General features: G+C 46.3%; 4 protein-coding genes and 1 pseudogene across 5 annotated transcripts; 2 read left to right on the top strand and 3 right to left on the bottom strand.

Annotated features, from left to right (window-relative positions):
- Positions 1-6,699: 6,699 nt before the first annotated feature.
- Positions 6,700-11,722, top strand: LOC121837772 (annotated as a pseudogene).
- Positions 11,723-14,216: 2,494 nt separating this feature from the next.
- On the bottom strand, positions 14,217-20,344 carry LOC121837773. Its single transcript, XM_042293579.1, has 4 exons — positions 20,276-20,344; positions 16,547-16,670; positions 15,913-16,075; positions 14,217-14,613 (listed from the first exon to the last, which is right to left on the bottom strand). Exons 1-4 carry the CDS (start codon positions 20,342-20,344, stop codon positions 14,217-14,219), a joined length of 753 nt encoding a protein of 250 aa, XP_042149513.1.
- A 30,081-nt stretch (positions 20,345-50,425) lies between these two features.
- Positions 50,426-92,761, bottom strand: LOC8052701 (transcriptional adapter 2-alpha). Of its 2 annotated transcripts, XM_029976472.4 has the most exons (10): positions 92,412-92,761; positions 92,249-92,340; positions 80,210-80,307; positions 79,560-79,619; positions 72,010-72,171; positions 64,920-65,141; positions 58,743-58,903; positions 57,324-57,405; positions 56,206-56,279; positions 50,426-50,788 (listed from the first exon to the last, which is right to left on the bottom strand). In XM_029976472.4, the coding sequence occupies exons 1-10, from the start codon at positions 92,562-92,564 to the stop codon at positions 50,597-50,599; spliced, it is 1,296 nt and encodes a 431-aa protein (XP_029832332.2). In that variant the 5' UTR covers positions 92,565-92,761; the 3' UTR covers positions 50,426-50,596. The 2 variants fall into 2 exon arrangements, with proteins under 2 accessions (XP_029832332.2, XP_042149436.1); XM_042293502.1 differs by lacking the exons at positions 92,249-92,340; positions 92,412-92,761 and adding an exon at positions 81,334-81,381.
- On the top strand, positions 92,528-102,651 carry LOC115316938 (DNA replication complex GINS protein PSF2). The gene is made up of 2 exons (XM_029976474.4): positions 92,528-93,639; positions 102,269-102,651. Exons 1-2 carry the CDS (start codon positions 93,124-93,126, stop codon positions 102,308-102,310), a joined length of 558 nt encoding a protein of 185 aa, XP_029832334.1. The 5' UTR covers positions 92,528-93,123; the 3' UTR covers positions 102,311-102,651.
- LOC115316940 (thioredoxin domain-containing protein 17) lies at positions 102,165-114,803 on the bottom strand. The gene is made up of 4 exons (XM_029976475.4): positions 114,550-114,803; positions 106,859-106,937; positions 105,902-105,983; positions 102,165-102,489 (listed from the first exon to the last, which is right to left on the bottom strand). Exons 1-4 carry the CDS (start codon positions 114,689-114,691, stop codon positions 102,424-102,426), a joined length of 369 nt encoding a protein of 122 aa, XP_029832335.2. The 5' UTR covers positions 114,692-114,803; the 3' UTR covers positions 102,165-102,423.
- Between the last annotated feature and the right edge of the window lie 29,376 nt (positions 114,804-144,179).

Consider the following 144,179-nt stretch of genomic DNA (forward strand, 5'->3'; position numbering starts at 1 on the left):
TCAGCAATTCGTGTCGATCTAGGGAAAGCTGGAGAACAACCCGCCATTAACACCAAAATTGCTGAGAAAGATGCTCGATCTGAAGGGGTCTCACGCACTCACCGCCCTCATGGCCCTCATTGCCCTCACCGCCCTCACGGCCCTCACGGCCCTCACCGCCCTCATTGCCCTCATTGCCCTCACCGCCCTCACGGCCCTCACGGCCCTCACCGCCCTCACCGCCCTCACCACCCTCACCGCCCTCACGGCCCTCACGCACTCATAGCCCTCACGCCACTCACCGCCCTCACCGCCCTCACGGCCCTCACCGCCCTCACGGCCCTCACGGCCCTCACGGCCCTCACGGCCCTCACCGCCCTCACGGCCCTCACCGCCCTCACAGCCCTCACGGCCCTCACTCACCCTCACACTCATGAATTTTCCTGGTTCAGAAACTCACTCACCCTCACCTCACCTGTGAGGATGAGGGTGAGTGAGGGTGAGTGAGGGCCCTCATGAGTGAGGTTTGCCGAGGTATGGTCGTATTTGCTGTTAGTACGTAATGTCTTCAAACAGGACTGTGCGAATAGTTAGAAAAATGTATCCACTCACCAGCTCTGGTAGTAACCACAGTGGATAAATTCTTATTTATTCACTGAGCACCAGCTATATTGATATGTGCGGGCACCAGGGCACAGAGATAAATTTTTAATTATACACTGGGCGCCAGCGCACAGACGAGATTAATGAGGTGTACCCAAAGATTCCGGAGGTACTTGCTTTTCCCAAGAGCTCGGGAGAGGGGGGCTCCCGAGCTCCCCCGTAGTCGGCGCCTATGGCGTTTTCTACCTCTACGTTCTCCAACGTGAGGTCATTATCTTGATGAGCTTCGACATCTTCAGGATAAATGACTCAGTATCTTCCGCTGGGCCATAAGACCCTTCAATTTTTTTGCGGTAAAAAAAGATGCCTTTTAGCACCTCCTCATTGAAGAGACGGAGTGCTGGGCCAACCCTCAAAGTTTTAAAGCCGTTAGGTAAAAAAAAAATTGCTGATGTGAGGCCATAACCTTTAATTAACGTCACATTTTCACAGCCACTTCTCCAAGCCTTTCTAATGCAGTCAGCTTGCACAGGACCCTTTGGTGTGTCCAAACCAGTGTCTATAAAACCGATCTAGCAGATACTTTAGAGTGCAAAAAGTCCGAAAAAAAGAATTGTAGAGGACGACTGTCATGACTGCCTGCGTTACATGAAGCAGAGTCTCCCTGTCACTCCTTTTTATGTTGCGGGACGACGACTGACGCCGATCGAACTCGAGAGGGGCACGAAAAAGGGAACGTGCTTCTCTGCAAAATCGGTAGCCACTGTTGCAACCCGGCACGGGCCCCAGGAATTGAAGTTAGGGGGGGGGGGGGGGGGGGGGCTTCGGGAGGCATTGAGATTATGAGTCGTTGCGAATTAAAGGGTGCTTTCGGAAAAACAAGGGGGGAGTACATCCCCGTAGACGGGTGTAGGGAAATTACTGCCCCGACACAAAACACGTCCCGTCTCTCTTGTCCCGCCGTTGTCTACATCCCACTGAACGGCTACGATCACAATCCACTTCACCCAACCATTAAAAAAGAAAAAAAAAAAAAACTGCAGTAAAACAAGGCGACAACGCGAACCACGCGATCACAAGCAGTACGACCACACGGCAATCCGAGCGGGAAGGAGCACGCCTGTTACCCGCAGCGCCCCCTGGCGTCCTTGCGCGCCGTCATCGCTGCGCCGACCTCCTCCCTCCGTTGCTTCTCGGCGCGGACGACACACTGCCCAGTTCTAGTGCACCATAGCAGAGGGGTAGTGAGATCGGCGTCCTACACCGGCGCGGCATGCTCTATTTTGGCGTCGAGGCGGTCAGACGGCGTGGAACGCCGCCGGTCGCGTCGGTTACGCCACGACGCCAGACCTTTCCAGCGGCAGCCTCGAACGAAGCGATTTACAGCGCGTGTCCCTGGTTTTGAGAGTGCACGTCAGTGTTGCCCGACTGCGCTGAGCTGTGGAGTTTCCCGTCAGTGGGCCGTGGCAGCCTGCGTTGGCGCGATTCCGGACGCTGGTGGCGGCTGAATTGCCGCGTTTTCTTTTTTATCTTGTGTTCTGTGGCGAGCATATTTTATAGAGGTCTTTTAAGAAAGCAGTGCTCTATTTTTGGGAACAAAAACAAAGAAATGAGAGCTGTTTTGGTGAGTCCGTGCGCGACAGAACAAATGCAACTGGAATGTTTGTTTCATTTTATGTTCATTGTTTTACGGCACCGTACACTCAGCCGTGTCAATCTATAAATGTCAAAATATTTGACCACATAGGATATCGGTACTGCATGGATATTCCCCGCCCACAACATAAAATTCAATGAGTCTCATCACTGGAACAAAATATATATTGTACGTACCCCACGGTGCCGCGTTATCCGAACAGGATTTGAGAAAGGTCTCACACAACACAGCATATCCAATATACAGTGTCGACGATAGTCACTTCACGACGATCGGACGTAATCCGGCGTGTTTTGGGGAACATGTAGAAGAGAGCTCCTTTTTTTCACAGCTCCATAGCAAATGAACGAACATGCTTATTCCGTCGCCACACCCCGGACCCGACCCTATCAGCTAGTTTTTGCGAAGACCCGGAACACACCCTGGAAGGCTTTTTGGAGATTATTTCGACGGAAATAATCCTCCAAGCACGTCGAACTGCCTGCGTCGCGGGCTGCTTGACATTCGCTCTCTTCGTTCGTTTCCTGCGAAGGCCGAGCGGGCTACGAGCTCTGGTATTCCCTGGTTCTCACAGTGGAAGACAACACACAAAGGGTAAGCATCCTAAACAGGCGAATAAAATAAAAACTTCCAAGAAAAGCCGCCGAACTCCGAATGCAAAATGCAGGTGGGGAGTCACGCTGACCGGGTTTCCACAGCTCAGGCGGGTGCAAGAAATTTCTGGCTGATAGGGGTCGCTCGATTCGCAAAATGGCGGCGGCCAGAGCGCTCTTTTTGCAAAGGTATACACCAACTCAACTCTCCTACGTCACGCCGCGGTGGTGGCGCGCCGGACGCACTTCCGGTCTGGGGCGGTGGGCAGAAGTCGCCGTGCCAGACATGCATTCCTGTGTTCCTTTGGAAGAAACGAGACAAAAAACCTGCCTTCTCGTCAAAATGCTGCGATAGGGGCTTTACCAAGAGAGTCTAGAAAGGTTTGAAGATCAGTTTTCATGTGTTTTTGTACCCTCCGTTCGTCCGAGAACGTGGATAGTAGCCGTGAAAAGGGCAAACCAGACGCTGTGGAACTACGATGGCGTGTGCGGGCCACAATTTGTGGTCGCCAGATGTATTTGCTTTGTTCCAACATGAACGAGAGAAAACCCCCAAGTTGTCCGGACCACCCACGGGTTCAGTGCGTCTTCAAATTCACACGGCCGCCTGATCGTTCGAACTTTCGTCTGCTCCTTCAAAGTTGTCTGCTTTTTGTCGTCTGCTCGTTCAAACAAAAGCGGCCCGTAGACCAAACTTTGACCCGGTGATTGCAATAACAAGTAATTGCAGGCCTCAAAAGGCTTAAGTAGGCTCGGTGTAAACAGTAGATACAAGATGTTAATTATTGGTACCGGTGGCCATCACCTACTTGTTACGCTTGGTCTGTTCCCGCTTCCGATTTTCAGTATCGACGTCGATCATCGCCGCTACCTTTTACACTTTTGCAGCACGAGCGACGTCGCGACCGAAAATAGCTACAAGAATCTCATCATGGTTTTGGCGTCCATTCTGCAGCGTTCATACGAATGAATCGCCGCACGTCAAATAATTTACGGAAAGTTTAGCGGCGTAACGAGCCTTGATAATTTCGCTAAGGCGATTCAAGTGGTAAGACATTGCGATGAGGACGTAGAATCGACAACTCCAACGCGAAAAAGAGTATGCAGACTCACACAGACGCCGACAACGTGACATTCGAATGGTTTGTTAACGCGGGACGCGGTGCTTCTTGCCTCCATTGCGCGTGCGTTCCAACTGTCGTCTGCTCTTTCAAACTTGGCTGCTTTTTGTCGTCAGCTCGTTCAAACGACAGCGGCCCGTAAACCAAACGTTGACCCGGTAATTGCGATAAGCACTAAGTGCAGGCCTCAAAACACTTTTGAAGCTTGGTTGGGGTAAGTCGGCTAAGTGCAAACAGATACAAGAAGTTGTTGATCATTGTTACCAGTGGCCATCACCGACTTGTAATGCCCGATTCTACTTGCGGTTTTCAGTATCGATGTCCACCATCTCAGCTACGGTCCACGCTTTTGCAGTCCGAGCGACGTCGCGACTGAAAATAGTGAGCAGAAGCTCATCGTGGGAATCAGGCTTTAGCGCGATTCTGCGGAGCCCACGTGAAATGAATCGCCGCACGTCACATTATTCACGCAAAGTTTTGCCTCGATAGTTTTGCTGAAGCCGCTCAAGTAGTCAGATATTGTTAGGAGGACGTAGAATCAACAATTCCCGCGAAAAAGAGCATGGGGACTCCCACCGACGCCGACAACAACGCAATTCAATGGTTTGTTTATGGGCGACGGCGGGCTTCTTGCCCACCATCCACCGCGCATGCGCGGCGCCGGTGGCGTCCGCTAGGGGCGCTCCGGTTTGTTTGTAAACATGAGTTGGTGTATAGACCTTTCCAGAAAAAGCTCTCTGGCCGCCGCCATTTTGCGATCCGAGCGACCCCTATCAGCCAGAAATTTCTGCCACCTGCCTGAGCTGTGGAAACCCGGTCAGCGCGACTCCCCACCTGCATTGTGCATTCGGAGTTCGCCGGCTTTTCTTAAAAATTTTTACTTTCTTTGCCTGCTTAGGATACTTACCCTTTGTGTGTTATCTTCCACTGTGAGAACCAGGGACTACCAGGGATCGTACCCTGCTCGGCCTTCGCAAGAAACGAACGAAGAGAGCGAACGTCAAGCAGCCTGCGACACGGGCAGTTCGACGTGCTTGGAGGATTATTTCCGTTGAGATAATCTCCGAAATGCCTTCCCGGCTTGTGTTCCGGGTCTTCGCGAAAAATAGCTGATAGGGTCGGGTCCGAGGTGTGGGGACGGAAGAGAAACATTCGTTCATTTGCTTTGAAGCTGTGCAAAAAGCAGCTCCTTTCTACATGTGCCCAAAACACGCCGGATTCCGTCCGATCGTCGTGAAGTTACTATCGTCGACACTTTATTGGATATGCTGTGTTATTTGAGACCTTTCTCAAGTCTTTTTTGGGATAACGCGGCACCGTGGGGTACGTACAATATATGTTGTTCGATTGATGAGACTCGTTGATTTTTATGTTGTGGGTGGGGAATATGCATACAGTTGGAATATCGTGTGTGGTCAAATACTTTAGACGGTTAAAACCTTTGTAGATTGACACGGCTGAGTGTATGGTGCCGTAAAGAGATCAACATAAAATAGAACGAACATTCCAGTTGCATTTGTTCTGTCGCTCACGGACTCACCAAAGCAGCTTTCATTGCTTTGTTTTTGTTCCCAAAAATAATACAATGCATTCTTAAAAAAACGCCGAGAAATTCTATTCGCCATAGAACACAAAAGAAAAATAGAACACCTCAATTTAGCCTCCACCAGCGTCCGGAAGTGCGCCTACGCAGGCTGCCACAACCCACTGACGAGAAACTCCACAGCTCAGCGCAGTCGGGCAACACTGACCTACCCTCTCAAAACCAGGGACGCGCGCTGTAAATCGCTTCGTTCGAGACTGCCGCTGGAAAGGTCTATAGAGCGTCGGGTTTTCGCCGACGTGACGTCGCTGTGACGCGCTCGCACGCGCGCGCGCGTTACGTCGGAGTATAAAGGCTCTGTTATACTCCGACGTAACGCGCGCGCAAGCGAACGCTGGCCGAAGTCGGCTACGTCACGTCAGTCACGCCGCGCGCGTCAAAAAATTAGACCATTCCATTTAGCGCTCTCTGGGCGGCACCATTTTGTTCGACAGCAGCGCCCTCTCCACACATCCGGGAAGTTCAGCGGGTTCGGCCAAAGCCACCTAGAGGAGGAAAGCCTGGGGGCTCCCGCGATCACGTGGGTCTACGTCACCGCTACTCGGCCTACGGTTCGGCCGCGGTGTAGTTCCGTTCCGGCTCGGCAGATGGAGCCGGCTTGCTTCGGCGTCTTTCCAGAACGTTCCGCGGCTTCTTTCGGCGTGTTCGGAGACGCTTGGTTTTGTCTCGGCTGTTTTCTTTGTTTGTCTTGTTTTAAACGTCGCACAACTTGTGAGTGCTCTGCGTTTTGTGCGCGATGATCAAGTGCTCTTTCCGTCATGCCTGACAAATGCTGTGTGCCTCGGTGTAACGGTAATTACAAAACGGGGCCCAAAGTGCACGTGTTCGGACTCCCCAAAGATGAAGCGCTGCGGAGTGCCTGATAAACGCCATCCCCCGAGAAAACCTGATCGTTTCCCAGAGAACGAAGGTGAGGAATTCCCATTTCCAATTGTTTATCTCGCATTCGTAGTGGCATAGCGCCATTTGGACGGGCTAGCAATAGAAGGGTTGTGGGAATAGGCGATAACGGCGACGTGTAGCGCGTTTAGTGGTAAGTCGCTATTATTTATACGAAGGGTATATATCTTTATAGGTGTGCGAGCTCACTTCTCCGACGACGACGTTCTTCGGGAGGTGTCTCACGTCGCCGAAGTTACCGGGAGGACGGTGACTGCGCCGCTGTCTAGGGTGCGCCTTCGCCCAGGCGCAGTTCCATCGAAGTTCCCTGGCTGTCCAGATTATTTGTCGAAGCACCATGCGAGAAGAGAAGACCCGGACAGCAAGCGATTGCGTCAAGAGGCTTCTGCAATGGAAAGAGCGCTTGCAGAGTCGATCGATTCATTTCGCAATGAGGAAGAAGCGGACCGAATACTCAGCATAAAGGACTTGTCCGACCACTTGAAAAACGTAAAATCGGCATTCTGGCATGTTATTGAGGGCAATGGACACCTCACTCTGGTGCACATTGTTGAGACTGAGGCCCCTTGGATAAAATACTCGATCGTCGTGAAGCCTGACCTTACACTAACTCTACATTTTGCGAAGACTCAGGTCACAAGGTTGGGCTCCAACTTGCTCATACCAAGAATCGCAAACAGCAAGAGGGGAGTTGTAGAACTACTCGAAAGTGTCGAAAATTGGGACAACGATCTTGAGTCAAGCTCTGAAAGCTCGCACAACGATATCTGTGCCACGATTCGTTTTCTGCTTGACAAGCTGCCCGCAACGCAAAGCGAAGATCAAGCAGGGGTCATCCAACTGCTCGCCGAGCAACTGAAGCTGATTTCTTCCAAGAAAGAGCGAAGGCGTTATTCAGTGGATTTTATGGTGTTTGCATGCATTCTTTTCACAATATCGCCTCATGCATACCAGTACATCCGTAGCTCTGGAAGCATTGTTCTGCCACACCCTAGGACAATCCGATCGATATGCTCCTCGTTCGGAATGAGCCCTCAAAACGAGCAGCAAAGTTCAAGTTTTCTCAGCTACATGGCAAAGAGGATCTCTGACTTGAACGATGACCAACGCTATGTGACCTTGATGGTGGACGAGGTCCACATCAAACCGTTTTTTTGATTATAAAGGAGGTAGCATTGTCGGTGTCGCACTTAATTCCACAGAAGTAGCGAATAGTGCGTTCGTGTTTATGGTGCAAAGCATCAAGTGCCAATTTAAGGAAGTCGCTCACGTCGTACCCGTGCACGGAGCCAACGCCGAGTTTCTGCACAAGTTGCTTAGAGACGTGATTTGCGGGCTCGAGAAAATCGGGTACCGAGTGATGTGCGTCGTAACGGATAACAACGCAGTGAATCGAAAGGCTATGGCTCTCTTTAAGAGCTCGATGGACAGCCACGACATGCCTGGTACAACAACGCGCAACCAGGACACGCCTGACACAACGATGCGTCGTTCAAACGAGTTCTGCTACCCACATCCGTCTGATCCCAACAGGCCGCTGTTTTTTGTGATCGACACTGTACACATAATCAAGTGCATACGCAATAATTGGCTGAAGCAAGACGATCAATGCTTCTGGTTCCCCGAGCTTCATGCTGACACGGAAGGCCAGCGGCGCATGCTGTGTGCGTCGTTCAAAACCATCAAAGCTGCCTACGACTTGGAATGTGACCAACTGCTGCGCTATGGATACAAAGTGTCAAGGAAATCCCTTTGCCCGTCGAGTATTGAGAAGCAGAACGTGAAACTTGCTCTCCAGATATTTGACAGCTCTCTTCCCAGTGCCCTCCGTGCCATTGGAGAGAAACACAACCTGAAGTTTTTCAAGGAGACGGCCACTTTCATTGAGATTATAGTAACGTGGTGGAAAATTGTCAATGTAAAGACACCCGGCAAAGGAAGCAGGCTGAAAGATCGGTTCCAAGAACCTGTGCGCCCGGCTCCAGACGACGAGAAGGTAGATTTTCTCTACGACATTTTAGACTGGTTGGACGAATGGCAGAAAAATGCAAACAACTGCAAATTGACCGACAAAACTCATACCGCACTGCACCAGTCAACTTACGCGCTTCTCGAAATATGCAGGTACTGCTTCGAAGAACTCAACCTGTCCTACGTCCTCCTCGGGAAATTTCAGACGGACTGTTTAGAGGACCGCTTCGGAAGGTACCGGCGGCTGGCAGGTTCCCAATACCATATCTCAATACGACAGCTTTATGAAGGAGAAAACAAGCTTCGGCTGCAGAACACACTTGCACCGATTGGCAAAGCTTCTGAAACAGAGAGAGATGAAAAATGGGAGGAAATGCAAAAACGACGAGACGCGCCGCGCCCTAGCTACAACATAGTAGTAACAGAAGACTCCCTTTCAAAAATAAAAGACATCGTCCCCGTTCTAGCCTATGTGGCAGGATATGCGGTGTACGCGACGGTGAAGAAGCTAAAGTGCGAGAACTGCAAAAATGCCCTGACAACAGACCACACGATCACAGCCGCCACCGGCCATGAGCACTATCATCTCATCAAAGAGATTGACAGAGGAGGCCTTCTGTACCCAGCAATGACCGCAGTCAAAGCCGTCGCCCACAACTACGTTGTCGTGGAGGAAATGTCGAAGCGGGTGGACTTCTTAACGATGAGCAACCAACGCCAGCTGGTCACGGAGCTCACACTGGACTTGCTAGTCGACGAGGATTGCGACTTCGATGTGTGTGAAGAAGGACACACGAGTGAGGTCGTGCTGAAACATCTGTTGTGGTGCTCTACAAACATTCTACTAAAAAACTTTTGCCGCAAGCTCAACGACAAAGTTGTCGAAACGAACAACAAATCTAAGAAACGAAAACTGGCCACGTTAACAAAACAATGATGTGGATATTCTAGCATGCACAGTGACAACCGTTTTGTTCGAGATTTCTAACGCGCGAGTCAATAAACACGCGTTTGTGCCGAAAAACTGGAGTAATTGCTACCCTTGAGCGCTGCTCCGCGGCGCGCTTCGGCTTCGCCTAGGCCGACTAGCGTGACGTCACGCGCGGAGAGCCCCGGCCTTCCTCCTCTAGGTGGCTTTGGTTCGGCGGGGTAAAACGAGAGAGAGGGCACGCGCCAGACTCCACTAGCAGACGACAAACCGGGAGGTTGCCGTTCTCCATCTTTGGGCTGTATCGGCGGGCTCTACCGAACATCGAACTCTCGCTCGTGGTTGCCGTTGTGAAGTGGTTCGCGTTCTTAGAATAGTTGTGGCTACTCCAAAATCAGCCTATAGCTCCCTGTTGTTCTATTTCGGTAAATGATCAACTAGCATATATTTTTTCCGTTACTTAAATAGCAGTTGAGACAGCCGGCAGTACTACCCTCAACTACTGCGTGTATTACGGCAGGAGAGCACGTTTTATTTATTATTTCAGACTTCCACTCACGGTCGCTAAAGGCCTATACCAGTACGAACTTTTGTATAGTAAAAAAGGTACAGCAACCGGATTTTCTTTTCGCCAAAGAGACCGGCCAATCTGACACAGTTTTCCCTATTTTTCTTTTTTATTTGCACGCAGGTAACAACGCAATTGGACCCTGTGAGTCTTTTTATCTAGCATCGTATTACACGATAACTGGCATACCAATATCTGCGCGTCTGCGCTTGAAAGTTCCAAAATGACGCGATTTTAAACAGAGTTTGCACGCCAGCCGCACGCTAGCTACACCCCACTCGGCGGAGCGGAGGAGATGCGGGTGAGAGGGGGAGTGCATTTTTTTTCTCTTTTACCCTCTCTGCTATGACCCTAATGGAACGGTCCGGCGCATGCGCAGAACCTGGCCACGAGGGCGCGCTTCCTGCGAGAGTGCGCCATTTCCGGTTCCTTCTCGCGCTTCTTGAGCGCCAAGTTCGAGCGATGGCGTGGACGTACCTTGCCCGACGAAAACTCGCGCTTGCACTGTTGGTGCACCGCCTCTGCCGCAAGCGTAGGCGGTCAATGTACATACGGCACATCTTTGACAAGCGCGTGCCACGGTCTAGGGGGAATACCACCGCCTCGTCCAGGAGCTGCGAGAGAGGGACCCCGAATACCACTTCAAGTATTTCAGGTAACTGAATGCACGCTCAAAAGGGATATTGAACTTACGGCGATTTCGGTGTCATTAAAGTATTAAAAAATGATCGAGCTTGCGGCGTACTGTTTGGGAGCGCAAGCTTCCCGACGCGAAAAATACTGCGCGTTGTTTGCAGTATTATTTCTGTAAAGCTGATGAAGGCAAGGTGGGACGGAACGTCTAGCTCTAGCTGATGAAGCTAGACGTTCCGTTCAAAGCTCATGAGGGCAAGCCGAGACGGAACATATAGCTGATGAAGCCAAGCTTCATAAGCTAGACGTTCCGTTGGCAAGTCCGGGCTGATATCGGTTGCTCCCCCTTATATGGCAGCAGCCAACAATTGTGTTCAAGGGACAGTGTCGAGATCGTTTCGTTGTAGTGAAGTGGCTTACAAGAGTGCCTTCACCAGTGTCACGAGCTTTCAACTTTGAAATTCAGCAGAATGGGCAGGTTTGTTTCTTGTAAAAATATATTAGGGTTGTTTATAGTAGCAGTGTAAGCTGCCACGCTCAATCAAACAGCCATCCTGGGAACTTCCCTTCGCTTCCATATAAAACATAACAATAGGAGGAAACTCCATTATGACGTGCTTAGGCTGGTATGATGCCTAACCTCTGCTGAGGTTAGGCATCATACCATGCTAAAACTTCTGCTGAGGAATACCTGTTCATGTTGGGTCACTGTATCATTGTGTTCATGCAGGATGACCAAGGCATCATTTGATCGACTGTTGAGCTTTGTGTATCACCGATTCCTCCACGCACCAACCCACAGGAGGCCAATCTCCCCTGGAGAAAGGCTCGCAGTTACGTTGAGGTAAATAGGATCTGTTCGTCTTTCTAACAAAATTATTATGTTTGCAATACTTTATATATATATTGTGTAATACTGTACACTGATCACTGTTCATTCCCTTGCGAATAAACCTGAGGGGATACCAAAAGTCCTTTCACAAGCCCTGCTCCGGCTTTTAATGTATCACCTTCACATTCAACAGCATGGTAGAAAAATATTTTACAGCTTCACTGGCTTCATAACAATAACAAATCTGTTTTCAACACAGTTTTATAGAACATACCACACTTCTATCACAAAATCCTGCATCGCAAAAGCACGTCAGGTTGAGGTTAATATGTGAATATAATTTTTTTCTAGATTCCTGGCTACCGGAGGATCAATGCAGGATTTGGCCATGAGCTACAGAATGCACGCCTCGACGGTCTCTGGGATTCTGAGAGAAACCTTGCCGGCCATCCGGGACTGTCTGTCTCCTGTGGTACTGGAAAAGCCTACCACGTTGAAGTGGGAAAGAATACGGCAGGAGTTTTGTGCGAAGTGGAATTTCCCGAATGCCATCGGTAGCATTGACGGGAAGCACTTTTCTATTAAGTGCCCAGACAACAGTGGGTCAGATTGTTATAATTATAAAGGGTTTTATTCCTTGCTCCTGCTCGCTGTCGCAGACGCCAACTACAGGTTTACTCTAGTAGATGTAGGGGCACAGGGACGCATGTCAGATGGCTCTTTCTTCAGGGAAAGTGCCATCAGACGTCACTTTGAAGCCAACACTCTCGGGCTGCCCTCCGGTGTGTCTAGGTGGCCCGTCTGTTTACTCGGCGACGCTGCTTTTCCATTGAGCACGTACTTAATGCGCCCGTACCCAGGAAGGAGTCTCGATGACAACAAAAAGGTTTTCAATTACCGTCTTTCCAGGGCGCGCCGATGTGTCGAGAACGCTTTTGGCATTTTAGTCTCCAGGTGGCGTGTGTTCCTTGGAACTGTCGAAGGTGACGTCGAGCTTGTCACTGACATGATAAAGGCAGCAGTATGTTTGCATAACTTTCTCATGTCTGATAACGCATACTGTCCCAATGATTATGGCGACAGGCCACAGGGGCGGGCGGTGCAGGAAGGTCAGTGGAGGCAGACAGTGTCGCAAATTGGCACTTGCACTGCAGCGGCCGGACGCGCCCTGCTCAAGCAGCCGTAGACATGAGAGATGAGATCTCAGATTATTTCATGTCTGAAGAAGGCTCTCTGCCATGGCAGCTGGAAGTTGTTAGGCGCAGCTAATACGTGAACCTGTGTTAGCACTTTTCTTCGCAAACAGAATATAACACAATTTTCCACTTGCCTGCTCTAGACTGCTCTATCTGGGCATATGCCCAGATAGAGCAGTCTAGAGCAGGCAAGTGGAAAATTGTGTTATATTCTGCATCTGCCAGTCTTGTTAACAATTTGAGAGCGGCTTGTGCGCGTCCACATTTTTTTGCTTGGCTACTTGTGTCAGCCTTATTTGTTTGTGCTGGAAGTGTTCATTTTTGAACCTGATTTGTTTATTGTTTTCGCATGCATTTTTCCTGCTGCAGTGGTTAAATGGTAAAAGACATTCTATGTCAGCCAGTTCTCTTCTAGCCTAAAATGAAGGCGCTGCATGACTTCTATATAACGTTCTTCCTTTCCTTAAAAAAACAATAAATTTATAAAACACAATTTTTACTGCCTGGATACTACAGACATGTCTCAAAATAAATAGTCGTTGAAAAAAACGTTCTTTGCCACATATGTATGCCGCAAGACGCATTTTTTTCTCTATCTCTACAGAAACTATTCCCTTACAATGATGATTATAATTTAGGAGTGTACTCTATATACGCCATTACTCCGAAGAGTTTATTTTTTCTAAAGTTGAGGCTTGGACGAGTTGGTACATACTTCGGAAATTAAAAACAGCGCGGAAAGACGAGGACCAGACAAAGAAGTGACACGGACGTAGCGCTGCGGGAAGACGTAGCTCCCCGCGCTCCGGGAAGACGTGAGACGAGGGAGCAGAGTCGGAAATAGAGCACCATCTTAATCATCATCATTGTAATACGGTATAGTTTTACCATCGCCATCAAAACAAGAATTACACATCGCCACGTAAATAGTGGGCGCGATTATTTTTTTACTATTTCTTGTTTCGACGAGAATTTATTTTAAGACATGCCGGGCCTATCCGGGCAATAAACATGTTTCCTTGTAAGTTAAGTAACTCAGAATCAATTATTTTAGCTAGCCATTGCTTCGATGCCAGCCATTTGAAACACAAGTCTGTGAGATGTTGCCGGCTTTTGGTGCTGTTCGTGGGTCAGTCTGCAGAAGCAATTGATCATTTGTATTACCTTTGATAGACATCACGAGATTGTGAGAACTTATTATATATAAAAAAATTGCCTTGCCTTTCACTCTGTGCTATCTGTATTGCTTTTTTAAAGAATTATTTCGCATCGGATTGTGTGTTGCTTTATTCACTGTTCTGAGGCATTTGTGGCAAAAAGTTGCCTTCCCACCTAAGTTTTTGTGCTTAGGCAGACATTTTATTAAGTCTAGTAGGACTAAAAGTCAATGACTCGTGTTTTTACTTTTTATAGTGGTGTTTCCACTTGTGTGGCACAAGGTGTCGGGCGCTGAAAGTATTACGCACGGATCTTTTTTTTTTAATACTTTGTTCATAAAATTATTTTATTGGAGTTTGAGTCACGTCACTCCAAGTAGAAGCAAAAAAAATTAAAAAAAAAACACAGCAGCAGCCTCTTGCTTTGTTATAAAAACATACAGTAACGGAAGTAATTGCAGCATTTGTCAACTAATTAGTTGTCATATTCTGCAATGATGTCCATTATTCGTGCCTTGCACTTTGCTGCGTCAGGCCTAAACAACCTGTCCAGGCTCATACCATTGGACATGCCAAAAGCCTCATTTTCCGTCATTTTCTTGTCCAGCTGGTAGAGCAGCTGCTGCTCAAATTCGCCACTTTTTTTACGCTTTTTCGGAGCGCCTGACGACACCCCCGTCGTTGCACGCAGAGCGGGCTCATCACCATCATTATTTAGCTGTGATTGGCCCACTTCCATCTGCTCCAAATCAATGCAGTTGTCCTCAGAAGGCGACGGTGCGCCACTCTGGATCAAATGAAAAAGGTCTTCTGCCGCGACATCCCCGTCGGCGTCCATTGCTAGTGGTCTTTTGTCCAGGTTGCACGCCGTTCTACAGGAACAGAAACATAATCCACTTAGCAAGCAAAACCATTATCACATGAGCAAAATGCTTCACATATATTTGATATTTCGAAAGGAATAAAAAATGTCTTAATATGTTTATCAGGTTAGTAATCCCCGTGTCAGACGACGTTCTAAAGGTCCTTTTAAACTAAGCTCCTTTATAAAATCGGCCAACCTGCTCACGATGTTGAGTGCGCCCGTACCCTACGGCGTGCGCTGGTTTGCCGATTTTATACGGGAGCTTAGTGAAAAGGATCTTTAGAACGCCGTCTGACACTGGTATAAGACGTTCTCTTCCCCTGTCTTTCCTCTTCGACACCGTTTCCCTGCTTTTACAACAGTCTCGGGTTTTTCTACATTATGATCAACATCCACCAGCTTGCCTGCGCACTCACTGCTTTTTCACTGGTATAAGTTTTATTTCTGAATCACTGTAAAATTAGAGCTACGCTGTACCGCCCTAAATAAAGCAAGCACAATAAACAAAAATATTGCGCCTATCGACGCCATTTTATTTGTTTGTTTTTGTGTGTGAGGGAAGGGAAGAAACAAACGCACATAAACATTTTCATGACGGTGGTCTGTCCGCATTTTAAAGTACAAGTGAAGTATTTCTGCAGAACATCCGACCATATCCCTCAATTGGGAGATACGCGGTTTCGCATGTGTAAACTACCAGGAAGGTTGACTTCTGACCAATCAATCGGGGATAAATACTAACCAGCATTAAACGTGTTCATCAATTAACGCACAATGCTATGCATTATTCTGCACAGCGTGCCAAGCTTGCTTGAAGCCATGGGAAGTATTTTCACCTTTGTTTTGTTCGCTATTTTGGTTATGTGTGGCGATACCGGCGAACATATGAAGAAGGCAATGAAGGCGGACCGTTTCTTTTATTTATCTTCTTTACACACTCGAAAAAAACTCTCAGCAGTGCGGGGGGCTCGCTCAATGCAAAGCCTGCCTGTCTCAGCCGCGTTGTACACAGACGCGGCTGCGTCCAACGTGATTAAAGAATTCCATCCACTATTCCATCCAAGAGGTCATTGGTGTCGGACGTTCGCTACTGGTGCTATGCCCCCAGTGTTCGATCGAAAGAAATAAAGCGGCATTCTAGTACGTTTTTGCGATTTCACTGACGGTTCCGTAACTCTCGTCAGGCCTTTATTTATAATTCCCGAGAACAGGATTGTGACCAAAATGTGTAACTCAATCTACGACACGAGTCTGTTTCAACGCTTAAATTCCTCATACCACGCTCGACAATGGTTCAAAATCTCACTTTTTAGGACGGCCACAGTTTTTATAAAATTCCATGGCCTGCATGAATTCCCAGGTGTGCCTGGCGACGAACCCGCTGCCGCTTCGCTTCGTGAGTTCCAGGGCCCTGGTTTCACGCGTGAAGCGGTCACGCAGCCTCTTCCACAGTTTTTGGCAGTCTCCAACTGAAAATAAAAACAAATTCTCTGGTTTTGGGCAATCTGTCAAAAGCTCCACTAAGGTGCGAAAGCACAGTTGGCGCACGTCCAAGCCGGGCCCGCTCGCCGTTCACCAGCCGCCTCTTACGCGCACGCTTCTCTTCATCTCCACACCTTTTCTTTAAAACACATTGCATTCTTCTTTTTTTTTACAATCTATAAGCACAAGTGGATCGTGCAAAGCCGCTGCTCGCTCTCCCCCACCCCTCAACTACCACGACGGATTATCCCTAGCCAATAAGAAACTCCGTTGCGTATCCGCTCTCTCTTTTTATCCGACCACGACCGCTACGTTCACCACGAAAGGTCAGTGAAAGGTTTTTATATAAAGTTTCACCTTTCAAGCAAATCACAAAACATGATCGCGTCTGCTGCAGCAGCGGAACACAGCACTGCGATAAGCACAGACGCGATGTGCGGGGCAACGAAATAGCTTACCTGCGGGGAGACCGCACAGCTCCCGGATGGCCTCCCAAGCATTGTCTTTCCTGGCCGTGTCGCGGTATTCGAGCTTCCTCGTGTCGTAAACACATGGGTGAAGACGAACTCCCTCGATGAGCTTCTTCACGACCGAGTCGGATTCTTCGAACATGGCGGCACATGCGCTTCCCGCGTGAGGGCTGCCGGGAGCCAGCGCGTGATGCATCCTGGTCCGGCGCGGCCGGCGCGGCCGGCACGAAATACCGCATGCTCCATTTTGGCGTCGAGGCAGTCAGACGGCGTCGAACGCCGCCGGTCGCGTCGGTTACGACACGACGCCGGAGTATAGAGCGTCGGGTTTTCGCCGACGTGACGTCGCTGTGACGCGCTCGCACGCGCGCACGCGTTACGTCGGAGTATAACAGGGCCTTAACAGAGCCTTTACTATTTCAAAACCCAGTGCGCGATCTCAACAGCCCAGCACGTACGCGTTTCTCACTCTACAAAGAAAGGAAGCATGCGACATACGCGGAAAAACGCTGAAAAGAACACCGGCCAGAGGCCCTTCTTTAGAACGGTTCTCTTCTTGATACCGCCGCTTCAAATCGCCATGTTTAACTGTCACGTTCAGTCTAACACGTTCAGAGCTCCCTGCAGTCGCTGAACGGTCCACTCTCTTTTAGCCAAAGCTTGGCAGATCGCCACTAGACGCGCGCGGCCGCCGAAAGTGAAAAGGTAGAGCGGCAGACAAGAGCCATGTAACAGGCGCCCCGCTGCGGCGAGACGCCGAAACACACTTGTCCCGAGCGATGGAATGTCCGCTCGTGCTTGTCGCGCTCCTCGGCCTGCCGCTTCGTTTCTCGGCGGGTTTGAAAACCATGTTTTGGGTCCTCGCCACTGGAAAAGTTGTGAGCTGAATACACTCCCCGAGAAATGCTCTGTGCTACCAGATCCTCGCGCTCCAAATCTGCGACCGGGTACTCTATGGCTCCCTCATCGAACTGCCAGGCTTTGTGCTTGTGAGTATAGAGGAGGCTATGACTCTCCGCGTAGCAGACGCACCTCGTAGGCCTCGACGAATACCTGGTGGCGCGCCTGAGAAACGGGCTGGATAGCAAAATCTCGGTACTCAAAAAGCGTATATATAAAGCTTCTCATTATCATTGAATTTAGAGTGGTTCATCGGGAACAAAAATTTCACGAGAAAAAAAAAAAAGACTCGATGTATACCTAAGCACTTCTTATGAGTTGTGAATGCGAAAGCATGCAAAGCGCTCGTCCGCTCCCTTTTTCGTCTGCTGAGTACTTTTCGTCGCCGGTCAGCCCGCGTGCTCCCCTGGGCCGGTTTGCTCATCTTGCGGCCGCGGACGCGGCTGCGGCCAGGAGGGATTTTTACATCACGTGACCAGCTCCAGGGGGACAAGGAAGTACCTAGCGTCCCTGCCTAATGGCGGAGAGATCTGCATTGCTTCCAACAGAAAAGCCTAATTTCGCTCGCAGAAACTGATTGCAGGGACTTTCAACTGGAGTCTAATTGACCGCCCCTTTATACTGTAGGAGCGGCAGGTTAAGTTACAGCCAGGGAAGGCAAATAGGAGCTAAAATAAAGAAAAAACCTCACGAGATAAAAGCGGTAGCAGTATTTTTATATACCTCCGCCGGCGCCGCGCCTCCCGCCTTCTGTTGTGGTCGAGTAGAATAGCAGACGATCACGACCGAATGCAAAAATGAATCAGGCGTCGACCATCGCAAACCCTCTCTCTCATGCAGACACCTAAAATGACTTTGGATCAACAAATGGAATTAATTATAATTAATTCCATTTCTTGATCCAAGTTAGGCAGACATATGTCTGCCTAACTTTGCTAAAATTGCTTTGCTTTTTCATGTATATCGAGCTTAGACTCTGTGTCACAACTATTGCATATTGTTATTATCAGAAATACCATTCTCATTGGTACCCTCTGTGAATATGCCACAGCTCTTATGCGCTTTGATATTGGTCTGGTGAGTTTTCTAGGTCACAATTATTTGTAATGTCTTAATTAGCGACATGCATCCATACAATTCATCAATTTCGATTTTGGCTAAGTAGTTTAAATGCTTGTATTTAAAACTTATCTCGCTTAATTTATGTAGTATTGTTAGTTCCCTTGGGAAATATTTATTATCCGGCCCTTGAGGCTGCGACAGATACGCAATCCGGCCCCTGAGCCGAAACGTTTGGAGACTCCTGGGCTAAATAAGGTTACATTAGGCAAAAACCCCTCTTCTTATGCTTTTTTTTTTTTTTCATTTCAAACGTGTAGTTCAAAGTTACGTTATCTGTGGCTCCATGTATTAAGCGCGTTAGAATAAATGGGCCTCCTTCCCCCTGCTCTCGGAAATGAGGCCTTTGGGCTGCGACCCTCCTTAGCTATCTTTTCCCCTAATTCAGCGCCGGCTCCAAAAGCGGACAATGTGCTTTAATCAAAAACGCACGCACCAAATAAAACATATTAACTGGACACAAGACACAAAGCGAATAAAACGGAGGGTTCGTAGAGTTATTTCAGCTGCGTGTCGTCTGCTATTGGCGCAACCGGGCGGTAAGCTGACGTAGAGAGCCTGGAATGTACACCTCAAACCATGGGAGCGTTTGCAATTTAATGGCGGACGTCTCCGGCGGACATTGGTCGCACATGCCCATAGGCTGCAGTTTCGCGTGGCAAATAGAAACGCAGACGGAAAGGCTGAGATGCTCGCAGACGATCGACGCTTTCGGCACCTCCTCGCAGCTCGTATTGCAAGCTCGGCCCATAGACCAAGTGAACCCGATCGAGCAGTTGAAACCCTCGCTAATACAGACTCTCTCGTAGTAATAAATGCGTTTATGAAAAAGAAAGGGTGATTATGTCGTTGCCTGTTGGTTGATACCATCTAGCAAAATAGGGAGGGGGGAGGAGGTGGGAATTGGGAAGGGAATCAGATGTAGGAGTTGAGGCCTGAGGAGCGAATAAAACTGACCAGTGACGACAATTTGTTTTTCTGTGTGCGTTATTGATGCTTGGGCGGTCTGTGTTGCTTGAAGGCCTTACTTTTGGCGGTGATTCTGCGATGGCTCCCAGCCTTCCCTTCTCTGTGTCCTTGCAGTTCCAGACCAAATGCATACATGTGGCTTGTTGACCACACGCTTCGCAAGATGGGTCCAGACCGACGTCTTCGGGCGACGTTGGTTTGTGAAACCTGGCTTGCCACACCGGTGTAAAAGCAGTTTTAGTTCGAAGCCTTCGTACGCACACCCTCTCCCATCTCTAAAAACGAGAAGGGACAGGGAAATCGTCCGGAGGCAAGAGTGAGGCCAGTCTTAGCTTCCTGGCCCTTCGGTCCTCCTCTTCGGCCTCTTTGGGGTCTGGTGCCAGGTGTGGACTTCTTTCGAAGGAACAGATGTCGAGTTGTGAGTGTGAAAATATATGTAGTTTAACCCTCGCGGCATCTTAAGCTCTCTAGTTCCCTGGTATTCCGCAGTGGCCTGGGATCCATGCGATTTTTAAGACCCCGCCTTGAAGTCGAGACTCCTCGGCTTGAGACCTGATTTCCCGTACCGTTCGATTTTTGCTGCTTGCCTTGACGCACTCGTTCACTGCTGGTTTTAGTCGTTGAAAATGTGCAGGCTCTAAGGAGTTCTTTGGGTATTTTCTTCTACAGCCCAAAGGATTGCTAGAAGTGCTGCCGTCTTCGCACGAGGGGTTTTCTGTACGTTCTTACTTCTGGGCTCTCCGGAGTTTTCGGTGCACCACGCGATGCCGGTTCTTTCTTCCTCGCTTCTAGCGGCATCGTTGTAGATTATCATTGTATTTTCTTGCTTCTTGAGAAGCTCGATGAGCTCCAAATGTTGCTCACAGCGTTCCTACAGCCGGCTGGTTCAGTCCCTTCATTCTTTGCGGGGACTGACTTGAAATCTACCACTGCTTCATTTTCCCACGGATTTGGCGGGGGTACGTTTCTGGTCACTAGCAATGTTCTTACTCCTAGCTCTCGTAGAATGTTCCTCCCATGCTAGGTTTTTTTCTAGCCTGTTTCTTTGGCTAATTTACATCTCCGCTGCTATTTCTTTGCTTTGAAGTTGATCTGAGCTGCTTGGCGAAGGTCTTCTATTTGTGTTACTTTGGTAGACCAGTGATTATTCTCATGGCCGCCCTGTTTAGCACTTTATTTATTTTTTCTGCGCCTTTGTCAGTCTCAGTCACTCTCAGGTAGTTGTACCCGTAGACGGTTTTGGACAAAAGTAGAGCACTGACTATAGCCTCCGTAGAAGTTCTCCTTGCACTCCCCATCATTTGTTCGAGATGCACTTCAGAAGTTTCATGCCGCCTTTCCATTGCGTCGTTGGCTGTTTCAGCCAACTCGCGGCTCCCCCGTCCTGGTCAAAAGTGAGTCCCGGGACTCTAATGCCCAGCTGATACTGAATTTGAATTTCCTCCATGGCGGGTTTCATATTCAGCTTCGCTCTCACACGCTTGTGAACGATGTTCATAAATGTCGCCTTGTCTGTAGATACTTGCGAGTCCAGCCCTCGTGAGAAAAGCCAATGTGATGTCTCGAGATCACTGGGAGTTGGCTTGCTGCTCGGATGCAAAGCCAGCGGATGACCAGCTGGTAATGACATTCGCATATAAAGTAAACCGCACGCTTCGAACAACTTGAAGCTCAAATGCCAAATCGGCCATAGCCATATTGAAAAGCGTTGGTGAGATGACCGCGCGCTGTACGTGGTACGCCTACACAGTTTGTTTTGGATTCGTATGCACGCAATTGACGTAGCGTCCTTATTAACCCTTCTTGAGCTCGATTCGCGCGATTCGGGGCTAACTTTAATAAGATGTAGTCGAGGGTGGAACTTAGCTCGCCTGTTTTAAGGGACGAAAGTTCTTCCTTTTCCGAAGGAACATCGGTTCCAAGATCGTTCCTTCGGGAATATACCGACCGTTTTTTCTAAGAGAGTGTAAGAATGGGCCTTAACTCTTACTACCGCGTTAGCGCGTCACATATCATTCTGCGTTACTGTTCTTTTCTTCTTGTGTGTGCAGGTCTGCAATGCTGCTAGCGTTGGATTGAACTACAAGTTCGCGTTCGAGCACGCCGTCACGCTTGATTACACAGGTATGATAATAAATACAGGCCCCATGCTTGGCCCCCAAATAAGAAAGAGAGCGACATTAGTTTTCCGCTCTGTGGCGTACACTTTTGTTTCTTTATTTCGTGCTTTCTCGCAGTCCACACCATCACGATCTTCCCAATATAGTAGGCGGCATTTCCACACTTGGTCTAGTCCTAAATCAGAACGCACTCGAGGGCTAAAAGAGACGCAAACGCATACACACAGACCAAAAGTACATTGTCACGGCGCACTTTCTGTCAGCGACAAAGGACAAAACCAAAGAAAGATGCTGGAATCCGGTATACGTTACGCTACTGGCGTTATTTGATTGAGGCCGTCGGCTTTTTTAGATCGCTTTCGAAATCCACGTGCCGATTATTAGAACGTCGGAACCATGGCACAATGGCGGAACAACTGCATCGAGGAACGTGCAAGTCATTCGAATATATAGTGACCGTCGGGGCACGGCCAACCTTAAGAGCCGACGAGCCAATCAAACAGCGTCAAAAGTGTAACGTACATACATCACCGCTGCGCTCATCACCGTTTTCTGTGGGTGTGTGTTTTTTCAGTGCGCCGTGACGTTGAGGTATCTGTCCGCCATTGTGCTAGGATTCCACAGCTGCCAACAGAGGGCAGTATTTCGAAAGGGATCTATAGACCTTTGCTTCGTGGGTCGGGTTCTTTCGTGTCCTTCGACGGAAAACCATCGCGCGCGTTTTATCCCCGTTCGCGCCCACCTTATCATCTATCATGTGGATTTGACATTTGTTTCAATAAGAAAACCATAAAAGAAGCGTCAAAACCAGGTGATAGATTATAAGGCGCGCGAGAACGATGATAAGCCCGTAGCACTCCCCGTATGCGTCTCTCGGTAAAGTCTGCGGTTGCATAAGCTACCGCGGCAACGGCAGCGTACGAAGTATTTCACATATAAAAAAAGTTTTGGTACAATGCATTTACTTTGATTTCGTCAATCAATTGATATAAACCATTTTATTGTTTACAAACATGAACTGTACCTTGCGTCCCAAGCGACTTCTGGTCGCACCGTCTTTGCAAGCCTGTTGAGCTTGCTTATGTCACCAGTGCTAAAAAGCATAAATGCTACACGGACAACAAAGTTGGAGGTTTAACAAGAGCCTTCGACTGCACAATATTACATCTTGGAGGAGGCGAGTTGGTTTACAAGAACACTCGAAACATTTTAACAGATCTCGCACTCCGTCCTTTTGGCGTTCACCTGGAGAATTGGTGCTTAAACGTTTTATCGACATTTCAAGCAGCGTTGTCAAGGTGGCTTTTGTTCATTCATTTTATAAACCGGAAGTTCTCTGGGACGTCAAAGGCGGGAGCCTCACCTGGTGGCGTTTGCCGTAAAAAGGGTCAATAGTGCAGGGAGCAATCGTTGCAGGAGATACCGCAGCTTCGCTGTCCAACCATCTTCACAACGTAAATTGGGGCCTTAATTTTTTTTTTTTTTTTTTTTTGCATGTGGTTTATATTTGTGCTGTTTCATTTAAGGTGCAACCCCAGCCTTGGTTAGTGTGATTCTGAACCAACAGATTGCGGTGGGATCGCCTTCCAGACCTGTACATTAATGCGAGAAATCGTGTGTGTTGACGCTTCGATACAGTGGGGTATTTTTTGTATATCCTGAAATTGACATCCCTGGTCCTTCGCTTGTTTTTCTCTGCGCGAGCTTTCTTTGGAACGCGCACGGCTACGCCAGTTCTCGTCCAAGGGGGCCAGTTGCCTAGGCTACGAGCTCACGTCTCCAGCAAATGTGGTCAGAACAAAACGCGAAATACGTCCTGATCCAAATGACGAGACACATGCACAACAAAACAACCGACGCGTCGAAAAAATATAAAATTGCCTGTGAGCCGTTAGCACCCCGCGGGGATTTCGGGGGCCAATTACACATATTTTAGCGGCATCAGATTTATGTGACGGGCCGGCCCTTTTGTCGTGCATGTGTTTGTCTCTTTGTGGGTGTATCACTGGGTGTTTGACCCAGTGATACACACGCCGTCCGACTCTCTTTCGGACGGCACTTGTAGACGCGATTAGAGTGCCGTCGGATGGCACAGTAGACACAGCCTCATCTTATTTCCGTCGATGGGAAATCCCTTGCTGACGCCATAGTCTGCATTCGGCCTATCGTGGAAGACCGATCACAGCGGCGCTTTCGATCGCTCACGTCGCCAATAGGCCAATTTGACCCTCTACTGATTGTTCGATTGAGCCTAGATCAAACGGCAGTCGAATGCAACCGGCGGCGGCCGTGGGCCGGGTGAAATCCTTCAGGGCCGGATTGTGGCCGTAGGCCACTGACCCAGCAGACCAGGGTGATGGGCGCTCACTCGCTACAATTCGTACAAATATAGCGAGGGTGTAGGCGAGCCGGTGAAAATTAACCTCGTTGAATTACAACCTGAAACTGAGAAAGAGGAGAAACATTAAAACGAACAAAACAAAATAGGCAGGACGACGTTTCGAAAATTCAGACGTCGACCTGCCTGTTTTTTTTTTTTTCTGCCACGCTTTGAAGTTTCTCCTCTTCCAGTCTCAGCTTAATTCAACGTCGATAATTCGTACGTTTAACGGCCGCATACGACGACTCGGGCGAATGACTTAACGTTTCACACAGCTCTGACCAGTCTTGCCGACTTTTGATTCCAGACCGACCTTACGTGTACGCAATGTGCACGCTTCTGGCCATCAACCGAAGCATGAACGCCGTCGTCTGCCTGGTCTGGCTGTTTCTTCTGATCGCCGTGAGCAGAGCCCAGCAACTTTGTCCGCTGCTTCTATTGGACGCATACGTAAATCGTTAGCACGACCGTGCGAGAAAGACGTAGCTATTTAGTGTTCAATCGAGCGAGGACCGTTTTACGGCGCGTTCGTTAAGGAGTATTCACACGAGGGAGAAATCCCAAGGATTTCTCCCCGGCACGCGCGCATCACGAGACAAAAACGCGAGGCTTTTGCACATCGCAAAGCCTGACGTTTTCGTCGCGGGATGTGCGTGCCGCGGAGAAGTCCCCGGGATTTCTCCCTCGTGTGAATACCTCTTTAGTCTCACCTGCAGAATGACTCTCAATAGACCCTTTCCCAAATTTAGTGCCATCTGGTGGCTCGTATAGCAGTTTATGTTTTGCCATGCCAATGACGGCAATGAACTTGTATTTCAGCGGGCACCGCCACTTTCGCAAGCCAACGGCAGGCGAGGAATTGTTTAATGTGTCGTTTTTTCTGGATTAGTTTCAGTTCGATGGTGACGAAGAACCCGCAGTGAGAACAAAGCTCCAACCCACACAGACGCCTCGACAAAATTCTATGCACCAAAGGGCTTTAAAGCCGATTATGTGCCGCCCACAGATTTGCTGAATCTGAGTTAGAAATGAACGCTTACGTCTACGTCGCATCGTACTAACACCCCTAATGTACAGACCTCACATCACCGCTAAGGAGCACTTTAAACGTCTTCTTTTATCAGTCACTAGAAGGCCGCCATTGGTACGGCACAGATGCCATTCTACAGATGATGATAGTGATCAATAAAGCTAGAGTGAATTTCGGAAAGGGTCTATCGCGAGTGAGTTTCTCCCTACCTCAGCCGAAGTGAAAAAAAAGGTGCCGAACGTAGCAAGCATACGAGGAACTTCACCGGTGGATAAAAAGAAAAAAAGAAAACCTCCAGCGACGCGAGACTAGATTCGTCCGTACAAGGAGAGGAAAAGAGGAACCGTTTCTTACTGAAAATGTGTGTTCGCGGGAAAAAGAAAACAGAAAGAGGAAGGGCTCCGTTTACTGTTTTCGTGGGCGACGATCGCCATATATTGAATTTTGACATAGCTGGTTATGGGGAAAAATACTAAATTACCTTATTTGCCGAGTGAATTAGGTGTAACTTTATATTTTTCCCCCGTCTATCCTTTATTGTTATTGCGTGGAAACATTTTCTTGTCTCCGAGTTCGCTCTGGCGCCACAAAGTGCTTTCCTGAGGGAGTTCTTGGAGTTTGAAGCTCGAACCCAGTTTCGAATCCCCCTCACACTGTCTCTTTCTGGCGCAGAACGCCTGTGAACGTGGCGGACCCTTCCCAGCTTTTTCTACTTGGAAGGTGGACGAAGCAGCCACGATTCTCTTTAAATTGAAACATTGCTTTAGCCGGAGAGCCAACAAACAAATGGTGTTAATTGATAGTACCAAAAAAAGCCAGGCTCATAAGAAATGAGCGGCATTCGTGTAGTGAACAGGCGCCGCGCCACCGAGGCGTCTTTTCCACCCTACAGCCTTGTAGCATCAACGTTTACCGTAACCGCATCGAGCATGGTAAATCAAATAAATGGAGTATTAAGAATACTGCAGAGGGCGCGACTTCATATATCTGTGTGGCGTCGATACGCCATACAGGTCTATGACGCCACAAGATTAGTGATGACATCGGTTCCGCAGAGCCTGCTGTGCGTCCGCGAGCTGATTCAGCGGCTACCAGCTCTTTCCTCGCCAATTCAACCGTGCATAACACATAGATGCATTTACTGGACTCACTACTACCATAGCGACCTTCTTCAGGCCCAAAGCATAGTTGTAGCCAGGAACAGGGCCGTAACCAGGGGGGGGGGGGGGGGTTAGGGGGTTCTGACCCCCCCCCCCCCCCCCCCGAAATTTTTTTTTGTGTACGGCCCTGTTCGGTGCACTTCCAGCCAGCCGATTTTAATCTCCACCTCTGCGCACGCGCAGTGGCGCCGGTCGGCTACCGGGTACCAAACCGGGACCGGTTCTCCGGTTTGCTATAACTCTCCATGATATGCCACCGATGCACATGACTCATAGGCGAAAATAAGACAATAGACATTTTCAAAATGGCCGCCGTTGTCCCCGAACCCCCCCCCCCCCCCCCCCCCCCCGAAATTTTTTTCTGGGTACGGCCCTGGCCAGAAATGAGTCTGTTCTAAGCGTTATTCACGGGCCCATAACCCATTAAAGTCTCATAACGTAATCGACTTGAATCAAAAAGCGGTCGCATTGGTTTCCGACCCACTAAGTGAAACGGTGGCAGCATGTCTGCTGCGGAATGCATTTGGACAGTAGCTCGACGTCAAGGTGAATTGCTGACGCTATCATATCCAGGGTTTCTTTCTCGCCAGTAGTGCTAATGAATGTAATATTGTGGACCTGCTCTCCAAGAAACACGTCGATGGACTCAGATGGATCTTCGTGTATTTCCTGGTGCACCTCAACACCACCGTACTGGTGACATGCGTCCAGAAGTTCAAGAGCTGGTTCTTGGTACGTTCGCTCGATTGTCGCGTGTAGTGGCGTCCGAAGTGTTTGAGAGATGAGGGGGCGACGGAGGGTGGGGCGGAGAGGGTGACCAGGAGGTGCCGCTATTACAAATACAATGCCTCCCCCCCCCCCCCCCCCCCCCGAAAAAAAAATGTTTTGACATCACAATTGATAACGTGTAGATCGAGGTGCATGCAAATGTAGCTGCCTAGAATTTGTCTAGCTACACCTGTAGCTTCTCAATTAATTCACGTGTGTAATGTTTGAAATGCTTCAAATTTGTTTCCGCAGAATTTAAAAAAAAAGTTTTCTTTTGCTTTCTTTGTTGGGTTTTGACGTGGCGTTCGATCATCAATAAACAATTGCATTCAGTTTTAGATACTGGCGTGTCTTTTTTTCTTTCCGAGTGTATGTGAATCAATTTTTGTGCTATATTGAGGGTACCGAATGTAGTTAAGACAAATTTTATTATACAGGCAAAAAAAAAAAAAAGAATACTGTTAGAATAAGTTTTCAAACCTTGTAATATTCCCTTTAGAATTTCCTTCGGGTCGTATTCGTTTCGAGGCCCAGATTGAATTTAGGCGAAGCCTGCTCTTGCTTGTGCATGGTTCTCTATAAGACACCTGGTGATTCCCTCTGTCCACAATCCAAATAAAAAATTAAAAAAAGCTACACCAACGGCCCAGAGCACGGGCGGGTTCACGCATGCGTCGAGCCGTCGGTAAAATCGGTCCAAGGTTGCACCGTTCGAGGCTGACTAAAACACCGGGATCCGGAAGGTTAAATCCCGACCCGGTGCCAGTTTCGGTTGGGATGAGCTTCGTACCGGCGTGCGGTCGTGAATCACGACTGATTCCGAAATTACTATTGCGTGAGGTGCTGGCTCATTTCGCAAGTATACAGCTGAGCCACCAGACGTCCAGTGGGGCTGACTCGTTTTCCGCTATCTAGAGTAGACACACACACGACACAATCGCTTACTAAGCTAGGTCTTCGTGGGGTGTCCTTCGCGGAATACAATTCATCACGGATGTAATAGAACCTTTTCAGAAACTGCACGCCGTCAATGATCCGCATCTGCCATTTTGGGGGGGGCTCATACTCCGAAAATACATTGAACACGAGGGTTGTGTTCTGTGTGAACTCGGCTCAGCTCGCATCAAAAACGAGTGCCCCGTGTAAGCGGTCGGCGAGGACTCGTATCCAACCACATGCTTCGTGTCCAAGAAATGGCAACCGCCAATGTTGCTTGATCAAGATTTTGGAAAAAGTCTATTGAGGAAAGATGATTTTAACACTGTTGACAAAATGTATAAGATAAAAAAAAATATTTATATACAGTTAACAGTGTGAACTAACAATTTGCCCTCGATGTTGCCCAAGGTAAGGCCTGGTTTGTTCTACACGGAGGAAGACACCGGGACGGTACGTAGTTAATCGCACGGCACTCCTTTCGTATACTACCCCGACAAGTAATATCGTCATCCTTGCGCCCCTCTTTTTGTTTTGTTTTTGTTTAGAAGATAAACTTTACACTTAATAGAATGCAAACGAAAGGTCATTCTGCCAAACGTGTTTAAGTGCGGAAGCCTTATAGGGTGTGTGGTGCTCTTAGTTGGGGTGGTGCCTGGGGCAGGATGACCCTTTTAGTGCCCGGGGTGGGTAATGATCTTGGCTCAGGTGGTACAGGTGGTACCTAGGGCGGGTTTTTGTGCCATCGGTGCCCAGGGAAGGATTTCATACCTCACACCATTTTCTCTTCGTGACGCTGCGCGCGCTTGCCACCCGAATACAAAGCCTTTGCGCTGAATTTTCTGGGTCACCAAAAGAGGGGAAAGCGCGCTTTCCTGTCCTTTACACTCCTCGTTCTGCGCGCTCTTTCTGCACCACCTGTTCTTTTTTTTTTCTGCTCGTCTCTTTCTTGCCCTTTCCCCCCCTCTCCACTCCGCACGCCTTCTCAGACCACCCGCTTCTGCTCCTCCCGTCCCTGCGCGCTGGGTCCATAGATCAGTCAGCAGCGCTCTCGGCTTCCATGCGGGTGACTGCGGTTCAATCCGTAGCACCGGTTGCCGTTTTTTTTCTCTTTATTTTCAAGATTGTTTATTGGTTTTTGAGGTTGGTTCGCCCTACAGGGAGCATTCACTGGACGCCACATTTGCGGGCGCTGTTTAAAGCGCATGCTCAGAAGGAGCTCACATTAATAGGTTGCCAAGACCAGCGATCTTGGTGGTGTGGAATATACGTCGCAAAAGAACTGTTTAAGTTCGCCATCAGCACGCGCTCAGCAGTCGCGCACACAGCTGTGACCGCCAGTGAATACTCCTTATAGACCAGTGTCTTGTCTGTTCCATGGGCGCCGCCATGTTTTTTTATGCTGACGCCATGACACAGTAGGGGGACTGCGCTTTTTACAAGACTCCGTTTTTTTTTAAGAACCTTTGCACTTATTAAGGGTTCGGAGTTTTCGGTTTAAACCTATAAAAGTACGCCGAATCCATTTTCGGGAATTCGGTTTTAACCGAAAAAGATAAGTTTTTAGGTTTGGCGTTTTCGGTCATAGCCTCCTTTATACTGATAATGCCTGCCCAATGGTTGGCTTCACCATGCTTCGTCGTCGTCGCGCCTGCTTCGCATGTTTGCTGCTAGAGGCGCCAAAACCCCATACAAAAATGCAGACGACTCTTCTTCGCTGCCCGTTGCTAGTCCACTGTGATGCCGTTTGTGAATTGAATTCATTCGTAACCCATGCTACATACCAGGCGCAGGGCACCGTCAGAATAGATTTTATATAAAAATAAGTCTTATACCTTTCTTTTAGCTTTCACGTCTTGGTTTTGTTTGTATGCTGAAATGTTACCAGACCTCTGGTGCTTGTCATATCGACAACAGAAATAGTCAATGCCAATTAAAAAGGAGACAGACAGGCTGACGGACTTTCAAGACGTTGAAGCAGCGACCACTTTAGAGTTTTTATTGCTACTGGAGCACAGCCGCAAAACATACGGCCCGCGGACTACATGCGGCAGTCATGTGGTTTTTCTCAGGACCGCGAACGCGTCCCCGCTGACCGAAAGCCTGCGCACCCGTCGGCAACACACTGACCGGGGGTCTTGATATACAATTCCAATTTGTTTTTTTTTAGTGCACAGCCCCTTGATGGTTTTGACCGGTCTCTTGTGGTCCGCACTGTTTTTCACGGATGCAGTTCTAGTTTTTTAACGGCTTCGTAGATTGTGGCTTGTTGGCAGAGTGTCGAACCGATATTTTTATTGGTTCGGTTCGGGTTCGGGTTCACGGCTTTCGGTTCAGTTCCGGTTCAGTTCCGGGGCGCAAAAAATAACGGTTCAAACCGGTTCGAACCGGTTCGAACCGGTTTGAACCGCTAAATTGAGAATATATTTTCCGCGTTGTTCTGTCAATAGGCGCTATTTAGGCCGTGAAACTAACTGCTGTAAACGATCTGACTTTTGCGAGGACCTATTTTTGAGAATTTCGCGAATCGCCTACAATTCGCGAAAAATGGGTCCCGCGAACAATTTTGGTAAAATGTAAACAGATTGAAATTTATATTGAGATTCCACCGCGTCGAGAAAATTACAACCCGCGAATTATTCCAAAACTTCAGCTTTGACCTAAATCGCGAAATATTGAGCCCACGAAAAATAGTCGTTTACAATATATAGTTTTCTTTTTTTTTTTATTGTTTGTTTAATTCAGTTTTATTTTCAGGTACCAAAATTATAAAATTCTGTTATTTATTCCTACACAACAAGAAAGGAAAATCTACATTAACATACAAAACGTCGTGTTTATACGACTCAACATCCCTTCGTTTACCAGAGTCACATATATTGTACCTGAATCGAAATGTTTTCGCGAAGTGAAGTAGGTTGCCTAAAATACCCGTGATTGGTACAACTTTGTATCGCAGTATTAGATGTTGAATCGTGGTTTTGCCCTTGAACTAAGGAATTAATTACAGTGAATACAATCATGAAATGGGCACCTCGTCGCCATATATATCATGAAATGTGTTTTACGGAATACGTTTCACAACATAATATGATGACGAGACGACTGAGCTTAAGGGAATATAATTTTCAAAATGTCACGAAAGTCACGGGACAAGTCCTTCCAGTCTTTATTTTATAGGAACACTAAGCGACAATCGCAATGCTTGTTTTTCTGACTAGCATATTGTTTGCTCTCAGCACCATGATGCGGGCGACGAATCATGCGAAAAGGAGTGCCTGAAATCGTTCACTCCAACCTATGAGCACCTTAGTACTGAGATCGAATCTGACCTAAAACAGTGCTTACCCATGTGAACATTTTCTTATATTGGATAAACTGGCATAGCCTGGATGTTGAGGTTTGCTCTTGACAAAATGCAGGTCAATTTAATTTGCAAATAAGCATCACCCTCGCTAATTGATGATTTTTGTTAAATAGAACAAAGTGCTATTTCATGCTCTACTCAATTCGGAAGCTACTTAATTGGACACTTTCTGAGAGTTTAAGTGTGCAATCGTCATAGTTCCACCATTCGTTCCAGTAAAAAAAGGCGATAATAAAAACATAAAAAACGCGATAATAAACTTCTATATATTTGAGAAGTTATATATGTGTGAGGAACACATATAGTTATTTAAATTAGCTTCAAAATAATAAAAAAAAACATTTAAAGCTTTTCAAAATCACCTATAACGTGTCTATAGAGGATAAAAGCGCCGAAAAATATTTGCCGAACATCTTTCAGATAATTTAAAGGCGCATTTACTTATATATCTTGGAGGTGAGGATCTTCTATTTATGCTGCCAAATCTTCAGACAGGAATTAAGTATATTTTTATTATCATCGATAAATTTGACTTTATGAAGTTCACATAACCGCCTGAGACCGACACGGAAGGACGATACTCAAAAATACGCCAGCTGTTGTGTCTTCGGCAACGTGCTTTTGTTAGCTGTTTTGCAGTGTAAAATAGTGGGTTGCAGGGCATGCCAAAAAACACTGTGGTCACATGATATATCGGAAGGCAAATACACGAAATGTGCAGAAATAAGGAGATGACACGCACTTTTTTCTAAATAATCCCTTACACAACGCTTTACTGCAAAACGAAACGCATAGAAATGCATAAAATGATATTCCTAATTAAACATAGATTCCGCACAGGGCAAACGAAAATTTTTTAGAATCCTAATATAAATCACTTTTGGGCATCAGCTTGCCTCAGCTCGAAATGTCGCGAGATACTACCTCGGGAGGCTAATGTTATCTTAGGTTTTACGTGCACTTGTTTTAAGACCTTACTTCATGACTCTGTTATTTATCAGTCATGTGCTCCAACATTTCATTAGGCTGCCGTATATCATCGCGAGACTACTATAAATACTACACAACTTTACACATTGGACGTCTACTGCTGGTGTTGCGAACGTCGCACTTTATCCGGAAAGCTGAAGTATTTAACATGGTTTGCACGTGACGTAATCGCACTAGATACTGGTTGTCATTGCGAGTTGTTCTTGCTGAGAAAATCAAATCCGGTCTGGCAAAATGCACGCTGCAAAAGTTTCGCGCTCAGTGCAAGCTATGTATTTGAGAGGCACACATTTTTCTTGTTGGTACATCGTCGTTAGGCACGGCGCGAGTATCTGGCACAACGAAAACGTGCTTTCTGGCAAGAGTGTTTTTACAAATAAAAGTTGTGCCAACTACCCATCTGTCACTATCGTTTCCAGGCCACGCTTTCTAGTCTGCGCCGAAAATGTGGGGCAGAGGAATCTTTACGACACAGTATGCTTTAAAACTACCCCACTCCCCACTCCCTTTTTTTTTAGTTGCTCCTCAAGATACTTTTTATTCCTCAGGGACTGCCTACTCCGTATTGAGTGGTGTTCACTCGACAATTATATTTGTGTCACTTGTTAACAGTAATTCTTCCTTGCTTTAACTTTGCACCAAACTGTGAACGTTAAACAAAATACAGGGCGGTCGAAACTTGGAGAACTTGAGAACGACACTCCTGTGAGACTTAGAGCGGCTGCCAACGTTCGGCTATCCCCGTGAGGTCACTAGGATTTTTCTTTTCAGGTATCCCTCCCGTACACACTAATATTTCCATGTAACGTCCGACTAACACGTCACATTTAGACCCTTTAACACTTCTATTCTCGGGACAACTTTCTGAGGCAGTTCAGCAATAACGAAAACATGTTTGGGAGCCTCAATGGTGTGCATACATGTAAAATGGGTCGTGCAGCATTTTTTTTTACCTTAAGTTCAATAAATACCGCTAAGTTGTAATCCTCGACGTTGATAACTTGCAAAAGCATCCATTAGTTTGCCCCTCCGCGAAATGGCAGACAGTCGAAAGAAAGAAATGAAACAGCTTTCCCCTCCTCAACTCACAATTAGAACTATCAGCCACGTGATCTGATCCTAATATATACACCGTCAGTGTTTATCATAGTCATACGCAGGGTTGGCAAAGCAGAGAGCATGGGCTGATCTTCAGATATAATTTTAGTTGGGCTATAATGCCCGAGCCCCACTAAAGCGACAAAGAGAAACAAACGACAGCGGCTAGCCTTAAACCAGAGTATTTCGCGATTTGACAGGCTTTGTAGAATAAAGAAGGCTATGCTCAAACACGACTATCATGCACACGATGGTACCATTTGCAGGCTTGTAAACACTCCTGCTAACTTCGCGAGCACCGAACAACTCAAAGCCGTATAAAGGTACCATCGCGAACATGCTGCATGTGTCTGAGGCTTGTCGCTTTCGTTTGCTTCTGCTTCTAGCTCTAGTGGGACTCTGGCCCATCATAATCTTTGAGTTGAACACGAGCCGTTACCCGAATGTTTGGCGATACTGGTTGTCATGAACCAGAGCATTCGACTCGGGATCATGACAATCGGGTACATCATGGTGTCACGTGACTCTCAGTGCGAAGTTGTGATGTCATGTGACGTCACGGTATCAGCAACGTTAATAGATCTAGCGACGTCCTCAATTCGAATCGACTTAACGCGGTGAGTCACGTGACGTCACGGGGTCACGTGATGTGACATTACTTGACATCATGACGTCACGTGACAATGTGACACATGGCTAATCAAAGTGCCAATAAGAAAGCGCCGCAAAAAACCAGGATTTATTATACATTGCAATTCTGTATATGACGATTTGATCAATACGTAGAGGAATAGCCAATAATAATAAATTTGTAATACTAACAAAAAAAATACCGTGAACCGTTTTGAACCGGTTACCGTTATATTTTTTTCCGGTTCAGTTCCGGTTCAGTTCCAAGATGGCGGCGAAGATTTCGGTTCGGTTCAGTTCCGGTTCGGCTAAAAATAACGGTTTTGTTCCAGTTTTCGGTTCTGTTCGGTTCCGGTTCGACACCCTGCTTGTTGGTGAAGATCTTCTTGGAGTCATGCTTGTCAGTCACGGATGCCGAGTAGTTTGTGAAAATTGGCCTGAAATATCTAGTACACAGAATTTGCAGAAAATCTTTGTGATGGTTGACATCTTTCTCTACCTTTGCGTATTTCAGAGCGCATTGGTGTATAAAGCCTGGTTCAGACAGTTGCGTTTGACTGCGTTTGACTGCGTTGCGGCTACGAGAAACCAGGACATCTTTGCTGCTTATATCGCATGCCAAGATGATTCCTTCAATTGGATTCCACGCTTCATACGAAGCACAGATGTGTCGGTGACTCGCTTTCGGTTCTCGACACAACGCAGTCAAACGCACTCAAACGCAAGTGTCTGAACCGGCCTTAAGAGTATCCACCGCAGTATCATCAGCTGCATGCTAAGGCTTTTACATTTTCAGCATATTTCGTTGTTTTGGGGTTTTTTTTCGGTAAAATCTCTACAAAGTTCTTCAGCGCAAGCAACACCCTCACTAGCTTCACTGATGGATAGTATAGTCCTCCCCTGTCCTGGTGCCTGAGGAGGGAATTACCAGGAGCCATAGAAGCCTGTTTAATGACCACTAGGAAGTGCAACTCGCGAGTCCGAGTTGCACATTGGCACACACCAGTAAGGTATCATGCGACTTAGAATGCAGCACAAAGAGTTGGGGCTAAGTACAAGGTGCTGATGTGCCCATGATCAATAAATGGAATGAAATGACCGCGCCTGTACGTGTGGCGTCGCGGTGCGCGTGCCACGAGCAGCAGACGGCTTCGTGCTATTGAGCTATGCCGGCAATTGCTAAGCGCTCTATCTGCGGGTCGAACAACGACCGAAAAAAGTTACTCGCGTCACAAACAAATTACGTGATCAAGTGACCTATTTGATCACGTAAGGTCACGTTACCGCGTAACTTAACATAGAAAACTTACGTTATCACGTAGCTTAACGGATAACGTAGCTTACGCTAGCTACAGTGAACTGTAGCAGCAGGCAGCGGACAAGCGTTGTCTGCATTTCTGTATGGGGTTTTGGCGCCCCTATAGTAGCAAATCTAGACAAAGAAACCATTGGGCAGGCATTTTCAGTATAAAGGAGGCTATGTTTCGGTATAAGCCGATAAAAGTAAGCCTAATCCATTCTCTAAAATTCTGTTTTAACTGAAAATGGTCAGTTTTGGTCGCGTCGAGATGGGCGGGAAGAGGGTGGGAGAAGTGGAGGGGAGAGAAGGCGTTGCAAGTTTCGACATTGTATGACCTCTTCGTGATTGCCCTCTTCCAAGGTAAAACATGCAACAAAAAAGATCTTGGGTGGTCCTTTGGGGGACATCTGTGTCCTTAGTCTGTCAAGCTCTTGGTCCCCAAAAAAGTTCGGGTGTGGGCTAGTATTAAGTTTTTAGCTTAATGCAAGATCTGCAGCCAGAGTTTAGAGAGTACACGAAATATATTGTGCTTCAAAACGTCGCACCATGTCTCTTTTGGTAGTCACATTTGGTTGATTGGCCGATTTTGGATCAGGCAGCGCTTCATCTCCTCAGCCTGGGAAAGTATATAAGTATATATGTGTTTACTATAATAAGATCACGTAATCCTGATGTACAGTTGTGAAACTCCATTTTCTCTTTGTTTTTTTTTTTTTTTTTTTTTTTGGGGGGGGGGGGGGGGGGAGGTACTAACTTGTTTGTATTTCTGTGGGTTTTTTTTTTGTTTACACTTGCACACAATTGTCATATGAAGTGTCGATGATTTTTTTTTTTTTTTCAATGTATTTGTGCTGTTATTTCTTGAGGGATCACAAATATCAGAGTTACAAGGATCATCTGATCCGGTGTCCGATGGTGTTTCTTTCATATTCACCGAAAGAAAAACAGTAAACTTTTGTAGGCATATACACCGAAAAAAAAAAAAAAAAAAAAACGAAAACTGAATCTTAAAAGAAACACCGAAAAGGTACGCCAAATTTTGAAAAAAATAAAAACTGAAAACGCGGAACCCTAGTCATAACTCAGTTTCATATCATGACGCAGCAACGACATTTAAGGGCATGCTCCTGGTAAACATAGGAAGTGAGCATAGAAAATGTAAGTGCAACGTAAGGAGTGTTTTCGTAAACACCACTTTATTATGATAAAACACTCTCAAAACCTTTTCTGGTTGTGAGAGTGAACGTCAGTGTTACCCGACTGCGCTGGGCTGTGAGTTTTGTCACGAGTGGGCTGCGGCAGCCTGCGTAGGCGCAATTCCGGACGCTAATTGCAGCTAAATTGCCGCCTTTTTTTGTGTTCTATGGCGAATTGAATTTCTTGCGGTTTTTAAGAAAGCATTGCACTATTTTTGGAAACAAAAAAGCCGTTTACCACTACCTGTAACCCCGAATTAGAGTGCAGCTCTTGAGGAGGAGGAGGGAAGGGTACTGAGGAGAGGGTATAACCCTCCTCTTCCTCCTCCCCTCCTCCTCCCCGTCACTCTCCTTTACCTCCTCCTTCTGCCCTCATCCTTCAACCTCCTCCCCTCGTCTGCTCCTCGGCTTCGTTCCTCCCCCTCCTAATTAATTAATTAATTTATTTATTTTGGCGGACAGGTAACGCGTCGGGCTACTGCACGAAATGTCTCAGGTTCGAAGCCGGTCAAGCTTCCTTGGGCGGGGGGGACGGAGGGGGGGGGGGGGAGGTCACGTTCCCCCTCCCCCTCCCCGAGGTCACCGGAGGTACCCGAGGTCACCGGAGGTACCCGAGGTCTTCCCGAAGGAACCCGAAGTCCTCCCGAAGGAACCCGAAGGCCTCCCGAGGTCCTCCCGAGGTCCTCGCGTAAAAACAGAGGGGAGGGGGTTAGGGGGGAGGGGGGTTTCACGCGCGCCCCCGTTATAGCCGACAAAACGCGAAGGAAATAAAAAAAAGTCACGCGACCCCCACCAACAGAAATACGTGATGCAGAGAAACGACGTCAGTGGAGCATCCCGTGACCCCCGGTCGATGCTGTGCAAATAGCAAACACCGATCGGAAGTGTCCTTAGTTTGTACGATTTTATTTATCTTTTAGGTGGTTATTAAATGTTCTTCCCCGCAGACCGAATATGCAGCGGAGGTTGTTCCCGTCTACGTCTGGATGTTTCTGGAGGTTGGTTGAACGTCGGTCATCTTTTAGGAAACGAACTTGTTCATGACGCCAGACTCGCAAAAGGCAAAACAGAAAAACAACTATCTACTTGTTTATTTTCCTTTTTTTTTTGTTATCGCGCTACAAGGAAAAAAATGGGGGCTCACTGCGTACAGTTTGAATAAGAAGTGACACTTTATAGCCATTTATGTTATTCAAATTTTAAGGAAAACTGATTCTTGAAAATTCTTAGTGAGGCTCTCTTCGAAGATAGGATCTCCCATTCCCTTTCTTGCGTTTTATATTCGTGGTATGGAATGGATGGTCTACACTCCCAGAGAATCGACACGTGGTCCCCAAGATACGACGAATGAAGAACCAAACACATGCATGCACTCGACGTACTACAGTGCTGACCTGCACTACGTGGCGTATAACTTGACTCGCGGGTCAGAATGCAGAACTTTCCAAAAAGAAAAGAAAACGACCATTACATTTTTTTGGTGTCTTTATTCAAAACACCGCGGTGTCTGGAACGCGTTTCCGGTAGTGGTGTGTTCAGCGTCCTAGTCTGTCCTCGCATCCAAAGCGGTCCTCGAAGTGGCAACGAACGACGTCACAAAAGCCGGAGTGACACGCTGTCCGATGTCGCAATCCTGGCAGTTGGCCGCAAAAGTTGCAAAAAACAAAACAAAAACAAAAAAGAAAACCGGTTAACACACCAGTTGGAGACGCTTTCCACTCACCATACTCAACTTCCCAGGGCAGCGAGACCGCAGAGTTTCGGACGTAATCCCCAAGAGGCCAATACGGTCGCCTGTCAGAGCGGGCAGTTGGCGCCTAGGCGTGCAGCGATTACCGGCGCACGCTGGGCTTTGTCTAGGAAACATCCAGTGATGCCCACGCAACAATTGTTTCTCTTTACAGGCAGCAATCCTCGTAAACCTCCACGCCCACTATCGGACGGTTGCGGCCGCCACCATCGAGCCCGTGGGCGACAAACCCCCGATACCCCATTTTTGTAGCTCGATGCTCACTCAATGACTGCTTCACTCTCTTCGAGATGTCCCGTTAGAATTCGCCAGTAGGATTGGGAGCTTCATCGCTCGATCATCCACACTAAAAATGTCGTAATACGTCGTAGTTTCGAAAGAAGAAAATAAACATTGCTTACAGTTGCCAAACTGAAAGTACGCTCAATGTGATGAAAATACGGAAATTACGCGAGTGAGCAAGGTAGCGCAGTGTGCTCCGTGATCGAAATTCAAATGATCCGCAACGAAATTACAGCTATCAAATCAGCAATTGATTGCAGGACTTCGCGCCCCAAGCGAAGTCCGGCAAGCTTCTCCTCGTTCCCGCGGCACATACCAAGTCACACAGAAGCGTCCGCGTACCTACTGTTCCCGCCACTCCTTGTGGCGCCGCAGACGGCGCTGCACGTTTTGCAACGAGTATATCGATTTCAGGAAAATAAATCCGGGTCTAATAAAGCGCAGCGATTTCCCCGACCCTGTTCTTAGATACGTTAGTTACGTTGAGTTCAAGATGGAACGCGCGCACGCGTTAAGCGAGCTGCGCAGTTTCCCCTCAATACACCGCAAGCGCGCACACCTCCGCCTGAGAGTTACGTTTCTCCTACACGTGTACGATACTGCGGAAAAGTGACAGTGTCAGGGTACGCTAAACTTGCATATGCGAGACCGCAAACTAATCAATAAAGTAACAAACAAAACTAAAAAGGGGTATAAAAAAAGGGGGGGGGGGCGGTGGATTAATGTCCAAACACTAACACAGCTAGAAAGTTTCTTTTTGCGTCTCTCTTTATCATTCTTGAAGGCCAAGAATGAGACTATCTCGCAGGCGTATTAGGGAGTTTTTCGTAGATTGCTCTTCACCCTCTCCTCCCCCACCCAGCAGACGTCATTGCTAGTCGAACTACGTAGCCCAGCCTACTTTGCGTCAGCACTGCCGCCAGATCGTCTCGCAGCGTCTTACAACGAGTACGCGGCAACGTCGAGACGGGCGTATCCCTTTCGACGATTTCCATCGTGTTCGCCGCTCGATGAGGGTCGGGGATTCACTAACGGTGACGTAACGGGCCGGCCTTGTCTTCTAACTGGCATTGCTCCCCTACGCTCGCCACAGTGATCAGACGCGATTAGTGCGCACGCGCGCCGCTAGCCTCGTTCGCAGAGACCAGAACCTTGTATCAGGTTACGAAGAGCGTTGCGGGACGGCGCCGCATACATGGGTAAATTTCTTTCCAAATGTAATTTAATTACAATTACAATTACTTTAGTAGTTTAACTACGATTACAATTACTACTACTTGAAAAGTAATTAATTACAATTACAAATTACTTATAAAAATAATGCAATTACTTTACAATTACTTATTTCCGAGAGCGACCCCGACTTGGGCCGTATAACTAAACGAGTTGCATAGAATGAAACGTATTTGTTCCTTCCTTGCCCCAATGTTTGAGGGGGCTTAAACATCGCTGCATAAATGTCGCGTGTTGTATATTTTCCTTTTATGCGTTTTGTTAAATTCATGATAGAATTTGACAGTTTGGGGTAAGGAAGCACTACGTTCTTATATTTTTAATAATAAATTAGTTGAAAACCTGAAAGACGCCAGATCGCTAAAACGAATTAGGTTGACAGACTTTTGTTAGCCAGGCAACTAAAAATTCGAAAATTAGTTACATATTGATATTTTACAAGTGTTAATATCAAATTAGTCCACACGCGCTAATACGACCGCATTCCCATACAAGCATCACGGTATTGTAAATTACTTACATTGAGTTGAAATTATAATGACTCATAAATACTTAAGAACCGAATCGGGACTCCCCAATCCTTGGTGACAATATTCACAGGTGCGAGGTCAGTTTCCGAAACGCGTATGCAAATAGTAAGTAAAACAAACAGGAAATAAACTTGAAAATAATACAAAGATTCAAATATGCCAGAGTACTATAAGAGGAACGTAAAAAACTAGCAAAAAATAAAAAAGTAACTTCATATAAAATTAAAATTCCCAACCTCGGCTGAAAGCTGAACATCAATTTTTTTTTTCTTTCAATATTTTGACATGTTCGCGCTATTGTTTTCTGCTCGCACAGCTGACGGCGTTACACGGCGCCGTTGAGGTAGGCTCCAAAGAGGATTGCTTCTCAGCCCGCAGTGTAAGCAACAAAACAAGAAACAATGCGACACTATTTATGTTGTGTGTGTGTGTGAGTGAGCCTCTTTATGCGAGTTGTTCACCTAGAGCTAGGCCACTTGTGCGAGCGCTGAGGCTTTCAGGGAGGTTCCGTTGGCGCATCGAAGTTCTGCAAAAGTAATTGTAATTGCGCCTGAAATTTTGCAATTACTAGCGCTAGAAAGTAATTAAATTACAATTACAATTCGTTTTAGCCAAAAGTAATTACTGTAAACGACTAAACTTTCGCGAGGACCTAATTTTCGCGAATTCGGGAATCGCCTACAATTCGGGAAAAAGACGTCCCGCGAAACAACTCGGGCAACTTGTGAACACTACGGAAGCTACGCTCGATTCGCGAAAATTGGAACCCGCGAATAATTTCAAAATATCAGCTTTGGCCTGATTCGCGAAAATTTGAGCCCGCGAAAATTAAGTCGTTCACAGTAATTACAATTACAAATTACCGAGAAAAGTAATTAAATTACAGTAATTTAATTACTGTAATTGAATTACTACGCAAGTATGGACGGCGGAAACGATCTACGAGAACTCCCGACCAAAGAGACCATGAAATGACTTTTTCAACTTTTTCCTTGGCTCTCTACCTCTCAACTCGAAAGCACAATGAGAAATCACGTTCTCGTAACGTATTATTTCACAAAAATGCGATGTCTCTTAAAAAAAAAAAAAAAAAAACACGTGGAAGGTTGTTATAAATTTATTGGTCACGAACGCGAATCCAGATACCATCTTCGTGTCGAAGATTTGATTCAACAGTTCTTTGGTGAGAAAACTTGTACAAACAAAGGGCGTCATTAGAAATGAGAGGCCAAAAAAAATGAAAGCCGTTTACAACTCCCTGTAACGCCAAATTAGAGCGCAGCTCTTGAGGAGGAGGATGGAAAGGTACTGAGGGGAGGGTTTAACCCTCCTCCCTCCTCCTCCCCTCGTCATCCTGCCTCCTTTCCTCCTCCTCCCTTCTTCCCTTCTCTTTTTCCCCTTGCTCCTTCTACCGCAAGAGAGCTGATGGAAGCGTTTTATATATATATATATATATATATACGAAAGGGTAATGCCTTTCTTTTGTTTAATAACGAATTTCGTTTTTTATCTGGGTTGATACAGTGATTTTGGCACGCCGGGGATCTATCGTGTCTTGTATATTTTCTTATGTTTTTTCTTCCTATGTAGCCTGCTGGGCATGCTCGCTATGAGCTTTTCGCAGTCGCTTGGCCGCGAATAGAAAGAGTTGAAAGTTGCGCTTGTACTTGTCCACTCCAGTAAAGTTGACATTTGGGCAGTTGGTAGTCTAACATATTGAAGGTAATTAGCGCACAAGGTAGAGAGAAGAAAAGGATAGAAAAGAGGGCGCTACTCACAACTACGTTTAATGACAAGAAAAGAAAAAAAAAAACATAATCCGCCGCGGACTCGTGCATCTACCACCAGCCCCGTGAATGATAGTAGCTCGTTCATCCAGGCTCGTGTGGGTCATTTATTGTTTGTTGAAGAAATTCCCTTTCCTTGTTTGACAGAGTTACGGATTCCACACTAATACAATTCCTGTCCTCACGGAGGATGTAGAAGGCCTCCAGTACCTTGCGAGTCAATTTGTCTTTGTTCTTCCCCAAGATGTTGGTCTCAATGAATAATGGTTGGCACGTGCACTCCCTGCACTGGAGTGGAAGATTTCCGCCCACCGTAGCCCTCAAGGAGTAATCATGCTCCCGGAGTCGGTCATTGAGGCATCTGCCCATTTGGCCTATGTAGCTCTTGCCACACGAAAGAGGTATCTTATGTACGACGCCCGAAGCGCATGGAAGGAATTTTTTCGCATGCTGTTTGGTGCACTGGTGTTTTGTGATACCCTCAGCATGCGCATTCACTCTAGGGCAAATTTAAGACATCTTTGGTGGTGCTAATAAACTACTCAGACCCCAAAGCGGCTTGCGACGTTGTTGTTGTTTTTTTTTGTTTTTTTTATTTTGGAACGTCCTGTGCAGGTACGGTATTACTACTGACTTTGTTTTCTCAACACTGGTCTTGTTGGAATGGAAGCATTTTGCCTCCTTTACCAGAGCGTTTGCAACATCAGCCAATAGGGCTGACGAATAGCCGGCTTTTCTAAGCCTATCTACTTGTGTTCTAAAGCTGGCTGCCATAGTATGAAGACAGGACTTCTTTAGTGCCGAATCCAGACAGGGTAGAGCTATGCCCCTCTTGATGACTTTTGAGAGCTCCGAGCCATAGTCTAGAATGCCTTTCTTGGGTGACATACATGTTGGCAACATGACCTGCCAACATGTATGTCACCCAGGTGGAGCGAAAGGTCTAGAAACTGAAGTATTTTTGTTCTTTGGGCACCTCAAATGTAAACCTAAAACCGCCCCCGTACTCAGCAAAGGTCGCCATAATGTCTGCTACTTGTATGTCCATGCGTCCGCCATCTTCAAGAATTACCAGGAAGTCATCAATATAGCGGGCGACCTTGTTCACTTTTTTGCATCCAAGCGCACTTTTTATCGCACAGTCCACTGCTCCCAGGTAGATGTCACTAAGGACTGGGGCGACGCAGGAACCGATACACACTCCTGACTTCTGCAGATAGCATCCATGCCGCCACCCAACTATCATGTCTTGTCTTGTCAGTAAATGTAGTTGTGAGTAGCGCCCCACTTTTCGGTCCTGTTCTCCTTCTCTCTACCTTGTGCGCTAAATACCTTGTCCACCCCTTCGTGTTCGTCGTCTTTGTTTACGCACATAAGTCTACTCAGTTACTAGATTACCTCAGTTGTGGAACTCCCGCGGAGAGGCAGGGAGCGACGGAGGGGGATTACCCCCTTCCCCCAGTGTTCCATAGGGTACGCTGGAACGCCATCTAGACGCTGCGCTTCGAAACGTCTGTATTCCATACATTCCATAGAATACGTTGGCAGTTACCATAGCAGCCATCCGGCGCGTCGAAAGACGAGAAGCGAGTCGGGGGAAAAGGGGGGGGGGGGGGAGGGGGTATTGCTCGTGCAAGCAGCGTCTATGAGCAGTTTCGTAACAGCTAATCTAATAACGTTGACACACACAAACTTTTTGTGTTTTGTTGTGTCCTGATAGCAACAGATTCATTTATTTATCTATTTACTTATTTGCTTGAATACCTACAACGCCTGAAAAGGCGTTACAGTAAAGGGGGGGGGGGGGGCACACAAAAAACAGTTACATTATCAAAATATTATACCAAATATGAAACGCCGTTATACACGGAAAACAACAACAAATTGAAATCTTAGAGACAGATGAATATGAAATTTAAACAAACAACTGGAGTTCGTCAGAAAACTGCTCAGACATTGAAATTTCTACAACCTCATTAGGTAATTTATTCTAGACATCAATTGACAGCGAAAAAAAACATTCAAAAACATCAGTTCTAGATTTATATAGACGAATCTTCTTTGAATTATCTTTTATGAGAGACACTTAGGCAGGCTGTAGGATATATGTTGATTCAGAGATACAAGTATTTCCGTGAAAAATGTTAAATAAAAGTTTTAAACGGAGGCGTTGACGTCTCTGACTCAGAGGCCTCCAACCTAGAGACGACATAAGTTCGGCAACACTTACTCTGAAATCATAATTTCCCGTAACAAACATGGCAGCGCGATCCTGGACTTTTTCAATGTTATTCTTCCAAATTTAGCCTATAGGGGTCCGAGATTGTACAGACATAGTCAAGAATGGATCGTACATGTGAAAAATACAAGTTTTTTTTTAGCGATGATGAAGCCAACCTAAAGTTACGTTTAATGAAACCTAGTGACTGACTAGCCTTTGCAGTGATGTAGTCAACATGTTTGTTCCAGGTTAGAGTGGATGAAAAAATAACTCCTAGCTTTTCAGCCTCAGTTAAAAGTCTAACCGGCGACCCACCAATAGAGTGTAAGAGGCAAAAAAAGAGTTTTCCTAGTAAACCTGGCGTGAATATATTTCGATAGATTTAAAAACATGCTCCATTTAAAACAAGCCTCTATTTGGAAAGCAAACACGTCAGTGCTGCAAGCGACGTCTCTGCATAAAACACAGTCATCGGCATATATCTTATGTTTGAGGAAACGTTTTCAACTATATCGTCAGAAAAGTAAAATCAAAAAAGGACCTAGCACCGATCCCTGAGGGACACCAGAGGTAACATTTACGTGCGGGGACTGGATTCCATTAATTATCACGGACTGTTTCCTGGGATTCAAGTAATCACCTATCCAACAAATAACTTTAGGATCAATATTAAGCTTGTGAAGTTTAAACATGAGAGCATAAAGAACCATATCAAAAACATTTTTAAAATAAAAAAAAATGCAGCCGACCTGCTTACTTTTATTGAATGATAGTGCTATATCATGATAGAATTCCCTTAACTACGTGGTGCAAGACGAACCGGAGCGGAAACCATGCTGAGCCAGAGTAAAAAAAAAAATTAATTAATGCTAGGTGATTCACGAGATTGCTGTAAATGATGTGCTCCATTGTTTTACAGGATTCGCTCGTAAGAGAGACAGGCCTATAGTTCTCAACCAGATTCTTGGGAGCAGACTTGTAGATCGGGACAACATTTACAGACTTACAGTCAAGTGGTAAAGAACCAGTGCTTAAGGATAACAAGAGATAATAACAAGATATAATATCAGCACAAATTGTGTTTGGAATATCATCGGGATCAGTCGGCTGAACCGCGTTTTATTTTGGTCAGCAAATAAAAAATACCTTGCACATGAAATTGAATTTCGGGCTTGCATACCATAAGATTAGCAGCAACATCCGAATAAGTGCAGTGACACGCAGTGACGTCCGCAAATACGGACCTAAAGTAATCATTGAAGGTGTTAGCCTCTTTGTTGTCATCTGATACAAGGTTACCATCGACGATCAAAGACGGACAACCTACAGTATCCTTGCGATTAGACCTAAGGAACTTCCAAAGCTCCTTAGGGTTCTGTTTGAGCTTGGCATTCAGCAACGCGAAATAATTTGCTCGGGACGAAGCGGTGGCACGTTTAAGAGATCCTACCTCTATTAGTTTCTTATATGATGCGGAGTCATTGCGTATGCGTATTGTTTCAGTGCACGTTTATTTTTATTTGCGAGCTTGCGCAGCTCAGAATTAAACCATGGTTTGTCACGACGTCGCTTGGACGTAAAAACTCTAGATGAAACTACAATTTCAAGAAGAGTTGTTAATCTGGGCTTTGAAAACGTTCCATAATAAATTATAGGTCACCCGCTGTACCGATTTCTTTAAAGACAGGAAGTAATGAACTGAGGTTTAAAGATAACCCAACATAATCCCCTCTATCAATTAAATACTTTCTTTGGACGAAGCAAAGCACTGCGTTCGAATGAACAAGTCAAATTCGCAATCACGGCCTTATAGACAATTAGATCGGGGATGACTGTTACAGCAGAGATCGCCGTATCATGATTGCTAAAAAGAAGGTCAAGGATGCTAGATCGACTGGCACAAATCCTTGTGGGCTCCTGTACAAACTGCTTCAGGCATTAGTCGTTGATAAGGTTACTAAAATTTACGCCAGAAGAGCTAACAGTCAAGGGATGATCTAACCATTGAAAGTCGGGTAAATTAAAGTCACCTCCAACCGCGACAAAACTATCACCGACAACAGATAAATCATTATACAAAGAAAAAATTGGGTTAACGTCACTTGCCTGGGGTCTATAAAGACAGCCTATAGTAAGATAATCACCATTTTCAAGATAGACGCGGTACCAGACAGTTTCACATGATAAGCCACTGAAATCAATCTTGCAGGCTTTTAAACTTTCATGAATGAGCAAAAAGTCACCACCACCGGAACCATTCCTGTCTTTACGATGCACAATGAAATTGGGCGGAAAAACTTCAAGATAGGAAATAAATTCTTCAAGCCAGGATTCAGTCCCGATAACAATACTAGCAATAGGGATAGAAATCAAAGCAGCAAGGTCGTCTCCTTTGTTTCGAACGATTTCATTTCATTTCATTTATTGTTCCCTTAAAGCGCCCGTAGGGCTTTACATAAGGGGGGGCTTTGGCAGCAAACAAAAACAAACAAAGAAAGGAAAAAACAGGATTAAAGGTTGCTAAATATCGAGAAAAGTAGCAAGTGCAGCTCTGAATCCAGATGAGTCTTGAATTGTAACAATATGTTCTGGCAGAGAGTTCCATTCTGAAAGTGATAATTGCAGTGGAGAGAATTTAAAAAGGTTGGTCTTTGGTGTTACCAGATGAACTTTCTGAGAATGGTCTGTACGAGGAGAAATTACGACGAAAGTACGACAATTAACATTTTTAATTACAAGATTATTAAAAGGTACAGTGTGGTAAAGTCCAGATCTCTGTGAGTGTTAAGTAGCGTTACTTTTTACAGACTGAGTGGTTGCATCAACGTAATAGGTCTGATCACCAATATGTAGATGATTATACCTAAGCCGAAACTTGACATTTTTTGGCCTTTGGAAATTATAGAATAATTTTTCGTTCATTACGGATCTCCGATAAGAAATGTTCAATAAGTGGGAAACCAGTGTCATTAAGCGTGGACCCTAGGAATAAAATATCCTGTTTCAGCTTAAACGACACGAACTTCGCAATTAAAGGCCTGCTATGGTTTGGCCTAAATACTCCCAGCCTATGAGACGTTCCAAGCACGAAGAATTCCTTTCCACTCCCAGAACCTCCTGGCAAAGTGAGACAACTTTAGCCTCCGAGACAGACCATGTTTCGACCGCAGAGTCATCAATTGCATAAAAAATCTAATTCTACCTCAGAGAATGGCTCTCGAAATTATCAGACTGCGAGGACAGGCTTTTGACTTGTGCAGCCAACCGAATAGTGGAGGCATCAAAACTGTCCATATCAATCTGTAACTGCGGCAACGAGGCCAAATTAACCTCGACAGTCGTGAGTCTCGTCGTCAGCTCTCCTATTTTTACATCTAAAGAGTTCTGATTGGTTTCAATTGTCATTGATTCATTTAGAAGCGCAGCCTGACCTGCTTGAAGTTGGAATGGAATAGCCAGACTCTGCAGCATAAGTTGTTCCTGAGCTTCCGTAAGGGGACCTGAATTAGTCTCAACGACTCCCGCAAGTAATAGGAGAAACTTTGTACAATCGGACAAATCACAAAAAAAAAAAAAACACTGCTCGTGCACAGCAGCAAGACAAGGCATCTATCGTCAGTTCGAAACATAGATACGTTAAATTAGATACATTAGATACTAATATTCAGGCGAGCACACCCTCATAATCCGATTGGCTGATCGGTATTGATTGCCATGGGAATTGCCATTTCGGTGCTTTGAAATCTTCGAAGCTTCGAAAACGCCGTTCTGAACCAGATAGCCGCGTTCCTCGCTAATGTAAGCGTCTTTGGCAAGCAATCAACTCATCAATCACGCGTATCTCCCCGGATCAGTTAAATAATATCGCTCATCCGCGTATTTCAAGAGAGGACAATTATTTTTAAATGCCGCCAAGCACCAACGCCGCACATGGTGGAGGAGTGAAGGTGTGCATTTGTTTCTATGTGGATAACAAAACGTCACTTACAAGAAATCTCGCCGCGGATTCGGATCGGCTCACTAAGTCTGGAGAGGTCAAAGAGAAACTGCTCATTCCGTGGACTTAAATGGCGACGATGCGGGAACCTTGGCCGCGGATATCGGCAGTAAACTGGTGAATGCGGACAAAAATGATTCAGATTTGGCGGATGGCGGATCGGATGCGGATGCCAGGGGCTACGGATACGGATATCCGCGGGTATGGATCTACATTTTTGCCGAGGCGGCCCATAAATATGTGAAACCGCACAGTGTAGAGTAAATAAGTCAGTGATAATATGAATTGCATCGTCGAATGTCTTGCGGGAGAAAAGTACTCTCTTAGGTAAAAGGTGCCAATCGGGGACAACATTTCTTCTTTACGTCAAGAAATATCTGAGAGATGTGATTCTCACTAAAGATCGCTTTAGAATGTTCTATCTCGCCAAAAGTGCTGTCCATAGGAACAGTAAACAATACGGGAGAATCAGTCGTCCCGGAAAAGCATGTTCTAGTTTAGCAAAGAAAGAGCGGAAACTCTGGAGTGGTGGAACTTCCACCAGCACGACTTTCCGTACCTCACTCTTGTAGCGCAGTTCGTGCACGCCATCCCAGCATCAAGTGCACCAATGGAGAAATACTTTTCAATAGTCACACTCAGAGTGCAGTTGCATGCACTCATTTGGAAGGTCCTGCTTCGTGTCCATCGATGGTGTGGGCGTATTTTGCCGACGACTAAGGTTTCCTAAGCAGGACTTTATCCTGCAAGACTCCGTTGTAAAGTCTGCGCATTTATATGGGAAGTTCAACCGCACAAGTAGCACTGCTCGCAAGGTTGATACAAGAAGGCGAGACTTCTCGCTTGTCCACATGGAGTTTGTAATTGAAAAGACGCGCTCCACTGGAGCCATATGGTTCCAAGGAAGCAGAGAGCCAGTTCCACGACCCAAGAAATCTCGGTGCAGCATATATTTTCTGTTTTCACCTCTTTAAAGACTTGCACCCATCTCTCACAGACTGTAATACCCGAAGATTTCCGATCTTCTAGTTTCTTTTTAATGCTTTTATTGACAAGGGTTCACCGGTGAACACACACGTGCGTTTCTTCGCCATTTTCCAAAAATAGTGCAGTGTTGTCAACCGTTCTACACACGTGTCTCTGCGAAAGAAAAGGTGTTTGTGGGCAAGAACAGATTTAAATTTTACTCTCTGAGTAAATATTTTAAAGTATCTACGTTTTTTTTTTTTGTTATTGTTGTTTTTTTTTGTGGAAAATATACTTGTAGTGAGTAGGCATATTTTCGGCTTGCTTCAACTGCGCACTGCTGCGAAAACGGGACGAAAAGACGGGTCGGCGGAAGCGGACCTGTAAAATGGGACTGTCCCGGCCAAAATGGGACGTCTGGTCACCCTAGTTTTATCCCAAACCCTAGCGTCACATTCTCACGAAGTTGCAGCTTCTGGCTATGCATAGTTTATTTACACGGGCCAAGAAACACAGTTCTTTTTTCGCGAGAACACCCGGTAGTTGGCCATACAAAGGAGCAGCAGCTGGCACAATAATAATGATAATGTTATGTATGTTTGTATAGCCAGAAGCTAGTCAGCCTCAATGGACGCAGTGCAGTACAACCGCTAGCCATGGGGTCTTTAACATGCACCACCCAGTATGTAGTGATACACGACCGCACGCAAGCATGATGCTCATCCAGATCGAAACGGGCAGGGGTGGGGATTGAACCCAGGATCCCTGCAGGTTCTGCAGCGCGACCTTTTACTCCACGTGCTCCAACCCGGAGTACACTAGCCCACTCGGATGCTTATCCCTTGGCTGGCACTCGGTACTTCCGAAAACCGGCAAGCTACCACGAAAGAAGAACAGACGACGAGACGAACAAACTATATCACAGGCCGAGTTTCTTGGTTCTGCTGATGACGGTGCTACTCCCTTTGCATTTTAGAACTACCATCTAATACATATGTGTTTCAATTTTCAACATGCATATACAGTATAGTTATGAAACAAACAACAACGCATAGTGATATAGATTTTCAAGCCAGAGGTAGAGGGGGGGGGGGGGAAGGGTGGTAGCAGACCTTGAGATAAATTCAGAAAGAAACCATGCTTTGCTCGCACTTTATTTAGAAAATTAAAAATAATCTTATTCAACATAGCGACCAACCAGCAATGGAGTCCTTTAAAAATCGTTCACACAGCTACAATTTGTTCCCTCCCGGCGAGTGCAGTCCAGTTCTGCCAGTCACATGTCTTCACTCTCACACAGGGGGCGCTGTCAGGCACGTTCCTTCCTAACCACCCCTTCGGCCACCAGAAAGTCGTAAATCTTCCTGGTCTTATTGACATCTATTTTGATGATTGCCCTGGCGTTGGCCAGCCGCAGGCAGCCCAGCTTTTCGTACTCGCTGATGAGCAGGGACTTGAAGAGCAAGTACGTCTCCGGAACCAGCCGAAGGTTTGCGCACAGCTGCCGCAAGAACAGAGTGACACTGTCATTAAAGAGCAACGACAGTCGAAAAACAAAGTGGTCTGTCACAGTTTGGTCAAGATAAAAAAAAATATCTGCAACTTCAGGACCAAGTCTTGATTTGGTTCTAAAGCAGAAATCATATCGTCTCGAAATTGTGTCGAAAGAACAACTGTCCGAATCACATTCCAAATTTATCAAAGGTCAGATACCCCATGAAGTCACGAAGCATTTCTAGAAGGTGTCTGATAATGCTGATTATTAGACTAATGATAAATACAAGCTTTACTGTCAGCTTTAGAGTGTGGACGGTGCGTCCATCGCGGTTCTCGGTCCAGGAACAAGTGCCCGAGCTCTCACTAGCACGCGATTGTCACGAGGCTCGCGGCATCGGCTGCTTAGTCCACCTGCCGGTGGCGCCGGTACATAACACCTCTTCCCCCTCAGATGTAGCTCCCATAGCGTTCTGGAGGGTGCCTATTTCTTGGAGGTTGCTCCCTTCTTCCGCTTCCGGCGTCTGTCGTATGTTCCGGCGTCGTCTCGGAATTATCTTGAAATGACGATCTCTCGGTAGGGTGATCCTGTTGAGAGTCCGAAACAGGAGCAGGAACAGACCACTCAGCCGATGGAGTCGATGTCGTAAATCGACGCCTTATTTGATCCACGTGGCGGCGGGTTGATCCAGTTGCTGTCTCTACCAGCCAGGAGCGAATTCCAAGTCTTTTGGTCAACTTCCCTTGGATCCACTTGGGGGTTCCTTTGAAGTTTAGGACATAGACTGCCTGTCCCTCTTAAAACACCCTAGACGGCGGTGTCTTTTCCATATCTCGTTCCTTGTGACTACTTTCTCGACGAGGAAGGAGTCTACTGATGTTAGTAGCAAGCTCCCTGTTGAACATCAAGAATGCTGGTGTTTTTCCTGTCAAGTTGCAAATTGAGTTGTGTTGTTTGTACAGGAATCGAGCGATTCTCAGTGACAGCGATCCCGTTTTTTCTCTTGTCAAACTTTGCTTAAGTTCGTAAACCATGCGCGCGGCTTGACCATTTGTCGCTGGATGGTACGGAGCGCTGGTCACAAACTTCACGCCATTCTTTTCATAAAAGTCTGTTATCTCCTTGGATACGAAGACGCTTCCGTTGTCGGAAACAATCTTGCGAGGCAGTCCAAAAGTTGCGAACATACCTCGGAGTTCTTTGATGACCGCTGCAGATGTGGCACTAGTCATGCTTCGCACTTCTAGCCACTTCGTGTAGGCATCTACAATGACAAGGAACATGTTTCCTTCCAGAGGGCCTGCAAAGTCCAAATGCAGCGTGTCCCAAGGAAGTGATGCGTGATCCCACGTAGGAAGCGGTGCCTTGCTTGGTATCTTCCTGGACTCTTGGCAGATGGGGCAGCTGCCAACAGCATCCTCTATGTCGCGGTCGATGCCAGGCCACCACACATAGCTGCGTGCAGATGACTTCATGGCCACAATTCCCTTGTGTCCAGCATGCACTAAATTCATGGCTTCAGGACGTGCCAAGGCTGGTATGACCACCCGGGATCCCCATATGACACATCCTCTTTGAGTGGACATCTCTGCGCCTTTTTTTCTGTACGCGGTAAAGTCCTTTTCCGTGAGCTCATGAAGCTTGCCTTGCTGCACAGCCTCGTAGACGCGGGGCAGAATCGGATCCGCGCATGTCATGGCTGCTGTCTTCTCTGCTGTCAGCGGAGAACTTGTCAAGGCTTCAATCATCAGGACGTCTCCCGGTGAGCAAGGCTCGTCGTCACTGTCAGGTAGGGGCAGACGGCTTAGAACATCCGCGTTCTGGTGTCGTTTTCCAGGCCTGTACACGAGTTTGTAATCGTACGCCGATAGTTTGACGCACCATCGCCGCATTCGGGGTGACAAGACTTGTGGTACCGGCTTCTGCGGTCCCAAGATGCCAAGCAGTGGTTGGTGATCGGTGATAATAACGACACTTCGTCCGGCGATGTATTGGTGAAAGTGCATCGCCCCAAACACCACTGCTAATCCTTCTCGATCAAGCTGTGAGTAATTTTTCTCGGCATCCCCTAGAGTTCTTGACGCGAATGCGATTGGAGCTTCCCTGCCCTCGTGGTCGACCTGCGCAAGAACTGCGCCGACGCCATATGGTGACGCATCACAGGACAGAAGCAGTGGTTTTGACTCATCGTAGTGAGCCAACGTTGTCTTGCGAAGTATTAACTCTTTCAACTTCCGGAAAGCGAGGGCATGGCGCTCTTCCCAGTGCCAAGGGACGTTCTTGGCTAGTAGTCTGTAGAGATCGCAGGCTACAGTCGCTCAGTTTTCTAAGAACCTGTCGTAGAATGCGAGCATTCCGAGGAACGACTGCAGCATGGCTTTTGACGTAGGTTCTGGCAACTCCCTGAACGCCTTGATCTTGTCGTTGGTTGGATGAACACCAACCGCATCGATCGTGTGGCCCCAGGTAAGTGACCTCAGGAACGCCAAATAGGCACTTCTCACGGTTTGCTCGCAGGCCAGCTTCTTGGAGTCTTGATAGGACAAGGTTCAGGTGCTGGGCGTGTTCCGAGGTTGTGGCACCGCTGACAATGATGTCATCCAGATACAGGCTGACACCGGATATCCCTGCAAGTGTTGTCTCCATGCATTTCTGGAAAATGGCTGGTGCTGCCGAGACGCCGAAAGGAAGTCGCTTGACACGATAAAGGCCCTTTATCGTGTTGATGGTAAGAATGTCAGCTGTGTTCTCGGTGACTCGTAACTGCTGGTATGCTTGAGCCAGGTCGATGGTGGAAAAAATTCTCCCTCCCCGCAGCTTTGCGAGCACCTCTGTCACTGTCGGCAGTGGGTATGACGCCTTGAGCGTCACAGCGTTGACGGTGCTCCGGTAGTCACCACAAAGTCTGATGCTGCCGTTTTTCTTCCTTACTACTACAACGGGTGTTGCCCAATTCGAGTGCTGAGTCTGTTCAAGGATGCCTTGTTCCGTGAAACGTTACAGCTCGGCTTCCACCGCTGGTTTGAGCGCGAATGGCACAGTGCGAGCTCGTAGAAACTTGGGGGACGCGTTGTCTTCCAGTTCTAGGCTTACCGCTGGTCCGTTGTAGCCGTTCAGGTTTCCGTCAAAAACTGACCCGTACCTTTCGATGGTGGCTGTCAGGCTGCCGTCCAACACCACCTGGTGCACGCCGCTGAGGCCAATTGCCAGGGCTGCAAACCAATTCCGCCCAAGAAGTTTACATCCGGGGTGCTTCATCACAAGAAGAGGCAAATTCACTTTCAGTTTCTTGAACTGGACCATGACGTGAATTGTTCCCAGAGAGCTCTGCGTACCTGGCCTTCCCCAGACCAGGTACGCAGAGCGATGTTATCGTCTGTAAATTCCGGAGGGTTTCTTCGCCACGCTGCTCGGAAAGTTTGTTCGCTGATCAAAGAAAACGCCGCTCCCGAGTCCACCTCAAATCTGAGAGGAACACCCTGAACCTCCAGGCTTATCATAACCTTCTCTGCCGGCTCCCGCCGCGGTGTTACGGCGTACAAGTCACCCAGCGTGCCTGACGGTTCCGTAAAGGGGCCATGATTTTCCTGTGGTTCGAGTGCCTGTACGGAGTTTTGGTTGTTTTTCTTTCTCTTGAAGCAAGCTTTCGCGATGTGTCCCATCTTTTTGCAGTACCGACACTGCGATGTTCGGAACTTGCAAGAACTAGGACTGTGGAGTTCTTCGCAGCGATAGCAGGGCGGGGACGATGGCGTCGTCTTCTCCTGGCGACGATGCGCCGGACGCGTTTTTTCTGCTTTGTTTATTTCTTGAAAATCTGCTTTTATTTGCCGCTGGTGGTCCTTGGCGCTCTCGACTCGTACGGCAATGTCGGACGCCTTGAGAAACGTAAGGTCCCGCTCCGCAAATAGCCGCTGCTGGAGATTTTCATTTTGAAGACCGCAAACAAAACGATCGCGCAACATTATGTCCATGGGTAACATCGTCGCGTTGCTGGAAACCGCTGTTGTGACCATGCTGACCGTGCCGTCGGCTGCCCCAGCAGCTAGCGCTGAGACGGAAAGGCTAGCTGTGCTAGTTGTCGGAGTCACTTGAACGTTCCCAAAATTGCAGTCTGCTGCAAGTTTCTTAAGAGCAGCGACGTAAGTGGTCACTGACTCTTCGGGCTGTTGATCTCGCCGTTGGAACTTGCAACGGCTGAACAGTTCTGCCGGCCGGGGATCAAAATGTGCTTGGAGCAATTCACGATCTCCTCGAAAATCAACTCACTTGGAGACCTGGGAGCCACCAATGCCTTGACCGTTTCAAATGTGGAGGGACCACACAGAGTTAGCAGAACGGCCCGTTTCTTGGTGCCATCCCTGATGCCGTTGGCCTCGAAGTAGTAGATGAGCCGCTCCGCCCAAGATGACCACCCCTTTCCCGAGAACGCTTCCATGGTGCCGTGAGTCGCCATCTTCTCAAAGCCGCAGGTTCGTTCCTTTCACTCGTCGCCAATTGATAAATACAAGCTTTACTGTCAGCTTTAGAGTGTGGACGGTGCGTCCATCGCGGTTCTCGGTCCAGGAACAAGTGCCCGAGCTCTCACTAGCACGCGATTGTCACAAGGCTCGCGGCATCGGCTGCTTATTCCACCTGCCGGTGGCGCCGGTACATAACAACTAATCTGTATGCATTACTTCCAGATATTGAGGTAAAGTTCTGTTAATAATGTTTTATCCATGACGTAGCTTTTATGCTGAAATATGAAAATGTTCACTCATGGTTGGACTGGTCCCCCAACCACAAACGAGACAGACTTCAACCTGTTGGTAAGTTCTGTTTTATGATAATAGACCTATTGCTATATTACCCAAGCACCAAGGAGAATGCAGGGATTCGTACTCCACGCGCCACACGCGCACGCCTTCCTCGTATAAAAGATTCGAAGTAAATAACCAAAATAAAACGACGGACATGCGTGAAAGATGCCATTTGTTTTAGGTATTTGCTTTAGAAAAGTTGCCACTGCTGACGCCAGCACGTACAGTGCGTGGAATACCAATCTCTGCATTCTCCTTGATGCTGGAGTAATATAGCTATAGGTCTATTAGCATATGTACCGAAATTTCTGTGACTCGCAACTCTATGCGCTTTACCTGCCATGCAGGTAAAGGACATAAAGTCACGATCCGCACGAAGGCGACTCCGCAATTGTCGACTGCTCGGTACGAGCAGTATCATAAAGCAGCGGTCGTGGCGGCGTGCGCATTCTCTGAACCAAGCGTGGCAAGACCACGTGGGTAAGACGCGAGATAAGGCGTGCAAGCCATCACGGGCGCCGTTTCACGCCGCCGCCAGTACTGAGCGGTCAATGATCGCGCAACCACCTTCGTGTGTATTGCGACCGTATCGAGAGGATAATGCAAACGTGGTTACACTACCTCGCGTTCGTTGGGTGTCAGCTTCTCGTAGCCGAGCAGACCTTCCACTTGCAACGGCGGGGCACGACGACGACCTTGAAGCACCAGACGGGGTTGGGGTTATCATTACACCGTCACAAAGTCAAGCCAATGGCCGAAAACCTCTACACTATTTGCTGACACACGAAAAGCACCTTGCCAGGCGATTCCGAAACAGCTTATCATCACCACACCGTATTCTCAGCTGTCAGTGACGTAGAAAGGCTTCAAAAGTGGCGGCTAATGTTTTCCAAGAAACTTTTTGGTGTTAAGTGCTGATGAAGCATCTTAGCTAAAAGGTCAGCTGCCACTCTGCAGGGTGAGTTTGGCAAATTAAAGAAGGACATACACTGTCACGTGAGAATATTTAAGTTTGTGCACAAAACAGGACTGTAGGCGGCAAAAAGCTCAGAGTACACACTGTGACAATACTGCAAGCACCAACCACAGTTCAAAATCTTGGCATTGTAAGCAATGTGAAAACAACTGGAATATGGTAGTGCTCTCCAAAGAAACCTTGCGAGGCCAAGATAGTCAAGTGCGCACAACAAGTCGTGCCACTTAGTAGAAAGTTCTCGTGGACATTAGAAATATGGCATTCAGAGTCAGTGGGCCTTTTAAGTTATTGCGTAAAACACCTGAGAAGCACTTCATGCAAAGGGCTCAAGATAAAAAAGGAAACTACCCCTCAAGACACACGGTCCAGCAGTGATATCAGTCGCTTGTGACATAAGACTAAGATCGCGGGTATATGAAAAAAACCTAAATGGAAACCAGGGTGCCCAATGCTGTATTGATTGCTTCCTAGTCTGAACCCCAATGCCTGATCGAACAGTCTCTAAAACACAATTTATTTTATGTCTCGTTCAAGTCAAACACCAAAATCTATCCAAATGATACTAAAATAATTTTGAACAAACTGTTTACTTAAATGTTTACCAAACAGTACAGTTAGGCACCCCAACATGCTCCAGGTCACAGTGGCTTTAATCCAGCAATGGGCAGGACACAAAGTACTGTCCAGAAGACAAGAGGTCTTACTGATCTATACCAGACACTGAATATGCGTTGTGCCGACAGCGTGGTAAACCAATTCTCACCAAGTAGCCTGGGAGACGTTGGAGACATGCAGGCATCCTTCACCAGTTGTTTCTGCAGCCAGAGTTGGGTCGACGTCTCGTCCTGAAACAGAATGCGGCATTTTTGCAGGTCACAGGCGGAGCTCTTCCAAGGTAGCTAGCTACCCGGAGTTAGGGTGGTTCCTGTTACAGGCAAGTCAGCCGCAGTCAGGCAAACTCTTTGGTATGTTACAATGTCAGCACCAGGGACGGATTTAGAGGGGGGGTCCGGATGTCCTGACCCCCCTCTTGATTTTTACATGTGTAAAATTTAGGGCGTAAAACAAACCCCCCCCCCCCCCCCCCCGCCCCCCCTCAGGGAATTCCTGCATCCGCCCCTGGTCAGCACTTCATGCAATTATCATTTTTCAGTACCGTGCAGTACCAGAACCCATTCTTCCATTAACCACAAATTTATTAAAAAACACCCTAAGGACAGGTTTCTCTTGCCTTTCTGAAGAAGAGTGCGTGTGCATAACTTTGATCCGCGCTTAGGGTGCACAAGCGCCTGAGCACCCACAGCTTTGACTGCACAGCCTCAGAAAGTGTCTCCGAGTCTATGGAGTGTGAGACCTGCGGTGCGCCGGCTCATCGGCTTCTTAGAGTATTAAGCTATGACTTACTACAGAAATGCAGTAAGTGCATTTTGTGCACAAAAATTTCGAAGAATAAACTTAACCAAGTAATTAGCAAGAAAATATGAACTCATTCTCCCTAACTACACATACGTCTGCAAACAATAGATGTCGTCTGAATGAGCCGATGATCAACAGATGGCGGCATCTGTCAGTCGTTGCATCTCACTTCTAGTTCCAGGACTAGAAATCGGATGTTCCCAGAAAAAAAAGTGAAAGCCGTTTAACTCCCTATAACGCCGAATTAGAGCACAGCTCTTGAGAAGGAGTAGGGAAGGGTGGTGAGGGGGGGGGGGGGGGGGGGGGGGCTGCTGACGTACACAGATAAGGTAAAGAAGGGATTTTTTAATGTTGCCAGTAGAGTGTCGTCTTCTGGTACTTACGCAGACGGCATAATTTTAAAATTGAATAACTCCACGGAAAATTTTTATTTTTATAAAATATTTCGGTTAGCATTTGAGAAAGGGTTATTGATGCAGTCTGCGGATCTTCAACCAAATGGAAGGCTATAAAAAATTGGCAGGGTTCCCCTTAAAGTGGAACTTCACCGACCAACCACTCAACTTCCCACATAAAATCCTACGACCAAAGTGAAATGCTTTTCCAGCTTAGACACAATATCTGAGCCATGTGCAGACCAACAGCCATGGGCCAGGCAATCCCACCTTTCTTCTGCACCCTCACCAAACGACCATTTTGTCACAAAAGAGATGCAAAAAGAGGCAGAAGACAGGAATGCGGAGACACAGCCAGAGAACCCCGTCACCTTGATGTGCGAGAGCAGCTCATTGAAGGCCGTGTGCTTGGGACGGTGGGCGGCCCTCCAGCGACTGCACTGCTTGTACAGGTGGATGCTGTCCAGCCTCGTGAGGCCCGCCTGCCTGGACTCCTGAAGCAGCTTCACCTGCTGCTTCAGAAGCTGCTCACCTGCGTTGGAACATCCCAAAGTTCTCCTAGGCCTGCCTATTGTTGGGCTAAAGTGCAAATTCGGACGGCCAAATGCCGGCATACAGCTCGGATCTCTGCATGGCAGCAGATCCTCACGGAAGAAAAGGGATTATCCTCTCGGGGAGGAGAGGCAAGAGAAGGAGGGAGTGGAGAAGAAAAAGTAAGCTAAAGGGGAAAGCATGAGCATGGTATCCAGAAGCGTTGTATAACGAGAAAGAAGACATAGCCATAACGTGCACCTGACATCAACAAAGGTAATAAAAAAAGAGCGGAGCCCCTTGCTTATTGCCTGCCGCCCCCATCACCACCCGAGTCGGTCGTCCACTCCTTCATTCTGACGCAAGACACAAGCTTTTGGCTAATAATTATAGTTCTTTATTCAGACTCAGAGGGGATGACCGAGGCATGCCGGGACGCAGGAAGGCAGCGCTTCCCATGCAGAAGAGGCATGCGCACCCAACCTGGGGCCCATTGTTGCACAGGCACGTGATAGGCAGTCTTGGGTAAGTTACTTTTAAAAAGTAATTCGTTACAGTTACAGTTACTTTCTGAAAAATGTAACGAAGTTACCGTCACAGTTACCGCAACAAAAGAGTAACTCATTACAGATACAGTTACTTTTAAAAAGTAACGACGTTACTTTTCAGTTACTTTTCTATAACACAAAAAAAAAAATAGGAAAAACTAGAAAACGCCCTTCACCAAGTTTTATTGCATAAAATTAAAAAGTATGCCTTTTACTTCATATTGTAACTTAGCAGAAGTTACTTCTCGAAATTAGTGTTTGAAAATTTCCACGCCAGAGTAGTGGCGCAAATCAAAATATGAAACATGCGCAGCGCGGAGTACTGGCGCTGATCAAAATACGAAACATGCGCAGTGCCCTCCGCGTGTATTGTTGTTTCACGGTTGATTCACCCGATTAAAAAGCGTTTTCACAGAAAAAAGAAAAACCGCAATGTAGATAGTGGTTCAAGACACTAAGATGTAAAGGCTCGTTCACACAGACCAGTTTTCTTACGTTACGTTACGAAAAGTCACTGGGAAATATGTGCTTCGTTTCGTATTAAGCGTGGCGCCAAATTCAAGGAGATAGCCTGGCATGCGACATTCTATACACGAATGGTTCGGTGACGACGAGCTAGGATGGTGAGTTACTGTGGCAACGAAGGACACAAGGCTCGTCATAACGTAACGTAAGGAGTTGAGCTCGTTTCAACTTTTCACACTGTACCGTTTTCTTACGGTACGTCTACGTTACCGAAAAATCTGTGTCTCGAATGCCGCGTGCTAGGCTATCTCCCTGAATTAGTTGCCACGCTTAATACGAAGCACACATTTCCTGGCGACTTTTCGTAGCGTAACGTAAGAAAACGGGTCTGTGTGAACAAGCCTTAAGTGTTCAGTTAAAAGTACAAGCGCGTGCAAAATGATAACTAGATTTGTTTTCATGAAATCTACACGTGGCTATATTCGGGTCGTGACTCGTGAGAAAGAACATATTCACAAGTTTGTGCAAGGCCAACTTGACACTCGAAATGTCTGAATAGACGATTTGAAAAGTGCAAGGAAAATCTAAATTGTACTCGTTCAGTGATATATTATTCATAAAACACTGGAAAGTAACGAAAAAAAGTAACGTCGTTACTTTCATCGTTACCTCACAAAAAAGTAATAGAACCACAGTTACAACTTACATTTAAAAAAAGTAACTCGTTACAGCTACAAGTTACCAAAAAAGTAACGAAATTACAGTAATGCGTTACTACCCAACACTAATGATAAGATATATAAAAAAAAAAAATTATATAAGCAGATGGTCATTTGCTAACATAATTTTAAATATATTTAAATTTTTTGTAAGCAGATGGCACACAGAAAAGAAAAGAAAAGTAATGAAACATTTATAACATCACCCACGAAGCTGATAATCAAGTAAACTCAATTACACGTAACGTGCACCGCTCCGAGGATGTTCGTCACTATGTAGTACCTTATATGTCCCGAGAGAAGACTTACCAACAAAAAGTATTTATTTATTTTACTTTCAGGGAGGCATTACAGAGGGGAGTAAGAAATAAAAGTACAAAAAGTGAAGCACAATAGTAACAATGTAACAAAAAAATAAATACTCAAACAATAGGGAACTGGTAGCTAGGTATAGCAGTGGAAAAAGAGTGTATTCCCCAACTGGTGTTAGTGATGCAGGTAAGTGATTCCAATCATTAGAAGTTCTAGGAATTAATGATGCCAAAAATTAATTGGAGTGGCAAAATGGGACACCGACTTTGTGACAATGATCAAGACATCCGGAAACAAACGATGGTGGGATTATTAGCTGCACACTGAGTTGAAGAATATGATTATAGATTTTTATGAAAGCGACAAATATGAGAAATTCTGTGACGATGTGCAAGACTTCGAAGTAATAAAGTATTTCTCATTGATGTGACACCGGCAGTGCGATTGTAACTCACTACCAGAGGTCGGCATTTTAGGTCGCCCTCACTCACTCTCACCCTCACAGCCACACTCACCTAAGCCCTTCATTCACCTTCACAGCTACACTTACCTTCAGGCCCTCACTCACCCTCATCCTCACAGTCACACTCACACTCAGCATTTCACTCACCCTCACTGAACCTCACGGCTGTCACTGCCCTCACGCACTCACCGCCCTCACACACTCATGGCCCTCACGCCACTCACCGCCCTGATGGCCCTCACACCCCTCACGCACTCACCACCCTCACGGCCCTCAAACCCCTAATGCCCCTCACGCACTCATGGCCCTCATGCCACTCAGGCCAGCTTCAGATGGGGCAATTTCGCCCAGAAACTTGACGTCGCAACACCAGCAACACGGGCCGCCCGCGATCACACGCAGCAACCAATTGCTGCAATTTGCCATCATCATCATGAAATTTTAATTTTCTTGCAATATTTAGACACAATTATGCATTCTAAACATGTTTTTATGCATTTAAATCTCGTTGAGAATACTAATGTACCTTTCTGAAACAGTTTATTTCTAAAAACGATTGATTTCAAACCAGAGCCAAGTCTTTCAGTGTCATCATCTCCGGCACGAGGTATCACATGAAATTTTGTGTCCCTGATTGGATGCAGCCGCTTCAGACGTCTTCGAATTGCTCCGAGTTGCTTGATTATTTCAAGCCAGACCCCATCTCAGCAATTCGTGTCGATCTAGGGAAGGCTAGAGAACAACCCGCAAAATTACTGAGAAAGATGCTCCGTCTGAAGGGGGTCTCATGCACTCACCGCCCTCACTCACTCATGGCCCCCACGCCCTCACGGCCCTTACGCACTTGTAGCCCTCACGCCACTCGCCGCCCTCATGTCCCTCACGCACTCACAACCCTGATGCACTCATGGCCCTCACGCCACTCACCGCCCTCACGCCCCTCACGCACTCATGGCCCTCACACCCCTCACGGCCCTAACGCCCCTCATGCACTCATGGCCCTCACGCCACTCAGGCTCGTTTCAGATGGGGCAATTTCTCCCAGAAACGTGACGTCACAACACAAGCAACACAGGCCGCCCGCGTTCACACGCAGCAACCAATTGCTGCAATTTGCCATCATCATCATGAAATTTTATTTTTCTTGCACTATTTAGACACACAGTTACATGCTATAAACGTGCTATTGTGCCTTTAAATCTCCTTGAGAATACAAATGCATCTTTCTGAAACAGTTTATTTCCAAAAACGATCAATTTCAAACCAGAACCAAGTATTTTGTGGTCATCATCACCGGCACGAGGTATCACGTGAAAATATAGCGTCCCTGATTGGATGCAGCCGCTTAAAAGGTCTTCAAATTGTTCCGAGTTGCTCGCTTGTTTCGAGCCGGACCCGATCTCAGCCATTCGTGTCGATCTAGGAAAAGCTAAGGAACAACCTATCAGCAACACCAAAATTGCTGAGAAAGTTGCACCATCTGAAGAGGGCCTCACGCACTCACCGCCCCCACGGCCCTCACGCACTCATGGCCCTCAAACCCCTCAAGCACTCACACTCCTCACGCACTCATGCCACTCACGCACTCATGGCCCTCACACTCACCGCCCTCACGCACTCATGACCCTCACGCCACTCACCGCCCTCACGCACTCAAGGCCCTCACACCCCTCACTGCCCTCACGGTCCTCACAGCCCTCACTCACCCTTACACTCATGAATTTTCCTGGTTCTGAAACTCACTCACCCTCAACTCACCTGTGAAGATGAGGGTGAGTGAGGGTGAGTGAGGGCCCTCATGAGTGAAGTTTGCCGAGGTATGCTCGCTACTGTCGAGACCGGTTTTAACGAAGTCACCGGGAATCAGAAATCACTTCAGTATATCTGCTATTTTGTTATAACCGACTTCGGTTATAACGAAGTGCAAAAGGGAATGGGAAATCGTGATCGCTTCGCTGTAGTCACTATTTCGTTATAACCGACTTCGTTATAGCCAGTCTCAACAGTAGTATAAAATATGCAGACCTGTTCGGATGGCTTCAAGTGTGTCCCTGTCTTTAGCATGATTTGCCATTTTTTTTTCAAAACCACTTCTAGTAATTGCAGTGCGTAGCCCGCGGTGGCCTTGGCCAAAACGAGGCTAGCCAGCTATGGCTGGAAATGAGCAATCATTGCTGACTGGGGAGAACAGCCATCTGTGCTTCGTCGCTCGCAATACGATAACAAGTTTGACATATTGCAAAGTACAAAAATGGCATTCTTAAACACTTAATTTTTAATTGATTTGCTCTCCATTTTAGGTGGGCTATTTCTCAAGATATTACGGTAGAAATCTGCTTGGAGCATGAAGGGCCAACCGACCTTTTTCATGCAAAACAATAAAAGCTGGTTCAAACATTCACCATTGCTTACAACTGTGTGCCTTAAAACCTCTTAAAAGGGTACTACAACGAAATTTCGGCACTTATTCTTTAGTCTATACATGTTCAAAGGAACAGTATCACATCGGACACAAAAATATCTTGTTAAAAAAGACACAAAAAGGAATTTTAAAACAAATTAAACGATTAGCAAAGAGCATTTGGTGGATGTCGCTAAAACCTCGTTTGTAATGCCCAACTAGAAACCTTGACAGGTAGTGACGATAACTGTCCCGCCTACCTGACGTCATCCCGACAGCTCTACGGCCAGCACAAGAGAAGAGGGGAGGGAGGAACTCCCACTCGACAGAACTTTTTTTTGTGTGTCCCAGACGTCGTTATTCTCCCTTCACCCTTCACAAGATTATAGAAGATTAACTTGTCACTCAAAATTCACACAAAAGCCGCTTAGGGGTTAGTTGTGGTGGCCCTATCGCTGGCATGCTTCAACCGCTTCAGTGGCTGGAACGGCTAGGGCATCCCGACGACGTCGGACTCGCTGGAGCTTTGCTCCTCCTGAGACAGACTATGTCACGATTGCGCCAGATGTGACATGCTCTTCGCTGACTGCTCTCCGAACGCTTGCCAGAGTGGGCCGTTTATAACAATAAATACAGCCATCAGGCTCAAAATACAAACATGTGATTGTCATTTACGGATATTGTGGATCATATTCAGCCATTTTCTGCACACGACGGGTATATTCCAAATTTCGTTGAAATACCCTTTAAAATCTTTTACAGTGAGAGAGCCCTCTAGCACCGCCTATCAGGTAGCCGTGTAACACTTGGTATTTTCGTATATTTTCTATTTCTTTTCGCGCATCATTCCCTCTTCTCTGGCTCGAAAACCCTTGACCGTGCTATCAGCCACCCTTTTGCACAGATGGTACATAGATTAGATCTCGCACATACCGTAAAACCTTCACCCTAGCAAAATGCAGTTCCTGGGTCACCTCGTAGATGGCACCGGCGCATTTGCTCGTCGTAAGAGATCGCGAGAACTCGGTCGTAAGCAAACGCAAGCGCCTGAAGGAGCCTTAGGCCGCCAAGAAGGTGTAAGACAAAGAAGGAAGTCGGCGTGGACTCACTGTGCAGCCCCTCGACGAAGAACTCGAACTCGTCCGGCGGGAAGAGCTGCATGAAGCGCGCGAGCAGGGAGCTTGTGCGCTCCCCGAGGGTGCTGCCGTAGCGGCGCCAGCTCTGGCTCGTGCGCTGGACACTGACGAGCCCGTGCGTCCGCACCAGCCACTTGCGCCTCGCACGCTCTCGCAGCCGTGACCGGTACACCTCCACCATGGCCAGCTGCAGCTCTGTGCGGACCAGAGAGGTGGAGAAGGGGGCTTGGGGGCAGGGCCGGATTAAGGTAGGGGCTCAGGGGGCTGCAGCCCCGGGCCCCCGACTTTCTGGGGGCCCCCATGCAGCTCGTAGAAAAAAAAAAAAAGCCGAAATTTAAAAATATTTTGGAAAGCGATGTTGCTTTGCCGCAGCATTCGAGAAGAGGGAACGCGCACTTCACGTAGCACACCCCTGTCCCTGTACAAAGCCGGCCCTTTGGGTGGGTGACCGGCCCTTGAAGGTGCTTGTCCGCTTTCTTTTAAAAACGGCTTCGAGCAAACGAAGAAAACACGCGAGGGGCCCCACGATCTGGGGTTTTCGCTCCTCTTTTCTTTTTTTATCAGGAAGGGAAATGTCATAAACACCTCCCCCTTTACGCTACTCGAGCTCGAGTCTCGTGCGCGAAAACACGTGTTTTTGAGCAGCGCTTACACTTTGAAAGTGCGGCCTTTGACGCTGCTGGGGAAGGGAACAAAGCTGCATGCCGCCTCCGCGGTGGTCTTGCCGGAGTACTCCCTAGTTTAAACCAGACGGGAATGGTAAATCTTTTTATTTTGAGGCTATTTCGGTGTGTTAGTTTTACAAACAATAGTGGCCCTCTAGGCAAGTGCACGATTGTTTATGCCGAAGGATGCACACATGATTCCACTTCGCGAGAAGCTGAGTCCGGGTGGCGCGGAGTAATTCCTTTTCGATACACGACTTTTTAGGGAAGTGAGTTTTGTCCATAACAATGAGCTTGGAAGCCCTGCCTATGACAAGCCTTTAGAGATACCATCAGCCTCCAAGAAAAAGCAGCACATGGTAGTAATTTTCAGGATTCCCAGAAATAAAAGAAAGAAAGGGAACTCTTCGAACAGCCTATGAATAACGGTCTTATAGTTACTGGACTTTACGTTTCAGTTGCAGATTGGCCGATTTTGTTGAACAAGAGAGTGAGAGTAGAAGGTAGCCAATCATATCACTTCATTCGTCTGCACCAACCATATTTTAGCGTTTTGTTCAAAGTTACGAAAACTCGCTATATGATGAGGCCTTGTTTTTCCGGCGAGACAAATCCTTCCAAGTCAGAGTCCAAATGTCAGGTCGCAAGTATCTGAGTGGAGCTGCTAAACGAAAAACGAAGTTCGAGAGGGAACAAAGTCAGAAAAGGTTGCCAAAGCTGACTAAATATTTAGCCAGTTGCCCTAAGACATCTTCGAATGAGCCTCTACCATCGGGATCACCAAAACTAAAAGCTGACTCCCAAGTGCAGCAATCCACCGATCATGCCAAAGACACTGGTGAAGAAGCTGACCCACCTCCTCTGCCCTGTCCCCTTCCTGTGACGCGTGAGCCTCTGCTACCACGGACCACCCAGAAACCCGCCACCACAGACACGGGAAATTGTCTCAAGGTCCAGGAGCCCTTCCAAAAGCGTGCTGAACAGTGTTCCACAGGCGTTGGAGACTGTCTGCGGGCAACTGTACTGAGCCGGTCGCTGTCCATGGAAGTGAGGATGTCACAAGAACAGTTGCGTCACCGCCCAGCGATTCTGACGAGTGCGTGGAAATTTGACTCCGCAACCTCTCGAGGTAGGATCCATCAGCGTTGAAAGCGATCCAGCTAAGTGGCCTGATACTGTGCCTGACAAATTTCGAACCGCGTGTATCGAGAAAGGACCGCAGTACTTTCAAAATCAATCGGAATATTACCCCACTTCAGAGAGACAGTACACGAGCCAGAAACGATATCTGTCCCCTCAACTTTTTGTGAGGAAGGCCGCTAACGGGGAGGTATTTGAGCGACACTGGCTCTTGTACTCTCAGTCCAACGGGTCTGTGTATTGTTTCATGTGCAAGCTGTTCGCCGCATCAAACAGTCCTTTTGCGACGGATGGGTTTTGCGATTGGAAAAAGGCTGAAGAAAAGGCAAGAGCCCACGAAGACAGCATTGACCATCGAAATGCTGTTGTTGCGTGGCTAGCTCGCTCTACTGCTCGTGCAACTATTGACAAAGAGTTAGTTCAGCACTTTGTAACCCAACGCGCCTAGTGGAAAGAAGTACTGAAGCGCGTCGTGGCAGTTATTAGATTGCTGGCTGAGCGAGGCCTGGCATTTAGGGGCAGCGAAGAAGCGTTCGGTTCTCACTGAAATGGGAATTTCTTAGGGATCCTTGAAGTGATCGCAAAATTTGACCCCTTTCTCAGCGATCACATCGCTCGCTACGGCAACAAGGGAAAAGGTCACCCGTCGTATCTCTCGAAGTCTATTTGTGACGAGTTTGTTGATTTGATGGTGCAGACCGTAAGGAAACGAGTTGTCGAGGAGGTACAACGTGCCAAATATTACTCACTGATTGTGGATTCTACTCCCGACATTTCCCATGTTGACCAGTTGTCTGTTGTACTTCGGTACTGTTCGCTGGGTAATGTTCCCGAGAGGTTCATTAGATTTGTTCCAATTGAATCGCACACTGGGCAGTACCTGGCAGCCACAGTACTATCCCTTCTTGATACGAACGGCATTTCAATTGGTAACTGCAGGGGTCAGTCGTATGACAATGCCAGCAACATGGCAGGGAAGGAAGTATAAGGGTCTCCAAGCCCAGATAAAAGAGAAAAACGAACTCGCTGTTTATGTTCCATGCTCGGGACACTCTTTAAACCTAGTAGAAACTCGGAGTGTTGACTCCGAGTTCCTACTAGGTACGGACGCAGTGAAGTTTTTTATCCTTACTCAGAAGTTGTACGTATTTTTTTCTGTCTCCCCAAAGTGCTGGAGATATTTTATCAACAGTCTAGAACAGGGAGGAGAGCCATCTGTCCTGAAAAGCCTACCTCACACGAGGTGGTCAAGGCACGCTGATTCGTGCAAAGAAATTGTAAACAACTTCAGGCGTATTCAAAATTGTCTGCAGACTATGATGAGCGACAAAGAAGAGACCTGCGACATTCGCATTGAAGCGCGATCTCTTCTCATGAAGTTGTCTAAGCTTGAAACGGCGTTTATGGCAACGTTTTGGAACGAGATCCTGGAGCGTTTTGACAAGACCAGTGTCGCACTTCAGAGACCTGGTTTAGACCTATCAACGGCTGTTGACCTGCTCAACTCTCTTGACGGGTTTGTGAGTTCTCTCCGGCCTAAATTTGAAGCCTTCGAGGAGAAGGCAATGGCACTAAGCGTAGAGCAGTGTTACCAAGGTAAACTCACTCGAGACACCTCAAGGCAACTCACGGCAGTGGAGGAGGATGCGAGGGCACATGGAAGCAGAAGGTTCGAGGTAGACACGTTTTTGTGATTCTCAACAACCTGAGCTCAGCGCTGAGGACTCGGAAAGCCGCATATACCGATCTCTGTGAAAAATTTCAGTCGTTAAAACTTCTTAAAGAAACTGGAAGCGAAGACAAACTAAGAGAGCAAGCTGATAGGCTCGCTGAAACCTACAAGGAGGATCTTGAGTTGACCTTTTCTACTGAAGTCGTTCAGTTCTCGCCAGGGGCAGATTTAGAGGGGGGTCCGGATGCCCTGACCCCCCTCTTGATTTCTGCTTGTGTAAATTTGAGAGCATAAAACGAAGGAGAGGAGGAGGGGGTTCCTAAACATATGGTACGCTGACCAACACCTGACCCCCCCCTCAGGAAATTCCTGCATCCGCCCCCGGTTCTCGCACTATCTGAAGAGTTGCGTTTTACGGATACAAGTGCACGAGGACTTTTACAACTTCTGCAGGAACGAAACATTGTAAGCGTTTTCCCCAGTGTTTCCATTGCCCTTAGAATATACCTGTGTATTCCTGTATCGAATTGCGAGAGCGAACGGTCATTTTTGAAGTTGTGCTTAAGAATTGCCTTCGCTCCACTCTCAGCGAGGAAAAGTTGAATTCTCTAGCCATCATGTCTATCGAAAGGGATATATTGCGGCAGATATCTTTTGACGAGACGATATCTGAATTTTCAAGCTTGAAGAGCCGCAAGATGCCGTTTTGAATGTAAAGTTAGTTCGCATTCAGATTTTTGCTGGTTGTGTTAATAATTGTTGTATTTAAGACACCCGTGACAAACACTGCTGTTTATTCCCTCTTTCATTTTATTGCACGGAAACATGTAAAACGGTCCAACATGATGGCCCTTTGCGTTCCTTTGCAACGTAGGGAAACTGACAAATCACAGATATCATTGCATTGTGTATAATATGCGATATGTACGCATTGTATAGCTAAAATCTGCATTGTAAATATTGTTAATACCTGTATATTTGCGGTACCTTTTTGCACTTTCATTCAATTTCGAGCGTGATTGTTTGAATAAAATATGTTTCTCATGGAAAAGGTTTTGTTCTGCACTTCGGTCTATGCCTACGTGGCAGAGCGATCATTGTTGACAATCGAAACTCAACAAGTTATCCCTTAGACGATAATCAAACGCGAGCTGTAATGAATGTGTCGATGACACTAAAAAATATAGACTCTACTTTCTATTGATTAAAAACTAAAGAAAACTGCAGTATTTCCCAGGTTCATTGCCTTAACCAGACCGCATTATCATCATCATCGTCGCCATCATCATCATCATTAGGGAACCTGAAGCGTCCTTAGCCCAGGGCCCTGAAATGCCTTAATCCGGCTCTGCTTGGGGGGGTCACACAACTACTCTCGCAGCGATAGTACTTACAGAAATTGCCACGAAGTGTTTGTTTATTTATTTCAAATACCCTTGGGGCTGCATTGCAGAGGGGAGCGGGTTGCAGGTATCAAACAGAAAGAAGAAACAACATCTAAGGATGGAAATAATCAGCTGTTAATAAAATACTACCGACATTGTTTGGACACTTTTAAAGGTGACATCGTCAGATAAAGCTAACGCAGAGGCTGGAAGGAGGTTCCATAAAAGCGTGACTACAGGATAGAAACAACTGTGAAAGGTTGTACGTTAATCCCTCGTTATAACGAAATCGCTTTTTTCGAATTATCACTTTTCTCGAAGATCAAAGTGGTCCCGACCAAAATGCACACATTTTTAACCGGATCATTCTAAGTATATCGGCGGCCGACCACGCTTATTACGAAGGCCGCGGTGCCGAAAGCATGCAAGCCTACACGGGGGCACATGGAGACCCTTGCATTGCCTCTCCCTTTTCCACTGAGGCAAACGGCAAACTGGAAAAATGGCAATGGAGGGCCAAGCGCGCAGAGCGCCGCTTTCGATGCCAATGTGCCGATGTGGGGATGTTGGCAGAAAGCAGTGGCGCAGCAAAAGCAGCAACCACTTTCGACGCTACACGCAACGCCCGCGGCCAATGCTACCCAGCTCTCGTCGGAATTGGGTCAAGGGAGCGACGAAGCCCGGAGGAGATCATCCCTTCAGGAGCCCTTGACACGCGGACCTGTGGCATACTACGTGCAGATGTGTGTCGTATGAGAGATTGGGAGTGTTAACCAAAAGTCACTTAAATCCGCAAGGTTGAGAAAGGTGGCCGGCCCAAGTCTGAAATCGCCAAAGAATTCGACATTCCGGCATTGGCTGTTTGACACTGTCCACGATTTGGCAGAACAAGCAAGGTATTGGACGGGTTTGAGAAGTTTCTCATGCAAAAGAAAGCGGGCTTGCAACCCAAAGATGAAAGATCACCAATTGCTTTGCGACCATTAGATTTTCTCCCGTGAGCATGTTTGCCGAGCCGGCACACAATTCCTGGAGCTGCAACGATCTCTACAGGAGGGTGTGAAAACATGTTGGCAAAGCCACCGAGGAGAACTTTGATTCGTTCGTGCTTGTCGATGCGGACGTTTCTATTGTTGCTCCTGCCACGGATGCCGCGATCGTAGACCTTGCGTGCGGCCAGGGTAAACACGAAGCGACGTCGGAGAGGCACCTTGGGAAACGCTGACGACTGTGGAGACGTAAAACATCCTAAGGCCGCTTCGAAACAAAGTGGAGTGCAGCGGCGGTGACTGTGTTCTTGCGATGCTTGGAGCAGTTCGAGGAGAACTGATGCCCAGATGAAATTATCGGCAAACTCCACTTAATTATTTTTTTATTCGGTAAAGCTGCCACAAAATGTTCATAACCAAGGTTCAATTGATTAAATATATGGTCAGAGTGTACCATAGTGTTCCCGTCCACCTTCAAGACCGCTAACACTGTTCTTGTGGCTTTATAGCTTTTATCGAATTACAGCCTATATGGAATGTTTTTGCCGTCCCGTTGACTTCGTTATAAGAAGGGATCACTGTAATTGTACACGATGGTACCGTATTGCGCATATTCCAGCCTCGACACTTGCTTTGTGCTACAGACCCCTTTCGAAAGTCAGTCTGGCAACTTCAAACACTATGACCATCTCAGTGTGTGGCAGTGTCAAACTAATGGCAGCCTAATTGATGTTGACAAAAGAGGTTTGAAGATACTACCAAGCGGAGGATATACGAGCATCAGTCGTGTTGCGCTGACGCTCGAGACGTCAACACAACACGATGCACGATTTAGATACAACGGCTGCAGAAGCATTTATTTCAGAGTGTCGTCCAATCAATATCTTGCCACAAATTTTTCTCTAAAGCCTTTAGATGGTGGAAATTGAATCAGGGTGCTTTTGGGTTGCCACCTTACGCTGGTCAGTTCTTATGTTCACATTACCTAATTTGAAATAAATAAAAAAAAAGATTACGAGGCGATTGAAGAACCAATTTTTATCCACTATGACGTACGAAAGTGATGGTGCCCTACGAAGTATGGTTTCCTGGCCGCCATGAGTTCGACGAAAGTGAAACCGCTTTTTGAGCCACCAGATGGCAGTGAATCCTGAACCAGGTCTGTTGCTAACCATCTTCAATTTGAACTCGACGAAAAGAGGCAACGCTTACCTCTGTCCAAGTCGTCCTCGCACTGCGTGAAGTCCAGGTCCGTCAGGTCCATCTCGGCGTAGTTGTCGAACTCGCAGGAAAAGTCTCCCCTGGCCGGCATGTAGCCCGCCATGTCCGTCTGCTGCTGCGAGCAGAGTGCAGGTCGAGGCGGGTCCCCTGAAACTGAGACGTGGCACTGTCTACATCATGTGTGATGTTACAGTCACCAACAAAATGTGAATGACAGGGAAGTGTCTCCGTTGTCCCGCCTCCAGCGCCAGCTTCCTACCTTTGATAGCACCTTGGTGCCTCGAGAGTCTCAAGCGTGCAAGCGTAGCCAGATTACGGTGGAAGGCATAGAGCATGTGCTGGATCAATGCATTCGAAAGAAACACCCTGCCATTCCCATTTTAACAAAAACTATAACTAAAACTTTCTTTTCTTTAATCTTGTCAGAAACTATATATGCACCCTCTTCTATCGCAGGGTCCTTGAGGGAATGATGGTGTATTTTGACGTAAATAAATAAATAAGTAAACTCCATTCTAGGGTGTGTTCAGATAGAAACAGTCACAGGGGTGTCACGTCTACTCTTTGTTTTCAATCAAATATTTATAGGAGGTAGCCCAACATGTCCACATAACGAAACAGACCTTGTTTTTGTAAAATGCTTCCTTGTTTCTGCCAAGAAAAAAAAATTGTGTTTCGGGAAAGGTGGAAACAAGACTTTCCCGACTGCGTGTTGATGCAACTTTGAGGGCCCCGGAAATAAGAAAGACAACTTTCTAAACAGTTAATGTTTTTATGTATAATGCACACCAACTGGGCTATGGGAGTTCATTAAATTAATTTTATTTTAGTTTACATTTAAAAATAAAAAAGATTACAAAATTGGCTTCTTGAGCAACTTTATTATTTTGAGGCATTTTTCGGTGAATTTTAAAATGTTCTAAAATTATGTTTTCAAACTGAAACCTTTTGTGCAAAGTACTTAAAGGGATACTATAACAAAATTTCGGCACTTATATTTTGGTCGATATGCGTTCAATGAAGCATTATCAGATCGGACACACCAATTTCTTGTTGAAAAAGACACGAAAAGGAATTTTAAAACAAATTAAACGATTAGCAAAGAGCACCTGGTGGATGTCGCTAATGCCTCGTTTGTAGTGCCCGTCTAGGAACCTTGACAGGTAGTGACGGTAACCGTCTCGCCTACGGCCACCACGAGAAAAAAGGGGAAGTAGGAACTCTCCTTGAGAATTTCTTTTGTGTGTCCCAAAAGACGCTGTTGTCCGTCTACATGATTGTAGAAGATTAACCCGTCACTCAAAATTCGTGCAAAAGCAGCCACTTTGGTGGCTGGAACGACTAGGCCATCCCCTCGACGTCAGCTTCGCCGCAGCTTTACTCGTCCCAAGACGAACTACGTCACGAATGCGTCAGATGTCATGTGGCCTCCACTAGCTGCTCTTTGAGCACTTGCCAGAGTGAGCCACTTTTAACAAAAAATACAGCCACCAGGCTCAAAATACAAACGTTCAATTGTCGTTTACGGGTAATGTGGATGATATTCAACCTATTTTTGAACACAACGGGTATATTTCAAATTTCGTTGAAGTATCCCTTTAAAGGGGAAGCTGAAGAGGTTTTTGAAAAAAAAAACAGGTAGAGGGGAATTCTGGCGTATTTTTGTCCTGTGTTTTCGAACAATACAAGTATTTGACCCGAACGTATCACAAGTAGTGGTGCAAAGCCATCATAGTACTATCGATAATATCCATAGTGGAAGCCATATTTAAATATCAATAATGAAAAAACTATTGATAGTGCTATCGATAGTTAACTATCACAAAACTATCGGTAGCACTATTGATGATATACTACAGCGCAATCCACTTATAACGATAATTAGAAAACCTGAAAGTTCAATCGTTATAACCGATTATCGTTGTGTCTGGACTAGAAAGTGAGCGTTTCTAGTCTAAAATCTCTAGAAACTGATTGTTATAAGCAGGACATCATTATACGTGGTATTGTTAAAGGTGTATCAATAGTATACAGTCGATAGTTGACTATCAATAGCCAAATATTGTAAACTATAGATAGTATACTAGATAGTCACCTATAATAAAACTATTGAATGTATACTATCGATAGTCGACTCTCGTGAAACTCGAAAGCATATTATCAATAGTTAATTATCGTGAAATTGTTTATGGTTGAATACAAAGAAACTATCAATAGCTGACTATCGTAAGGCTATCGATAGTGTTCTATCATGTGATGAAGAGTGCCATGTGTACATTCAGAAAATTTCATGTAGCTCATTGAAAAATGCAACTGTAATTAGAGACTTTCCCATAATTATTGGGGAACAATCTAAAACCTATTGGCAAACAATCAGAAAAGGGTAGAAACCCTTTTTAGAAACTATTGACAATAAACTATCAAAAAAATATTGATTGCATACTATCGAGAAACTATGAATAAAAGATATCAACCTAACAGGTTTTTGGATTTTTTTTTTTTTTTTTGCTGTTTTAGATTGCTTTTTTGGTGTGTGCCCTTTGCTTTTTACAGGCAGAGCTCGGTCAGAAAAATGAAATCCCTGTCGCCCCTGATAAGTAATTGAACTGAGTGTTGCAGAAATCCGGAACCCTACTAGAATATGATGCTAGCAACGGTGATCGAATGCGCAAGTATAGGGACATGACTTTACCCGAATGAAAATACAAGTGTGGCATTTTTTCGAGCCACGCAGGTTGCGAGAAATGAAGCAATATTGCCTTTCAAGTTTAAAAGCTTTTTCCACTGAAATAAAGCCTCATTGGCAGTAATATCATTACATACCTGCCAACCCGTGGACTTTCAAATTCGTAAAATTCCTGCAGTTGCGGGGGGGGGGGGGGGGTACGCAAAGCGATGTGCAGGTTAATGTCAGCCTTGCCACTAGGTGAAACGCTTACATCACACCGTACAAGTGCTACAGAATCCAAACTTCTCTCCCTTTTTGGACGGCACGAAGCACGGGAATTCTGACGTGTGAGACTTCAGGAACACCTGAAAGTACCTCTTTTGAGGTCTGGAGTTCGCCATTGTGCCGCGAAGCCACCGCGACCAGGAGAATGCTACGATTACACGTGCAACAAACACATACGCCGCACTTCTCGCCTCGACACTGGCCAAAACAAAGAGGCCCAACCACGTCTGAACACGCCGAACCAACGTGCGCCGCCGAACACACGAACAAATGCTTTGGGCTTTGGATTGGTTTTGGACCCGCGGCCACCAGATAGACGGACAGTAAAAACCACGGCGCTGCCGTGGAGAGTACCTATCGCCCTCTTGTAGTGGTGCAAGATACAGCCAGCAACAATTTTACAAAAAAAGAAAACGAAAAAATTCGTAAAATTTGAAGCAAGATTCGTAAAATCGTAAAATTAGTCCCAATCTGTACATTTTACGAAAAATTCGGAAGAGTTGGCAGGTATGTCATTACTTGGATCACAGGAAATTTTGTTTTTACTTTTTATTTTCTATATAGTTAATGCTATGTTACCAAACTTAATGTATTTGAAGAATGAAAAAACTAAAAGCATCAGCAACTAACCACGTTGACTTCGTATAAGTTTTTTTTTTTTTTTAATCTTATAATGTTTAGTTTGAAGTCTCCAGAACCAAATGTTTGTTACATTTTTTCCTTCAAAAGTTTTTATTTATAGAATATGTGACGGCGTTAATGGTGTTGGTTGATCGCACAGCGCTACTGAACTGTATTACGTGTTCCTCAAAGGTCTAGTCGTGTACGCTGACTGCTTTATCCTTCAGTTTTACACAACACTGATCCCATTACCCGTCTGTAACTGGTTTTTAACAAATTCGAATCAAACGTAGATAAATTTGATATTGATATTTTTGGATGAAAACAAACATTTAGAAAGTGCATTGACGTTTTTCTCTCATTTTGACATGTCAAAATTTGTCCCTGTGATGTGAATTTTTATTATTTGGACGTAGTGCTCCACTAAAAAGGTCTATGACTGTTTGCGTGCCACTGAAAATGAAGTAAATAAATTAATGAATATATGTTTGCTGTGCAGTAGGTACTTTTTCTAGGCAGTGCAGTAAGTACTTTTTTCTAGGTAAGTACTTTCATTTTGTAAGGTTGCTGAACATATAGTTTGAATATTTTTGCGAGGCATCGCTAGAAACTGGTGACGTCATAGAAGCTTCTGTCCCAACCAATGGCGGGCGTGGCGTGGGTGAAACCAAGGGCTTGTGATATATCATGGTGTTGAGTGGCCAGATAATATGGAGCAAAGGGCGACTTGTCGCCATACTTGATTCACTTGATATTCTATATGTCACTGCCCAAAATTTATAGTGTAAACAGAATTGAAAAAATACTTTTGCCGAGAAAAAATAAAATCTCTAGACACAAAGTTGTACACCATGAAGAGGTGGACACTCGCACTTACGAGCACTGTCGGTGTGGTAATCTGTGGTAGTAAATAACTTCAGTAATAACATAAGGAAGTTAACAAGCTCAAACCACATTTTAAACTGGCGCATGGCGAAGACGCTAGTATTTCTTTGCTTACGCAAAGCTCTTGGGCATGCCATTCTAGAACTTGCAAGGAGCAGTCCCGTCATTTTGAGAAACAATATCTGGGTGCAGCTACATTCTCCTAAATAATATTAGTCAGTCTTTACACTATGTGTAGGTATTCTATAATAAAAGAAAAAAAACTCAAACATGGCACTTTGAATGACTGTTTGTAAAATTTGCAGACCTGTAGCTTACCAGGTCTTTATATAACATGGGCAAACTTTTACTTTAATATATACTTTGTCCACAGCTATAAAATGATATAATAAGTATTTATAAAAATGGCTGTTAAAATATTGGCCAGCAACTATGTGACTAATACCGAAAAACAAAAGCTAACAATACTTTTTTTTAAATTTTCACTTCTATCAGCTATTTTTTTTATCTGCACGACATCTGTGCAACATGATTGAGGAAGGAGGTAGAGCTTCTTAATACCGCCCTTTTCTTTCGGGCTGCACGGGGCCTTTTGCTGCATGGTGTAAACATTACCCAATGTGCGGCGGTCCTACAAACACCAGAGTCATCACTTACGCGGCAGCAAAACATTGGTTCAATAACACTACCTAGATTTTATTTCACTGCCGTTGTGTTTGAGACACAGCCTGTGTTTGTTTCCCCCTCGCATCGAAGTCAACCCAATACGCAAAGGAGATATCCTTACATGCTGTTGACTTAAGAAGCACTCATCATCCAGTTCTGCATGATTATCTCTAAGCAGGGGGATCGGTGGCCGAGTGGGCTAAAGCGCACACCCAGCTCGACGCACGTGGGGGGAAAGCTCGCGATGCAGAACCCAGGGATCCTGGGTTCGAAACCCACCCCTCCCCATTTAAATCTGGATGAGCATTGTACCGGCGTGCGGTCGTGTATCACTACTGCGTGGTGCACGTTAAAGACCCCAGGCTAGCGGTTGTACTGCACTGGCTAAATTGCTCATCTACAGCGTGTGACTCGTCGCAACTTTAATGACTAACCACACGCTGTATAAACATCCCCACAACCCAATTTTATCTCTAAGCATTGAGAGGATGCTTGCTTAGGATTTTATGGTAATAAAAAAAACAGCTCAGTTTGTTTATAATGTTTCATGGTGCTTGCACGTTTATACTATAACCAAGTACGGCCACTGAGGCATGCAGTGCTCAAGTACCTCTAGTCATTAAGAAAGAAACCCTACACCGGTAATGGATTGCAACATACACCAGGCTAAACATTCATTTTTTTTTTTAATTTAAAAGAAAATAACGCAAAATATTTTTGTGGATCTAAAATTACTGGTTGTTAAGGGTTTATCAGAGAAAGTTTTAAGAAAATCTGTAATTATAATTTTTTTAATTGCCGCTCTAAGTTTGCAGAATTCTAACTTCTTCGATTTTCACACACATTACGGGCGCATGAAAGAACACAACAGCAAAACGCTAATTTTTTTTTTTATACATACAATGCAAGGAGTAGTTTGTACAAAAAGATTCAGACTGAAAACATAAATTTAAAAGTTAAAACACCTTAAAAAAACACTGAAAAATGCCTCCAAATGTCAAAGTTGCCCAACAAGTTGAGTTAATAGTTTTTTTCTTTTTAGATATAAATTTAAATAAAATTAATTTAATTAACACTTGCAGACCAGTCAGTGTGTTAGTGTGCATTATCTATAAAATATTAACGGTTCAGAAATTTGTATTGGTTATTCTTGAAGCCCTCAAAGTTGAGTCAACATGCAACTGGGAAAGTTGTTGCTTCCACCTTCTCACAGACACAATTTTTTTACACGGAAACAAAGTAGTATCTTACGAAAGCAAGGTCTGTTTTGTTGCGAGGACATGTTTGGCTACCTCATACAAAAATTTAACTTAAAACAAAAATAGACATGACACTCCTATGACTGTCCTTATCCTGAAACTCCTGTTGGTAATATTTTATAAAGGTTTCACACATTTGCTGTTAACTGTTTGCTACATCCACTAATAATTTTCTGTTGGCCAACCCAGGCATGTCTGCACTCTATATATTATGTTATATGACCATTGATAAGCAAATTAAGGTTTGTAGAATAGCAGCTGAACCCTTTGAATTGGGCAGCAGCTTGCACCGTCTGGCCAGCATGTTTTTTTACATATACTTGTAAAAAAAGTAAGGTATAAATTTAATGCAAACGAAGAGAGGAGCCAGCTTTGAAAGGAGCCAAGTTTCAGTAATGCTCGGAGCAAACTTCAATGTCTGAACAAGTTTAGTGCCCAAAGCGAAGGCTATAGAATCTGCTTGCCAAGAACTTCCCATACAACAGATGGAAGTCATCGGCATGCTGACACACCCCTACCCATATCACTGCATTGCCACAAAAAGCTTTATACCCCTTTAAGGGACAGGTAAACGAAAAAATGATGCTGCTGAAGCTAACTTTCCAGAACTGCTTAGTAAATGAGCATGCACTGGAGGATTGAGGCTTCAGTGACACTCATCGGCACTCTTTCGAGACTCCACAAACTTGCGGAGTTTACGTGCCAAACCAACCAAGGGCATCTGGCACGTCCCAGCGGAGGACTGAGGAATAATTTCGATCACCCGGGGATCTTTTGACGTGCAACCGAAATCTCGCCTTCTCCACAATAAGGCTCCATCAGATTACAGGCACCTCGGTCGGGATTCATAACCGCCAACGGGACATCCGCAGGCCAGCGCTTTGCATCCGAGTCACCGAGGCAGCCTTTTTTTGAGACTTGAATGGGCAAGAAAGGATAACTCACACATTTGCATTTGACTCTGATCGGGTGTACTATGACCTCTCGTAACCACTCTATTGTTTACATATATTTTTTTAAGTGTCTGGGAATGGAAGTGATTTCTCCTCCTCCTACTCCTCCCGTTTCGACAGCCGCTGTGCGCAGGTCAGAAATGTTCGAGGGCTACTCTATAGGTGGTGCCAGTGTGCCACTGTATCGAGCAGTCACAAGCTCACCTTTGTACGCCAGAGGAGCCAGGCTGCAGCCTTCCTCGTACGTTGGCTCGGGGGCAATACCTAGGAAGTGAACACAAACATCGGTGACGTCCAACATTCAAATCCATTGTTCACCTGTGCCTCACAGTTTCAATGAAGTAAGTAGGAGAGGCATGATGTCCAAGGGGTTGTGGAGGCCGACAGCAAAAGCAACTACCAGCAAATACAAAGAAAATGCACACACTCGCATAAACAAAATAAAAGTACAATGCCTAATCATCTGCAACAAAAAAAATTTTGGTACTATGCCCAATCAAAGGAAGCGAAGAAAGCAATGCCCATTATGCCGTAAGGTCATACTCATTACAATTGTGAATGGAATGAGTTGCCTCAGAGCAGTCCAATATGATTTGTTGTGGGCTCCAATTTACCAGAATTCAACCAAGGCTGGTACCCTGAAATCTTTTTGGGTGAAGCAGAAGTAGCAAACGTCCAAAAATATTATTAGCTGGATGATCAAATTTTTCACCATTTTTTTTTCTGGTCCATCATGCAAATCATATTATGACAGTTGCCACAAAGCTGCCTTTGGACGAGGCATCATAGCACAATTTTTAACAAATGTGCCGCAAAACGATGGACGACACTTTTAAAGCAAAATAAATACGCACCTTTGAGCAGATGGTTGGGTGCATAAATGTAATGTTGCAAGTAGTGTGCTTCACACTCCCTGGCTGTCTGTGTGCCCACCTGTTTAGCAACATCGGTCCTGTTAAAGAAATATACACCAGCTGGTTTACACGAGACCAGATCACCTGGGATGATTGCATATAACTAAAGTGAGCAGTGAAAACAATTTGGAATTAAAAGTACCTCACAGCTGGCAAAGAAAGGAACGAAAACCATGTAATTAAAGTTCAATATGCATAGAGTGCGACTGCAAACAATTCATTGGCGCTGTTAGTGTAAACACGACAACAGTGCATATAGGGTATTGTTGAACGACAAATTAGACACAGCACAAATAATAGAAAACAGCACAAATAAACACAAGGACGAAGAGGTACGCGGACACAGCGCTGACTCACGACATTCGTCATCTTTAGCTTCTGTGCGTGTACACGTGAAAAGAAAAGGCATAAAAACGAACACAGGCAGGTCATCGTTTCGCCACGCCATTCATCACCAGTAGCATTGTCCTTCACACAAATTCAGTCCAATTCTTTGATGAAGTCGAACTCACTGCTAAAAATTGTGATGGACCCTGTACATGTGCACTGGTATATGACCATGTGGCTGATTGTAATACGCTTTATAAATCTTTCTAGCCATTTTTTTTATTATGTTTTGCCAGAATTTTTATGTAACCAAACTGGGTTGAACATTCACACCAACCACAATGTACAGCTAAGCGTCCCAATGGTGCAGACCTTCAAGTCAGGAAGTGCTCCTTAGCTCTAACATTTATACATCTCTTCATCTGCCCTATATAAACCCTACCACATGACAGGGGTATTGACCTAGACAGTCTAGCTCAGTGGTTCTCAAATGAGGATCCGCGGACCCTTCAGGGTCCTCGAAGGTATTCTATGAGTCCGCGAAGCCAAGCCACATCTGTCAAGCCCGGCAATTAAATTTGTCTTTTTTTTTCTCAGATTGAGAAGAAACATTCTAATTTTCCGGTGAGTTCTCTCGTGTCTATGCCAATGAGTGAAATCTACTTCACACTAGCCCTTAGTTATTGCATTCATTAAATCATTATCATGATTAAAATATGCCTTTCCCTTCAACTCACCACGAACAAGGTCCTCCATTGTCTCCGTCGATCCACAAGGGGTCCGCAAAACATCAGTGGTTGAGAACCACTGGTCTAGCTCAATGGCTGGGACGATGAAATTCCAACAAACTAAATAGAAGTTGTGAGAAAAAAAAAAATAAGAAGAAAAAAGCAGGTACTATTTGTTTGCACCGTGTCGTGCTTCGTATACTTGGGGGTGCTTCGTTTTCGGTTTTTATATTCTTCGAAGATGGGGGGGGGGGGGGGGGGGGTAAAAATCAGCCGCTTTGTTCCAAGCTGGCAATCGGGAAGAAATCTGGTTTTTTAAGTATCGATTCTGGAATTCTGGTTTTTCAAATTATATTTAGAAATATACAAGTATAACAAAGAGCATTGATCGATTTCAAAAAAAGGAATTATTTATAAATTAAATGAACACAAGACAATATTGGAGCGTGATATAAGAGATAACATGGGGTTTTCAAGCTTTATCACAAATCCTTCTTGCTTACAATACCTTCTGCATGCGCAGCATCTCTGTCTTTACCCTAGACCTGTTCGGTCTTTGGACATATTTGAATTGAGAAAATGTTTTCGCAACACCACAGCTTACATACATTTGCAAAGCACAGCAATATCACTTTGGCTTGACAGGAACGAAATATCTGCTGTTCCTTTCAAAACAGTTTTGAAAATAGTTTCTTGCTCTATTTCTTTTTGTTCCGGTTGGAACGAAGAGGAAAGGATACTTCACAGTAGACTTAAAAATGACATTCTAGGGCTATGTCACTGCAGCTCACTACTGCCAACAGGTTTGTTTTCGAGGACTGAAGCTAGCGCATGTGTTCCTATCAACTCTTTGTTTCCTAAAAAAATATCTTTGGAGTGGATTAATTCGGGAAATGGTGCAATACGATTCCCAAATTTGGTAGAAAATCGGGTTTAACCAGATTGTCGGGAAAGATTTTCGAGCCGTAAATATCAGGGAATATCAGATTTTACCCAAAAACGAAGGGCCCTTGCCCTTCGTTTTGCTTGCCCTTCTCCTCAGAAGCGTGCAAGCAGAGACATTTCTGCTCACCCAACACCTCCTAGATAAAAAAGCTTAAGTGCTGAATTTTCCTGAGTCACTAAATGAAGCCACCTTTGGCCAGAGAAAATTCGGTTGCCTGTATGTTTATACAGCCTAGAACTTGGTCTGCCTCAACGGGCGACGAGTCCCCCAGCTGTAGACGAGAAATTTAGCCAGTGCAGTACAACCGCTAGCCTGGGGTCTTTAACGTGCATCACGCAGTAGTGATACACGACCACACGCCGGTACGATGCTTATCGAGATCGAAACGGGCAGGGGTGGGGATTGAGCCCAGGATCCTGGGTTTTGCAGCACGAGCTTACGCTCCAGATGCTCCGAGCTGGTGTCTGCTAGCCCACTTGGCCACCGATCCCCCTTTGGCCAGAGACTGGACTCAAGTGCAGCGTCAGCGTTCAGCTGGAAATCATGTCCAATCAGTGAGAACATGACTCTTTGCCGAACGCTAATGCAATAGCCGTGTCCAATCTCTGGCCTACCCTGGCCTTTTGTGGTGACGTAGGAGCGTACAGCACTTAGGCTTTCTTATCTAGGAGGTGCTGGCTCGCCTAATACATCCTTTCTCCCCTTCGCTACTCCCACTGTTCGGGAGAGGAGGACCTCAAGAGGACGTTTTGCATTGCAGAAACTTGAAGCTGCGTGGAAAAATCTGTAATTGGTGAAAGAATCTTTGTCTAAATTTAATGAATTGATGCCATGTTTATTACTGGTGACCATAGGTCGGCATTTTAGGACCCACTCACTCACCATCACATCACCAAAATTGGCAGCCCATCAAAGTCATTCGCAATCACATCACCAAAGTACACCGCCATTCAAAAGTCACAGCCCTTCACATCACAGAGTTCAACCGTGCCAAAGACTCATAGCCAATCACATCACGCCCCCTTAAACTCGCCGCCATCATGGTTACTCACAATCACGAGGAGGTCCCACTCACAGCCAGTCATTCACATCGCGGTCCCTCAGAGTCTCCCCTTTCACGGCCACTCACACTCATGAAGAGGAGGCCCCACTCACGACCCCATCACGGCTACTCACACTCACGAGGAGCTCACACTCACGGCCAGCCACTCACATCAAATCACGGCCCCTCAGAGTCGCCCCCATCACAGCTACTCACACTCATGAAGAGGAGGTCCCACTCATGATCCCCATCACGGCTACCCACACTCATTAGGAGGTCACACTCACGGCCCCTCGGAGTCGCCCCCTTCACGGCTACTCACACTCATGAAGAGGAGGCTCCACTCACGACCCCATCACGGCTACTCACACTCATGAGGAGCTCACACTCACGGCCAGCCACTCACATCACGGCCACCCTGCCGCTCACAATCACGGTCTCGCATCCCCTCAACGAGGGGCCTCCTCGCTACGAGCCGAGCCAGCCGAGCGGGCCGGCGCCGGCGGCTCTAATGTTTGTTTTGGTTTGTTCTCAGTTTTTCTTTTTAGTTTTTAACATTGAGCAAGAGGCATCCACGCCACGCAGGCACCACAGCACTCCTTAAAAAAAAAAAAAAAAAAACTATATATACAACAAAGCCATCCCCCGAAAGTTTTTTTTTTTTTTTTTTTTTCCCCTTTTATTTGCATCGAGCGCGAAACCCGCCTTTCCAAGGTCAACCAGATTCGGGACGACAACTTCCTGTTGTCCCCGGCCCCCCATCCCACGGGGAAAACCGCTCCGGGACAAGCAGGGAGCGTGTGCTGCAGCCAGCATGGTTGCAAGCGCTGCGGACTCGAAAGTCGAGACCCCCAACTCTTGTCCGCCGTCTTGTTTCCGCCCATCGAACGTCGTTTCTGGAGTGCAGACCGCGAACTATCCGCGTTGAAATTTTACACGGTGCGGACTATCCGCAGGCTTGTTTAGTATCACGAAACGAATTTTGTGAATGAAGGAGTATGTTAATTTATATATATATATATATATATAAAGTAATGAAGTCGCACTTCGAAACGTATTTTAAATTTACACACACGCACACATATATATATATATAAATATATATATATATATATATATATATATATATATATATATATATATATATATATATATATATATATATATATATATATATATATATATATGTATATTTACACACAGCAAATCGCACCCCCTCACCCCCCCCCCCCCCCCCCAACCTTCTTTTTTACGTTTTGTTGAACGCTCATTCTCCGCCAAAATGCAGCGCTAGAGGTCCGAACCAAGGTAACTAACCGTTATCTTCTTCAAACGTTATTTTTTCTAAAGTGGTCTTGGGAAAATGGGACCCATTTTTGCCCGTTTTCGCTAACTGGCGGCATAGAGCTCCATGTATCCGAGCCATATGCTGAGAAAGTTCGGCAGATGCGTGGAGCTTGTAATCCGCTAAATATAGCAAGAATAAGCCGACCTCGAGATAACACAATATGGAGATTCGTTTTCGCTTCGCCACTTCGCTCTGAGCGAGCCCACTGAAATTTGAGGTTACAAGGAGCGTTATGGAAACATTTCTCGTTCATCGGTATTCTATTACGCCTGTAATTCATCACTGTATTAAAAATAACAAACGCTTTTTATCAATCTCTATATAACAAGACTTACAAAAAAAAACTTTTTTCTTTGTTCGTTTGTTTTAAAACAAAAGCATGGTTTCTCAATCAAAAAGGGTCAGGCAATTTAGAGCACGTGTTCGCAGTCTCAGCATGGCAAACGCTTTCAGCGGTGTTGAATTGTAGCAGTAGTGGGAACATAGAAAATTAATTTTATAGAAAAAAAGGAGGAATGGAAGACGGTAATATTTTTGGAAATCGTTACAGATAGGGAAGTCTGAGCAATTGATTGTGTTGAAAGACATGTCACAACGGACATGGAGTGGCCAATTTAGAGTGGGTCATGTTTCAAGTGAAAGTATAAGTAATGTTTAACACAATATTTTATAAATGAGAAAACACGATTAAAAGAGAGCATGACGTCAGCCCCGTAGCTTCCGCAAGCAATTATCTTGTGGAGTTCACCCTCTCCTGATATTTTTAATCTCTTCACTTGCGCTGACAGAGCTAGAAGTAGCGGCAATTCGAAATGCTCTGGGAAAGCCGCACCAGTATAGATGCGTCGTCTGCTCGCGTTTCTGGTGAGAATAGACTCTCCCTCTATTATTTTTTTTTTTGGAAAGGGGGGGGGGGGGCGGTTGGCAATACATCATGTTGCGATACAAATTAACAAGAACAAATTTGGGTAATGTACTTGGAAGTCCAGAGTTGAACATTCCACGCAAAGTTCAGAGAAAGTACTTCAAGTAGAACACAGGTTTTCTGTATACCTACTTGAAGTGGTGCTTTAAGCACAATATACTTCCCAACACTGCACAAAGGTTCCGTATTGCTGTCGTTGTGTTTGAGCCTCTCAGATTAGTTTACACCAAATGCCAACAAGTCAACGAAAGCTGCCTGCCCTTTACTCTGCCGGTGCGGGCATCCAAGAGCATAGTAGATATAAACAAATCGAGCGTACCTGCGGTGAACTAATGTCAGCTGTAGTTGTGTCATGGCCTCTCGAATTACGTTTCTGTAAACGTGTGAACTCACTGCTATGATACGCACGTTTCTGCAGAGGTGAGAAAACGTACCCGGGGAATCACCCTCAATCTTTCTTCGGTAAGAAAACGTTAAATGCAGCTGCATTTGTTTCGTGCCCGCGCCAGTTTTGATATGGATGAATATTGTACCATCGTGCGATTCTCCAAAAGCTTATCCCCATGCACATACAAGCGGGCCCCCGGATTTTGTCATGCGCGGCTCTCGTACGAGAAGGACTTAATATCTTTCATTCGCCTCCTGAAATCTAATGCGGGTGAAGGTCGGAGGCCTTCGTTGTGAGCCATTTCCAGGGGAAACCGAAAGTTCGCTAACATGTGTCTTAAAACGTCCGGAAAGGGCTGGAAGAGGTCACATTTTTTCGGCAGAAAGTTGTGTGCGGCAAAGGCGGAGACCCGCCGGTCTACGATAGGAGATAAGTATTGCGTGATTCTCATAAACAACTTAGATGAGCAGCCGTCCTGTAATTGGTAAAATGCTCATCTACAGCATGAACTGGTGTCATCATTTCTTAACGGCAGATCAACCGCCTCGCTGACTAAGCATCTGGCTTGCGCTAAGTAATAATCAATCCGTTGGTGGATACTCGTGTTTACGTTAGTGCCCAATTAGATTGGAGGCGTATTTCGTCAAATGTATCTTGTGTGATGCAGTCAAACTAGACTCATGGCAGTGGTGAGCATCGGGGGCATAAGCCGCGGACATTGCATGTGACAGCTCGTTCAGATCACTGTGTTAGGAAGGTGGTGCTGCTCAATTGTATTTCTAGCTTGCTTTAACAGTCAGCAGGTGACGCTAAAAGCAACGCACGTCTCATATATCGTAAACATCAGAGATCACATCAAACCAGCTTTGTTGCAGCACTGCTCCACCATTTGGTTCCAAAAGCCGTAAGGGCACATGCCTTATGCATTGTCTAATCCACTCTCGGGACAAGGCCTTTGCACTGTTCTTTCTCCACAGTATGCATTAAACGAAAGGTTAGTTGTCCGGAGTCACAGCTGGCTATAAGCCGCGCCAAGAAAGACGCGCGGATATAACAGTGTTTAAAGAGGGAGCGAATCGACAGTTGTGTCGCCTGTTAACGCACCCTCAGTGTGAGGTCATAGCGGAAAGTAAGCAGACGTTGTAAGTAGAGAAAAAAAAATATTGATCAAGAAAAATAAAATTTATTTAATTAAAATCACATATTTCTTATGTAAATCGGGTTTAAATATTTTTAAATATATTTTTATCTTTCATAGTTTTATTCGACATGCCAGATTTGTTATCTGTTTCAAGGGGCCTTAAACCTCAAAACAACTGCCCACTAAAAGTAATGCATTCTTACGCATTTAAGCACAACTGAATGAAACACACTCTGGATTTCGTTATGAACCACTTACTGCTTCTTGATGTAGGGCAAACGTATTTGGGCTTTAAACGTTGGTGAATATATTTTTTAATTGCCCTTGCCCCTAAGGCAGACATCAAAATATGTTTCACTTGAGATAAATATTAAACTCTTGTGAAAACAACACTCTCACCGTGAAATGCTTTCTATAAGTGAAGTAAAAAAAAAATGTCAATGTCTGGTGCCGGTCAGTCGAAGTTATATTAGTTAATATTATAGGAATGCCACTCATTTGAGACTCACCGCGTTAGAGAAATAATGACAAAACTGATGAACTGAAGTGGCTTGCCGGTCTATTCTACCTGCTGATGAGGCTGAAAAAAGGTTATTATGCTTTGTTCTTTAAAAAAAAAAGATTCTAAATTGTGCATTCTATCTCGCAATCATGGAATGCTCGAAGGAACTACGAAGAAGAGGAGGTGGAGGAAGAAGTATTAAATAGTTGATGGTCAGCTCTGTGTATGTCCTCCCCTGTCTGCGTGTAAGTGTTTAATGTTCAAGCTGTTTCCTTATAGACCGATTTGTACTCACTTCGGACGTGGACCACTTATTGTTTTCTTCGCCGTGCCAAGAAATGATTCTTCCCTTTTGATTATTCAATATCAGTCACACATAAGCGTTTAAATTAAAATTACCGAATGACGGAAACTCCAAATCAAAATAAATGCTGTTTTTCAGAATAATATTTGGTGGAAAGGGTTTATACAAATTGAGGCAGCAAGAAATTATGTGATTTAAATAAACTCCTTTTTTCTCCACCCCGCTTGTAAGTGTGCCGGTTAAAGCCCCTTGATAGAGTTAAGGCCTGTTCACACATGAAGCGGAGCGCTACAAGCAGAGCGCTCACCTCGCGCTAAGCGCGTGCTGACGGGAGCGTTCACCAGCTTTGTATCGCACCGTCGAAACTGTTGCTCATGGCAGACGATAAGTAGCTGACGGCACGTGAGCAGCGCTACATCAGCGCTTCGCTGCATGTGAGAACCGGCCTTTACTCAATGATGCTGTGCTGGTGCAGCGCACAAGCAACATTGAGGCACTTTAACCCTCGATGTTCTTCATGTCTTATATAGACGCTTTACACACGCGCCAAATTGAGCCGCCATAGCCGCCCTTCTCTTGTCTTACCGAGATGCCGAGCCACTGAATCGGGCGTTGACGAGTCTCCATAAGGGCCTATGCTGGGGAGAAGGACACAGTAGCACTTAAAGTGACAATAACCTGGCCTGCTGTGGCAATGGTGAAGTGAAGCGAACGGAATAAGAGGAAACAAAAACTGAAGGTCAGTTATGGCGGCGTCCATGCACAGCTCCTGCAAAGCGTCTATACGAGGGGGGATCGGTGGCCGAGTGGGCTAGCGCACACCAGCTCGGAGCACGTGGAGCGAAAGCTCGCGCTGCAGAACCCAGGGATCCTGGGCTCAATCCCCACCCCCGCCCGTTTCGATCTGGATGAGCATCGTACCGGCGTGCGGTCGTGTATCACTACTGCGTGGTGCACGCTAAAGACCCCAGGCTAGCGGTTGTACTGCACTGGCTAAATTGCTCATCTACAGCCGGGAGACTCGTCGCCCCTGTGAGGCAGACCAAGTTCTAGGCTGTATAAACATACCACACAACCCAATTTTTTTTTTTTTTTTTGTCTTATATACGAGAGAAAAAAAAGTGCCAATGAGCAGGTACACGCTTCGTGGGCTCTTGGAAACAAATGGCGGCGCAGCACTGAATCGTATTGGAATGAGCTATCGATCGAGACACAATGTTTTCGTTCTAGCACGTACTGCCTTTACGTTTCTCGCACGTCTGAAGAGTAATGTTTGTCGACTTTTAGGAATCACGAATCGTTATTTATCGAAGGATATAGGCGTATGTGTCGCTGCTTGTACTTCTGGCTCATGTGAGAACTGCATTCGTCCGCGTGTGCTGCCAATGCACAACTCAATCACGCGCCTCACTGTAAAAAAAAATGACGTTACGAGTTCGACGAAGGGCATCTGGTACGCCCCAGCGGGGAGCTGAAGATTAATTTCGACCATCTGGGGATCTTTCGGAATGTCTCCGAATTAAGCCGATCTTACGTTGTGCGACTGTGCATGTAATATTTGTACTCGTGTGGCATAAAGCCAGTAAAGACAGCACGCACTTCAAGTGCCATTCACGGTTTATTATTATGATTTTCTTGCCGCACGAGTGACCTTGCGATCGAAAATTGCAAGTACTATGTCAAAAGGGAATTAAAACCCAATTAATATGATAAGATTTCGCTTGCGATGTCTGAGCTCTAACGTTAAGCACCGTAGCTTCCACCGCACTTTTATGGCCGCACAAGCGACGACGCAACAACAAAAGCTTACTTAAACTCGTACAACGTGTATCAAACATAAAGGCATGATTGTGCGAAAAAGACACGTGCAAAAAAGCAACCCCAAATTGCACGCAAGCCGGAACAGGCAAAAACGGTTTCATGCCACCTTTAAGATACTAAAGTGTTTGATGCTAGCATATAAAACATATCATTTTGTTAATAGCTTTTTAGAAGGGAGAGAATACAGCTAGGCGAGTTAGTTAGGAAACGATTGTGAACCCATTATCAGGTTCACAAGTATGTCGTTAAAAGAATACAGTATGTAAGATTTCTGTGCGATAAATACCAGCCTGCAGATCGTCTCGTGCAGACGACCAAGCTTCATCCAAAGCAACTAGCTCGCGCTTTTAGCATTCCCGGTTAACAGTAGTCCATGCTAAGGTTAGACGAAGTAGTAGCGCGCATGAAGGCATCCTAAGACGAAGTAGGGTGTGTACAATCAAGAAAAGTTTAAAAAAGTTCATATTTTTAAGTTGTGTCGCTTTCAAGCTTAAGACGAAGTATAGCAGGTGCTGAGCGCGGACATCGTTTTGTCCGTGGACACGTGCTTAGAAACGTGATCACCACGTTCCTTGCTTCTAGCTTTACTGCCGACGAAAACCAAAATAAAAATTAGAGTTACGTCCAGTCATTTTACCCCAAGGTTTTCAGTTACGTCCGACGGAATTCGAATTCAAAATTAAAGTTAAAGTAAAAATTAAAGTAGACGGAAATAGAAGTTTAAGTTATGTCCTGTGTAACCTACGCAACCTTATTGAATGTTACACTTTACGGCCTATACATGATGTAAACGCAAACATATCGTGAATTATTACTACGTTACGTCCGATGCAGCATTCCTTAATTGGTTAAAAGCGCTTGGTCCTATCTCGTCTACCTCGTATACTCGTTTTTTAGGCGCTTCACATGTTAAACATCTACCAAGTAGCCCACCTATCCATTTACCGTAACCTTAATTTTAATTTCGGGCTCCGTCGGACGTAACTTCACTCTTTATTTCGAGTTCGGTCGGACGTAACTTTAATTTTTATTTCGTGTTCGGTCGGACGTAACTTTAATTTTCATACTGGGTTACGTCGGACGTAATTCGCAGCCTTGGGGTAAACTTACGTCGGACGTAACTTTAATTTTTATTTCGGGTTCCGCAGGACGTAACGCTAGACACTGCGCTAAACACGACCTTTCTAGTGCCACGCCCGCCGCCCCCCCCCCCCCCCCCCCCCCTCTCAGCTTGTGGCAGTGGAAGTAAATATTCTCGCCCGCTATCTTCGATAAGTCCATTTCTATAGGTATACAAACCCCGCTACCGACGGTTTTTGCCCAGCCCGATGTGCGTGATGCACACATCACTTCAAACGTTCCAAAGGCTGCGCGAACACAACTCGACAATAAACGTGCTTTCAATCAATCGCCATGAAATTGCTGGCAAACAAACTTCAGCTCCTTGCACTGCGAACGCCACCTCCCCAGCCCACGACTCTCCTCTTTTACGCGCGGAAGGCGCCGTAATCCATGCCGGCTACACAAAAACCTCTCTACAGTTTTGCTTCTGCGACGCCCCCTCAAGCTCATCCATCTGCCCAAGCACGGAAACGCAATGAAAACACAACCAAACAAAACAGTCGCCACGTTTACAAAAAAAAAAAAAAAAAAAAAAAAACCACTTTACCACCCGCGCGGTTCGTACCACCCTTGCCATCAATATCCCTCCCCTTCTCAGCTCTCCAAAGTCAAGCCGCACAACTTTCGCAAGAAACGCCAACAGCCAAACTCATTTCAGCGTCTGAATGAACTCATGAACTCACTCACAATCACGAACGTTTCAGAGTTCACAGGTTCACTGCCTATCAGATCACGAACCCATCACGCTCACGATGCTACTCACAATCTCATCACAAACTCATCACGCTCACGAAGTCATTCACCACCCCATCATAAACTCATCACGCTCACGAAGTCACTCACCGTCTCGTCATGAACTCATCACGCTCATAAAGTCGCTCACGATCACATCATGAGCTGATCAGAGTTCACGAAGTCACTCACAATCACATCATGAACTCTTCAGACTTCACGAACTCGCTCACAGCCACTCACAATCACGCGGTGAGTGTGAGTGAGTGTGAGTGAGCGAGTTCATGAGTGAGTTTGCCGAGGTATGCTGGTGACTTCATGGAGCAGCAACGATAATCAAAAGCTTTCCGGCCAAGCGTTTCAGATGTTTAATTCTGGCTACCATCTCGGTAATAAGGTCCCACATATCGGAGCAACTAAAACAGAAGAACCGAGACGCTGGGACGTTGGTCAGCCCCAGTGGCCGTCTGGTGTCTCCGCTGTAGGTGAGAAATCTTGCAGCCTGGGGTCCGTCTACCACATGTATCGCCCAGTAGTGACTTTATGATCGCACGCCGGTACGATGCTCATCCAGTTCGAAACGGGCATGGTTCTGCGGTCTTACTAGACGCCCCGTGCAAGAAGAACGCCCAACACGCGAGAAATCTTCATACCAGTTGCCGATGCCGCAGTCGAGGAGTGCGTCCAGCAGCTTGAGTTCTTCAGCTGCCGTCCACGTTCTGCACAGGAGGGGGAACTCTGTCGTCTGCAACGGATTCGAAAAGTTCATTAGCACACGCTGCCCTAATCTCCTCGGTGCGTGCAACACAGGCATACCACAACGGTGTAGCGATGATCGTTCCTGTGGGTCCCGGACTCCGCGCCCTTGGAGAAACAGCGGATGCAGATCGCCAGTTTCGGTTCGCAATCGACGCAGAGTATGTGGACTTCGGTGAGCACGGTCGGACAAAATGAACATGGCTGGGCCATTCCTAGCACTAAAATGTCATTCTATTGCAACTTCGTCGGCGGTATGCACTACCAGGAATGAAGTACCACCGAGCGACCACACCACACTCCGGGCACAAACGTTTTGCTGTAGTTTTGCAGCACAGATCATAGCAGCCTCGCCGGCCTCGCCTCCACACATTCAAGGATTCTGTTGATTCGGTGAAATCGGCCATGATGCAGTTTTACAACCACACTACCGTATACATTTAATTACAAACGTGCGCCTTTAATGAATACGTTTAATTTAATAAATTACCTTAATTCAAATTATATTTTTGCAAATATTTTTTAAGTTAATTATATAATCATGATAATTGTAAAACCGCAATACTACATTCCCAGTTGGAGGCCGGCGATGAACAGCTGATTCAGCTTGCTGGGCACAATATTTTTCGCGCGCAAAATCGCATGTTTCTCGATCCGGTCGTGGTTTCTTTCTGGTACTGTGTTTTTGTCATGAGACTGTGGCGCGCTGTCAAGTTCATCAGCTGATTTACGTACTACAGCTAGTATAACACGTTCCGCGTAATGCGCCACCATGGAGTGCTCCGACGCCGAGTTCATCGCGGAGAAGACGAGCATCTCCGTGGTGCCCAACTTCAGGCACGACAAGGTGTACCTGATTGCTGGCGACGTGGGGCCCTTCGAGCCCAACCTGCCGGTGCAGGTGCCCCTGTGGATGGCGCTGAACCTTAAGCAGCGGCAGAAATGCCGCATCGTGCCCCCGGCCTGGCTGTCCAAGGAATATCTGGAGGACAAGAAGCAGGAGGAGATAGATTCGCCGCTCTTCACTAAGATGCCGAGCGACCACTACCTGGAGGTGACGCAGATGCTGTTCGACGTGGCCGCCACGGACATCCCGGACGCGAGCGAGGTGCAGACGCTCGTCAAGGACATTTGGGACATTCGCCTGGCCAAGCTGAGGAGTTCGGTAGACGCCTTCGTGAAGAGCGACGAGGTGCACGCCCGGATCGATCATCTGACGGTCATGGAGATCAACACGGTACGGCGGTTGCTGTCCGCCGCTCTCTGCCACCTCAACAGGCTACGGCAGGTGAGGTTACGGCCGGATGCTGGCCTCTGCGACGATGTCGGGAGAAGGGGCGGGGGGCCTCGGCTGTCACTGCGCGTTGTCTTTGGTCGCCGCGCTTGGAAGCTCGATCTCGCGTCCATGAGTTGCTTCATAACAAGTGGACTAACGCTCGAGCTTTCCGTTGGTTCACAGCCAGGGTTTGCCATGACTGTTTCTTTCAGCTTCATCCAGCGAGAACAGTGGCGTCAGAATCGGGATGAAAGGAAATTTCCCTCATCTCCCAAACACTTACAACAACACTGAGTGAGATCCATGAATATTTGACCATTTCTGTTTCGGGCTTCGTCCTGTGAGGCAGGTTTAAAGGCTCAGAGACATGCCAGACACGTCTTACAAGAAGGAAAAGTATGCAGCCAGGTCGGCATAATATAAACCCTGAGACACGGAGAAACAAAATAATGGACAAGATGGCACAAAATCTCTTGGTATTTTGTGTCGTCTTTTCTGTTATTTTATTTTTTTGTGTCTTTGGGTTTAGATTATAACATCTTGTTACCAACTTTTTCATGCTTGAACGTGGCCAACAAGTTGCTCATGTCTCCACAAAGCTACTCTTGTCAGGTTGGCAGACAACCTTTGGCGCTTTGACCAGCTTTTAAAGCTTGTGAGCAAACCCTTGTGTTCCTTTTTTGCCTGTGGGACATGAAACCTCTTTGTGAATGAGTAAGATAAAACAAATGGGTGGTTTGGTGGCCAAATGTGTCAACACACTACAGCTTGCTAGCACATGGAGCAAAAGCTTGCACTGCAGGCTGTGATATCTCAAGTTCAAACTCCACTCCTGCTTGTTCTGAATGACTACCCGGTGGTGCACATTAAAGAGATAATGAAGCGAAATTTGGATTTCAGAAAACAATGCAGGAGCTGTAGGCGGGGCGATACAATCCCTAAAACACTATCGTAAGGCAATATCTCGAATCGACGGTCATATTTTTGGGAAAAAAAGTTTGAGGCTGACGAGGCGAGATATCTTGATGTCACGTCAAGATATATCATTTCCTCCTCTTCATTTTGCCCCCTCAAGGCGGAGAGGCAGAGAAGACGCAAGGCCGTTCCCTCTCCTTCTTGGAGAAACAAGACGTAAACATATCTGTCAAATGCGCCTCCTTTTTGTGAAAAATATGGTCATTTGTTCGATATATCATTGCATTAAGATGTTTAGATGTTTGTAGCATCTTGTTGCACGCTTTTGCTGCCGTGCTTTGTGGAATCCGGATTTAGGTTCAGCATCTCTTTAAAGAACCCAGGGGTCCGATTTTGGCTACTGCCAGAGCAAGATCTAATGTTTCTTTCGCAGAGCGAGTGAAGATAGCGTTTCCAGACTGTTTGTCTGCTAACGTGAGCGAAGGATGTGGTTCGTCTGCTATGAAACGTGACTTGCAGGCGAGAATAAAACAAGAAAACGCCGCACGTCGTCTGATAACACACTGGAAAAAATGGTCATCATCTGCTACGAAGTAAGCACCGCGGCGAGACAAGATCAGGCGCTGGCTGAAATTGTGATCGTCTGCTATTTTACGTTGAAAGCCATTGACTACACGCACTTCATTTGCAAATTTCAAGTTCAGTTGCCATACAGAAGCCGACATCGACCGGTGGACAGAAGTACTAAAGGGAAGCTACGGAGCTTCTTGGAAAAAATGAGTTAGAAGTGAATTCTAGTGGATTTTTACCCCGTGAACCCGAATACCCAAACCATTTGCTGCGTAAGTATTGCTAAACGCGAGAAAAACGCGAAAGACAGTCGCTGTCCGTGACGTCATCGACGGCTCTTTTGGCTGCCCAAGGCTAGGGAGGCGGGGCTTCAGTCCTATTTTGAAATTGCTCGTATGGCTCTCCAACGCGTCGCATTGAAATACAATTTTGATATCTGTTAATCTAAAGGCCAAATGAACGCAATTTAAGCGTTTTTTCTCAAATGTAGAAGTGCCCCATCTTCCCTTAAAGACGAGCACATCAGTGGCGGAAAGATCTCAATATTTGTACGTTGGCGAGATGTTCTCACTGAAATATTACCAAATTGTGAACTCAAAAACGGGCCAAAAATGTCTCACTGGTTGATTACATGCAAGCTCTAGCACCATGTCTAATCAGAAGCCGAGAGCGCTTTCGCTCTCACCTTCACCAAAATCAGACCCCATATTTCCAACTTGCAAAGTAAACAAGGTAAAGCTTTGCCATCCAGTCGTGCAAACATCTAATCTGATATTTAAGTTCACGAAAAAACAGCCAAATTGTCTTGTGCAAGAATGTTACATATACATGCAAAATGAATACCAGAAACTGCCTGCCAAATTCAAAAAAGAATAAACACCAACAGTGATAAGTCATACAAGAAATCATGCAAAAGTAACTGGATTCTGAAATAGTAGTGCCAAGCTCCCCATAGGGTTGCCATTTTGGCTCATGAAATGAGCAATTTCTCCTTGACCTCTCCATTCTTCGTGAGCCGATGTAAACTCGCTGACGACAGGTTGCCTTGGAGATGCGCTTCTATACCGACATTTTGCTTTCCGCACACCGACGAAACAAGCATACATCTTCGTACCATCATCAGATGCGGCATCGGTGCTTGGAAGCATTGAAAAATAATTTTCTTGTTTTGAAATATGCAAGAGCATTATCATTGCCAGAGATCTGTGGAAATAAGCATGATTGATAAGTTATTATATACACAATGCCAAAGATGGCAAGGAACGTTTTTAGTGCGGTGATATTTGCTCCATTGCGATCTTGGCAGGACTGGTTTAGAACGACCCTGTCGAAGCTTTGAAAGGACCAAAATGGCAACAAAGTCCGATCAGCCAATCGCCTTGCGAGGTTTTGGTCGTCTGTATCTTAGTATCCGTTTGTGTCCTGTTAGCAGGCAGGGAGGCAATAGCGCTACTTTCCCAGAATCCAGCGACTTTAGCTCAAACTTCTCTCACGTGCATCTTTCGGTTAGCGGACACCTAGAGCGAACCCAGAATATGTTTCTAGTTTACCCATCTTTGCTGCGACACCTTGATTATGTGCACCTTCTGGGTGGTGGCCATCTTCATGGTGACTGTCTTTTTGGCTATTCAGGTGGTAGGAGCTCCAAATTTCGAAGTTTTCTGATAGGCAAGCGAGCTAACGGAGTTAGGGAAAACATGCAGGCCCGATGTAAGGTACAGTGGACTCGCGATAATTCAAACTCAAATATTTCGTGCTTCCGGTTAATTTTAATGAATTAGAAAAATTTTGTTGTCCTACTATGTTTTTAATGCATTAGTAAGCTGCTTAATTCAAACAGCGTTTTCGCTTAATGCATAATATTTGTTCATCGTGGCAGGTTAGTATGCTTCTCACCGAGCACCTGTGTACTGTGGGAAAGCAATACCCACAAAGCTCGCAGTCATTTGCTTTTTCGTGGTAGACGGATGCTCGGTGAGAAGCTCACTCGATGGGACTAACGCACCGCAATTATGCAAGAGGAACTGACCTGACAATCTGCTTTCATTATTCATGCTTGTTTTTCCATGTTTTCTTTTTTGGGGGGTTCTTTTTTTTTGGGGGGGAGGGGGCTAAATTTGAGATTAAAGAATGAATATTTGCATATAGCAAGCAGATTTATAAATTTTCTCGATTAGAACAGCTGGGAGTCTCTTTAAGTTCAATTTTATTTCAAATCTGTCATTTACATGCCATTCCAATGTAGGCATTGGACTTCCTGAGGCCACAGTTCATAGATAAAGTTATATTGAAACTAGCTGAGCTTAGAAGTGGACAAGTGGAAGGTTGGGAACAATTCTTTCAGAAGTTCACCTGAATTTTCGTTTAAGCATGGTACAACAGTAGTAAAAAACTTGGAGAAACTATTCTACATTTGATCAGAAAATATTCAGCCAAAACCACTGTCACTTTGAACCTCACCAATGTTTTGTGTGTGTGCCTGCTTAGCATATGTAGCTATTCCTATAGCAGGTCGCTACTTTGCCTCGCATCAGATGAATTCCTGATAATTCCACCTTCTTATATTTCATACTGAAGTATGTGGCTTTCTGGAGTGTGAATTAATAAGAGTCGACAGTATACTGTAAACGACTTAATTTTCGCGAGGACCTAAATTTTGTGAATCACCTACGATTCGCAAAAAATAGGTCCCGCGAACAATTCCGGTAAAATGCAAACACATTGGAATTTATATTAAGATCCCACCATGTCGCGAAAATTAGAACCCACAAATTATTCCAAAACTTCAGCTTTGAGCTAAATCACGAAATATTGAGCCCGCGAACAATAAGTTGTTTACAGTATATAGGAGAGGATACACAGCACGGTGAACGGTGCGATGGGGTTGGCCAAATAGTCCTAGTGGCACGCGCCCAAGTAGCCTCAACCGATAGTGTCTCCGCCGTCCAGATCGCACAACTAAGGAACAAAGAAAAACAAGTGTCTCATTCCCATGGCAACCGGGCACGCATTCTTTTTGCTGGGAGTATCTGCTCTGACCTTGACGAATGCTGGCTTGAACACTGCGTCAGGGATCTCTTCGGTTTAGCGCATTCATAGGACTGGTATTGCCGCAGGTGAGGCACGAAACAAGGCTCAATGGCGAAGCAGTCTCTAAGCGACACGTGTAGGACAAGTGCCCAAGTTCTGCATGGCATGCTGCCCCAGAAAAGGACTTCGAGCATTTCTCTCAAAGAGAAGCATGGGAAACCGGGCTCGCGATAAGCCGCCATTACCTGCATATTGAGGAGCTATCTGGCGGCACCGCTTACAACCAGGGCAAGGAGAGGACTATCTGGCAGCTGCAATGTGTTCGGTGTCCACGTCTACCATATATATATAGTATATATCTTGTACCATGGATGTAGGTAAGCTGGTTTAATATAACATTGTAGTCCTTCAGAGGGTTAAAGTGGGCGACTTCATTGTTTTCCTCCATTCTGGGTACGTCAAAGATTTAAACATGACTGAGAGAACAGCCCATCAGTGACACCTTGCCGGCTGAAACCAGTAAGTTCCAGGGAAATGTTTTCATAAATTAAGGGGTTCACAAATCAAGGGTGACATAGTAACGAAAGTGTGCACCAGCTTTTCCTAACTGGTCATTGTGGACTTTGGTACCAAGACAACTGGAGGAATAGAGTAGTAACTAGTTTCCTGTTGCCATTGCTGACTTCAGTCCAAAAAGGTGGGGGCAGGGAGGGCGGTTGCCTCCCTCTAGACATTTGTTTCGTAATGGCAGCACCCTCATCTCCTGTACATTTCCTTACGCCACTGCTTCAATCAGTTGTTACTCCTCACTGTAAAATTATGCATCACCACTTGCCTTTATTTGCATGTGCACTCTTTTTTATGTCTGTCCACAGTTTGGATTTTGTAGGTGAAAATACAGGCTGTGCTTTCAGTGTGTCTCCCACAAAACTGCTTGTGGCTTGAAAATCGAGAGTAGTTTACATCAAGAAGTTCTGTTCCCTAGGAATTCGTCAGGGTATTGACGAGTTTAGTAACTTGATGTCTCGCTGTACTTGGTTTGAAGAGGTGGTGTCAAGATCCTGTGGCCTGGAGATAGGCATGCTGTATTGTCTTCTGCTTTTTTTTCTGATGACAGCCACCTGGTGTCCACATGCCATTGCAAGACTTTCTTGCTTGGCAAGCAAGCTTTCGAAGGGGCCATGAAACAAATCTGTGCTTAAAACGAAGCAAATTAGACATTGAGTGTATAGCGAGCATGAGGTCAGTACAAGTTTGGGATATGGTGACTCTGGTTCTTGCTGTAGATGCGAAATTTTGCCAATGCTGTATCACCATGGGGTCTTTAACAAGGGTAACACAGTAATAATTACATAAATGCATGGCAGTGCAATGATCACTCAGATTGAAAAGGGCAGGGTAAGTGTCAAGCACGGGATATATGGGCTTCAGGTTGCAGTGCACTAATACACAAGACCACCCACTTTCAGGGTGTTGATGTCTAAGATGAGAGGGGTTGGGTGATGTCTGAACGACGCCAAGCTGTGACTGGCTTTGTTTGAAAGGATAGAGGGTAGACCTCAATGCTAGATGCCTTGAGGTCTACCCACAATATTTTTATAATAACCGACAAGAACTCGACGTTCTGACATCACTGCAACCCCCTGCGTAAGAAGCAGATGAACTTGTGCTCTTCATTAAGTGCACTATATCACATACACCCACTTGTTTGGTTTTGGAGAAAAAGTAAGCTGAGGAGGGGAGTGGCTTTTTTTTTTTTAGAGCGCAGCTCTTAGGGGCCCGTTTCCGGCTTGAGCGGCGTCGCCGTCGCCGTCGCCGTCGCCGTCGGTGTAACCGCGCGGTGCATCATGGGAAATGTCCCATAATGCACCGCGCGAGCCCCCTACCGGGGTCACGTGACTTCGTGGGGGGGCACGTGACCCCCCCCCCCCCCCCGAGGTCACGTGACCCCCCGAAGTCACGTGACTCCCCTGAGGTCACGTGACCCCCTCCTCGAGGTCACGTGACTCCCCTGAGGTTACGTGACCCCTCCTCGAGGTCACGTGACCCCCGGCGATGTCGCGTGACCCCCCGATGACGTCATCGACACTGATGACGTCACCGGCATCCACATCGTCATCGTCATCATCACTGATGACGTCAACATCAGTGATGATGACGATGCGGATGCCGATGTGGATGCCGGTGACGTCATCAGTGATGATGACGATGACGATGTGGATGCCGGTGACGTCATCAGTGATGATGACGATGACGATGCGGATGCCGGTGACGTCATCAGTAATGACGACGATGACGATGCGGATGCCGGTGACGTCATCAGTGATGATGACGATGACGATGTGGATGCCGGTGACGTCATCAGTAATGATGACGATGACGATGTGGATGCCGGTGACGTCATCAGTGATGATGACGTCATCAGTGACGTCACTAATGTCGTCACCGGCATCCGCATCGTCATCGTCATCATCACTGATGACGTCGTCAGCGACGTCACTGATGACGTCATCGGTACCCGCATCGTCATCGTCACTGATGACATCATCAGTGACGTCAGTGATGACATCATCGGCATTGGGGGTCACGTGACCCCCAAGGTCACGTGACCCCCCCCCCCTGGTTAGTCTAACCCCCCCCCCCCCCCCCCCCAGCGCCCTTCCGTCCTCCTCCTCAAGAGCGGCGCTCCAATTCGGCGTTACAGGGAGTTGTAAGCGGCTTTCACTTTTTAGAGCGCAGCTCTTAGGGGCCCGTTTCCGGCTTGAGCGGCGTCGGCGTCGCCGTCGCCGTCGGCGTCGGCGTAACCGCGCGGTGCATCATGGGAAATGTCCCATAATGCACCGCGCGAGCCCCCCACCGGGGTCACGTGACCTCGTGGGGGGTCACGTGACCCCCCGAAGTCACGTGACTCCCCTGAGGTCACGTGGCCCCCTCCTCGAGGTCACGTGACCCCCGCCGATGTCGCGTGACCCCCGCCGATGTCGCGTGACCCCCCTATGACGTCATCGTCACTGATGACGTCACCGGCATCCACATCGTCATCATCACTGATGACGTCACCGGCATCCACATCGTCATCATCACTGATGACGTCACCGGCATCCACATCGTCATCGTCATCACTGATGACGTCACCGGCATCCGCATCGTCATCATCACTGATGACGTCACCGGCATCCACATCGTCATCGTCACTGATGACGTCACCGGCATCCACATCGTCATCGTCATCATCACTGATGACGTCACCGGCATCCGCATCGTCATCGTCATCATCACTGATGACGTCACCGGCATCCACATCGTCATCGTCACTGATGACGTCACCGGCATCCACATCGTCATCGTCATCATCACTGATGACGTCACCGGCATCCACATCGTCATCGTCATCATCACTGATGACGTCACCGGCATCCACATCGTCATCGTCATCATCACTGATGACGTCACCGACATCCGCATTGTCATCGTCATCATCACTGATGACGTCATCAGTGACGTCACTGATGTCGTCACCGGCATCCGCATCGTCATCATCACTGATGACGTCATCAGCGACGTCACTGATGACGTCACCGACATTCGCATCGTCATCGTCATCATCACTGGTGAAGTCATCAGTGACGTCACTAATGACGTCATCGGTACCCGCATCGTCATCGTCACTGATGACGTCAGTGATGACATCATCGGCATTGGGGGTCACGTGACCCCCAAGGTCACGTGACCCCCCCCTGGTTAGTTTAACCCCCCAGTGCCCTTCCCTCCTCCTCCTCAAGAGCTGCGCTCTAATTCGGCATTACAGGGAGTTGTAAGCGGCTTTCATTTTTTTCTTCCCTTCTAAACAGATTCCTATCCTGTGCTTTATAAATATGTATAGTTTCCAGGATTATTTTCTAGCCTAGCCAGAATTGCAAAACCTCTTCACGTAGGGTTACAAAAAATGAGTGGCAAGCATTAAACGAGGACACGACTGAACGAGTCAGTGTTTTTGCGGTAAACACGTAACCAAACAAGACTCCCGAAAATAAACACTTTTATTGACTCGAACATGCATGGGCCGGCAGCCAGGTGTTGTGGCTAAAGATATTGGCTGAAACTTGGCTTCCCCTTTTCATTTCAGGGTTTCGGTGACGGCTCTTCTTCTCAGAGCCAAGTACTCTGAGGTGCGGGGAAAGGATGCCGCACACAACCACCACCATCATCAACACTCAACGTAACCGAAGGATCCAGACAGTGCTCGACGGAAAAGAGCACTCCGCGGTGCATCCCGTCGGCTCAGTCTTCGAGCATCATGGAAACCAGTCCCGCATCTTGGCACTCCTGGTCGTTCAGTCTCCTGTTCTGCATTTGCAACGGAGAGAGACAATGCAAACATTTCATTTGTGGTACGAAACCACCCCTGTTGGCTTTACGTTTTTGTGAACTTCGACGCGCCATTCGATTGACGCATCGGACCTATCTACACTGCAAAGCTTGTTAAACTAAAACTTTAGTTTGTACTTATTTCGTGGCTGCAGAAGGAACCCCTGGCTATGGTGTCCGGAGCACGTCTTCGACCGGTGTGTTTACTGCATCCTCAAATGTGGTCCCTCGGTTTTCACCCGATGATGTCAGAAAAGCATTATGTTGTTTGATGTCGTCGCGATCCTGCTGATGGCACAGCAGGGAAGAGGATACGGCAGACTGCCGTCTGCTGTGGTGCGCTCTCGGCTCGACGGTTCATGGAAACTTCTGCAGCAATGAGTTGGGACGCCGTGACACTGGCGCTTGCTCGTCGTTTTTGCCACTTCACGACCGACTGCCAGGATCACAACGTCCAACAGTAGAACATGCCAGCTCCTGTGAGGTCACTCGTTGCCTCCTTAGGACCACTTTCGACGCACGAGCCATATGGGATGCTAAACACACCAATCTAAGGTGCACTCCAGTCACCGTGCTTCTGGCAGAAATACTGTTAGGAAATAGTCTCATGCTCATGGCTTTTTGAGAAATGCAAACGGGGCAACGCTGTGTTCACCAACGAAACTAAGTGAAGCTGCGTGGCTGTACTATTGCGGCTAAGGACGCCGTTGCAACAGGGATGTGCCACATGGTGACTGAGTGCCACATTAAGGTGGGAATTTGAAGTGATTGTACAGTTCCATTGTGCCAAGTAGTAGAAGCGTTTCAGATAATACTGATGATTGGAGCAAAATTCAGTCATTGTCATCACACTTGTTCCAGGACAGGGTGCAACTGCGACTGGAGCGTTGCAATAAGTGGCCTCTATGGTGTACATATCTTTTTGTGTGGCCACGGTCCTACCAAGGCCACTTTCAAAATGTGGGAATTAAGGTTTATTTCCTCAATACAGGAGAAATACTTCTTTCATGGTTTAATGAAGTTTCCTATTCACAAAAATGTATTAAAGGGGCCCTGCAACAACTTTTTGACTGATCTTTAATTTGCACCAATCCTGAGCGCACTGAACGTTGAACCATAATGAAACTTTTCTTTTCTCAAATTTCGCTTTAGTTTAAAAGTTATAGGCAAATTAGAATTACAAAAACAAGCAAAAAAGAACCTCCTTCATGACGTAGTAGGTCCTGGCTTGAGCGGCCGTGAACTAGAGGAGGGATAGTGAGCTCATCGAGCGCTCACGGCTGCCGCACTCCGTGTCGACGGCTCGAGAGGGCACCACTAAAGCACGTGTTGGATAGGCTGTATGAAGCGGGCGGTCAGGGCGGCTTGCATTGCATTTGCAGCACGGTTAAAGACTAATTCAGCATAACACTTCATTGGCCACAAACGACAGCAAACACAAGGTAAATATCAGTTCAGAACGGGAGCCACTTCGCGCTGGGATACCGCCAAATGGCAAAATCGCCAGCAAAGCCGGCGCCGAAAGCCTTGGGAACGCTCGGAACCGGTCGGATCCTCGACCGCAGCGCCGCCGCATACATCCGGGACCTTTCTATGCACGCTGTTCGTCGGCGCCTCATCGCACCAGCCCTTTCTAGTATGCGCAGTTTTTTCCGCCGCTTGGTGGTGGGTATGTCGACGGGTCATTTCTTGTTTCCTTACTTTATAAACTGCATTTGTTTCTTTTCTGATCTCATAAACCGAACGAAAACTACTTTCATACATATTTTAAACGGTTCGCGACACTTATATTTTGTATCTCGACTAAAAAAAAATATTTTAGCGGTTCTGACCAGTAGTAAGCCCAGGACCAAAGACGTCAGATATTGCGCGCTTTCGCCAACGCGGGTCGCCCTCGTAGGTGGAGGAGGTTTCCGCATCGTCCGGTTAAAATATGACGCACTGATATTTAGTTACTCTCTACATGCCCGCTGGCTTGCCCGAACCCCAAGAGACCCGGAAACCACAAAAAAGGGAGACGCCTAAATATGATTGCAGGGCCCCTTTAAAGGGGCCCTGCAAGCACGTTTTTACTAATTTTTAATTTGTACCAAACCTGAGCGCACTGAACGTAGTAACTTAGTGTAACTTTTATTTTCTTGAAATTCGCTTTATAGGCAAATCAAAATTACAAAAACAAGCAAAAAATAACCTCCATCATGACGTCCTTGGTTGCTTGAGCGGCCGTGAACTAGAGGAGGGGCAGTGAGCTCATCGCGAGCGCTCACGGCTACCGCACTCCGTGTCGACGGCGCGAGAGGGTGCCACTAAAGCGTATTCTGGATAGGCTGTATGCAGCAGGCAGCCACAGCGGCTCTTATTGCATTTGCTGCGCGATTAAACACTAATTCGGCATGACACTTCATTGGCCGCAAACGACAGCAAACATTGGGTAAAGATCAGTTCAGAGTGGGAGCCACTTCGCGCTGCCATACCGCGAAACGGCCAAACCGCAAGACAAGCATCTCGCCGAAGGCCTTCGGAAGGCTCGGAGCCGGTCGGATCCTCCTGCCCATACGACCGCAGCGCTGCCGCGTACATCCGGGATTTTTCCGTGTCGGCGCCTGATCCCACTACTCCTTTCTAGTATGCGCCGCCTTTTCCACCGCTTGGTGGCGGGTATGTCGACGGGTCATTTCTTGTTTCCGTACTTTATAAACTGCATTTGTTTCTTTTCTGTTCTAAAATAGTGAACAAAAACTACTTTTATAAATAATTGAAACGATTCGCGCCACTTATATTTTGTATTTCGACTAAAAAGAAGCTTTTAGCGGCTCTGACCAGTAGTAAGCCAAGGACCAAAGACGTCACATTTTGTGCGCTTTCGGTACCGCAGGTCGCCCTCGTCGGTGGAGGAGGTTTCCGCGTCGTCCGCTTAAAATATGATGCACTGATAATTAGTTACTCTCTCCGTGCCCGCTTGCTTGCCCGAACCCCAAGAGACGTGGAAACCGCGAAAAAGGTAGACGCTTAAATATGATTGCAGGGCCCCTTTAAGGGGAAATATAAAGTTAGTATTCAACTTCTTAATGATAAAATATTGATTAAGTAATTTTTTATCCAAAATCTTTGATGGGGTCACGAAGAAATAATCATGAAAAAGTGGCAGTTTGTTGGGTCTCGGGACATAAAGGTTGCTCAGGCTCCACCGGCTAAATGGGTCGAGACGTTACACCAGAACACACTGAGCAAGTGCCAAAGTCGGAAAATTTGACAGCAACCCAATCAAAAATGGGCACTTAATTAAAATAATGCCTGGATGCTCAAACAGGCACCTAGCCGCATATCACGGTATGTACATCCATCCATACGTGCTACATCGAGTGCGCAGTTTATCCACTATGCAACTTACCCAGCCCCAGCGGATCAGCGTGGGCACGCATGTCAACTTGAGGGTGTTGTCTGTTCTGAAGGGGTTGTCCCTCTTGACCCAGCTGAAACAGGAAGCCACAAATGTTAATAAGTATAACTAGGCCTTGGGGTGCGAAGGTAAAATGCCTCAACATTTCAAACCGATCAGTTATTTTCTCGTGTGAAGCACTAGCTCCACCTAAATTATTTCTCACTAAAAAGCCACATATTTACTGAAAAAAAAAAGCAAAAAAAAACGGTCAAACCAATAGACTAGTGCATAAGAACCCGATGTAAAACTATGGAATCTACCTGGGGTTTTGAGACGTGTTCAGTTTCTTTATATAATGCTTTTGGCGTTTCAGTAACACAAATTTTGTTTTGAGCATTCTGGTGTTTTTATTAACCCCTTAAACGTTTTGGACGAGCTAGGCTCGTCCACTAGAGCCATCCCCAAATTGTTTAGGACGAGTAATGCACCATCGTTCTCCCCTTGGCTGTTTTGAATGACCCAGGCTCGTTCAGAGCATGGTTTTCAGCGACCGCACTGTGTCGTGTTCCCACCTGTTATGTCAAACATCAGGGCTCTAGTTTCGGTTTGAGGTCGGTGCTCCTGCTACAACAGAGGTGGCAGCAGCATCAGTTTGCACTATGCAAGTTTGTTTGGGACCAGTTCTTTATGCATAACTTCGCAAGTGCGATTCATCCCGGGAGAGAACTCGCACAATGCCAGCACGTGTGAAATCTGACTAGCAAATGCAGAAACAAATTTTGAGCCTCAAGTAATTTTTGGGGGGTTATTGGACCCTGGTGGCTCATCTTTCCTTAAGTATTTAGGTCTGTATGAATGCCCCGTAGGAGTCCTTTTATTGAAGGGACCTTGAAAAACAGCAAAGAGAAATTAACAATCTTTGTCTTTTAACTTTTCTGACGTAGAACGAGGTGAAAACCAACTCACAGGTCTTTGTCTATGCTGCACGTGAGGAGAATCGTATTGTCAGGACCATCCTTCAGAGCTTCTTCAATTGCAGGCTTTGCTGGAAAAAGAAAGGGTTCACCCTCTCAGCGGCAGACTTGTAGTATTTTCAAAACAGGGATATTTTATTTGTTACATTTCATTTATTGTCCTCAAATCGCCCAAGGACATCATGTAAGGGGAGAGTCTCCGAAAGTAATGATTACTTCTTACAAAAGAAATACAAATATAAAGGAGTATAGCATGCATTCACATGTGGTAATCAGCATGAGCTGTAGAAAAACCAACCGCCTAGATCCACAGCTTTGACGGCATGCAATGTATCTGGTGAAAATTTGCTATAATGTGTGCTCAACAGAAACAGGCACCGCAGTGGTGGTCAGTGAAAAAAGCTTGCCACACAGCGGTTTTGGCATTTGGTTGCTACCAAAAACAAAATAAAGGACATCTTTGAGCTTGATTTACTTTCTCTAGTCAATTCCAATATTTAAAGGCAAAAGGAGCATACTTTCTTATGCATGGGATCGTTCCCGGTATTTTACATTACCGTAGGAGATATCACTGCCCTTACAGTTAACAATTTGGTGAGGATATTGAGAGGCGATTTTGCAGCTTTTTTTCCATTTGTCCCCGGCACAACAAATCCCCTTGCACCTTCCCATCCCTTGATCCTGTCACCTTGTTGCGATACAATCTGAGATAGTATTGTAACAATGTGCACAATAAAAACGTACTGCAACAAAATGCGCACTCTGCCTTTAGCAAAGTGCACCTTGTGCTGAGTCTTTCCCTGGTACCACGGAAACTTCAGTGTGCTGAACACGTTCCATGTTCATAGGGTGACCACACGTCCCGTTTTAGAGGTTGATTTCTGCCGTCCCGTCACTTTGTTGCAATGAAGCCTCATCTCCAGTCTGTGGAGGAATGTGCATAGTCGTGAAATCAGTACGAACTTCTTGTGAAAATGTTACATCTGTAGAGTACAATTTGGAGCTCTTTCTATGGTTACATCTGCATATAAATTCATTTGCATAAATGCGTGTGCAGAAAATGTTTTCTATTGCCAGATTTGGCACGCCTTGGATGACAACCTTCTCCACCTATTTTTGAAATACTTAGGGTCTGAATGAAGAACCTAGAAAAAATGTGCATTTTACTCTAAAAAATGTAAACATGCACCCTGCCCCCGCCCCTATTGTCCCCGTCTTCACCCGATGTCCCGTTTTCTACTCCAAGGATTATGGTCACCCTACATATGTTCAGCACAGATGAAGGGCCTATTTTTAGCACCATGCGATCAAAGGTAAAATATTGTTTAATGGCCCCCCTGGCTGCAGCACTTAAATGGTATCCTGTTGTTAGTGGCAGGCCATTGCTCTATCATGCTGCCCTAAGGGTCTTTGGCAAACTCGTCGTGTCTGTCAGAGACCTGTGACTAGATAGTTACTCAGCTGCTTTGACTGTCAGAACCGCGGTGCCTTCGGGCAGACTGCGGGTCAATGGATTCCCAGCTGGTGGAATCGAAATGCTGGCCGAGGTGTTTGGAATTTGAAGATCTTCACGTGGCCCAAAATTAATGCCCAGTCCTTTGACAAACTCTGTCCACATGCCCCTTGTTGGTTTGTCAAGTAAACGAAAGTTATAGAATTTCGTTTCAAACTTTGTTCAGTTCAGAGATAATGCTATTAAGATGGGTGACCTCGACAGCAAATTTGAAGAGTTGTAGCACTCAAACGTGCAGCATAGATGTCCTAGCACTCACTGTCCTGCATAAAATTCTGTGAACTTTGTCCCACATAAAATGGCTATGTAGGACACATGGCACGTACTGCACATGGTACTACCTGCAAGGGGGAACTGTCCATTCCCCCAAAAAAGTTGTGCTCTTTTTTTTCACAGCTAAAATAAACAATGCATTACCAAACGCTCATCTCCATCCAAATATAGCCAAGCCAGATGCCTAGTTTTCATAAGTATCCATTGTCTCATTCGAAAGTTGAGCGATCCGTCGACCGCCATTTTCCCACTGAAAATTTCAGAAAGTCAGAGGTAACTTCTGAATGAGACAACGGATAGTTCTGAAACTTCGGCAACTGGTTCGGACCACTAGTGTAACATTTGGGCAGAGAACGAGCATTCGGTGATGCACAGTTCATTTTTATGGAGGGACATGGAAAGCGTGAACCTGGTGCATGGTTAGATATGTCTGTTATGTAGTAGTGCCTTTGATTGTGTCTACTGTCACTGGGAAGCAAACTTGCTCAAGGGCGATGAATATGACCAAGTCCTGACTTAAAACAAATGCCTATAGACTTGAGTCTTGACTTCTTTTCAGTTTCGATCCCACTTCTGATCATCCAAATTTTACATGGCGTACTGGAACCCGAGGCCCTATAGCTGCAGTAACATTTCCTTGAGTCCTGCATAAACTCGTACATGGACAAGAGAGATATATGCTGAGGTTAGCAAGTCCTCGCAACCTCTCGACAATCCTTAATTTAAGAACATTAAAATTCAAAAACAAAAACGAATCCAGACTTTAAATATGGCATAGTTCTTAATCGGGTTCATGCGACTCTCAAACTGTATACCCAATTTCTTTTATGAGCCAACGGATACCCTGCACTGCCACATATTTTATCCTTGCCTATCTCAAATTACAATGACAAGAAAACGAAAATATTATGTTCTATGTTCAGACGGTGTTGTAACTCTGAAGTAGACACGGGGCAGGTGTTCTGCCGGAGCCTGGTGCCGGCATCGTAGTCAAAATGGAAGACCGGTCTAGATCCAGGGCGTCTCTTGTCTAAGACCGTTTATTTTTAACAGAGAGCCCCGTGTACATCAGATGTTGCTCCTTTCAAAGTTTCTTGTTTCCTTTGCCGATAGGGAGGTGCCTCTCTCAGCAGGTCCGCAGCCAATCGGGTTCCGATCAAGATCTATCGGGGCACTTCCCCCCTTCCCCTTTTGCGAAAGCACAAGTGCAAACACGGTCACTTGGCGAAGCCAGCTCAGAAGGGCGACGACGCCACTCTGTTGCGTGGAACGAGACAGGGGGAGCGACCATCCTTGCCTCCATCGCAGCCGTCCCGTAACCTCCCAGGCGCCGACTCCCAACAAAGAGGAGAAAGATTTAGCCGGACTGCTGAGTTAGCTGCCGTCATCGAGGTTTATTAGCTCGCTGGGTCCAGGCATCGCTGCGGCGGGGAAAAAAATCCTCCCAAGCATGGAAAAGCTGTCTCGTAGCCATTCCCGGCCAGGGAAAGAATAAGGCAGAAATCCCAAAAAGTCACCACCAAGATTTGGTGCGATGGCGTCCCAGTGGCGGGGGAACAGTGCCTTCCAAGTGGATGAAGGGGTCTCTCTCATGGCTGTTCACTACAGCTTCTCCATGGCCTGGAAGACAGGAGCCACCGCTTCACTCCTGAAGAGATCAACCTTCAAGCAGCACGAAGAAACGGCACACAAACGGAACTAGTAAGTGCCCATACCGCTTCCGAAGCCACCAGGCATTTGCCCATTATAAAGTTCTACCTTAAATTGAAATGCCTTCTTTCAAAGTGTGGCATGAGGCCCCAATGCCAGGATGAAGTCAGTTCACACATTACAATGCAGTTACATAAAAAAAAAAAAAACAAGAAAGGCCTCATTCCTCACCTATAGGTAAAATAATAACCGGAGAAGTACGAAAAAGCAAGCAACATGACTTTAGAAGACCTACCCAGGCCATCTATGTTTGTGTTGGCTGATCCCTTTTTATACTTTCAGTAAAATTGAGCTGCTGCAAAGCCAGGCTCCACCGTCGAAGGAGCACATTTTTGGATGACATTCGGGTCAGCCATGTCAATGTGCAGTGATCGGTAACGAAGACAAATGGGACTCTGTACAGGTAGCAGGGTAGTTTTAGAGTTGCCCTCATCAGGCATGCCCAATACTTTTCCGAGGCACTAAATGCCTTCTCTTGGGTGCTGGGCTTTCCGCTTGCGTAGAGCACGGGGTGTTCCTCTCCACAGTCGTCCTCCTGGCAGAGAAAGACGCCCAACTCGCGATTACTCGCATCGCACTGCATAACAAAGGAACTGTTGTTATCCGGCGTCCTCAGCACAGGAAAACTTCATAAAGCGCTCTGCAGCCGTCAAAAGGCCCACTCCATTCTCTCCGTCCATGCGACCCTTTCCAACGCGCCCTCTCTCAGCATGTCCGTTAGGGGCCTAACTACCTCGGAATACCGTGCTATGTAGTGTTGATAACAACTCGTCAAATCGAGGAAGGCCCAATGTTTGTTTTCTACAGGTTGCGAGTTTTTTTTATTGCCTCCACTTTGAGCTCGTCCGGCCAGCGTCAGCCGTGGCCCTCTACATGCCCCAGGAAGCGCTCTTCCCCTTTCCCTGCTGGCACTATGCAAGTCTTACTGTTAGTCCGGCTTTATGCATTCGACTGAAAACGTCTCAGAGGTGGCTGAGTTGGTCTTCCCAAGTGGCTGAGAAAATGGGCACGTCATCTAAATAGGACGGGGCTAATGTTTCAGTGCCCTTCAACACTCCATCCATTAATCTAGAAAAACAAAAGGGGGCAATTTTTAGTCCAAAACTTAGCACAGTCAAGCGAGACCTTCCCGAAGGAGTTACAAAAGCGGCATATAGCTCACTTTCTTTGTCATGGGAACTTGCCAGAGCCCTCGAACAAGGTCGAGAGTTGAGACGTACTTGGCTCACTTACTTCGTCCACCCTCTCCTCGAGGTTTGGAATCGGATACACTTGGGTCTTTAGTGATCACGTTAAGTTTGAGATAATCGGCGCATGGTCCAGAGTCCTTTCCAGGGCTTCCCACAAGAATCACCGGTGAGGTATAGACCAACACGCGACCCTGACGTCACGCCGCTGCAGTGGCGCTGTCGACGGCCCTGCGCGTGCTCAGACGCTTCACTTCACGCGAGTTCAGTTTCTGCACACGCGCAGTGCCCACACCTGGTGTGGGCAAACGCGGGCTTGTTTGTAAACAGCCTGTCGGTCTATACTCACTTTCGCAAGAGACAATGACTCCTAACTTTACCATCCGGTCGATCTCCAACTTTAGGATTTCTTGCTGTCGGGGAGCCATGTGGTACGGCCAACGCATGATTGGAATACCAGAGTTAAGCTCTAGGTCATGCGTCACCACTGACGTCTTCCGAGGATCTCTGAAAATACCCCTTTAAACTCTTTGATCAATCACCTCATGTCCGTCACCTGAGACGCCGTCAATTGCTTGCATTGTACTGTGATAGCAATTACCTCCGTGGCTCAAACAAACCTGTCTGTTAGCTCTCCTAGTTGCGGAACTTCTAGCTCACTCTCGTCGGACACATTCAGCGCAATGTTGATTGACTCAAAGCTACTCGCATAGGGTTTCGCTAGGTTATAGTGGTAAATCTAAACTGATTTACGTTTACCTTGTATCTCAATGGCATAGTTGGTATCCAAAAACTTTTGGGCCACCCGGAGAGGCTCTCCTCAATGCACATCCAAGGAGTGCAGCAAAAGCACTGCATCTCCTTCAGAGTACTGCCAAAACTGAGCGCACTTCTGTCATAGTACCTTTTTGCTCTTTCTTGCAAAACCATCATGTTAGTCTCCGCGATATCTCTGGAGCTCTTGAATCTTTCTAACAGGGTTAGAATGTACTCTACTACGGTGGGGTCAGAAGCCTCCGATTCCCATGATTCTCCAGAAGAGTCTGATCGGCAAATGCATGCCTCGACCGTAGACCAGCTCTGCCGGGCTACAGCTTCGTGAGGTACGGAACGGAGGGCGAACAACTTTGGCCTAAACGCAGGCCTCCCATTCTCATTTGTGCTAGTATATAAGCGCTCGCAACACGCTCTTCAGCGCCAAGCTGTGTATTAGCTTAATACTGCACCTTTCGACAACTCCCGTAGTCGAAGCACTAGTGAACACGGTTCCCCGATTGCACAGGATTTCTCTGGGAAACTCCACCCGCGCAAAGACATCCACAAGAGCTTTTACAATCTTGGTCGAACTCGCCTCCTCAGGAAGCTCAGTCGCCGTGCAAGGCATAGTAAGCACGTAGCGGCACCCCGACTTCGTAATAGGGAGAGGTTCGATAATGTCTGACACTAGACGCTTGAAGGGTTCAGAGGTCAGAAGTACCAGCTTCAGAGGCACCTTCAACTTCTCGTTTGGTTTTCCCACCCTTTGACACACATCACATGCTTGCATCCGATATGCGGCATCCCGAAAACACCCAGGTTAATAGAACTCCCACAGGAGCAGCTCTTTTGTCGGGGGCAGCAGTGCTTCACTGTGCGAGGTTACTTCCTCTTGATCGACCTCTTTCTGCCATTAGGTCCGTCTCCCCACTGGCAGAGGTGTCTGCCTTTTTGGGCTGATGACGTCGGGTGTTTTGCTGGAACCCGATGCCGGCCTCGTCAAGAGCGGTCGAGATCCAGGGCGTCTTTCGTCTAAGACCGTTTATTTACATATGTATAAATATAATGATGGCAAAACAGAGCCCTGTGTATGTCACAAGTCGCTCCTTTTAAAGTTTCTTGTTTGCCTTGTTCGTAGGGAGGTGCCTCACTTGGGAGGTCCGCAGCCTATCGGGCAGCAACAAAGATCCATCGGTACACCTCCCCCCCCCTCTTCCCTTTTCTCGAAAGCACAGGTGCAAGCGACACACCCATTCAGAAAAGTCAATTCAGAAGGGCGACGACGCTAGTCTGTTACGTGGAACAAGACTGGAGGAGGGATTGTCCTCGCCGCCATTGTCCAGAAGCCGTCCTGTAATCTCCCTGGCACCGGCTCTTAACAAGGAGGGTGAAGATTCTATCGGATTGCTGAACATTGGCTTATTGGGTCCAGGTCGCTGCGGTGGGGAAAGAATCCTCCCAAGCATGGGAAGGGTGTCTCGTAGTCATTCCCAGCTGGGAGACGAATAAGGAGAAAATACCGAAAGGTCGCCGCCAAGGTTCGGTGCGATGGCGTCCCAGTGGCAAGGGAAGAGTGCCTTCCAGGTGGATGAAGGGGTGTCTCGTAGTCGTTCACTACAACAGCGTGACATTGGACTGCCAGGACATAGCAGCACTTTTACAGGCTGTAGGTGATACTTGGCCAGTGTAATGCAATTGCTAGCCTAGGGTCTTTACTGTGCATAGCGCAGTAGAGACAACACGCCGGTAAGATGCTAATCTAGATCAAAACGGGCAGGGCAGGGGAGGGAGGGAGTGAGCTCAGTATCGCTGGGTTCTTGAGCGCGAGTTTTAGCTCCACCTGCTGCGATCTCTCCGACAATTTGCATGCCGTAAACTTAACACTTGCAGTAGACAAAAAGAAGATCGTGCAACCAACCGCCAGCACGCGGAAATAACTATACCTTACAAGTTGTAACGAAAATTGACTGTCAGCGCGTCGGTTTTTAATAGCACGTTACAGACAAAATGGACGGACAAGGACGAACATCCTTTGACTGTCAACACATAGCAGACGCTAGCGTCGAGCACAAAGTACAGTACCATGAAGGGATCGTGCGAAAGGATGAGGAAGTGAAAGGGAGAGGAGACAGGGTCGAGGGCGGCAGGAGAAACCAAGGAAAGCCCGGTAAGGTTAGGGGGTGAAGGGAGTCGGCCGGTGTCTTGGCCAGCCTTTAGAGAACCGGGTGGAAATTGTCACAATACCTGCCACGCAGTCGGGGCACCAGCTTTTGCCGCTGGCATCTTCGGAGCCGGTGAACAGGCACAGCAGGTGTTTCTCGTCCTTCAAAGGTGCCACCGTCGACTGGAATTCCTCAAAACTCTTTACTGTGATTCTCTTCGCCATCGTTAGTTTGCTGCGGTGGATCCGAGCTAAAAAACGCGTTGATCACACGGTCACACGGTACTGATCACACTTGGCAAACACACGCCCCCTGAAATCCTTTTTTCTTCGAACAAAACTAAACAAATAGATAAATCGTTGTCGACTAAATTCATGAAACAAGCGGTAGCTTGCGCCACCTATCCCAAAACCCCTGCGTGCCACAAGCGCGAGCTCCTTGCTCTAGGGCACATCTCAGTGGCACAAGCTCTCGTGCGTTAAAAGCAGCTCCCAACGCTATGAGCTCGCGCTTCTAGCTTTTTTTTTTTTCTAGCCTTTTATTAGGTATATTAGAAATAACAGATGGTTTAGTAGACAAATATTGCTGCACGGGAAGCGGTCGGGCCCTGCGGAAAAGCTCTGACATGTAAGCATTGTGAGTGGATTTAAATTTGTAAAAGACGGTAAGTGTGCAGGCGAGCTGGTGGTAGCTAATCATGTGGTACTTAAAGGCTGTTTGAGAAATAAACCAGTTAGCTGAGTTTGAGACGTTCTCTGTGTCTGTTCCTTCTACTGAAAGTTCTTGCGATTTCTTCCACCGCAGTCTCAGGTGTAATACGACATGATTAAATTTGTAGCTACGAATTTTTATTCATGCAGACATGATTTATTCCCTAGAAGGATAGTTACACACAGCAGTGAAGCTGGAAACGGCGTCGTGTTGTTTGCAGACCGGTGGCGTCGCTGCGTTTCCATAGGAGCCTCTGATAGGAGCTAAGCCTTTTTCTTTCTTTAATTTTTCCTCGGGTAAATTCGCTCGTTGCAAATTTTACAAAAAAAAAAAAATGCACCATCTGTGGGCAACGTTGCGCAAAGTCGTAGCGCGATAGGTTAAGAAACCGAATTTTCCGGTCGATTTAAAGAGCCTGGCGTCTCCTTGCACACCATCTTCGACACTAACATGGCAGTCAGAAAAGGCACTGGTTACAAAAATGAGGTCTAAAAGCGAACTACTTAAGCCCTAAACACGTGTAAACTCTGTTACAATCTGTGATGAATCACAGGCAAGCATTATGTCACAAACTATTGTAGCATTTTCAGTGGATGCATTTGAGAAACTCGCCCAATTAATATCTGGGAGATTAAAGTCGCCAGAGAGTATAACATTGTGATTTTGAAATCGTAGTAAATGATCATACAACCTTATACTCCGTTCCACCTTCAGTCCGAGCGCAGTGAACGCCACGAGCTATCCCAGCCGATCCAGCGCCGGGAGAAAATCGCGTGACCTGCCGGTTGGGCAGAGCGCCACAGGGAGCTCAAGGTCACAAGACACTCTCTCAACGCTGGATTGGCTGGGATGACTCCTAGCGTCCGCTGCGCTCGGACTGAAGCTGAAACGGAGTATAGTAAAAATCAGCGGGTGAACTTGGGGGCCTATACAAAGCACACAAAATGAAACTGGAACCGCACACATTCACTCCAAGGAACAATCTTTCGTGATCATCTGTCTGATCTAGTAAAACAGCGTCGATTGATGATTTGAGCACGATTGCAACGCCCCCCCCCCCCCCCCCCTTTTCCCCTCCGCGATGAACGATCTCTTCTAAATATTTTGTGCGATGACGGGATTACTTGATTATCATTAATTTCACCGTAAGCTCGGTTTCTGTGATGATCGTCACGTGAGGATCGTAGTTCAATAAAATGAGCTCGAGCTTATCTATTTTGTTACTAATGCTACGAGCATTGAAATTTACAAACCGCAATTGTTTGTTTACAGCTTGTGGAACTGCCCGTCAATCCTTAGATTAAGCTGGTAACGCAGAGGAAAGCAGTACACGTTCATTTGCAGCACTCCGTGCGACGCGACCGGCGCGCCGCCGCACGGCCGTTACTGAAGGCAGGCGGTGAGAGCCCCAGCGAAACGAAACCACGCCGCGTACACTGGTACGCATTAAGTCGGAGCGGTGCGGTTGCGCTGGGTTGACAGCATGAACTGCTGCGTTGTTAAGTGCTCCAATAGTTCTGCGTCGTATCTCGTGGGGACGAAGTTTCACAGTTTTTCACCTCGCCGATGCTTTGTGGGACAGCGACAACGATGAACCCGTGCCGCACGACGCGAGAAATTTGGTCCCCCGATCATGTCTGCCACTGTGTCGGCACGGCTGACATATTCTACACTGCCGCTTTGCACTCTGCGTTTGTTTTCGTACCAGTAACGCTTACATATCTCAGCTCGAACTGAAATGCCATCCCACACTCGCGGGTTTGCAGAGCGAATTTCGTTGAAGAAATGCCCTCCAAAGAAGTTTCGTCCCCATCGTACGTGTCGATGATATTTCCGGACCAGTATGGCACGCAGTCTGTACTTCATTAAGAAAAATTCGGACGGTACAAAAAGTGACAAATATGAGTCTAAGGAAAACTACAATGAAACTTGGAATCTATGGACAATCGATGTTTGGGTATGAGAGTGTATGTGGGGTGCTTTCTTTTTTTATCAGCCTCCTTTTGGATGTGGAAACGCTGACACCCCGAGTCTTGTAGAAAACAATTTCTTTCTCGGCTTTAGAGCCACCTATCGCAAAGTTGTTCGAACTGGAAGTACCGTCTTACTGGTCCCTTCCAACCTGTAAAGTGTGCATCTCCCGGTCATGATGAGTGGTATACTCTTGACAGCCTTAGACGGTCAAAATCGGTTCCCCTTTAGTTACGCCGCCCAAAAAGTTTAGGTATAATAAGTGTTTTGTCAAGTTACGGTTGTCAAAGTACCTGTGTGCAGAAAATCAGCACCTCTCACAACCAGGTTACTACACAACAGCTGACCGCAAAAGCCTCTGACGACCAAACCGTGTGTTGGACGGCAACTTGGTTTTCTCGGCTTTGAAGCCACCTTTCGTAAAGTTGTTTGAATTGGAAGTACAGTGCCACTAGTCCCTTCCTACCTGTAAAGTCTCCATCTCCCACGACGAGTGGTATTCTCTTGACAGCCTTTTCACGGTCAAAACCGTTTGCCATACAGTTACGCCGCCCAAACCGAATTTCCACCTGGTTTTCCTATGCCACCTATTTTTGGTATTATAACTGTTGTGTCAAGTTACGGTCATGTCCAAGAACATGTGTGTCCAAATCTGCACTTCGCACAGCCCGGTTATAACACAACATTTTGGGTCCAATATTGGATATTCCTGACAGCTTTATCCCTTTATTCGTTCGAACCATAACTTTCACACCTGACGTCTTAATAAAACTTGGCCCACTTAGTGCACAAACTTAGTGAACATCTCACTCGCCTCCAAATATCATCGTCCCAGCAGTCCTACGTTTACAGCGACGAGCGAAACAAATTTCCCACTGAGAGCAATTATGGTGGCGGCCGTCTTGCTTTTCGGAAAATAGCTCAAACCCCTTTTTCGACCGCAACTAAAGAAATTACCCCTAATAACGACTCAAACTCAATATATAAGAAGCGGAGAACAGCTAAATGCCCTTCTTAAATCTGCCTCAGCACTCATGCAACGTCACACTCAACTTATCGGCTCAAAAAGCAAAAGTTCCGTCCGTGCGCGCTTCCGCCGCCACAGCTTCGCACGCGAAAAGGCGCCGCAGGCAGCTGAGTGCGCCTTACTGTCGAACGCCAGTTCCTCCGCTAGCGGCGCTGCGCGTGTTTTTCAAAGCGCACCCCTATAGTTCCCGCACGGAGCGTGAACCAGAAAGACCCTTTTACCGTTAGCCTTATCGTGTTTGGCACCTCCCCACAACTTTTTTTTCTTTTATGTTGCATGCGCTGTGAATAGTTATTCTGAATGAACACGTTAGACAGTCTTCTTCGCGTTTTTGAGGACTGACTGCTTCTCGGTGAAATCTTGGAAGTACATAATAACTGGTCTTTTGGTGCCATTCCTTCCTAGCCTGTGTATTCTGGCAATTGAAGTACAAGGCACACCCGATTTGTGAGCAAATATGTAAGATATTCCTTCACCCCTCAGTTATTCTTTGTTTTCATCCGGACTTTCCGCGACGCCAAAAATGACTAGATTCGAGCGCCGAGAACGGTCCTCAAGGTCAGAAATTGTTATGCTTTGTTGGAGCACAGTACTCCGAAGAGAATAAACAATGGTCTCTAGCTGGTCTATCTGACTACATTTCTCTCTTAGCTCTTTTAAGATTCCACCCATCTCAGTGAATTTTGCGTGCATGTCATTTACTGTTTTGTCGGCCAGTTGCAGTTTGCTGGTTGCGAAACTCGGTTATATCTCTCTGTATGATTGCTTGGCCATCAAGTAGGGTCTCAAGCATTTCCAGGCTAAAGGGGGCCGGGACTATAGACTCCACGTCACCGCCCAGCAGTAGCCACCAAGCAAGAAAGGAATTAGAGACACATCTCTTTAGACTCTGTGGGCAGATCACAATCATAAGCGTTAAATTATTACTTATGAAAGAGTATGTGCAATAACTACCCTGTAACAAGAAGAACGGCACCCTCGTTAGTCACATGCCTCTTATGGTTTCGCCGTGCCCACAGTGCCCACTGAAGAAATACTGCTGAGGAGTGTCTCTTGTAGTAGATGCTGCAGGTGACGTCACGGGTCCTGTGACGCAAAACCCATCGGAGATAAGTGGCGCCGCTGTAGTCACGTTGATAAAAACAAACTTGTGCTGAAAGACCGTTGCCGATTAATCGTGACGAGGAAACACGCAGTCAACAAAAGCGCAGCCGCCATCGGCTGGATCAGGCATAGTCGGCAGTAGCAAAACCTGTAGCAAGAAGAACGGCACCCTCGTTAGCCACATGCCTCTCATGGTTTCGCCGTTTCGAATGGTAGTAGTACCCCATACAAGGCGACAATATTGGAAATATGACTAAACGAGGCCGTGAAAAATTATTAAGTTACAGATGGGGTGAAAACTGTACGGTATCGGTATAGAGTACCAACAGCTTTTCTGTTTTTTTTTTACGGAAGTAGTGTATGTGCACATTCCATGATAAATTATCTGAAAAGATTACACCTAATATCTTGAATGACTTTACTATCTCGATTGCTTCCCCGGCTATGGTGATATTTGGGTTCGAATAAACAGTCACGTTTTTGGCTTGGAACCGCATGCACTTAGTTTTGTTTTATGTTGATACGTAATATATTTATTTTTGTCCAGCTATGCAGCTGCGAGAGCGCACGATTCGCCCTTTTTTCGATATCATCACATGTAGTGCCTTTCAAAAATAATGTTGTGTCATCGGCGTAAGCTATGACTGTGCAATCTGAAACACCGTGTTCAATGTCATTAGAAAATAAAATAAATAATAGAGGACCTAAAACACTTCCTTGAGGTACTCCTGTACGTACTCTTTTATAGTTGAAACTAGAAGTATACTGTGGTTAAGTAAGTCAAGTGCCTTAGAAAAGTCGATATATATGGCTAATGTCAGTAGTTTGTCTTCTATATTATTTATGACTTATTTTTGGGCCAGTAGAGCGGATTCAGTAGCCTTTCCTTTTCTGAAGCCGTGCTGACTGTTCGTTAACAATGAAAAATGCTCTAAATATGCCGACAGTTTACTATGCAGTATTTTTTTTTTAATCCCTTAAAAAAATTAGAAAGTATTGATATCGGCCTATAACTCCCCAACAAGTTAATATCAACACCCCTAAATAACAAAACAACCTTAGCAATTTGAATAAGTTCAGGAAATACACCCAAAGACATTGAAAGATTAATTATAAATGTGAGTGGTGTAGCCAATAAGTCAGTAACAAATTTAATTGGTTTAATATTCAGATCAATTACATCGTCTCCTTTGCTATTTTTTATGCTTCGAAGTGCCAACATTACCTCATTTTCATCAGTCGGGCTTATAAAAAAAAAGAATGTGCGTGTTTTTTAATATAACCGCATGGGTTTTTACCATTTGTTATATTAGGAGTGCTGGTGGCTAAGTTTACCAAGTAATAATTTAAAGTATTTGCGAGTGACGTGCCAGACAGCTTTTGCCCACAGTGTACAATTTCTGTTAACGCGTTTTTGTGATCATGAGGCTTTAATACGCGGTTATTATTTTTCCAAAGTTTATCGGCTCATTTTTTCTAATGTTACCAAATAGATTGCAATAATATTCTTGCTTCGCTTTGCTTCATCAACGTATTGTTTGTTTCTATATGTCTTAACATTACAAGATCATTACTTTCTTTGGAATTTAGAAATTTATGATATAAACTATTTTTACACAATTTGTTTAAATAAATCATGGGAAACTTATGGTTTCCCATGATTCTCGAAGCCACCGGTCTTCAAACCATTGGGCGCCTATGGTTTGAAGACCATAGGCTTCGCTGCGTTTCCATAGGAGATAAGCCTTTTTATTTCTTTACTTTTTCCTAAGATAAGTTCACTCTTTGCGAATTTTATAGAAAAAATGCACCATCTGTGGCCAACGCTGCACAAAATCGGAAAGCGATATGTTAAGAAACCGAATTTTGCGGTCGATTTAAAGAGCCTGGCCGCTCCTTGAATCACCCGGTAAATTCCACTTCTGTGACACGTTTTTTTTTTGTTTTTTTTTTCAGCTCTAGTTTTTTTTTTTTTTTCTTCTTGAATTTGAGAGAGAAGCTCGTCGTAGTTATCGGACATCAGCTGAACTGAGCGCTCAATAGCATGAACAGTGGCGTTCATTTCCATTGATGTATCAACTTTGGCATGAAGCGTCAAAATTGCAGAGTTTTTTTGTTAATATCTGTTAGAGTACAGCCGTCATCTTTTACGTTAGTCGGCCCCTGCTCTTCCCTAGCTGGGTTGCCTTTCGTTTCTCTTTTTTTACACGTTAGGCATTTCCACGTTTTCATAGATTCAACATTTTTTTCTTCTTGAAAGAGTTTTCAGAGACACCCGAGCATGTTCCGATATGATAACTGAAATTGCATACGCTGCAACACAGAACAGTGTTGTTTTGGCGGAGTGTTTCTTTGCACGCGACACATATATTATTGAATCTTCAGACCATATCGCAGAAATATCTTACCACTCCACGAGAGTAGTTTTAGCAGCGGCACCAAACGGTTACGTAATTTTTTCAGAACCAAATTTAGCACCAACCGGCAAGCGTAAAAACGCTGAGTTAGCGTGGGACGATGGTGCCGCTGCCGCCGCTAACTGCTTTTGGTGACCAGGGCTTGAAGACGGCTTTTAAAAGTTCGATGATGGCGGCGACTCCTGGTGGGCCAGTGGTGTCGATGACGTTGCTTTCTGGATCAATGGCTGAGGACTTTTGCACTCGCACTTGTCGGAAGCGGCCAGCAACGATGCAGCAGCTGAGATAGTGGCGCCGCTGCTGCCGCTAACTGTCTTTGGTGACCAGGACCCGAAGACGGCTTTTATAAGTGCGATGATGGCGGTATTGCCTACAAAAGGAATAACGTGTTGAGGAAGGCTGTTTCTTTCAAGATAAAACAGCATAAAAGTTACTTTATCTGAGGGACGAAAAAATTACGGCGAATATAAGTAGGGAAACATTATCTTTGAAAGATGTTCATACCTACCTCAATCTTCCACGTTTATTTTTTTAATTAATCATAGTCATCGCGGCTTTACCACTCATACACTTATGAACGCTCATTATTTTTATCGCTCGTCGCACAACATATTTTTTTAGTCGAATTGCTATCTTGCACCGCAACCGATACATCAGCAGAAAAGCAAAACGCTAAAGACTGCTGCGAATCTCCGGGCTCCGCAAACCCCGGAGAACGCGATACTCGCTCCGTGGGCCCGCCGCTCCACGTCCGCCGAGAGATCGGATCGCTCGAGTCTCGTTCTGCGAGCGGCGCGCCCCTTTCTGCTTTGAACATGGCTGCAGCCGACACCGCCGCTTCGCAGCTCACCAATATCTCTACGTCCATCCCGAGCCAGGACATGGAAATCCCCGTAGAGGGAAACGACCTAGGTGGAAAATGGATCACCTGTGGAAAGACCCGCAAATCTCGGCTTCCGGCCCACCCCAACCCCGAACTTCACGCAGTTATGGTGCATCTCCCAATCCTCCCCGCTGGCGCAGCTGCGCAGCCCCTTGACATTTCGCCGGCGTTCTTGGAAGTCGCACATCTCTCTGCTCATACATGCGCCGACAAATCGCTTCGATTCCGTCAAAATAACCGCCCCGCCGTCCTCCTTATCCATCACGAAGCGATCGTCAACCGGCTACTTCGCATCCCATCACTTCCCTCCCTGACTACCTAGCCGCTCCAAATAACTACCCGCGTAGCAAAAGAATGTTCTGAGAACATTCTGGGAATGTTCAAAAGAACATAGGCAACATTCTTGGAATGTTGCAAATTTACGTAAGAACATTGTATCAACGTTGTCAGAATGTGGCGTAGGCACTTATCGCTACATTCGAGGAATGTTTTCTAATGGACATTCTTAGAACGTTCTGAGAACGACATAGAACATTATTAGGACATTCAATCTACATTGAAATATCATAACAAGGTTCTAGGAACGTTCTAAGAACACCCAAAGAACTTCTGCAACTTTCTTGAAATATTGTAAATTTATGCAGGTGCACCCTTTCAATCTCCTCGGAACGTGGCGTGAATACATCGCTACATTCAGGGAACATTCCCTGACGAATATTTGCAAATATTCCACAATTACGGTTTGCTTACGCCACAGCCCCAATGAGTCGCACTACATATATGGATGTGATAAAGCTTCTCACAGTGCGATATTTCTTAATCGAAACAGATTTTCAGAAGGTGCAAGTACAAGCTAGCAGCTTTATTAGAGTACCAGCCTGAGCACGTACTAATGACGGTTTACTCCTACCTGTCATATGTCAACTTTGTTTATTCAAAATGTGCTGTATACATGACCGACTACTCACTCCGAGCTTAAGAACGAATACAAATGGCATCCCACATTCAATTGGGAAATACCTTTTTCAAGGTTTAAACCACAGGTACTAAAAATCTCGTCCATTCAAAGCTTCCCCTCTACATACGCAGTGAGTGCCAAGTTCATTATCAAGTTTTGGAAACCATTGCTCTTCTCCTACATTTTATATCGCATTCTTCAATATACTTGTAGAAGATAAAACTGGTCCCTCATGCCAAGTTTCCAGGAGCGCCACTTAATGTGAATAATTTTGGCACAATGTGGCACATAGTGGATGATATTTCCAACCACAAGTTGCGCGAGAGCTCCGTAAAGTTGGCTTCATCTGCGAACATTCTAGCAATGTTCGAAAGCGAATATTCCTGGAATGTTGCACAAACAAATGTTCGAAAGGGAACGTTCTGAGAACATTGTGCATGCGAATATCCGCCAACGAACGTTCCTAGAATGTTGAGCAGCTTACCTTGTAGGGAATGTTCGCATACGAACGTTCCTAGAATGTTCCGAATGGTGTTTTAACGTTCCTTCAACATTCAGATCATCCAGGGAATGCTCGCACAACATCGGGTGCTACCTGGGTCCTGTCGAGGAGTTATACGTTGAATATTCCCGGGAGCCACCCCCGACGAGATTATCAATGATCTGAAGTCTTATCAAGCTGACATCGTTCACAAAAGGCGAATGAGCACAACAGATTTAGCCATCATCACCTTCATCGGAACCCATGTCCCTTACACAGTGTACTACCGCCGCCTCCAATTTCGCTGCCATCCCCACAAACCTCAAGCTCATCGTTGCAACAGCTGCCTCGAGTACGGGCACCATACGCGCTTGCCTGCCTGGGCAACCAGTGACGCTGCCCCACGTGTTCCACCACCCTGACCGTTCAGGACGACCCTCATCCCTGTACACGTACCTTGGTGTCTAAACTGCCAGTGTCAATCCCCCCCCCCCCCCCCCCCCCCCCCCCCCCTTTGCCGAAATCTGCCACACCCGGAAACAACGCAATGACGCCTCTGCTGGAGCATGCAGCTATCCGTCAGCGCCTCCGACACCGACGACAGATGGCCCGCTCCACGGTATCACCACCGCTCCGAACCCGTCTGGTACCGCCGACCGGTCCTGGCACCCCGCCCAATCCCAACCTCCTTCACACTGCCCGCCACAGCCACTTGGGGCGATCCGCAAACCCGCCTCACCAACAACCTGCCGGACTGCAGGCTGCCACCAAAACGTCGACCACAACATCATCAGCCTCCACTGTCCCAGCTTCTCTGCAGACAGCTATCGACACGACACAGGTGAGCCAGCCGCGGCCCGCCGCTCCCGCACCGCTTATGGTCAAGAGGTCCAACGAGTCAAAAGATCCAACGAGTCAAGAGGTCCAATAGCCACGTGACAGCCGAGTCAAGAGGTCCAACGAGTCAAAAGGTCCAATTCGAGTCAAGAGGTCCAACGCGTCAAGAGGTCCAACGAGTCAAAAGGTCCAATTTGTGTCAAGAGGTCCATGGAGTCAAGAGGTCCATCGAGTCAAGAGGTCCAACGCGTCAAGAGGTCCAACGCGTCAAGAGGTCCATCGAGCCTTATTTTTATCTTCTCTGTTTATAGTGATATTTCTATTAATGACTGCTTGTGACGGTTACTGACTGTTTGACCTATCTGAATTATTTTGGAAAATACAAGTACTACATAGGCCATTAGAGACAAGCAGACAGTTACTATTTGTCACAATGTATACGTATTTCAGTGTTAAATAATGGAATGTGCCTGGCGACATTTTTTGGACTTGTAGAACTTAATATCTGTGTTCCAGTCTCTCTGTTCTAGGACTCATTTATGCCATTTCTACGGAAGTGTCTCTCAAATTCCAAAGATACAAAATACAAATGTTCCTCAGCACCTCGCGTTTAGCCTTCCCTTTCATGTATTTCAGTATTTGTACTCGCAAATACTTCCATGGGTAACTAACTTTGGCCAGTCCCGGGTTCTCGTATGTTCTATTAAAAATAGGGTGCACTACTATTTTATGCTTTAGTTTTTATTCACTGAGTTCACCGAATCACTAAAGAGGTATATAACACAACATGGGAAGAAGCTCAAATATCACTGGAGGGCGTCTTTAAACGAGTCCAAATTATGCCACTTGGCTTCCAATAGAGTGTTGCAAATGAATGCGAGCATTGTCTCCTTGAAACGTTATGACCGGTGCAACCTATAGCGGTTAATTTGGGCCGTTGGCTTACTTAAAAGCAGAGAGCAGCAACAAATACCTTTGCCAGCGATATGTAACGCCTTTACTGCTCTTTCTTTTTGAGAATGCTCTGAAATAAACCATGAAACTGAACGTTTCATGATTAAGCATTCTTGACACGAATTACCTAACACTTGTTTGTCTATAACATTTATTTGTAGTTGAAATTACGCGATGTGTTAGTTGGTTGGAATTGTAAAATGGTAGGTTACTTGCTCAATGATTTTTAAAAAATTGGGTCATAGCGATTGAAGTCGATTGAAGAACTGTTCGTGTCGGAAAGCAGGTCGTTCACTGAAGCCGATAGATATCTACTGTGTCCAGTGCTAGGCCATGGCGAATGGAAAAATGACTAACTTTACATTCCATGCTGCGCCTGAGCAAACTGTCTCTTCAAGTGCTTTGAGGACCAAGCACTTCAAAATATCAAGGAAGCTATTTTGACGAGACGTGAACAAATTTAAACGGTCATCACAACTTTTGAAATTGATGTCGCAGAAATAAAAAAAAAGAAAAGAACAATGTTCAGTTATCTTGATGTCAAACGAGGTAATAGTGATTTAGTGTGATGGTAGACGTCGAAATAGCAAATAACTATGGACATATCTTTCGTATGTGACGGAAGATGTGTTCAAAATAAATTCACAATTATTTCGAACCCGGATGTCGAAGTAGTCACTTCCTAAAAAAAAGAAAAGGCATCTCAAATCTTGAAATGTTAAGACCTTTCCGCTGACGTGTTCGATATTCGCGATGGAGAGCAACACGGGAGATGCAGATTTACGACTTTGTGGTCAGGGGCAGAAGAGAGAAGGCACACAGGTCCTCAACAAACCCATGTTGCTATAAGCTTCACAGTTTATAACAACAATGATTTCCGGTGTTTACAAATCCAGTGCCCAGGATGCGACCCCCACAGCCCAGCGCGCGCGTATCTGCCGCTTCAGAAACCAAGCAAACCACGGGTCATACGCACGAACACTGATTACATCACCGGCCAGAAACGATGTATCTAAGCCGTATTCGTGAGATACCCCCTGCCGTGTGGAAGCCTTCAGAGCTCAAGTTTTTGCTCTTTTTTCGACATTTTCTTCTCCGCCTTTATTGTTACATCTCTGTTGTCTGGTTTTTTAATGCGTGAGCGTTACCTGGCTCAGTGAGCAAAAAAGCCGTCGTCAAAATCCGTGATTTTTCCAACACAATCCAACATAACAATAATAAAAAAAAATAATACTCTCGTAACGGGATATCTTTGGTCACGTGATCTCTCTGGTCACGTGACCAACCTGGTCATGTAACCAAACAAAAACAAAAGTATGTGGTCACGTGACCAAACAAATAAAAAAATCTGGTCACGTGACCTCCCTGGTTACATGAGCCCGAAACCATCCCCTGCCTGGTTTCGAACCTAGGCCCTCTTGATCGCGCAACTAGCGCGCTATCCGTTGCGGAAACATAACTCGGGAAAAGCTAGTGCTCGCGAATTCTCACATCGTAAGAGAAAACTTAGGTGCCCTCATAGTTGTTGTTTTTTTCTTTTTTGCCTTTATTTATTTCACACCCCTTGCCTCCACATATTTCACACCAATAGATGCAACGAGTCAAGCTATCCAACATTGGACCTGTTGACGCGTTGGACCTCTTGACACATCGAGGCACGAGTCAAGAGATCCAATATGGGTCAAGAGGTCCAACGCGTCAAGAGGTCCAACGAGTCAAGAGATCCACGGCGAGTCAAGAGGTCCAATGCGTCAAGAGGTCCAACGCGTCAAGAGGTCCAATATTGGACCTCTTGACTCGTTGGACCTTTTGACGCGTTGGACCTCTTGACTCGGAATCCTCCCGCACCATCTCCTCGCTTATGGTCAAGAGGTCCAACGAGTCAAAAGGTCCAACGAGTCAAGAGGTCCAATAGCCACATGACAGCCCAGTCAAGAGGTCCAACGAGTCAAAAGGTCCAATTCGAGTCAAGAGGTCCAACGCGTCAAGAGGTCCAACGAGCCAAAGGTCCAATTTATGTCAAAAGGTCCAACGCGTCAAGAGGTCCATCGAGTCAAGAGGTCCAACGCGTCAAGAGGTAGAACGCGTCAAGAGGTAGAACGCGTCAAGAGGCAGAACGCGTCAAGAGGCCCAACGCGTCAAGAGGTCCATCTAGCCTTATTTTTATCGTCTTTGTTTATAATAATAATGCCATTAATGACTGCTTATGACGGTTACTGACTGTTAGACCTATTTTAATTATATTGGAGAATTCAAGTACTACATAGGCCATGGGAGACAAGTAGACAGATACTATTTACCACAATGTATGTATCTGAGTGTTAAATAGTCGATAGTGCCTGGCGACATATTTCGGACTTGTAGAACTTAATGTCTGTGTTCCAGTCTCTCTGTTTTAGGACTCATTTAGGCCATTTTTACGGAAGTGTCTCTCAAATTTCCGAGATATAAAATACTAATGTACCTCAGCCCCCCCCCCCCCCCCCCCCCCCCCATCTCGCGTTTAGCCTTCCCTTTCATGTATCTCAGCATTCGCAATTGCAAATACTTCCTTGGGTAACTTTGTCCAGGCCCAGGTTCACGTATGTTCTATTAAAAATATGAGGCACAACAATTTTATGCTTTAGTTTTTATTCACTAAGTTCACCGAATCACTAAAGAGGTAAATAACCCAACATGGGAAGAAGCTCAAATATCATTAGAGGGCGTCTTTAAACGATCCCAGATTATGCCACTTGGCGTCCAATAGAGTGTTGCAAATGAATGCGAGCATTGTCTCCTTGAAACGTTATGACCGGTGCAAGCTATAGCGAGTTAATTTGGGCCGCTGGGTTACTTAAAAGCAGAGAGCAGCCACAAATACTTATGCTAGCATTATGTAACCCCTTTACTGCTCTTTAATTTTGAAAATGCTGTGAAATAAACCATGAAACTAAACGTTTCATGATTAAGCATTTTTGACACGAACTGCCTAACACTTGTCTGTCGATATCATTTATATTTAGTTGAAATTACGCGATGTGTTAGTCGGTTGGAATTGTAAGATGGTGGGTTACTTGCTCAATCATTTTTAGAAAATTGGGTCATAGAGATTGAAGTTGATTGAAGAACTGTTCGTGTCGGAAAGCAGGTCGATCTCTGAAGCCGATAGATCTCTAGTGTGTCTAGTGCTAGGCCATGGCGAATGGAAAAATGACTAACTTTACATGCCATGCTTCGCCCAGGGCAAACTGTCTCTTCAAGCTCTTTGAAGACCAAGCACTTCAGAATATCAAGGAAGCTATTTTGACGAGACGTGAATAAACTTAAACAATTATTACAACTTTTGAAAATGATGTCACAGAAATTAAAAGAATAAATAACTATGTTCAGTTGTCCTGACGTCAAACGCCGTAATAGTGCTTTAGTGTGATGGTAGGCGTCGAAATAGCAAATAACTATGGGCATATCTTTCGTATGTGACAAAAGATGTGTTCAAAATAGTTTTACAATTATTTCGAACCCGGATGTCGAAGTAGTCACTCCCCCCCCCCCCCCCCCCCAAAAAAAAAAAAAGGCATCTCAAATCGTGAAATGTTAAGACCTTTCCGGTTACGTGTTCGATATTCGCGAGGGAGAGCAACAAGGGAGATTCAGATTTACGTCTTTGTGGTCAAGGGTAGGAGAGAGAAGGCACACAGGTTCTCAAAGAACGAATGTTGCTACAAGCTTGACAGTTTATAACTACAATGATTTCCGTTGTTTACAAATCCAGTGCCCAGCATGCGATCCCCACAGCCCAGCGCGCGCGTATCTGTCGCTTCAGAGACCAAGCAAACCACGGGTCATACGCACGAACACTGATTATATCACCGGCCAGAAACGATGTATCAAAGAAGTGTTCGTGAGATCCCCCCTGCCGTGTGGAAGTCTTCACAGCTGAACTTTTTGCTCTTTTTCCGACATTTTTCTTCTCCGCCTTATTTTGTTAGCATCTCTGTTGTCTGTTTTTGCATGCCTGGGCATTACCTGGCTCAGTCAGCGAAAAAGCCGTCGGCAAAATCTGTCGTCAAAATACGTGACTTGTCCAACACAATCCAACATAATAGTGAAAAAAAAAAGAACTCTAGTTACGTGATATCTTTGGTCACGGGATCTCTCTGGTCACGTGACCAAACAAACAAAAACTTCTGGTTACGTGACCTCCCTGGTTACGTGAGGACGAAACCATCCCCTGCCTGGTTTCGAACCCAGGCCCTCTAGCGCGCTATCCGTTGCGGAAAAAAAACTCGGAAAAGGTAGTGCTCGCGCATTCTCACATCGCAAGAGAAAGCTTAGGTGCCCTCATAGTTGTTGTTTTTTTTATTTTTTTTTGCCTGTACTTATTTCACACCCCTTGCCTGTACATATTTCACATTAAGAGATGCAACGAGTCAAGCTATCCAATATTGGACCTCTTGACGCGTTGGACCTCTTGACACATCCAGGAACGAGTCAAGAGATCCAATATGGGTCAAGAGGTCCAACGCGTCGAGATGTCCAACGGGTCAAGAGATCCACGGCGAGTCAAGAGGTCCAACGCGTCAGGAGGTCCAACGCGTCAAGAGGTCCAATATTGGACCTCTTGACTCGTTGGACCTCTTGACGCGTTGGACCTCTTGACTCGGAATCTTCGAAATTGGGTAGGTCGCACCCTAGCAGGCACACTTGTACTCTGAACTTGGAGAACCACTCCGTCGCTTCAACCGAGACTGAAGTCCGCGATGGCAATTCCAAAGCACGGCTTAGAACAAAAAGTCGGCGCAGCGCCGCACATCTAGGGGCCGTCGGCGCAGTGTGGTTCTGCGGCGGTTAAAACAAAGGACGCAACCCGAGTCCTGTTTATCTTGCTTTAAATTCTTCCCCCCCCCCAAAAAAAAAAAACAAAAAAAAAAAACGGAGATTTGGGTCCGCCCCTCGGTCAACCGGTAGCCCAGCACAATCCGTGAACGTTCCAGCTGTTCGCCATGACACGGCGTTGCAGAAAGCAGGGTAAAATACAACTACACGAATAACCGAATCAAATGCACTGTTGTCGTAAATATTGGCTTGTGATTGCGCCTTTGTAGATCATCTTATTCGTTTTGCTGGAGAGACGCAACCGACGGGCATAACAAAATCGTTTGCGTATTCCGCATACCTCGCAAAAGCACTTACCCAGTCACCTTGCGAAAAGCGCGAAACACGGAATCCGCACCGCCCTGACTTGCCAGTCTTTTACCTGCTTTAGAGCAGTTTGTACCTGCTAGTAGGTATGTCTACTGAAACTGCAACTTGAAACTAGGGCATTGCCAGAGAGAAAAGAGACAAAGTTGGGAAAGCATGCTCGCTCTCTCCAATTTCTGAACTCTCAAGTGATTGTACCATAATAAATTCCCCAACACCTCTTTCCAAAAAAAGAAAAAACGCTATGGTCACTACGTAAAAAATGGTCTCAGTTCAGGCACGTAGGAAACGTTGCCCTAATTTATTCACACCGCATGACGAGCGCAACAAACTCACAAGAGATTTACAAGAAAATATCGGTGGTGACTTAAGTTTCCCTGAATTTCTGTGTGACCGGTCGTTTGCAGGACCGAATCATCTACTCGGGCGGTGTGCGTCGCTGTGCAAACGCCAACACGAAGCATAAAAACGGCAGGTCTAGGACAACACTCCGGAGTCCATTGTTCAATTAAAACGACGTAATTTTGTTGAAAACGTCCGCAGCTTTTTACTCACGGTATGCGTCGAGAATCTTCCACATTTTGAAACGGAACGAAGGAAGATTTACTTTTAAGAGCGCTCGCTGCGTCCTCCCGGACCAGCTGGACCGGATCAGCTGACGACTACGGAACTGAACCCGTTGCATTTCAACCCCACAATAACCAATTTGCGCTTCGGGTTAGTATGGGCTTCTACCTCCAAGCACCGCACCACACTCCATGAACGTTTCAACTCTTTGTCGCCATAGCCGTGTTGCACCAAACCTATCTCTATGCGCCACACAGAACGAGATCGCCGAAGTCAACGGAGCGCTGTCGTGAACCTTGGCTTGTGGTTGCGCACTCGTGGACCCTGTGACTTCCTTCGCTTTCAAAACACACACGACGATTACGAATGATACTTTCCGTCTTCCGGGACCAACACAGGGGCACTTCTCCAGTCACGTCTTCGCTACATGTGCTCGTAAACCGCGTCAAACGTGGTCAAACCGAAGCTGCCGAAGCAATACCGGCGCTATGTTGAACGTGCGTTGTTGCTAGATTTTCTCCGACCAAACAAAAACAACGAAAGCAAACCAGCTCTAGCTTCCAGCGTACATCGGCTTTGCGCCGTGGCCAGATTTTCTCCGTCAGCTCTAACTTAAAGATGACCTACAGATGCAGCAACACTGGTATCAAGTTTTAACAAGGCGGCCCCCACGGAGTGCCGTAAATTCTGAGGAGGGTGCATTGGAAGCGGCGGCACCTTCCCCCCCCCCCCCCCCCCCCCCCGATGAACTTTAAAGTATCGGCACTCCGTTCCCCAAAATTGTTTTGGGCGCCGCCATTTTGGGTCTTGCTCAGAGCAAACGCAACTGCCGATCATCGTGATCCAAAAGTACGACTTCCTCAGCATTAGATGCGGTGCTAGGAAGCTGATGCAATATTGCAATGCTCTGTCGCGGGTTGTTTAAACATTTGTGAGGGACAGAAAAGCGTTTCCTGTGATTTTAGATAAAGCTTCATATAACTGGCAACCATGATTTTAAGCCACGATGTGGCCAATTGTCGTTACTCTGAACCGTAGCTAATTTACTGGCACAAGCGGGAACAATGAAGAGGCAGGTGTCAAAAGGGTTGCGTCATGGCTCCTCCAGGTATTACAAGCCTCTTGAACAAGAGTATGAATAGTGTCATTAAATAAGCTACGCTTCAGAGTAGCGACACTTGGCCTTATTGTGGCTTAAAATCATGGTTACCAGTTATTTGAAGCTTTATCTGAAATCACAAGAAACGCTTTTCCGTCCTCCACTTTAAACAGTTTGCGACAAAGCAAAGCAACATTACATGAGCTTCCTAACACCGAATCTAATGCTGAGGATGTCTCACTTTTGAATCATGACGATCGGCAGTTGCGCCTGCTCTGCACACACACCAAAATGGCGGCGTTCACAACACTGTCGGGGAAGAGAGTGCCCGTACTTTAAGCTTTAGCTCATTTATTGGCTCTAGTTCCCGCGAAACTCCTTTTCCCTGACTGAAACTGAAAGTAAATATGAGTAATACACCATTATTATAGCTTATTTAGTTATAACCAAATACATATAATGAAAGGAGGAAGCGGGCGGGTAGGTGAAACCAGGGTTTTATGTGCGACGGTTCTAACCGTCTCAAAAGAGAGAACGCACGAGCTTGCGCTGGTTTAAAAAAAAAAAGGCATCCAAAGAAAAGAAGCGGCACGCTGTGTTCTTTGTTATTATGCGTCTAATTGCAAATTGTTGTGTGTATGTTTATACAGCCGGAAGTTGGTCTGCCTTAGTGGGCGTCTGGTGTCTCAGCTGCAGATGAGCAATTTAGCCAGTGCGGTACAACCGGAAACCTGGTGTCTTTAACGTGCACCACGCAGTAGTGATACACGACCGCACGCCGGTACGATGCTCTTCCAGAGCGAAACGGGCAGGGGCGGGGTGGGTTCTGCAGCGCGAGCTTTCGCTCCAAGTGCTCCGAGCTGGTGTGCGCTAGACCATGCACTCGGCCACCGACCCCCCTCCTTGTGCGTCTACTTTATATACAGGTACAAGTATTTGAAGATCGACGATGGACGTCGATCGTCTCGAGGTAATGTAACGTAATAGCATTATATAAATAATAAACTTGTTGAAGCACTGAACGACAAAATTTTTCAATTCTTGGAATGTAATATGGCGGTAGCCTATTGCACTTACTGTTGATGAAGAGCAATATGAGGTGACGAGGTAATGATTGAATGATGAGGCTCTATAAGGACGACGACATTAGTGGGTGTCGAACCACAACGTGCAGTGTCAGACTTGTTTCAAGTATCGTGCACCCAAAGACTTTCTTCACCCGCAACAGAATATGGTAAAATCAATGAGGATGCTGCTTTACAACTGTACGTGGAACAGGAAAACTGCACTGTGCAGAAGTGTGGCTTATTCGTTAATATGAGGGACGGATTTCTAGCAGCATTCCCTGATTGACTACTTGGAACAAATGGCCTCGTTGACGTAAAGTGTCCCCGTTCCAAAAGATTCTTGAAGCATACTTAAACCGCAAAGGAGTATGAGGCGAAAAATAAGAAAAATGAGCCTGGTGTGAAAGGTCCAAATCCCCACCATAGCTTCTACTATCAAATACAAGGGCAGTTACACAATACACAAAGAGAGTTTTGTGATTTAGTTATATTTACACTTAAGGGCATTGACATCCAACGTATTCAGAGAGATGACACCTCCTGGTCAATCAACATAGAGCCTTTTCTACTCAAGTTTTACATGGAAGGCCCGACTTCCGCTGAAATTCCTCACGTCGACGAGTTGTCCGACCGAATAAACTGCAATTACTCTCGGTCTGAAAATCTGTTCTGCTAGCCCGTTAGTTGCAGTATGGTATGGTGCACTAATGTGATGCCTGATGCCGGTTTTTTTTTATTCAAAAACTTGTTTATTTTATTTGAAGGAAGATTTGGCGCGTTATCAGAGAAAAGTATTTTCGGTAGGGCAAAAGTAAATAAAAGAGACCGTAGAACGTCAATGACGTGTTTGGACGTCGTGGCAGGCATCGTGTAAACTTCCAGCCACTTAGAGTACGCATCACCCATGACTCCGCAGATGTGGATACGTTTCGCCACCCACCGACTGAATAGTGGATTGTTTTCAGTTATTGTTCATGATGGCGTTGGACTCAAGGAAGACTTCGAGTCTTTCCACAAAGTTAGCCCAGGTGCCAGGACTTTTATCGAAAGCGGTAAGTGTTCGAAACGTCGACAACGTCGGTAGCCTCGTGTTGTGCTTGACACTGGACACTTACCGTTCGCTGAGAAGAAACTTGCTTGTTCGTCTGCCATGAGTCGTCCGATATCAGGTCATCACCGCAACACCATGTCCCGACAAAACTGATCTTCATTGTCCGCATGTCCATAGTTAGCAATCACGTGAACTTATAAATTCCCAAACTTGCCGTCGCTAAACGCCGTTCATTCAAAGCGTCTTCATTGCAAATAAACGTCTTCCTATTTCTTCTGATGGTTTTCATCATATCCCTCCTAAGCTGTACTTACAACATTATGTGTGTCGGTACTTCCGAAAATATTGCAACGGTGTTTGTTCCCTGGGAACCTATAATGTAACAACCTTTACAACATCTTCCGGACCCCGTGAAACATAATATTTCGTGACCTTTTTTTAGTCGTCATTAAAATGGTGAGGTAAGTACCGTAAATCGCGAAGCAGTTTACTTGGCGTCCACCTCCACTGGTGTCTTGGAAGATTGAGTCTACTGAGCGTGCATTCCTGCAAAGGAAATCTTCATTGATAGAATATTGACACGTCAATCAACATTTGATTCCTTCTTGGTAAGATTTATTGCGAAAGCCTGTTACAACCGCCGAACCGCATGTCCCTATATCAGAGAACAATTTATACCCAGCCTGACATTCTCGCATACATCCGTTTGATGGGCCACGATTGAGCCAACTGAGCACAGATGCCAGCGGCGCGAGCAAGGCCACGAGGGGAACGCGATGGTGCTCGAGCCATCCCACTGTGAACCAATGTTTCGGCCACCCCACTAAAGCCCCTTGATAAAGGCGTTTTTTACAAGTACCGCCAACCATTGTTATGAAAACGCGCGAGAAACGTGCCACGAGCGGTTGCTTCGCCGCCATTCGCTTCCAAGGGCCGCTCATTTCAGTGCTGCGCCGCCATTTGCTTCCAAATGCCGCTCGAGACACGTGCCTCGTGCACTCGCGCATTTGACGCTACTTGTAAGACAAACGCAAACACATCGAGGGGCTTTACACCCCACGGGTGCGTGTCGCCATCTATTGGTTGAACTAACGCTTTGTTCAAGATGGCTGCCGTGGGACCACAGCCTTAAATAGCAGAGGAAGAGAGCAAGTGGTGGTGAAACGATGAAAGGTCACGTTGCCTAAATAATTTGTGGTTCATCTGACCGATTATTCGCAAGAAAACAGTATCTATTGGGACTATTAGAGCTGGTTGGCGGGTACAACGTCCGTGTGCTTTTCCGGGAAAATCGCTCCCAAGGAAACCAAAACAAAATAAGTGAAAATATGGTGACTATCATATTAGTAATAGGATTGCTGTGCCATTAGCGTCAAAGTGCTCACCCGGCTACATCCTCTATTTCATCCAAATATGAGGAATTCGCAGCAACATCGCTCCCAGAGCTAAACTTAATGGTTCAGACGGTCGCTACATTGGCGGATGGTTACGGTACACTTGTGCGGATTAGCGTAATTTTCGGAAGCTTTCGATTATCTCCTGGAATAAAGTACTTTTCCGTTCGGTTTTCGTACCGGACACTGACTGTTCTCAGTGGTTTTGCAGTGTTCCTCCGCGTTCGTGGTCTGTTCGCTCGGGTTGGTGTTTCGTTGAGTGTGCTTCTCCTCGTGCACTGGTGGATTCCAGAGAAGCGATACCCGCAGTGGTTTACACCGAGTTCTAGATGCGGAGCATCTCTTGCTCGGGTCTATGTCCCACGGCGTCGTAGTCCGCACTCACACTACGCATGCGCAACTCTCCTCCTTTCCTCTCTCCAACAGCTGCGTGTTACTCTCTCCGCTCTCTCTCTCTACCAGCTGCGTGCGCTTCGCGTGCGTTCGCTTCTACTCACACTGCGCGCGCATGCGCAACTCTCCTCCTCTAGTCTCCTCTCCATCAAGTGTGAATATAAGCAGCGGTAGCGCGCTGCGCGCGTTCAGTTCACCCGCTGTTGACTCCACTTCACTCCGTTTCTTCCGATGAAGTGTGATGGAAGCAATAGTCCCGTCAGTTAGTGGGTTGGCGCAAACAAGCGTCAGCACCACCCCACAAACTAACAGCAACGCTACGTCCACTGTAGACAAAGCTGCGCAGCGAAGGGCACGCGACGCTGAGCGCAAACGCTTGAAGCGAGCGGCAGACCCTGAACTATGGCAACGAGAAGCGGCGTCCATTCGTCAACGTCGAGCGGCGGATGCTGAACTACGACAACGTGAAGCAGCGGCGGTTCGAGAACGTCGAGCAGCAGAACCTGAGGTTCGGGACCGTGAAGTTCAACAACGTTACTAACACCGTCAATAACTATCCGCGATGCTCCGCATCACCCCATGGTTCCCCTCGGGAAGATGGTGTAATTTTTTATGCATGACGCTTCGCCGCGGAGAAGCCGCCTGCTGTATTCACACGAGGGAAAAATCCCGGGGATTTCTCCCCGGCGCGCACGCATCATGAGACGAAAACTCGAGGCTTTTGCACATCGCAAAGGCTGACGTTTTCGTCAAGGGATGCGCGTGCGGTGGAGAAATCCCCGGGATTTCTCCCTCATGTGAATACCTCTTAACGGGGAAATCAGCTCTCTAAAGCGGAATAACCTACGCGTTGTATCTTTTGACAAGGAAGTGAAAGGTATGGGTACCCATGCACTGGAGCACCTTGAGCGACGACCGAAGTTGTGCACGCGCTGTCTTAATAACTTCTAAAATGGCAGAAAAAGACGTCGATATCCTGATGAATAGCGTTCAACATTATATGTTGCGTTTTTTTTTTTAACCCTACATGAAGTTAACGGTCACTGCTCAGTCGTAAACAGAGGCGCATAAATACGCGGAAAAAAAAGAGCAATTAAGTTCTTCACAAACTATGTGATTATAGGTGCTTCATATATCACACAAGTTTCGTGAATGTAGGCTTCTGAGAAGAAGATGTATGGTAAGGAAAACATTCCTATATCAGTGACTCCTCGGGACTATAGTCGGCGTCAACTATTTCGTGCTCATTGTCAAGCGTAGCAGCTTTCACGGTGATGGGCTGCGAGAGCACGTATATAGCTTCTTCTTGACTATTATTCCCATGCGCTCGCGCATCTATATCTTTGACATAGTTGGAACACGAACAAATGTTACGTTGTATTAGGCCGGCCGATTTTCAGCCTCTTAGTATACTCCGTTTCATACTTAATATTGACCTTTTCAAAAACGGGCACCTGGCCGGTTCCATTTTCGGTGTTCGTGCGTATGGCGCGTGATTTGCTCGCTTTCCGAAGCGACGAACATGCGCGCGTGCTGGGCTGAGGAGATCGCACTCTGGGCTCAGGACTCGAAAATATTAGAATGGTATATACAACACTGTCAAAGCTACTGGCGCGACCGCGCAGCTTCAACTATGCTTTCGTTTGTGCGGGAAAGCGTACAAATTGCATTTGCAATTACTCTAATTACTCTGCCTGTGCGTGCCATCTGGTGGATAGCGATTTAACCTTCTTTCAGGCTTCGCATATCTTTTAAGTCGGGCAATGAGCCAAGTGCGTTCTGCTTTGAATTCGCTCTCTCGGGAACTGACTTTGTGGTATCGCGATTGGTTACCACTCCTCTCTGACGTGCGGTGCGAACGAAGGAAATGTGTCGCGGGGATTCGCAAAGGTGAGACGTGATGTGTGCGCAGTGGTCGGGTTTGGGTTGTCTCCGTTTAGCATCGAAGTGTCGGAACATGTGACGGGTTCGAATCCCGGCCGAGGTGCCCACAATCTGACGGAGGCTTATTGCGGAGAAGGCGTCGTGTAACCGAGCTTTCGGTTGCACGTCAAAAGATCCCCAGGTGGTCCAAATCAATTCTCAGTCCTCCGCTGGGGCGTGCCCGATGCCCGTCGTTGGTTTGGCACATGAAACCCCCGAATTTCAATTTTGACTTTTGCAGTGTCGGACAACAAGAAGGCTAAGTGACAGCCTTCAAAACCCATTTTTTTACTGCCGTGGGAAGCAGGCTCCGGCAGTAAATATAGTTCGGGTACAGCTCATGTTACCTTTTCATTTTCTACAGCTCTCGCTCCGAAAGTATAGAGACTTGCTTAGATATGCGCGAAGCGGTTGGCTGCGTTTCTTGCTGCTTAGCAGGCTTGGGGAGTTTTTGGTAGTGCGAAGTAACTGCCTATATATATATATATATATATACAGGGATGGGCAAAATACAAGCAAATATGTATCGAAATACAAATACAAAATACTTCGTCAAAATTTGTATTTAATTACAAATCTAATTACATTTCCTAAAAAGCATTTAAATACAAGATACAAATACAACCAAATGTATTTGGTCTCCTCCAAATACTTTTCCAAATACATTCCTCAAAATTTGTGTCAGCGACTTCAGGGCACCTGCAATGGGTTTCTGGGTATCTCATTTTAAGATTGCATCGCACACTCGGGAGTTAGTGTGCGAGGCTCTAGTAACGTAATAGAAATATAATCACAAAAAAATGTAATCAGCTTGGACGTAATATGTGAAAAAAGTACAGAGCTCCAAGCAGCTTTTTTGTCGATTACATGTAGGTATAGACCAACAAAGAACCGAGACGACCAAGACGCGCAGCACTAGCCAGAGAATTTTTCATTGTTGGAACTCGCACCAGTTACGAAAATCTGGACGGCCCGCGCATTTAGAATGTTCCAGGCAAAAATGTAGATGGAAACCAGGCTGGAAAGCGTCACAAGTTGTCACAAGCACTTATTTAGCCAGTCTGCCTGTGAACGTCGATTTCGTCACTATTCTTGCCCTGGACTAGCACCGTAATCACCAAGTCACTAAACGCTTGTGCTTGATTGAGAGACACTGCATTCGGTGCAGAACGTGGTTTTCTTTCTGATCTGGACACGTCTTAGGATGAGCAAAATGAGTCGTGACAATAAATTTGAGGGATGTATTTTTGCCCACAAAATTGTATTTAATTACAATTGTATTTGAAATACCCACGTTTTAGTATTTAAATACACACGTCAAATACATTACCCAATTTGTAATTAAATACAAATGCAAAATACACAAAGTATATAAAATACGTATTTCAAATACTTGTATTTGAAATACTGCCCATCCCTGTATATATATATATACTTTTTAAGAGTACATTTTAGAACGGGCGGTTGCTTGCACCACCAAGCCTAGAAACCAAAAGTAGGATTTTTTATACCCGCCAGTTTCCTTCCCCTCTCCTTTTGTAACTCTCTACAGCGTGTCATAGTGTCGCCATACTCTGGCGGCCTAAACTCGCGCTTCCTGAACAAGAACGTCTACGTTTTCGAGCGTTTCTGTGTTGATAGCCAAGTCTGTTTTCGTCCGTCTCGAGATAAACAAAAAGAAATAGTGAAAAATCAAACCATACCGAGCCAATAAGTGCACTCGTTCACTTATTATTTATTATACATTTGAAATGCGGATGACAAAAAATTTCCTCACAACGATCACTCCCAAGTATATCCTCCAAACGCGGAAAGTTTTACGTGAAAGCGCAGTCAGAAAGCGAAACCGGAAAAAGGGTGCGCTTCACTGGCTATAAATTGCGCATTGATGACGGGGTATATGTTTGGGATGAGTACAATAATGTATATAAAAAAAATGTCAGGTTTGACGTTGATTTACCTCGCTAGCACTCGATCGACGGACGCCAGCACTCGTCACCGCGAGAAAAAAAAAAGGCTGTTATTTTTGCCCCGGGTTGTTGGTGAGATAATTCCAGAACCTTACAAATGTGCAAGCGTGACCGTGGAACCTGCGGGAAGGGCGTTAATACCACCTCCTTGCTGGTGCTTTGAAGTCCATTCAAGCTGAGGAGCATATGGGTATACTCAGTGCGCACCAACACTGTAGCACGAATGTACAAAGCTTACCTTTGTCTGTCGGTAGTTTTAAGAAAGGCTGGAACAATACAAGTCAAAACTCCACGCACGCTAACTCCACGCACGCTACTGGACTACTGGATTTTATTCGCAGAGCTGACTTAAGCCTGATTCACATGGTGCGATTTTCTCCTGCGAAATCGGTGAAGCGATGAACCGCACATGCGAAATTTCGCGTTTCCTTTCACATTGATTGAGAACATATGCGATTTTTCGCACTTGCGAAGCACATGGTTGGAACCCTTGAATTCGTTTGACGATACTAATTTCGATATTTAACAAAATTATAAAATTTTCAGATTTATTTATTAGCTTCTGGTAAAAAGTACGTGGTATACTTATAATTAGGGCCGATTCAGACGTTTGCATCGACTGCATTCGCATCAACGAAAACGACGAAAAGAACGAGTACGACGAACGCGACAAGGACACCGGGAGAGTCACAGCTCATAACTGCTTGAGCAAGCTAGTTGTTGCGTTGCTTGGCATGTCGCGCAAGGCGAACAGTACCCGGTGGCTTAGTCACGTGGACGATGTTCCATATTGAAAGATGGCAAGTAGCAGCGCGTCTTGACTTTCATAGAGCATGATGGCCGCTGATGACGACGAGTTCAGACTGCTCTGTAAAAAGGAATACCTACTTCTGCGGAAAAAAAAACTCCTGCTCCTAGACGGCAGCCCGCGGTGATGGCGGGTCAGGCCGTGCTGGCAAAACAGAGCCAAAGAATCGGAGTTTTACTCATTGGTAAGTCGACTTGTGCTTTTCTGCGAGCACGTTTCTGGAATACTTTTTCTCTGCAGACCCTTTTTATGCTGCACAGCGACCCGGAGCAGTTTCGAAGATATTACCGGATAATGCGGAACGCCTTTGGAAGACTCCACACTCGCCTGGAAACAAAGCTTACGAAGCAATATGTCGTCAGAGAGCCCATTTCGTCGCGGGTGCGGCTTGCTATCACTTTGAGGTAAAATGGTATTCTCTTTAAACTTCATTGTTTGGAGTGAATACGAGGTGCAATTAAACTGGTTTATATGGCGAACTCATTACTAGTTTCTCGGCTTCCAGACATTGATGTACACAGTAATGTTTTGTTTTTATTCAGGTACCTGTCATCGGCAACGTCAATGCAGGATCTTGCACTGCAATTGAAGGTTGGAGTGTCAACAGGGGCATCCATCGTGCATGAGAGATGTCCGCATATATGAAAGGTGCTTCGCCCAAAACACATGAAGGTAAGCAAAGAAATCTGATTTCGTTTTTGGTAACTTGTGGAAAAGGGGACGGTTTCACATGGAGCGATTTTAGTTGCGATTTCGCAGTTGCGACGGCGCTGTTGCGGCAAACAGGCAGGCTCAATGCGATTATGAAATAATCGGAGCTGCGTCAATTGTCAAACATCCTTCGAGACGTCACCAGCGCCGCTGCGACGGTACGAAAAGACAGCCAATAAAAACGCGCCTCATCCAAAACCAACCGTATCCTTAGTGTCGCATGCATGCTGTGAAAGAGTCGCTGGCGTCTCGTAATGAAAAAAACACTTGAAAATGGAGGTGGTATTCCGATCGTGTGGTATTCACTGGGGGCCATAGCTTGCGCCGATTGCTGTTGAGAGCACGTGCTGTTAGTGAATTTGCACAACGCTTCTGCAACGTATATTTCACACCGTCAAGATTGTGTGTCTTTGCCAGCAGTACGTAGCAGTTCTTTTTGAGCTCTAGCTACGAACAATGCGCGCCAATACGGCGTCCACTAAATACCGCCTTTAAAGATGTAGATCATGACGAACAACAAGACTCAGAGTGGTGGTCTTGGGAAATTGATGAATTCAAGTTCCCCCCCCCCCCCCCCCCCTGCCCCGGTGTACTCTTTCGACACACTACCAAACCACGGAATCATCCAGAATTCTAAATCAGGGGGTGTTGCAATTATTCGGGGGGGGGGGGGGGGGGGGGGGCTGTTGGGAGGGGGTGGCCTTAGGTCTAAATGCATTGGTTAAGAAATTCTGAGGGGTGTCGCCCCCAACCTGGAGATAAATAAGGGGGTGTTAGAAGGGGCTGGCTTTAGGTTTATATACATTGCTTAAAGGGATAGTACAACGAAATTTCGGCGCTCATTTTTTGGTCTATATGTGTTCAAAAAAGCAGTATCACATGGAACATACCAATATCTTGTTAAAAAAGTCTCGAAAAGGAATTTTAAAACGAATTAAACGATTAGCAAAGAGCACCTGTTAGATGTCGCCAACGCCTCGTTTGTAATGCTCGTCTAGGAACCTTGACAGCTAGTGACGGAGGTTGTCTCGTCTCCGGCCACGACGAGAGAAGGGGGGAAGGAGGAACTCCCCTCTTCCCGAGAATCCCTTTTGTGTGTCGCAGAAGTCGCTATTGTCCCCCTAGAAGATTATAGAAGATTAACCCGTCACTCAAAATTCGTACAAAAGCAGCCGCTTCGGTGGCTAGAACGACTAGGCCATCCTCTCGACTTCAGCCTCGCCGTAGCTTGGCTCGTCTTGAGACGACCTACGTCACGATTGCGTTGGATGTCACGTGCTCTAAACTGGGCCTTCTCCGAGCGCTTGCCAGAGTGGGCCGTTTATAACGAAAAATACAGCCACCAGGATCAAAATACAAACGTGCGATTGTCATTTACGGATATTGTGGATCATATTCAACCTATTTTTGAACACGACGGGAATATTTCAAATTTCGTTGAAGTATCCCTTTAAGACATCCTGGGGGGGGGGGGGGGGGGGGGTGTCACACCCCACCTGGAGATAATTATGGGCGTCGGGTGTACAAATCACTGCAGATAACTTGTCCTTTGCAGCTGCTCCTAACTATTCGCAGCCGAAATATCTAAATGAATCATGTTGAAAGCTGTACTGTCAAAAATGGTTTCTCAAAAAGTTTACACAACAAAGAGCCATTGATTTATGATTCTAGGGACGAACTTGGGAAGAGGGGGCTGCAGACCTGAGGATGTTGAGGGCCCCAATGCTATTACTGCGCCACCTTCGGAAAACGGGGTCACACATTACGCATCCTACGAATACAGTTTGCAGACAAATAGTAATTTGAGGCACCGTAGCATCCCTGCTTTTTTATGTCGCACGGCAACCAATGAAAGGAGCAGCCTGTCACGCGGCTTATGAAACACAGATGCGTCAGTGAGTCGCGTTCGATCGATGTCTGCAGACTGTTTTTTTGTCTTTGGTATAAGCAGTCTGACACCGGCCTGACTTGGGCATAATATGATAGCTTACAAAAGTAAGTGGTGTGTGCCTGGAGCTGGGCTAGTTGGCTAAACATGCTTCTGAAAGTTTCCAGCTGAACGTAGAAAAAAAGGAGCGAGGGAGAAAAAAAAAACAGACACACAGCTTTTCAGATCCAGTTACAAAAGTATTCGCAATTGTTAAGCGTCAACAAGTATTTCTCATATTTGAGGATGCATTTATTACCAGTATTACTATAGGT

The sequence above is a fragment of the Ixodes scapularis genome, unplaced genomic scaffold (assembly GCF_016920785.2).
Source record: "Ixodes scapularis isolate PalLabHiFi unplaced genomic scaffold, ASM1692078v2 PGA_scaffold4__175_contigs__length_147842914, whole genome shotgun sequence".
Taxonomy (NCBI): domain Eukaryota; kingdom Metazoa; phylum Arthropoda; class Arachnida; order Ixodida; family Ixodidae; genus Ixodes; species Ixodes scapularis.

What these genes read in the sequence shown, in the direction of transcription:
- LOC115316938 (XM_029976474.4), top strand. Translation starts at nt 93,124, where the DNA reads ATGGAGTGCTCCGACGCCGAGTTCATCGCGGAGAAGACGAGCATCTCC. An exon ending in ACCTCAACAGGCTACGGCAG is followed by an intron (nt 93,640 to 102,268) that starts GTGAGGTTACGG and finishes TTTTCATTTCAG; the next exon opens with GGTTTCGGTGACGGCTCTTC.
- LOC8052701 (XM_029976472.4), bottom strand. Translation starts at nt 92,564, where the DNA reads ATGGCCCAGCCATGTTCATTTTGTCCGACCGTGCTCACCGAAGTCCAC. An exon ending in ATCATCGCTACACCGTTGTG is followed by an intron (nt 92,341 to 92,411) that starts GTATGCCTGTGT and finishes AATCCGTTGCAG; the next exon opens with ACGACAGAGTTCCCCCTCCT. An exon ending in ACCCAACCATCTGCTCAAAG is followed by an intron (nt 79,620 to 80,209) that starts GTGCGTATTTAT and finishes TTCACTTCCTAG; the next exon opens with GTATTGCCCCCGAGCCAACG.
- LOC121837773 (XM_042293579.1), bottom strand. Translation starts at nt 20,344, where the DNA reads ATGCCGCTAGAAGCGAGGAAGAAAGAACCGGCATCGCGTGGTGCACCG. An exon ending in AAACTCCGGAGAGCCCAGAA is followed by an intron (nt 16,671 to 20,275) that starts GTAAGAACGTAC and finishes TCGGTCGTGAAG; the next exon opens with AAGCTCATCGAGGGAGTTCG. An exon ending in AACTGTGGCCGTCCTAAAAA is followed by an intron (nt 14,614 to 15,912) that starts GTGAGATTTTGA and finishes CTGTTCCTGTAG; the next exon opens with AACGGCGTGCAACCTGGACA.
- LOC115316940 (XM_029976475.4), bottom strand. Translation starts at nt 114,691, where the DNA reads ATGGCGAAGAGAATCACAGTAAAGAGTTTTGAGGAATTCCAGTCGACG. An exon ending in GTGCCCCGACTGCGTGGCAG is followed by an intron (nt 106,938 to 114,549) that starts GTATTGTGACAA and finishes TTCTTTTTCCAG; the next exon opens with CAAAGCCTGCAATTGAAGAA. An exon ending in CGCTGATCCGCTGGGGCTGG is followed by an intron (nt 102,490 to 105,901) that starts GTAAGTTGCATA and finishes TTGCAAATGCAG; the next exon opens with AACAGGAGACTGAACGACCA.